The sequence below is a fragment of the Sylvia atricapilla genome, chromosome 3 (genome assembly GCF_009819655.1).
Source record: "Sylvia atricapilla isolate bSylAtr1 chromosome 3, bSylAtr1.pri, whole genome shotgun sequence".
NCBI classification, from domain to species: domain Eukaryota; kingdom Metazoa; phylum Chordata; class Aves; order Passeriformes; family Sylviidae; genus Sylvia; species Sylvia atricapilla.
The window spans coordinates 104,614,538-104,741,531 of record NC_089142.1 but is presented as its reverse complement, the minus strand read 5'-3'; the positions used below and the strand labels follow the sequence as shown (position 1 = coordinate 104,741,531).

General features: G+C 41.2%; 6 protein-coding genes across 10 annotated transcripts; 3 read left to right on the top strand and 3 right to left on the bottom strand.

Annotated features, from left to right (window-relative positions):
• The first annotated feature begins 23,477 nt into the window (after positions 1 to 23,477).
• On the top strand, positions 23,478 to 29,871 carry LOC136358577 (serine/threonine-protein phosphatase 4 regulatory subunit 3B-like). The gene is made up of 11 exons (XM_066314453.1): positions 23,478 to 24,026; positions 24,576 to 24,653; positions 24,909 to 25,022; positions 25,817 to 25,933; positions 26,134 to 26,265; positions 26,930 to 27,032; positions 27,473 to 27,631; positions 28,000 to 28,169; positions 28,488 to 28,627; positions 29,055 to 29,211; positions 29,788 to 29,871. Exons 1-11 carry the CDS (start codon positions 23,478 to 23,480, stop codon positions 29,869 to 29,871), a joined length of 1,803 nt encoding a protein of 600 aa, XP_066170550.1.
• Positions 29,872 to 38,576: 8,705 nt separating this feature from the next.
• Positions 38,577 to 44,440, bottom strand: LOC136358507 (serine/threonine-protein phosphatase 4 regulatory subunit 3B-like). The gene is made up of 10 exons (XM_066314390.1): positions 43,892 to 44,440; positions 43,266 to 43,343; positions 42,900 to 43,013; positions 42,004 to 42,120; positions 41,677 to 41,808; positions 40,907 to 41,009; positions 40,307 to 40,465; positions 39,770 to 39,939; positions 39,312 to 39,451; positions 38,577 to 38,885 (listed from the first exon to the last, which is right to left on the bottom strand). Exons 1-10 carry the CDS (start codon positions 44,438 to 44,440, stop codon positions 38,615 to 38,617), a joined length of 1,833 nt encoding a protein of 610 aa, XP_066170487.1. The 3' UTR covers positions 38,577 to 38,614.
• Positions 44,441 to 74,370: 29,930 nt separating this feature from the next.
• Positions 74,371 to 79,573, top strand: PROKR1 (prokineticin receptor 1). Its single transcript, XM_066316500.1, has 2 exons — positions 74,371 to 75,021; positions 77,631 to 79,573. Exons 1-2 carry the CDS (start codon positions 74,405 to 74,407, stop codon positions 78,325 to 78,327), a joined length of 1,314 nt encoding a protein of 437 aa, XP_066172597.1. The 5' UTR covers positions 74,371 to 74,404; the 3' UTR covers positions 78,328 to 79,573.
• Positions 79,574 to 84,038: 4,465 nt separating this feature from the next.
• On the bottom strand, positions 84,039 to 103,967 carry APLF (aprataxin and PNKP like factor). Of its 3 annotated transcripts, XM_066316495.1 has the most exons (9): positions 103,394 to 103,967; positions 101,947 to 102,098; positions 101,136 to 101,262; positions 99,226 to 99,404; positions 96,272 to 96,660; positions 90,928 to 91,053; positions 89,406 to 89,452; positions 88,399 to 88,437; positions 84,039 to 84,911 (listed from the first exon to the last, which is right to left on the bottom strand). In XM_066316495.1, exons 1-9 carry the CDS (start codon positions 103,965 to 103,967, stop codon positions 84,706 to 84,708), a joined length of 1,839 nt encoding a protein of 612 aa, XP_066172592.1. In that variant the 3' UTR covers positions 84,039 to 84,705. The 3 variants fall into 3 exon arrangements, with proteins under 3 accessions (XP_066172592.1, XP_066172593.1, XP_066172594.1); XM_066316496.1 differs by lacking the exon at positions 88,399 to 88,437; XM_066316497.1 differs by lacking the exons at positions 84,039 to 84,911; positions 88,399 to 88,437; positions 89,406 to 89,452 and adding an exon at positions 89,755 to 90,125.
• Positions 103,879 to 106,350, top strand: FBXO48 (F-box protein 48). Its single transcript, XM_066316499.1, has 2 exons — positions 103,879 to 104,336; positions 105,850 to 106,350. The coding sequence occupies exons 1-2, from the start codon at positions 104,067 to 104,069 to the stop codon at positions 106,009 to 106,011; spliced, it is 432 nt and encodes a 143-aa protein (XP_066172596.1). The 5' UTR covers positions 103,879 to 104,066; the 3' UTR covers positions 106,012 to 106,350.
• A 7,343-nt stretch (positions 106,351 to 113,693) lies between these two features.
• PLEK (pleckstrin) lies at positions 113,694 to 126,476 on the bottom strand. Of its 3 annotated transcripts, none has more exons than XM_066316492.1 (9): positions 126,292 to 126,472; positions 125,613 to 125,768; positions 121,875 to 122,056; positions 120,755 to 120,846; positions 119,706 to 119,890; positions 118,411 to 118,515; positions 116,615 to 116,698; positions 115,885 to 115,954; positions 113,694 to 115,053 (listed from the first exon to the last, which is right to left on the bottom strand). In XM_066316492.1, the coding sequence occupies exons 1-9, from the start codon at positions 126,337 to 126,339 to the stop codon at positions 114,914 to 114,916; spliced, it is 1,062 nt and encodes a 353-aa protein (XP_066172589.1). In that variant the 5' UTR covers positions 126,340 to 126,472; the 3' UTR covers positions 113,694 to 114,913. The 3 variants fall into 3 exon arrangements, with proteins under 3 accessions (XP_066172589.1, XP_066172590.1, XP_066172591.1); XM_066316494.1 differs by having other exon boundaries at positions 114,822 to 115,053; positions 115,845 to 115,954; positions 126,292 to 126,476; XM_066316493.1 differs by lacking the exon at positions 116,615 to 116,698 and having other exon boundaries at positions 126,292 to 126,474.
• Between the last annotated feature and the right edge of the window lie 518 nt (positions 126,477 to 126,994).

The window sequence follows — 126,994 nt, the reverse complement described above, 5'->3', positions numbered from 1 at the left end:
CTTGGAGCTGCCCATCCAGGCGTCAGCAGTTCGGGGGAGCAGCGGGCCGTGGGGGGCTTTTCTTTTCCAGCACTGCAATTGTGTACAGCCAGGATAAAAGAGAGCAACGTCCAGCTTTCACTCGGCGGATTAAAGCATTATCCGTGGAAAACAAAACAAGTGCTTTGCAGTTTTTGGAGGCTGAGCTCAAAGCCTTTCATGGCTGTGCCGGGGGGAGAGCTTTGTCCCACGGGGGTGTCCCCAGGGCTGTGCACAGAGGCCTTCTGCTGAGACAGGATTTCGATGTGAGGGGATGGCAGCCCTTGATTTTTGTTATTTGACAGTTTTTGTGATCATTTAGAATGATGGGATATAAAAGTATATAAAGTATACAAAAATTCGTATGAGTCCAGCTCCACGGGCAAGATTTGGGCATTGGTTCTCACTTCAGGCTTCATGTCAGGCTTTTCTGCAGGTTGATTTTAGTTGGCATGAGAAGCACCCAAGCAGCAGTGGTACTAAAAGCCCCAGTCTTAACAAAGCCTCTTTGGGAAGCCACTTTCCTTGGGGATAGCCAAAAGCCATGTCATCTCAAGACTTGGTGGACTTTCCATATTATCCCATGGGGAGCCACCATTCTTCCTTTATTTCCACCATAATGGAGCTTTGTGTGCTGCCATTCTCTGAGAAGCTTTAATTTCCCCTTGATGCATCTCCTCCGGTATTTTTTTCTCTCTTTCATTTTGAAAAATCTCATTTCTTGCACCTGTTCTTCCATAATTTACTTGTCCAGACAAAAAGCCCATCACCGAGACACTCCAATTTTGAGATCTCTGTTAATAATTCATACAAAAGTCAATTTCACTTTTTAATGGTCATAGCTTAAATGAATATTTAAATCACATGTCTTTTGAAGCTTAAGTCACTGATGGCAAGTACAGAGGTAAAGAAAGTAGCTGGTGCTCAGGTGACTCCTAAGTTTGGGTACTCTGCTACTAAATCTGAATCAAAAGGGGAAGAAATTCATTAGACGTTTCCTCCATATTTCTTATTCTACTTCAGATTATTTGGAAGTGCCTTGGGGAAACACCAAAGGATTCTTCAGAAAATTAAATTAGGCCATGCACACAGACTGTGCAGCTCCACAGTCTGCTTACAAACTATGTATAGAGCAAAACAGGGATAGATCTTTGAGAAATGTCTGGGATCTTTATGAACCAGTGGATGTGAAACCATTGGTCTCCACGTTGCACAAACATATTGGCATTTGCAGCTCTTCGGCTGGACCAGCCTGCTTACCCCAACAATGCAGCTGAGCTTTTTAACAAAGTTAGTCTTCCAGAAGAGATCAGAAAGTAGATTCGGCTGGACTGTGGGCAGTGTGTTTTCATGGCAAGAGTTTTTATGGCTTTAGACAGCCTTTCAGTGAAATAATAGCCCATGTAAGTGCTATTCCATCTCTCTCTGTGGCTGGAAGAAGAACTGACTCCCATGCTGACCTTAACTCCTTAGGTAGTAAAAGGACGGGCCTTTCAGGGACTCACCATGTCCCTAAAATGAGAGGTCTGTCTGCAGGGGAACCCTTGCAGTCCCAGTTTTTTGTTATTGAAATTAATCCCATGCCTTCTACTGGGAAAATCTGTGTTTGGTACAGCATGATTTGTAATTACATACAGGTCTTTAAGGCAAGATCCCTGATTCCATCATCTTGGGCAGTTTCTGTTGTTGACTTGCTATAGACACAGCTGGACCAGGACCAAGGCAAGTTTACATGACTCAGGCTCCATGTGAGTGACTTCTTGAGATGAAGGAGGCTTAAGGAGTCACTCTGGCCTCCAGACAGCTCGTGAACACACAAATCATAGAAATTATGGAATTGTTAAGTCTGGAAAAGATGTCTAAGAACTCAGCACTGCCACGTTTCCCACTAAACCACATCCCCAGCTGTCACGTACATAAGGTTTTGAACATTTCCTGGTGTGGTGATTCCACCACTTCCCTGGGCAGCCTGTTCCAATGCTTGACAACCCTTCCAGCAAAAGTTTTTTCCTAATATCTAATCTAATCCTCCCCTGGCACAACTTAAGGCCATGACCTCTCATTCTGTCACTTGTTATGTGGGAGAAGAGAAAAAACCCATCTCACCACAACCTCCTTTCATATAGTTGTAGAGAGAGATAAGGTCTTCCCCAGGCCTCCTCTTCTCCAGGCTAAACACTCCCAGCTCCCTCAGCTCCTCCTCATCAAATTTGTGATGCAGAGTCTCCAGCACCTCCACTTCCTTCTTGTAGCAGGGAGTCCAAAACTGAACACAAATGCAGCAAATCACAACAAGGTAGACTAAAAGGAAAACCAGTTTAGAACAGATTATAGCTGTTACTCTTTTCAAAAATAAAGAATCAAAAGCACCTCTGAAAAAAATCGATCTTCTTTCTGCTATCCACTGAATTATTTGGCTCATCTAATGGACCACAAAGGTGAATTACCAGCACAGGGATCTTGTCCACTGTTTCCTGTTTAGAGATGGCTCAAAGACTGAAAGGTTATCTGTGTACACATTAGTGAAATGCCTAATAAACTGCTTGAAATCCTTTTTAGATTTAAATCAGTGAGTGTGTATTGAAGTACACTCACATAAAGAAAACTTTTCATCCTAACGCCTGCGGTATAAACAAGAAGGAACATGCAGAAACAAATTTGCACTTTCCCTCTTTGTCCCCAGATTATGTGTGACTTCTTCCAATAACAAAATCTGAAGGCTGGTTCTTTGCTGTTTAAATGCACTATATGATACATCACCATCACCCCCAGAATGGGTGTTTACTTACTGCTGCACAGCTCAGTAAATCTGTGGTAAAAGAGGGTGGTTTGTTTCTTCTTTAATTGCTTGTATTGTTATAAACCACTTTGCAAACTGACTTGTGCACAACATGAGTGTATTTTGGCAGTGCCAAAAACCTGCTTGTACTTCTTACTGCTCGGCTAAATCAACACAAGCTTCTCAAATTAAATCAAAATGCACAAAATACATTAAGAAATGCCACAATCCAAAGAAGCCGTGTTTTTCTGATAAGAACTAGTCCAGTCTCAGCAGTGGTTGGCCGCTTTTTGCTGTCCATTATTGTGGGGCAACCTTGGAGCTCCTGCACTCTTCCTACTTTGAGGACTTCCAGCTCTGTTTCTTTTTTTCATGGCAGAAACCTTTTCTACACTGTTGGTTTAAGACAGGGTAAGAGTCAAATAAATTCCCCCAGGCAGTGTGCTCACAGTTTTCAAATTAATCCTCCAAGTTCAGTGTTTCCTCAGCAATAACATGACAGCTTGTTTGTACAACTATTCAGCTGCTATAAAATGATCACATCTACTGGTACAACCCAGCTGAGGCACTCAATTCCCTCTTGCTGTCTTTTCAAGTTATTTTGCTTTATTCACAGCCTGATGCTATAGCCTAGAGTTTCCTGTTCCTGTGGTCCAGATCAAAACTTCAGAGACAGTGTGATAATGAAATGTGTTTCATACTGAGATCTCATAGATGGAAATTGAGGTTAGTCTTCATTTTGAAAACTGGTGCTCAAGAGCTGTGTCCAAATACATGACATTACCTACCTGAAAAAACTGCTGTGAAGACATTCAAAGCAGAACCTTATTGTGAATATGATTGATCAGAAAGATGAAATGAATTTGTGCTGATAAGCTTTAAGGATGACTCAAAGAACAAAGTCTTGTGTGTTTTTTCCTTTTCCATGATCATAGTAAATAGGTGAAGGAATAATGACTTTAAACTCTGCAATATAAGCTGTGAATGAAACATAAGACAAGTAGGCTAATTGTTCCTCCAGTGAAACACAGGGAATAAAATATTGCAAGATCTCAGTCATTGGAACACTTTAAAAATCAAGCTAAACAAACACTACCCAGGGCTAAGAGATGCTTGATTCATCCTGCTTTAGGAAAGAGAAGAGCTCATTGCTGATTATCAGAACGCTCTTGAGGGTTCCTTACTGGCCTCTTCCCCAGGGCAAATTAATTTTTTCAATGATTTCTAAGGTCTCTCCTAATCCTGTGAGGTAAATACCCTCCCACTTTTTAAGCACCCTCACACTCTGTCTCTGAATTTGCTTCAGGAATTTTTTATCTGGTGCGTGGTGCCCATGCAGTGCACCACAGCTGGATGCTGGCTTGCACCCTGCTTCTTGGGCTCTTCCCCCAGAGATATTCTCACCCCTCCAGGCAGCACCAGGTTCCTGGGCAAAGCCCAAAGGTGAGTTTTTCCCCTGTAATGTTGTGCAGCTCTTCACAAAGTCAGGGATGTGGTACCACCAGAGGGCTGTAGCTCCACAGCCTCTGACACAAGCAACTCCAGAGATTCCTGCTGAGAATTTGCTTTGCAGCATGAAACAAGCTGGGTTTTGTCCTCATTGCAATAAAAGATGTTCTGCAACAAGCTGTTGCTTCTGCCCAAGAGGACCAAACCCTTCTGGGGGATCAGGATGAATCCCCTAAGAGAGGTGGATGTGCTGATATAATGGCACATATCTGTTGCATTGCTCAAGAAACGTCTCCCCCCAAGACCAGCCCAAATAAATACCCCACGGTAACAGCAGCATTGGGGCAGATCCCTTTCTAAGATCCTGTCTCAAAATCTGGCCAGAAAAGTCTGCTGCACACATTTGGTGCTCAGTTCTGCTCTCCAGAGTGATGAGCATGGAATTAGAGTCAAGAAAATGACATTGTTAATTTTTGTAGTGATCGTAAACAAAATTAAAATGACAGAAAATTTTTGTCTGTTTTGTTCTGGCAAGTCTGTGATAGTAAGTAACTAACATTCCAAATTGCAGTGGTAGGCAGACAAGCTTTACCCAGTTAAGCTGAGATTTTTTTTTCCATTCATTTTGACTCTAAGCCAGAAGAAATACCACTCTGATATATTCCTTTTCATTCAAAGGATCAGACGTGAAAATTGAATAAATACTCAGGATTTTCTTTTTTCAATTTTCTATTTTCTTCTTATTCTATCCACTTGGATTCCTTTTTCCCTTTCTGAATAATGCACAAAGCAGCAAGGGACAACATATCAAAAATAAATGAGATCTCTGACAGGTGGTTTAGACTAACTCAGATCTCCTGGGGAAAAAAAGTGGAACTCAAGAAAGTAAGAAGACAGTTTGAGCTAATTGCAGATAACATTCCTTTCAGCACTTCATTTTCCCTGATGTGGGGCCCAGGATGGCACCTATCCATACACCTCATTAATTAATAATATTGCATATTTGTAAGGACACAACATTTTGGAGACACTCTGCTATGTCTGTATCTTGTCATCCTGAAAATGCTTAAAATTTAAATACCTATTTAGTCTTTGGAGGAATAACATTTCTTGACAAGCTGATGCAGAAGTTTCAATTACTGTTTCCTTGGACCTTCACACCACAAAAAAATCTTTTGAACAATTCTTGTTTTCTCAGAATATCTTTGATGAATGAAATATTTCAGACCAAATTTTCCCATGCAACCTTAAGGTTTTTCCCATTTCTTTTTGAGTGAAAAACATAGTAATTGATATATATAAAATTTTGATGGGATCAAGAATATACTTCATGGTATAATAGAGAGAAAACAAATACAGTTATCTCACTGAAGAGTTCATTATCAGAGGAAAGAAAAGACATAGCATGTCTCATAAAGCAAATATAGGAAAAAAAAAAAGAGTAGGAAGCTTTTTCTGTGGGGATGTTTAAATTTCCTGGGGATAGAAAGAAAGTGGAAAGACAGCTGAACTGAATCTGAGCTCCACTTGAGCCCTGTAGGCAATAGTCTGAATTCCTGTGACAGAACTAGGAAGACAAGAGCCAGAGGAGATGTGCAATTGCTGCTGGTAGAAATATCCCAAATGAATGAAGTAATAGAATTGGGGAAGGTGATGTCTTGGGAGGGCTGAGCTGGAACAGAGGCTGGACAGAGCTGGAGAATAAAGGAGGGATTTATTGAAAAGCCTCCAGGATCCACCTTGGGCAGGACAGGGCCTGACCAGGGCTACACCCAGGGTGGACTAAGAATGGGTACATTTTTATAAGTTTTGGTCCATTTGCATACTGGGGTTGAATTGTCCCATTCCAGCTCCAGGCTGTGAGGTCCCATCCTTCTTGTTCCTCCCTCCAGCCCACCCTTGTCTGTGCTTTTGGGGCTGAAAGTTGTCCTTGGTCCTCAGCAGGAAAAGGATTTGTTTTGTCTCTCCACTCTGTGAAGAGCTGACTAACACTTAATATGAGGCTCAGAACTGCACCCCTGGGCAGCACAGAGGCTGAAAACATGAAAACTAAAAGTTAAGGCATCAAGAGAACTGGGGATGGTTCAGATTCCCATTCCTCTCCTGCCCCTGCCCCAGGAGTGGCTCAGTGCAAGGGTCTTGTTAAGGACAGCCCTTAGAGAGGAGGATGAGTGAGACCACAAACCACACGTGCAGGTCCCAGCACCCAGATCCTCACAGCTGCCAAAGGCACCTGCCAGCCAGGTTCAACTGGCATTCAGAGCTAATTGGCCCTTCCTGCCCCACAGGCCAAAAAATGGAGCAAGAGGAGAGCCAGGAATGAACATCTTTCCTCCCCAGCAGACCAGAGGGCACACAGCATCTCCTCCCTGTCTGTTGGGGAAGATGAATCAGGGAAACCTTATAAATGTGATTGCTTAGCGAAAGATTCTGAAAATATGAAACCTATAATCGAAATAGAAATGAAAACTTACTTTGAGTTGTAGGATACTGAGTCTTAGTTACTATATAACCTGAAAAAAATGGTCTAGCTAGCTGAAGGAGAATCCTTTTTGATTGGATAATACCTTTTTGCTGGCTAAGGGATCCAAAGGTCAATGTAGCAAAACAGAAGTCTAAAGAGTAGTTTTTAGAGTTTAAATATAACACAGTACGGTAATATGGCAGTTCTTATAGGCTGTATGTAGATTCTATAAGATTTTGTGTCTTGTATTGGTTGGTCACTGAAAATTAGAATATTCATCACAAAAGGAGATATAATGTATTGTAACAAGAACCTCGCTCTCTTACCTCTTACCTCTTACCTCTTAGCTCTTAACTCTTACTCTTACCTCTCCCCTTAACTCTTACCCTTCCTCTTCCCCCTACTCTCACTCTCCCCTGCTCCCTTCCCCCTGCCCTTTGCTCTCTGGCTCCCTTCTCTCTCAGCTCTCCCCCTGCTGTTCTCTCTCCCTCTCTCTTTGGGACTCCCCTCCAGCCCAGGCTGGTGCCTGAAGGCAAGGCCCTTTTACCCACGGCCCTTGCAATAAACCCACGTGTTCTGGAATATACAGGTCAGCAGAATTCCTTGTCCCAGCCATCCAAAGATTCTCCTACACCTGTCTCTGATGCCAGCAGCTGTAACCTTTTTCCTGCTCAGGGAACAACAGTTAAAACCCACACATCTGGCAAATGATGGTGTTTTTCTGGGTGTGTGCTCACTTCGAGGAGCTGCTCTCAGACACATCTGAGCAACATTTCATCACAATACTACGGATAAATACATAGCCCCAAAATGAAATTAACCATTACACTGCGCTGAGAAGACTGCAAATTCTAAATACACACCATTTACTTCTCTTCCTCTCCCCTCTGCATTGAATAATTAGCAGAGAACTGCTAAAATCCTGCCTTAAATTGTCAGAGATTAATAAAATGAGGTAAGATGCTTGAATTCTCTCCAGCAGCAGATATATAAAAAAAGGTACTCATCAGGACTGACTTTTACTGGATCATTGATCCTCCTGTCAAGGAATATATTGAAAAAGAATGAAGAATTACTGGAGGAAAACTGTACAGGAATTCCTCCTGGAAATAACTTCACCTTCAAGACACTTTCAAACAGCTGCAGCAGTGACAGAAAAGCAAATAGGGAGGGTACTAAAAGCTGTAAGTAATTTGACATTAACATCTAGTGAAGAAAATGGTGACTGGATTAAAAAAGGATATTCCTCTAGAATTCATAATAAAACACATTTCTATGCAGGTATCCACATATCTCAGCACACCTTCCCTACCTCCAGCTCTTACAGCAATACTGCATTTTTTGGGCTCAGCCCACAAGTTCTGCAAGTCAGGGAGTGTTTAGAAACTAATGCCAATGCTTAGATTTCTAAATGCAGGGCTGAACACAAAATATTTTCAAGGCATTGAATTTGAATATCGCACTCCTAATATAGACAACAGAAGCCAGCTGGAGCTGTCAGACATTCAACACTTCTGAAAATTCAGCTTGCTAATTACTGAGTCAGGAGCCAAATGGTAGCTGAACATCCACTGCTGACCATCCAAGCTGCTGCTTCCCAGATTTCCACACCACCAGCCTCTGTGTCTGCTCAACAGAAATGCCACACTCACAGCACGCAATTCCTGAGCCCATTCCTGCATTCCTGGTGTCCAGAATTATTTATGCATTTAATTCAAAATGCCTATGAGGTCTTTTCTCCTCCCATTTTGTTTCATTAATTATTTGATGGGGACAACAATTGTGGGGAGCATTTGTCTTCACTGTTCTCCATCCTCCCTTGAAAAACCTGTCCAATTTCTGCTTCACATTTATTATGGCAATATTTGGATTATGATTTGGATAAACAGCCATGGGGACTTTTGCTGATTTGTACTTTAGTGTTTCTCAAGGACAGGGGTGGAAACTACAGGTCAGTGCTGCTACAGCAGGAACTACAAACCAGTATTTTCCAAAGCTCAGTATTTTAAATTACCTTGTGCACAACCTGCCAAGAGATCAGTGGGAAGCCTTGCAGTGATTTTCTCCTCAGAGAGAATGTGGTGGAGAGTAACACACAGAGTCACACACCACATGGATGTGCACAGTTATTGTAAGAGCAAATATATAGATTGAGATATATAGATACAGATTTAGATATAAATATATCTATAGATATATTATATCTGGGCAAATATGTGGTGACTGAAGCACTCAGCTCACACTGAAGCAAAGTTTAGGTGCAGCTGCTCAGAGGAAGACCTGTGGAAGTCTCTAGGTCCAACAGGCTCCTGCTCATCATGCCTTTCTGGAGGCTACAGGGGCAAAATAACACAGTCCTACTGTTGCATGTGGGGCTACTTTCAGTCTTGAGTCAGTGACATTCATTCATGTGTGTCATTGCTGTGACTCTCACCTGCCTAATACTGTGGATGATGCACCAACACAATGTGGTAGACAGAAGTTTTACACACAGCCTAATGTGCTTGGTATTCCTCTCCACATTACAAAACACTTTTGGCTCAGCAGTGGCACTGGCAACCAGAAAAAATATCCCCTGATTAGATATTTCTAGGTTTGGGCTGGACCAGCACAACCTTTATTCACGTTTCACCATGGCTTCACTGATGCTTTCTGACTGGATGGGTGGTGTGTGGTTTAATGCTCCTGGACAGGAGCCCCATTGCTGCAGCAAGGCAGAGCAGCTGGCAGAGGCACTTCTCCAGCAGCACAGCTGGCTGGCACCAGCAGAGGGTCTGGCTATTCACTTAACATATGTCACTTTGCATTAGGTGGTTGCCCGAGATCACAATTTTGTCCTTCCCCTGCCAGCACTGCTCCTATTACAGTTATGTGGCCTCTGTAAAGAAGTGAAGTGTTACTTGCACTGGTTTCTGCATGAACCATTGGTGAGCACAGTCACGTTGGTCTCTGCTTTTAGCTGAATCCAGTTTTCATGTAGTTCATTAATGTTGCTACAGCACCATCTTGAACCATTCAGACTTCTCTTGAATGCTGCCCACTACACACAGTGTGGCTGCAAGGCCATTTGTAAAGATAACTAAAAATAAAATTTAATTGCTTTGACTCAATCTTGCATAATTCAGTTTTGTTTTGTTTTCTTGGGGTTTTGGGGTTTTTTTTTGGTTTTGGGGGGGTTTTTTTGGGGGGAGGGGGGTTTTGGGGGGGGGGTTAAGGGTTTGAGGGTTATGTGTTTATTTTTAAATTCTGCACTAGGGTCTGTAATTGAGGGTCTCAGAGAGAAGGTCACCTTCCTTCCCCACATTTCCTTGCCCAGGTGCCACCTACCAGGTGCTAACTTTATTCTGGGGGTTTACCAGCTGTCCCTGCTAGGACAGGAGCCACACAGCCTGTGCCTCACTGCCACAAGAGAAAAGCATATCTCTATTGGTAAACTCTCAGTTTCCCTAAAAACAATTTAGGAGGTGCTTTTATATTGGCCCTTGTACCTATTTTTTTGTTGACATAAGCAGACTGCTTCCTTTGAGTCTTCTGATTTTAGAATGCAGCTCAGGAACCACAGAAGCTGTTTTAAAACTCAGTTCTAAGAAATACACTGAAGTCATCATTGCACTCATAGCTTCATCTTTAAAGTTCTGGAATAGTGTGAAAGATGGTGATAATAAAGTGATAATGGTGATAATAAAGCAAATAAGTGATAGGCAGATGATCCCCTCCATCCGAATTCCATTCCCAATAAACCAGCCAAGACAAACATTTTCTCCTTAGTTTCCTTGAGTTTAGCGATTGCCTAAGAAGCTCATAACAGAGCTGCAGAATGGTTAATGCACAGGGAAAGTGTAAAGAAATGTCTCATGAGGCAAATCTTGCACAGTCCAATGACAGCACATGACTCCATGTATTCTAATCCTCAATTACTGATACCAGCCATCACAAAATTATCCTCTGAGGGTAGGAGCAACGAATTTTTAAATTTTTTATGCTCACGATCCAAAGCCATGACAACTAACCTTTTTGGTGTCTGCTGCCAAACAAAATCTTGTGTGTTTTACATTTTTTGATGGTTAGGGTCATCAGAGAAAAGCTACAGGAAAAGATGTGGTGTTGCGTTTTTTGGTGGTTTTGGGGGGGGTTTTTGTTGTTTGTTTTTTTGTTTTTGTTGTTGTTCTTATTGCTTTTGTTGTTTTTTTTTTTTTTTGTTGTTGTTGTTGTTGCTGTTGTTGTTTGGTTTTGGTTTGGTTTTGGTTTTTTTGGTGTTTTTTTTACCTGGTGTGTGAAATGTGCTGGAAAGAGACCCCAGGTACCAGGAGGAAAGTTGCCTGCCTGATGCATTCATTCCCTCCTGTGCTCATCTCCTTTGTGCACATATTCTCTGTTGGGGACAGCCACTAAGTGACTGTCTGTGTGCAAGAAAAATCCCACTCCATTCAGGGAATGTGGAACCTGCCTGAAAACAGAGGAAGAGCAAAGTATTGGGAAGATTTAGAAAACACAGAGGCCAAATGCCAGGGCAGTTATCTTCTGAGAAATAAATCTAGGTATCGTTTTCATGTGCTGTCAAATTACAACAGAGAAGCAGACTGTTTAAAGAGAAAATGCTTTTAATTAAAAAAAGAAGGAAAAAAAAATAAGTTTGCCTCCTGGGAAAAGCAGCCAGCTGGTATCATGTATTTCTAAGGCATTTATCACTAATGTTTTACTTTGGAGCTTTCACTTCACTGTTGTCAACAAAATTACTGTCAGCATTCAGTAGGGGCAGCACACCTCTCATGGATCCATCCTGCTCAGACAAAAGTGACTGTCATGCCTCGATGCCTTTTGCCCCTGCAAAAGGAGTCCCACTGGAAAACTGAAACCCTTCAAACAGTCTGGATACAGTTTGGTTGCCCATCACGAGGTACACTGTTAGTTTTTGAAAGAGCTCCCATGAACAAGCCTTTCATATTTTAATCAGCAGGTGCAAAAAGAAAGGACTAAAATTTCCCATTTTTTGGGGGGACACATTAAATTGGATATTTCAGAGGTATTTCAGTCATCAGGCTTGAAATTACAGCTCTGGGGATTAATTCCCTGTGTCTGGCTTTGTGTATCTGAAGTCATATGCCTTTTTCTCCCATCATTTTCCCAACCATTCCCAGAGATCTGTTCCCACTGGCCTTTCCCACACTTTGTGAAACTCCTGTGAGGAGGAATGTCATCATATTCAGTGCAGCAGGTCCTGCTCCACAGGCACAGATATTAAGCATTTTGATAATGTATGTGTTGAATATCAATAAAGACTGATGTTTCTCTGCTACCTGGGTAGCAAAGATCTGGAAGACCTGGATCTGAAAAACAGAAGATAATACTCTTTCTATCCCTTCCCCTGTGAATTGGTCTAATTCTAGCGAACACTGGACCAACTTTTCATCCACCTCAAAGGAACAGGATCAGAATCCATGTTCTGCTGCTTGTAGAAGGTAGTAGCTGGAGTATTTTCACACCTGCTCTTGGTTAAACATCATAACTTATGCTGAAATGGCTTCTGTAAAGATGCACAGCACGGGAAGATTGAATTTTCTGTTTTAAAAAGACAGTGGAAAAAATCAGACATCAGTTGAAACACCAGTTAAGGAGAAATGCATTGGGGTAATTTTCTGTTCTCTTTTGTTTTTATAAAGGGCAGAGAGAAGTACAGAAAGAAAATTAGGAGAAGCCGTAAGAACAGGATCTGTTAGTGCCTTTTAAGTCAAAATGCTTATTGATTTCAGCAAAATACTAATAATATTTAAAGGATTTGTGTGCTAAATTAACAGGCCTAATGTCACAGAGTCATGTTGTGTTTTATCAGCTGTAAATCCACAGCTGCATTGGCTGAGCCATGATCAAAACCTGTGGAAAATGGTATCAGAGACACACCTGAAGGTTCAGGAGCTTGCCTTGCTAGTGATGCAGTTCAACTCTCTTATCTATATCCAGGGCTCTTTTTTGATAATTGCTTGGCAGTATCTGCTGGCAGATGTTACTTCTAAGGTGAAACATTTTCAGTTTTTGCAGCCATTCAAGGAGATAAAGAAAGGAAATCCAAGTGAAATTCAATTTTTCTCAATGAGGAAGGAAATAAAGCTGCAATTTTTTTATTTTCCAAGTGAGTTACCTACCATGAACTGTGAGGCTTCAGGCTGAATGCAATTAGAACTGTCAGACAAACTGGAGCCTTCCCAGTCCTTTTGGAGAACAAACCCTGAGGTGAGAGCAGCTGCATCGTCCAGAGAGGGAGATCAGGTTTATAAAGCCGTGCAGTGTAAAACAAACCCACTCATCCCAAAGATGAAGCTTGAATATGGGCACCAGCTTCCCATGGGAGTCATTCTCTGGGTTTCACAGACCAAATGAAGCCACAGGTCTGTCCTGTGCCTTAATGAACATGCTTCAGATTTCGTTCTGCTCCTGTCCTCAGCCGCTGTCAACACAAAAAGCATTGTAGATCTTCTTGAGAGAGGTGGCCTGGGAGTGCTTTGACCATGAGAGCAAATTATGTTTAAAAAGGGTTCACTGAGCAATTGTCTCTTACTCAATTAATTGTCTCTTACTCTGTCATCCACAAAGACCAAGATGCGGCAGAAAACAGTGAAAAAAAAAGTATCTTGTGAGACTTCTCCCATCCTCTAGTAAAGCCTTGTCTGAGTCACACTTTGGTTGTATCATGTCACCAATTAAATGTGTTGAAAATGTTAAAAGAAGCATTAGTAATTGTTGAAGGCCTGGACTCTTTTTTTCCCAGATAATTTGAATTAATATACTCAGACCTCCCTGTAAAAGGGAATTGTGACCTCTCTCCTATCTTGGGGAATGTCATTAAGCGTTCATTTCATTTCAGAGCAATGGATCTTGCATGTTTTGTGGCTCAGAATTAGGCTCTGGTTTATTTGTTTTTTGTACAGTATAGGTGGAAAGAGTAAAGAATGCCCTTGCCAGAGCTGCAGTGTGTAACACTGCCAAGCAGCTGGCACTCACCAGCAGGTGAATTTGCCATGTGTTTTCCCTAAAGAAAAAGAGACTGCAATACTTTCTGCGTGCTTCCCTCCTTATTTACTTACTTTGCACAGATGTCTCCTGCCATCTAATCCTTGGCACTGAAATTCTGGCCTTAAAGATATTTGCTGGCTGAGTTCTGTACTATTCCAGCACTCCTTGTTTTTTCTCTTGGATCCTAAATGTTTCACCCTTCATTCTCTCTGTTTCACTGCTCCAACTTCCTTTTACAAATGTCACTCAGCCTTTTCTCTTATGTGTCTGTCCTCACAAATAACTGATTTGTATAGAAGAACTGTAAATTTTATCTGGCAGTTACATGGGAAGAGTTGCTTTTAGAAACCTCACACATTCACATTTCAATGGTTTCCCCAGGCTTTTTATTTTGTCAATCAGCTTAAATTCAGTCAGGGTACAAGTGGAGTCAACCATTACTGGGATTTTATAAGAAAAGATTTTGCTAGTTAAAAACTGCTTTAAAGTTGTGGGGTTTTTTAGCTTAGAAGTTTTAGCAAAACAGCAGAACAGATTTCTAGTCATATATAGCAAAACAAGAACAGATTTTGAATGCTTTTGATTTTGATCTAGTCAATTCCAAGGCTTTCCAAAAAGGTTCATAATGGAAAACTCTATTTTCTCTGGTCCTGTGACCAGTTATCAACATGTTCATAAAACACCACATATAAAACTCCTGACACCCTCTCATTCTTCAAGTGAAAAATTAGAGCATTAGAAGGTGCAGTAATATCTTGAAGAATGTGACTCTTAATCCTATGACTTAACCATCAGATCACACTTTTCTGCTCTTCACTGTTTGTTCTTAGTGTGCTGAATAACTCTCATGGATGCAGCTTGAGCCAAAAGACAATGAATGCTCAATTAATCAATCAACAAAGAACAGTTAATCGCCAAGAGAAGAAAGGTCTTTTAGAGATTGAAACTTTTCTTGTCTAGTGAAGATAGTGAACCTTATGGATCCCCCCAGGTATGGTGCAGAGACAGGAGAAAGAATAAAAATACTGCACCCAGAAGAACCTCTAAGCAGTATAAAACTAGCAATGAATGAAAATGAGCACTGCTTCTGATTTAAACTGCCCACAGGATGGAGTGTGGGATGCATATTTTAATTGTTGCTTTTGATAAATACTCTATGTATTTTTTTAAATGCAGCTGGCTTATCTGAACAGTGTCAGAAAATGGTAGCTGATACTTCTTAAGTAATTTTGGCCCTGCTACTTAGTCTGCACAGGTCTTGTGGATTCAAACTGAGCAGCTCACATAAATCAGCCAGGGACTTCTGCCAGTGAGCTGCAAGGGCTTGGACATGTGAACAAAACCACTCTCCTGAGTGAGTAATGGGTCCTGAGCCATTACAAACAAATAATTACACCCAGGATCCTTGCACTTCTCAGCACATACTGCCAATTGGTTTTTCTCTGTGGTAAAGAGTTAGGATTGGCTCTGCAACGACACAGAAAGTAAACATTAACAATTAATGCAATTCATTATCACAGTATTTTTAAAAGCGTGCAAATTGATTTTTGAAGAGTATCCAAACCAATCTGTTTCAGAGTAACTGCTAACAGCAACTTATCTCTTTGTGGCACTTTGCAATTACTGAAATAAAAATGCACTATTCTAAAATTTATGAGAATTGATATCAATGTTTTAATGAACTTCTCAGAAGGTGCCAATGTCCTTAGTAAGCTGTTTAGCATGGGCTTCTGTTACCATAGCTGGTATTCAGGAGACACATTTTATTCCAAGGTAGTTATTAAAGTCCAGCAAGGCCATTTTTGAAGAACCTAAACAATAGTGTGTAATTCAGTGTGAAGAAACATATAAAAATTTGATGTTTTATTAAGTGTTTCTCAGCTACCAGGAGCCTTGCTGTTCCTGTATTGAATCAAAAGCACTCACAAGTTCTGTCTACAATTTACAACTTCAGAATCAATTAGTGCATCATTACTGGTTAATGTAAGAGTTACAGGAAAGCAGTGATAAGGAAAAAAACAAATGCAAGCAGGAAATACACAATTATTGAAAGTCCTAGTCTTGGTAATGGCTATTTCTAATTAAATATAAATGGATGAGAAATGTCTGGCTCTAATCCTCTTGTCAGATCACCACAGGGTAACAAAATGATAGATCACCTCCCACAGGCAAAGAGTTTTTCGTGTAAGAAAGAAGCCAGATGTTCAATTGACTTATTTGGATTCTGCTGAAGAAAAGGCATCTAAGTGAGTTTGAGAGACAAGAGAAATGAATCTGAGCCCTGGTGACAATTTACAGGAACTGTGCAAAGAGCCATATCAGAAAACCATAATTTTATCATCCTGCTAAGAAGGTGAAAGCTTTTCCTCTATCAAGTCATCAATAAAATGGATTATATTGTAGACTAACTAATGGATTGTACTGTTTGCACCTAAACACTTTGGTTGATTTGGATTTAAAAACACATCAATGGACTTCTTGCTCCTGATAGCCAGTGAGCTATCCACAAGGTGCAGAAGTTTCCCATGTGGAGTTAGAACTTATTTAAAACAACATGTATGGTCAGCAGCAACTGAGCTCCATCCAGAACAGTGTGTAGCAAAAGATAAATATGACATGGTGAGCACAAATATTTTTCAAATTTGAAACTGAATAAGTGAACTTGTTATCTCCAGGAAACAGACTCTTGTCTTGTAGTTCTCTGCTCTTGCTCCCCCAAATTTAAAACTTTTATAAAATATAATAAAAGGCTGTTGTTACAAGTCTGGTCATATTAATTCTTACTCAACATAAAAGTTCTAGCCATTTTATGCCATCTCTTGTTTCCACATATTTATCTATCAAAAAAAGTAAGTTATCCTCATGCACATTTTGAATTTATGTCTTTCATTGCAGCTTTACTATTTCTCATCTGGTCCCAGCTGCCTTATTACAATTTCATGTTGCCTTTGCCATCAAGCAGGTGGTGGTGATTACCAATTGAAAAGTTAATATTCATGCTGGAACAGAAAAATATCTTCAGCTTTTGCTAAAGACCCCAACACTGATTTCCAGAGAAAATGCCATCACTGTGAACAGGAGTTTCACAGTAAGGATCATGCTTGGAGGCCAGAACTGGAAAAAACTCCTTACCTGTCTACATCTTGCTCCAAGGTGAGCACTGCATGCCCTGACTCCCTGTTTTCCCAAAGTGTTCTTTTTAGGTTCTCATGAAAAATCTATGATGCTACAGGCACATCTGGACAGATCAGTGTGGGAGTCACAGGCAGGATAAGCCTTTCTATTGATGCCTTGGGAAGGCTGACCTGAAACAGAGACTGGAGAATAAAGTAGGGATTTATTGAAAGGCCTCCAGGATCCACCTTGGGCAGGACAGGGCCTGACCAGGGCTACACCCAGGGTGGACATAAAATGCCCAACTGGTCACGAGGTGTTACATTTTTATAAGTTTTGGTCCATTTGCATATTGGTGTTCAATCGTGCAATTCCAGCTCCAGGCTGTGAGGTCCCATCCTTCTTGTTCCTCCCTTCAGCCCACCCTTGTCTGTGTTGTTGGGGCTGAAAGTTGTCCTTGGTCCTCAGCAGGAAAAGGATTTGTTTTGTCTCTCTAATCTCTGAAGAGCTGACTGACACTTAATATGAGGCTCAGAACTGCACCCCTGGGCAGCACAGAGTCTGAAAACATGAAAGCTCAAACTCAATGCATCACTATATGGTCATATCTTTGTGTGGTTCAGAAGCTGCTGAGCTGCAGCAAGTGGCACTAGAGGGTTTATGATGCCCTTTGGGGCCAAGATGTGAGAAACCCTCTCTGGATTGCATTGAAACAGACTATGGGTGCTTATTTTCGTGATGAAAGCTGGAGGATGGTGATGGATGAGGGAGGTGTGGAAAGCACACAGTTCATACTTCTGTCCCTCCAGCTGCAATGGAAGAAGCCACTCTCACCTCCACTTAGCACAAGCACTTCCAAGACCCTTCTACAATTCAAAAGATGACTCAGAGTTATTAGAAATTCTGTTGGAAACACTCTTGTACACCCTTTGAATCACACCTTTTGTGAAATAAGTCACCTTTTACTCAAAGATATGTTTTTACATGCTCTGTGAGTCTGTTCCTTCACCCATTCCCAGCACAAGGAGAACGTATTTTTTTCTTGCTTTACCTATAACTTTTTGTAGGCATTAAAGTGTCCACAAGCACAGGGTAAAAACACTTGAGCATTTATTTCTGGTAAATGAGAATAAACATTGGATGTTCTTCAGTCATTAGTAGTCACTGATGCTTCTGCCACTCTCGGTTAGCTAAGTCTTGGATTTTTTTCTGGTATGATAAAAAATCAAAATTCTGCTCCTGAATTGTATCTTGTTCCCAGGAGCTGTGTGAAAGAGAACCCAGCTGAAATCACATGTGAATCTGAACAACATTACAATCATCTTTCTGGAGTGGGCACATACAAGCTGAGCAGAAAACCACTTAATAAGGGCTTTAGCATGACTATAGGTAAGAGATTAAAGGGATAGAAGCAGGCTGCAGTTTTCTTTGCACACCTATGGAGTTAACACCTAAACTCCTGTTTTCTGCAGCAAAATATCAGTGTCAGGACAGAGGATGGCTGCTTCTGACTCTCTGGAAACCAAAGAGACCAAAGCTCTTCCTACAGAGCACTCAGCTCTACAGAGGGTCACTTGAGAGAGATTTTCATATTCCCTACAGGCTCCTTGCACATTTGCTGTGCTATTTTCCCACTCTCTGTTGAAGTAATAAGTCCTTTGGGGCAAGAGCTGCCTCTCACTGTGGTATAGCACAGAATTTTGCTCCCAGTCTAAGTGGAGGCTTTTAGCTGCTACTGTAAGATAAGTGACAGCAGATAACTACAATCTAGATGCTCTGTGGTCTTTAGAATGATCACCTATTAACAGAATCAGTGCTTCAAATGTCTCAGCTGAAGTTTGTTTGTAGTTCATTTATTACTCAAAAATACCTGTGTCTAAAGGTAAAGAGATCAATAATTATTAGCTTTCATTCGGAGGAACAGATATCATTTTAACCACAGCTTTTTTTTTTTTTTTGGCTGGCTACAGTTGGCAGACCCTCACACAGAGGCAGAGTATTTTGATTTGTTCAAGTAACAGATCATTAAACACAGTACCAGGCAAACCCAGGGAACTAGGAAAATCTATAGAGAATGCCTCCAAAATACTTGAGCTGCAAGTTGGGCAGAACATGCCTGTCACTTGTTCACTCTGACCCACTGAGTCAAAGAATAAATACACTGAGCAATTTAACAGGTAGCTGATACCAGCACCTGTGGGTACAGATAAGAAATGTACTTGAAGCTACAAAGAGCAAAGCTGGTAAATTTGCAGGAAGGTCACAAAAACATTCCTTTTGTCAATGTTTAAGAAAGAGGGAAGAATCAGTGAAGTAATTCATTTTGCTTAGAGAGAGATGTAAATTCTCTCACTTGGAAGCAGAACCAAATTCTCACCTCCAGAAGTTAGTAGACTTTTCTTAGGGAGATTTTTGCATAAATGCACACTTTCATTCTGACCACCTTCAGGCCTGAGGATAAAAAGAAGGTTAAATGTGTCAAACCAAAGGTTTCCAGAGGTTAGTATTCTCCCTCTCATTGTGAATATGGAGGTAGGCTGTTCTGTATCCTGTTAATTATTGTAATTTATTGTCCCCTGGTATCAGTTGTTTCTCCCCTTGGTTTTGGGGTAGGTTTTTTTTCACTTTTCTCACTTTTATGCCCTATAAGATTTCATTGTTTTCTTAGGCTCATGCCTAAGGAAAGGATGGAAAAGCACAGGACCAGAGCAAAGAGTCAGACTTTTCCACATGGGATGGAGTCCCAGCCTTCTCCTCCCACCGTGTTTGTGGCATCTGGATTTATTTACTCTCTTAAGCTGCAAAGCAGAGGTTTTGCATCTCTGCATCCAAACAAGTGTGAATTCAGACTGCAAACCATGAGCTGAATCTATAATGGATGACTCCTGAAATTGTTCAGAGATGCTCCATGGATATTTTAGTTAGAGATGGGCAATAACTCAGCCTGTGAATACAATACACAGTTATTGTTACATGGCCAATGAACAGGTGTAAAATGCTAAATCAACAGCATTCGTCTCCATTTTTCCAAAGAATGCCTGGACCTTCTTTGAAACTTCTGAATACATGGAAGAATAAAGTGCCTTTGCTCTGATAAGGCAGCTTTGACTCTGTTCCCACTAATTTCAGTGGGGCTGAGAGATCTTCAGGAAATCAAGTCTTCCATGAGGTCTTATATTTGAATTTTTTTTCTTAATGTCTACAAACAGAAGAGCTTTATTCTTATCCACACAAACTATATTTTCTCTTGGTTTTGGCTGGATATCATCAAAAGCAAGGCTTAATTTCTCAGCATAAAGTAAAGCCAGATGAAAATTTACAAACTATGTACATTATTTCTAACACTTAGAATAGGTTTAATATTTATTTCCTACACAGTATCACTGGTAGAGGCGTTTTGTGACATCATTTATTTATCACAGCTAAAAAAAAAAAAAGAAAAAAAAATCAGGATATGCCAATGTAATTGATATTCCTGTGCATTAAAACATAACCTTTTAAAACATGATATTACACTGCTTTATTTAAGAACTTTTAACCAGTCATTCCTGGATACTTTACTCTTCTCACTGAATACCTATAGACATCAGACTAAATTACTTGACTAGGGTGAATACAACACTAAAATTTTCCCTGTTAGCACTCCATGCATTACTACAGCACTTCCTGGGGGAAGTCATCAAGCCCAGAAGATCCAACACGGAAAGCTCAGGTCTGTCTCTGAGAACATGGTGTGAGTGACTATCCACAGGGAAAATTGGCATCTCCAGCGTTACACTGAGGCACTTTGAACAAGGAGGACAGAGATGAGTCTGCCAAGAGAGGAGCTGGCAGTGTCTGTCAATGGGAATGTAGGGGGAAGGTCCAAGCAGCAGCTCTGACTCTCAGCCCATTTTGCTCCAAAGTACATGACAGACCATGCAGCTTTTATTTATTTTTTTTTCCTGGAAAAAAATCAGCAATCCAGAAGAATTTAAATAAGATCCATTTGCCATCTGACTTCAAGGAGCCAGACACCTGCCTCCATGATGGCATCTCTGAAAAATCCCTGCAAAGCAATTTCTCAGAAGCCTGCAGTTACCAAGCCCCAGTGCCCCCCTTCACAATGCTAAGATGGTGAAGTGCATTATTTATGGATTCAAATGGTACATTCTCCTTCCAAAATAATCATTGCATAATTGGGATAATGCCCTTGATTGTCTGCCTAAGTGAAACCTGGGGAGTAAATAAGTCTTGGCTTTCAGCCATTTGATCAGTAGTCAGAGCTGACTGAAAACTTACCATCAAGGCATTCAAGAATAATTAATCTTTTTAAAGAAACAAAAAGTTTCACAGTAGTACTCACCTCTAAAATATTTTAGAATATATATTTTAAAAAAAACCAAAACAACCAAAAAACGTGTCTTTTCTCCCTTCTAAAAACTTTTGCAATAATGTACAAAACAATTATGACAACATTTTCCACAGTTTCTCCTCATTAACCTCTTCCCATTATCAATCCTCTTGTGTAAGTAGATTACTGTCGAGATTGCAATAGGGAATCTGTGTGTAAATAATAGGGCCAGTGTTCCTGCCACTGCAGCCTTGGGAAGGTTTCAGAAGGAGGCTAAGAAAGGGTCTCCAGACCCCAGAGAGATTTACAATGGGAAACAGGGGAAACTGAATCAATTTAGCATCTAAACGAAAGGGTTAAGACTGTGATAAATTTACTGGACGTATCCACAGTGCTGAAGCAGAAGTAAATATACCAAAGTTATGGTAGGATCTCTTTTGCTGTACAGCCACAGTAACACGTTTTTGGTGTGTTAATTAGCTCTGCGTTAATTAACACAGGAGTTAACACAGCTTTCAGGGGAAATTTTGCAGAGGGCACCGAGTCCTGGTTTTGCAAAACTGAAGGAGCAGAGGACTCATCTTGAGAAGTTTGAAGCCATTTGCTACACTGGAAAGGATGTTTTTCCTCTTGACTTCCATGTCTAATTTGGAGAGATTCCACTTTTGACAAATGTATGAAAACTATCCTTCTGTCCTGCACTGAAGAATAAGATTTCTAATCCAGTCCTTAAAACACCTTGCAGAACCAGACCCAAGCACAGGAACTGTACCACTGGAATACAGTGGGTTATGATACATGGAATACTTGCTTTAGTTGCTTTAATTTTGAGATGCCACCTGCAATTCAGTTTCAAAAGAGTAGAAATCATGCCATGGCCTTCTCACAGGACAAAATTTCTCAGGGCCCCATCCAGCCTGGCCTTCAACACTTCCAGGGATGGGCATCCACAACCTCAGAGGATGTCTCATCTAATATCTAGATCAGGAAGTTGTCCTCTACATACTGCAGGAGTGCCCTTGGTTGCTTGCAGCAAGCTGTGTTCCTCTCCCAGCAGATGTTGGTGAGGTAGGTGTTAAACAATAAATTCAGTGCAGGTAGCTGGGGATGCAGCTGCAGCACAAAATGCAGGCTGAGCTTTGGCAGGGAAGGAGCCCAAGGCCAAGGCAAGAGGCCATGAACTCCCCTTTGCATTACGAAGGGCACAGGGACCTGTGGGGCAGCCAGGGGACCAGACACTCAGAGACACAGCAGGAGCTGATGAGCCCCAGGGCTTCATGACCTTAAATGGTGAGGGGATAAAAGCACTGGGGTTCCTTTATTCCGGGTCCTTCCTCAGAGGCACCAGCTTGAGGTGTTATTTTGTTATTTAGCTACAGCATCATGGTTAAACTGTTCTGAGGATCTGGACATCTGTGACTCTGCTATGGGAAACCCAGGGTTAAGGAAACCTGGTCTGACTGTGTGAGTGAGGAGGGTATAGCTGTGAAGGCCTTTGGGTCCCGCAGGAGGTGATGTGAGAGATGTCCACAGTGGCTCTTGGGTGGTTGCACAGGGAAGTTTCCTTAAGACTGAATCCCTCCCTTCCTAGCCACTTGCTTCTGAAAAGCCCATAGGCCATAGACTTAAAATCTAAGCTTCCAGTCTTCCAACCCCATAGCCTTCAGCTCCAGTGCTCCAGCTGGGGAAGTGTCCCAGCATGCTTCCATGATGACAATTTCACCATAGTTAAGTTTGGAAGGGACCTAGAAGCTCATCTGGTTACAACTCCCCTGCCACAGGCAGGGGCACCTTCTTCTAGACCAGGTAGCTCAAAGCCCCATCCAGGCTGGCCTTCAACAATTGCAGGGATGGGGTGGGCAAGCTGTGCCTGTGCCTCACCACTCTTATAGTCCAGCATTTCTTCCTGGTATCTAATTGATAACTTAAGTATTCCCCCTCTTCCCTGCCTGCCCCTGGGAAGCCCTCTGCAGCTTTCCTACAGGCCCCCAGCAGGTACTGGGGAGGGGTTCTAAAATTCCAAAAGGTCAACGGCCAACAAGAGCCGTTGGTCATGTGCCACGGCCCCTGGCAGTCATGAGCCCAACATTCTGGGGTCTGGGAGTTAGAGGGATGGACCAATCAGCAGGCTCTGCCCCAGGAAACATCACAATGGGTGAAGAACACCTGGGGCAGTTGGAGGGGCAGAGCAGCAGAAGGGCGCTGCAGAGTAGAGTGGGCAGTCGTGTCCTGCTTCCCTCTTGCCCCCCTTGGGCACTGGTGTGTCATTCTGTGGAAGTCCTTCTCGAGTCAGAAGGGGAATGCCTAAAGAAATGGGTGGGCTTGGTGATTTTATAGACCTTCCTACCTGTGAGCTCCACAGACTCGCAGAGATTGCAGAGCTGCTGACCTCCGTCCGCCTCTCACGCACCCGTAAGAACAGACTGGCACTGGCCTTGAAGAGTGGAGGCTACATCCCAAGGCTCCTAGAGCTTTTCCAAACCTGTGAGAGTGGGAAGGACACCGAAGGCTTGCACCATCTGTTTGATGTTGTGAGAGGTATTTTGTGCCTGGACAAAGCCACCCTGTTTGAGGTGATGTTTTCTGACGAGTGTATTCTGGGTGTTGTCGGATGCCTGGAGTATGATCCTCGCTTGGCTCAGCCAGGACAGCACAGAGAATTCTTGACCAAAGCAGAAAAGCTTCGTGAGGTTCTTCCTATCAAAGACCCTGAACTCAGGAAGAAAATCAGCCAGGTGTTCAGGGCACAGTACATTCAGGACATCCTCACGCCTAATCCATCAGATTTTGAGGAAGGTTTTCTTTCTACCCTCAATTCCTTCATCAGTTGCAGCAAAGAGGAGATTTTCCATGCGTTGCAGGTAAGTGATTTTTTAATGTGGCATAGATGGGGTCTGTAGAGATCCCTCTGGCTGTAGTTTGGGATTGGTTTACAGCTGGTGAGCACTGTTGAAGTTAATCACAGGCACTCTCATTTGCATTTTTGGAATGTTTTCCCTTCTTCCTGGTCCCTTGGATTTCGTACTTTCAAAGTGATAAACTTCAGGTGGGTATCTTAATACATTTTATGGGCTGTAACAAGATAAAGTCACTCTCTTTGGTTGGCAAGCAAACCTTTGGAGCTGGTTTTGTATAAGTATTTAAGGAACGTGCAACTTCCAGGGACATTCATCACAGTGTTTTCCATGCAAAGGGGTGCAAATATGGTAGAAAGTGCCAAATCACTTCCTGGAGCTGCTGAAAACTGGAGATGATCCTACTGGATGTGTACTCTCCCATTTGCCTGCTTTGTGATAAAAGTAGTGGTGGTGTGGGAAGTTTGGCTTTTTGCAGCGTGGGATCCTAGAAGGATCGTGTTTTCGCTTTCCAGGATCACTGTGTAATTTGTCTTCTTTTTGTCTGCCCCACAGAAAGATGAGGCATTTTTGCCTGAAGTTTTTGCACAATTAACAAATGAAGCTACGGCTGGCGAGCAACTATGTGAATTGGTAAGTCAGCAGTCTTGGTGACTCCTCAAAGGCTTTAAATGAGAGGGAGGAAGTAGGAAATGAAACTGTTCCGAGAGTTCTGCAGTCTCAGAGCTACTTCTAGAGAATCAGAATTACATCCCCCACCCCAGGAAAAAAATTATAACTGTTTCATCCTTTCAGAGAGCTTTCTGACTCAAATACACAAAACTTGTTGTTGTTGTTGTTTGTTTTATTTATTTTGTTTGTTTGTTTGTTTTTGCTCCTGTGCACCAGGTGAAATTTTTCAGGGAATTCTGTGCCTTTTCTTTCACGTTACCTCTGAGAAGAAAGAAATTCCTTCAAACTTTGGGAAAGTTGGGAATTCTTCCAATTCTTGAAAAGTTAATGGTAAGTAAAAACTTAGAACTAGGTTTAATAAAACTAGAAAAGCCTACAGCTATTTGCCTTTTTCTTCTTTTTTTTTTTTTTTTTTTTTTTTTTTTTTTTTTTTTTTTTTAAGTCTTCTGAGCACGTTTTTGTAAGTCTGATTGGAGAGCTTTGCTCTGCTGGGAGTGGAGATTTCTGGTAATGTCCAGAGTCCAGAAGCTTCCCACAGTTCTGCTCTGGAGAAGCCTGGCTTGACTGCTCTTGCTATTTTAACTTTTCGTGATGGAGAAGCCTGAGGGCAGTGAAACCCTCAGTGTCCAGGTAGTTAAAAGTGAAAGGGACTTTTTCATGTGGAAGCTTGATTGTTGGATTTTCATCAGAGAAAATCACATCCCTTAAGGAAAGGTCTGAATTCTTGTTGCCTGTAAATGGGCCATAGAAACTGTTATACAGCTTGATTTGTTCAGTTGGTTCTTTGGTACAAATTGAATAAATCGTGGATAGCAGGTATAGAATATTGATACAGCCTTAGATATTCAAGCACATAGGATGTTGTGAATGTCTCCAGCCTCAATTAGGGCTCTCAAATTCACAGAAAACCTTGTGCCCTTTCTAAAGGAGGAAAATAATAGGGAAAGGATTTGCCCAGTTCTTTCTTGTTTTTCTGTGACCGTATTTTCATGTTTCTCATGAAAATTTTTGTAACAAAATGTTCTCCAGTTTTTATATTTCTTCTTCCTTGCAGTTACACGTGATCATAACTACCAAACCTGCTTTACTCTAATAAATGAACCTTTTTTTTTTTTTTTGGTGAGGCAATGGATGATCTGCAAGTTAGATCTGCTGCTACAGATATATTATGGTATCTAGTAGAATTTAGTCCAGCCACAGTCCAAGATTTTGTAATGCAAGAGGCCCAGAAGAGTGAGCATGTAAGTAAAAGTGGTTTGAAGTTTTTTGAATATACCACTTTTAGGAGAAACAGAAAAATAACCAGCAAAATAAAATCTCAATTTCTGTATTTTTATTTTAAAATAATAAGGAAGTGGGGAACTCATTCCATTCTTGTGAGTAATTATTTTATGATTTCTTTCTTTGTTTTGTTTTTTGCGGTTTTGTTTTTTTTTTGCAGGATACCCAACTCATCGTTGAAGTCATTGAGCAGATGATCTGTACTCGTGAGTCTGAATTTGGAGGAGATAATCGATTAATGAAGAATTTTTGTGCTCTGATCAATACAAACAAAATGACGGCCAGAGTTAGTGTAAGAGAACATGAATGGCATAAGACATGACACTGTCTTGGCAAACTTAAAAGCCTTGTACTCTCTCTTCCTGTTTTTGTGGGCAGAGGATAAAAAAATTATGGGAATTTTTTTGAGTGGAGGTTTGAGTGACTTTAAATAAGCAAAAGATAAGCTAATTTTGCTAATGGAAGGTATGCGTCTAGGGCATTCTACCAATATGAAATGGTTAATTAATTAGCCATTAATTAATGAGTTAATTAATATGTGTCAATACCATAGCCCTGTCTGACCATAGCTCTCTCCATCTGGGTGATAAATCCTGAAAATTTTAATACATTGTAATGTACCAGAATACCTGTAAAATGGTTTGCAGATTGTTCTGGGCAAAACGACCTGCATTTAGGAGTGGTTTAAAGACACTTTGTCAACCCCTTTGAGCCATTGATGGGTTTTTTTTCAGTATATATTTGCACCCATGCTGGGGATTCTTTTAATGATAGCTAGCTTGCTTGGATGCCTCACAAGTTTGTCCCAAAATAAATTGATCTTTTGTGAAGACAGTTCTGCAGACCCAAAGAACTCAGCAGAATTCTTTGTAGGCTGTTTCTTCTGTTACTACTCTTCTTTTGTTGAAAAGGTTGGGTGTGAATGCCAGTGTTTGATGAAGTTATTGCTGTTTCAGCATTTAGAAGTGTTTGGATTTCTCGATATCTTCTACGACCGTTACATTCACGTCATTACTGCGCCGCTTCTGGCTGCCACATCAGGAGAATGGCATGAAATAGGTAAGGAAAATTTTAATGGTTTTTTTCCCTTTGTAGGGCCTAACAGTCCTGGTAAACAGCAATAGGCGTGTGCTGCCTGCTGGGAATATGCTTGCTGCTGTTCCTCCTTCAGTTTTCCTTTCCTGAAGCTGTGAATGCTGACGTGGGTTGATGGTGTGCTTTGTAAAGATGCACTTCTTGCATATTGAGAATAATTTTGTAGTTTTACTAGTCTAATTTGAAAGAATATTTACTGCAAAGGCAACGAAAAAAAAAAAAAAAAAGCTTTAGTTGTGCTTGTTGTTTTGTTCTGACCCAATGTCCTGCTTCCCAATGCAATCCAGTAAAACAAAAATCCACTAAAAATATGCCAGGAACTGCAATAGCAACTGAGCTCAGTGTATGTTGACAGTACATTATTTATTTTTTTGTGTAACTCAAGACATTAATTTTTCTTGTAGATAATTATCAAAAAGCAGAAGTACTTGCTTCAATTTTGAAGATGCTGTCTTTTTGTGTGGAACGGCACCAGTACCACATGAAGGTTTATGTTATCAAGAAAGATCTGCTAAGAACAATACTGGTCTTGATGAAGTCCAAACACAAATTTCTGGCCTTGAGTGAGTATTTGAACTGTTGTGATTTCCTTCTTCAAGGCTTTGTGTGTCCTGTGTGGAAGGTGTACCAGCACCAGCCTACACCTGAACACAGAATTCCTCATTATTTGCTGTATTTTACTGGCTACAATTAAGTAATTGGGGGGGGGGGAATAAAAATAAAAATAAAAAAGAGATAGCAGCTGTCTTTAAGCACAGACCAATGCAATTTCTCATGGGAGAAGGGTTGCTGTCTCTTTTGGAGTCTACAGGGATCCTTTCAAATCTTTGTGACAGGATCCTTCGTAACACCAGGTATTTCAGTTCTTCCCCAAGAAGGTGAGAGCCCCGGCATCTGGTTGTGCAATGCTTGGATGTCTTTCTTCACACAGGTGCTCTTCGCCTTATGAGGAAGATAATTGGCCTGAAGGATGAACTTTACAACCATTACATCACCCTGGGGAACCTGTTTGAACCAGTTGTAAATGCTGTGTTGGACAACAGGAATCAGTGCAACCTGCTCAAATCTGCCTCCATGGAGCTGTTTGAGTTCATCCACAGGGTGAGTTCAGCAGCAGCCTCAGCACTGACCATGGCACTGCCAGAGGCAAAAGGCAGATTTCCAAGACAGCAAAGGTCCTGTTTGAATGGAAGGGTCACAAATGGAACTGGGACATTGCTGCGTGTACTGTTCATTTCTAAGGGAAGTTTAATCTTTTTATGTCTCAGCTCTTTCCCTAAGAATAAATCTGATTGCTTCCCATTTCTTCTTGACAAGAATATTTTGGCTCTGGACAAGGAATCAGTTACTTTCCAAAACGCTTTCTGATTTTCAGCCTGTGAACATTTGAGACCGAATGCCTGTTTTGTTCTTATTCAGGAGAATATTCGACTCCTCATTGCACATATAGTTGAGAACTTCTCTGATGCACTGGAATCTGCCAAACCCATTCACACATTCCAGGGACTGAAGACGAAATATGAGCAAGCAAAAAACCAGCAAAAAAGGAAAGTGAACAGGTATGGCCCAGTTTCTGTCTCATGAGGCTGCCAGTGGCTGCCATTCTGCAGGCCTGTTGGTTGGGTTTTAATTTTCCAGAGAGCAGAAGAAGCAGGTGGCTGGGATTGGGGTTGGATTTCATTCTTGCTGAAAACTTTTTGGAGTAAACGCCCACCTAGCTTTCTTTGAGTAGAGCTGATGTGGTCAGCAGACTAAATGTCCTGTTCAGAAAACTCTCAGCTTAGGAAGTTCTGAGTTAGGATTCAGTCTGCCTCATTATCACCTGGGTACTTGTGAAGCTTCCAGTGAGGGTGGAAGCAGGGATGGAGCTGGATTGCCTTCTCCAAAGTCACTTAGTTCATTCCAAAGCTTTGGAAGCAATTTATGGCCTGGCTGAGTCTGAAACATCAGGCAAAGCTTTAATCACTTGTCCTGTGTCTCTTGCAGCGTCCCCTCCTTACTGCCTGTTGCGACATTTGTTAAAGAGCCAACAGTCTTTCCTGTGGCTGGAGGTGAAGGGAAGGCAACTCCAAGGTCACCACCCAGCTCCAATGACTCCTCTCGAACACACACCAGCCTGACCAGAGTGTTGGAAGCCCCCAAGGTGGGAGAGGAGTTTTATGGAGGATCTTGGACACAGGACAGCAGAGCAGCCTCACGGGGCTTCTCTGGGTGTGATGGGACACAGCCAGCAGTAGCCTTGTATAGGGTATCTTAGGGATAAATTCACCCAAATCCCTGACTATTTTCACCAAGAGTGAAACCCTGACTAGTTTGGGGTAAGGTTTAAGGAGGAGAAGGTGTGACTGGAGTGAGTTGTTAGTCTGGTGGGCACAATTTTCCCTCTTCTGCATGATTGAACTGTTGGTACTCCTTGGCTTTCTGCCCTGCCCACCTGGTCCCTGTGTGTGTGATACACAGATGGAATTGCCTTTTTTGGAATCTATTCCCCATCAGGAATTAATAAGTGTTTTTAAACTTATTAGACAAAAATGCAGGAAGTGATACCTCTTCTGTGCCTCTTACAGCTGAGCATTATTCGAATCTTACCTTCTGAGCAGCTACAGAAAAGTAGCAAGAATTTTACTACTCACGTTTAAGACTTGGGGGCAAAATAGGTGCGTAGTGTGTATTTTTTCAATGTGGGGATTTCATCTTTTTACCTTTTTCTAATTGGCAGAGAGGCCTGTTTGAAATATTTGGTTTTCCTGATGATGAAGATGATGAGACAGCACAAAAGAAAAGAGCTCGTCTGGATTCCTAAAGGAAACAGAAATTTTATATGAGGACTTTTATTATGGGTTTTCCAGTGCTGCAACTGTTTAGTGTCAAAAATATGGGACCAGCTGCAACCATCAGATAGATCTGCATGTTCTATATGTTATTATATAATTATAATAACGTAATGTAGTGGTAATATATTGATATGATATGATATAAGTTATATTCTTTAATATAGTAGTAATATATAGTAACATATTTTAGGTCTGTTTCTCCTGGAATAGTTGAGTGTGAAGCCATTTCTATGTTTTGAAGATTTCTAAAGGAAACAGAAATTTTATATAAGGAGTTTTATTATGGGTTTTCCAGTGCTGCAACTGTTTAGTGTCAAAAATATGGGACCAGCTGCAACCATCAGATAGATCTGTATGTTCTATATGTTATTATATAATTATAATAATGTAATGTAGTGGTAATATATTGATATGATATGATTTAAGTTATATTCTTTAATATAGTAGTAATATATAGAAACATATTTTAGGTCTGTTTCTCCTGGAATAGTTGAGTGTGAAACCATTTCTATTTTTTGAAGATTTCTAAAGGAAACAGAAATTTTATATAAGGAGTTTTATTATGGGTTTTCCAGTGCTACAACTGTTTAGTGTCAAAAATATGGGACCAGCTGCAACCATCAGATAGATCTGTATGGTCTATATGTTATTATATAATAGTAATAATGTAATGTAGTGGTAATATATTGATATGATATGATATAAGTTATATTCTTTAATATAGTAGGAATATATAGTAACATATTTTAGGTCTGTTTCTCCTGGAATAGTTGAGTGTGAAGCCATTTCTATGTTTTGAAGATTTAGTTATAATTAGTGTAGGATAGTAGCTAGTTTTAAGTGTAGCTCTTGTTGGGGAAAAAAAATTGCTTTCCCTATAGATATGTAAGATGTTTTGTTCCATCAAACAAGTTTCTTTTGTATTAAAGACCCCAATGTACTTGTTTTACACCATTTGTAAGTATGTGGCAATATTAATGCCAAGCTGTCAAATTCAGGAATTAAAATATCTCTGTATTTTCTTCAGGTGTGTTATTTGTAAGTACTGTTTTAAAATAAAAAGTTGCATGAAAACTGACTGGGTGTTTGCTTCTTTTCCTGTGAGTTACTGTTGCAATCAGTGATGTCCTGCCCTGTGCAAAGGGTATCCCCACTCTTGGCTTCACTTTCAATCTGTCAGGGCTAAGCCAGGACAAGGTTTTAAAATGATTTCTACTCTTTTGAAACTGAATTGCAGGTGGCATCTCAAAATTAAAACAACTAAAGCAAGTATTCCATGTATCATAACCCACTGTATTCCAGTGGTGCAGTTCCTGTGCTTGGGTCTGGTTCTGCAAGGTGTTTTAAGGACTGGATTAGAAATCTTATTCTTCAGTGCAGGACAGAAGGATAGTTTTCATACATTTGTCAAAAGTGGAATCTCTCCAAATTAGACATGGAAGTCAAGAGGAAAAACATCCTTTCCAGTGTAGCAAATGGCTTCAAACTTCTCAAGATGAGTCCTCTGCTCCTTCAGTTTTGCAAAACCAGGACTCGGTGCCCTCTGCAAAATTTCCCCTGAAAGCTGTGTTAACTCCTGTGTTAATTAACGCAGAGCTAATTAACACACCAAAAACGTGTTACTGTGGCTGTACAGCAAAAGAGATCCTACCATAACTTTGGTATATTTACTTCTGCTACAGCACTGTGGATACGTCCAGTAAATTTATCACAGTCTTAACCCTTTCTTTTAGATGCTAAATTGATTCAGTTTCTGCTGTTTCCCATTGTAAATCTCTCTGGGGTCTGGAGACCCTTTCTTAGCCTCCTTCTGAAACCTTCCCAAGGCTGCAGTGGCAGGAACACTGGCCCTATTATTTACACACAGATTCCCTATTGCAATCTCGACAGTAATCTACTTACACAAGAGGATTGATAATGGGAAGAGGTTAATGAGGAGAAACTGTGGAAAATGTTGTCATAATTGTTTTGTACATTATTGCAAAAGTTTTTAGAAGGGAGAAAAGACTGGTTTTTTGGTTGGTTTTTTTTTGTATATATATTCTAAAATACTTTAAAGGTGAGTACTACTGTGAAACTTTTTGTTTATTTAAAAAGATTAATTATTCTTGAATGCCTTGATGGTAAGTTTTCAGTCAGCTCTGACTACTGATCAAATGGCTGAAAGCCAAGACTTATTTACTCCCCAGGTTTCACTTAGGCAGACAATCAAGGGCATTATCCCAATTATGCAATGATTATTTTGGAAGGAGAATGTACCATTTGAATCCATAAATAATGCACTTCCCCATCTTAGCATTGTGGAGGGGGGCACTGGGGCTTGGTAACTGCAGGCTTCTGAGAAATTGCTTTGCAGAGATTTTTCAGAGATGCCATCATGGAGGCAGGTGTCTGGCTCCTTGAAGTCAGATGGCAAATGGATCTTATTTAAATTCTTCTGGATTGCTGATTTTTTTCCAGGAAAAAAAAAATAAATAAAAGCTGCATGGTCTGTCATGTACTTTGGAGCAAAATGGGCTGAGAGTCAGAGCTGCTGCTTGGACCTTCCCCCTACATTCCCATTGACAGACACTGCCAGCTCCTCTCTTGGCAGACTCATCTCTGTCCTCCTTGTTCAAAGTGCCTCAGTGTAACGCTGGAGATGCCAATTTTCCCTATGGATAGTCACTCACACCATGTTCTCACAGACAGACCTGAGCTTTCCGTGTTGGATCTTCTGGGCTTGATGACTTCCCCCAGGAAGTGCTGTAGTAATGCATGGAGTGCTAACAGGGAAAATTTTAGTGTTGTATTCACCCTAGTCAAGTAATTTAGTCTGATGTCTATAGGTATTCAGTGAGAAGAGTAAAGTATCCAGGAATGACTGGTTAAAAGTTCTTAAATAAAGCAGTGTAATATCATGTTTTAAAAGGTTATGTTTTAATGCACAGGAATATCAATTACACTGGCATATCCGGATTTATTTTTTCTTTTTTTTAGCTGTGATAAATAACTGAAGCCACAAAACACTGATACCTCTACCAGTGATACTGTGTAGGAAATGAATATTAAACCTATTCTAAGTGTTAGAAACAATGTACATAGTTTGTAAATTTTCATCTGGCTTTACCTTATATTGAGAAATTAAGCCTTGCTTTTGATGATATCCAGCCAAAACCAAGAGAAAAAATAGTTTGTGTGGATAAGAATAAAGCTCTTCTGTTTATAGACATTAAGAAAAAAATTCAAATATAAGACCTCATGGAAGTCTTGATTTCCTGAAGATCTCTCAGCCCCACTGAAATTAGTGGGAACAGAGTCAAAGCTGCCCTATCAGAGTAAAGGCACTTCATTCTTCCATGTATTCAAAAGTTTCAAAGAAGCTTCAGGCATTCTTTGGAAAAATGGAGACGAATGCTGTTGATTTAGCATTTTACACCTGTTCATTGGCCATGTAACAATAACTATATATTGTATTCACAGGTTGAGTTATTGCCCATCTCTAACTAAAATATCCATGGAGCATCTCTGAAGAGTTTCAGGAGTCATCCATTATAGATTCAGCTCATGGTTTGCAGTCTGAATTCACACTTGTTTGGATGCAGAGATGCAAAACCTCTGCTTTGCAGCTTAAGAGAGTAAATAAATCCAGATGTCACAAACACGGTGGGAGGAGAAGGCTGGGACTCCATCCCATGTGGAAAAGTCTGACTCTTTGCTCTGGTCCTGTGCTTTTCCATCCTTTCCTTAGGCATGAGCCTAAGAAAACAATGAAATCTTATAGGGCATAAAAGTGAGAAAAGTGAAAAAAAAACCTACCCCAAAACCAAGGGGAGAAACAACTGATACCAGCAGACAATATAGAATAATTAGCAGGATACAGAACAGTCTCCCTCCATATTCACAATTAGAGGGAGAATACTGACCTCTGCAAAGCTTTGGTTTGACATATTTAACCTTCTTTTTATCCTCAGGCCTGAAGGTGGTCAGAATGAAAGTGTGCATTTATGCAAAAATCTCCCTGAGAAACGTCTGCTAACTTCTGGAGGTGAGAATTTGGTTCTGCTTCCAAGTGAGAGAATTTACATTTCTCTCTAAGCAAAATGAATTACTTCACTGATTCTTCCCTCTTTCTTAAACATTGACAAAAGGAATGTGTCTTTTAAGAGTGCGTGAAATAACCAATAGAGGAGGTCAATGAAAGCTGTGCTTTCCAGCATGGAAGGACTGGGCAGGAGGAGGGAGCACAGCTCCCCTTCACTGCAGGGAGACATTGCTGCTTCTCATTCCTGCAATGTCACTTGGCTAACCCATCCCAGGGCTTTTCCTTTAATGAGAAAATTGTCAAAAGCCAAGTGCACTATGGTGTGGAGCAAACGTTATTCGTGGGCAGCTCTCTGCCTTAGGCCAGCTCTCACGAAATTTGACATCAGTTGGCTTCAATTGAAGTTTCAAATGGGTTTATCATCTGGGGGGATGGGAACTTGATTTGCAATAGATAATTATGACCAAAACACACTGCTGTCTGTCAGTCTGCAGAGGGGTGTAGATCAAAATCATTCTCTCATCATATGTTAATTTTTCTCAGCTACTGATATTGCCCTCTACTTCTCCAAAGCCAGGACCCCTCTCCTGTCTGGGTTATTATGATAAGTTTTGAGTACTTCATCTCTCTGACAGAAAACAAACACATTTGTGGAAAGAAACTTGGAAAATACATTGTTTGTATCCGTTGTCCAGTGATAGTGATTTTTTTCTCATATTAAAGTAGCTCACAGCAGGATATTCTCATCCTAAATAAACTAATGTCATAAATGAAACATGAAAACATAATACACTGTGCAAAAGAAGTGGATTTTCTACCCAGCTATTGTCTATTTACAAGCTTAAGAGGTGTGGGAAACCTGTACCCAAATTTGGCTGATTTTGGGATGTGAGTTTTGCTGGAAGAAGGAAATAAGTACTAGGACTGGTTGCTACTCATGTCACCAAGCACATTCTAAGCAAAGAGCAGGTTTTGAATAAGGTGCTGATTGCCTTGCTGTGCTGCAAACCCAGCCTGGAATTTGCTCTGAGCTTGGTTTAATTGTATAAAGTATGTTGCTCTGGTACACCAGGGATGCTAAAAGACAAAATTCCCAGAAGGCAAGTCGGTCTTTAAAATTAAATGCCCGGAAACAGAAATTTAATTAAAACTTTAGTACTTCTGGGAAGGTTTTTTAATGCAAGCAGAAGGACTAAATCTAGTTTGTTCTGATCATTTTCCCCTAAACACTGGCTTTCTGGGACTGATGAAGACTGAATACCCTCTACATCCCACACGAACTTCCTTCAGTTGTCCTGCTCATGTCCTGACAGCAGGGCACCCATCCTGCCTGTTCTCCTGTGAACAGGTTTTCCCCTAACCTTACACACCTGTTTCCCAGCCCTCTGTGCAGCAAAAAGTGGCTGCAAACTCACAATGAGGTGTGTATGAGGGAGTTCTGCTGGAGACTTACATGCTTTATTTAGTGTCCACAAGCAGAAAAAAGAAATTTTTCCCCCCTCAGATATAAATGTATGGCATAGATCCCTTTCATTTCTAAGGAGCATAATGCCTCTCCCAGGGAGCCATAAAGCTGAGATAGATTATTTAGCATGTATTATGTATTTCTTTACTTACTAGGCTCTTTCATGCTTTTCCTATTAGGTACCTTCAAAAAATACTGAGGGTATTCAGAGCTTGTATTTTTTATTTTTCCATCCCAGCAGAAGACAGACCAGCCCTGCTTGATATCTAGTTGCAGAAGATCAAGAAGAAAATAAAATTTGTATTTATCCACTGAATAGCTAGAGTATCCTCTGCTCAGCTAAAGCTGATCTTGGAGTCTAATTCTTTTTAGCAGCATATTTCTGTGTTGTTTGTATCAGTATTGGTTTCTACCAATGAAGGGTTCCACAACTATCAGTACACGCAAGAACTGAGGAATGGACTCTGAAGAAGCCACTTATTTTCTTTAATTCTCTGATTATGCAATAAAGATTGGTGGATGGATGCCCCAGAAGACAACAGCACTGTGATTTTGGACAGAACAGACTGTGACATTGAGCAGGTACCTGGGAATGGAAAGATCAGAAAATGTCTTGCAGTTGGACTGCTGGCTGCTGGATGGTCCCTTGTTTGCAACCCATGTTTGACTGGAGTATATATTTTTCCATAAGCAGAACTGAAAGGTCTTTGCCAGAGTAGAAAATGCCAGGGCTGCTGAAAATCCTGACTCCAGTTCTTGTTTCTCTCTCAGGGTAAGGTTTAGGGTCTCACATCCTCCAGGTATCAGGGCCCAAAGTTCTCATCACTGAGAAAGAGAGGTGTTTTCTAATGCATCCCCACAGTTAGCATTTCCTGTGGACTCCTGCTAACCCTGTAGCTCCTCCAATTTCTGTGAATTGCAGACAGAGACTCCAAATTCCCAGAGTCAACATCTCCCAGTAAAAACTCTCTGTTAAAGGGATTCTGACCAGAAAAAGCATCGCAACTTGAGCCTGTGCATTGTCTCCTGTTCTCTAAAGGCCTCCATGTAATTTTCTGTGTTGTTTTCCATGCGACTCACTCCATGCCTATTTCAAATGCAGTTTTCCATTGATGCCAAACCGATTTTTGCCTTTTTTCTTTTATGTATTCTCTGTACTTTTTACATATGTATTTGTAGCCTGCTAGTGTATTCATAGTGCCAGTACTTTTCCTTACCTGTTTTTCCTAGGCACAAAGACAAAATATATTCCAGAGCTCCAAGCCTCGGGGGTTACAAGGCCCCTATCCTATCTTGGTTCTCCCTAGGAACCAAGGTCAAAGCCAGCACCTTGAGACACATTTTCATTGAGAATGTTTAGACCCTAAAAAGGGGAGGAGGGATTCAGAGAAGGGCTGAACTGGAGGAAGCTGCCTCACCATTTATATCTCTAATTGTTCTTTTTTGTCAATTATGCTGATTTGATTATCTTAGAAAATTGTATTCACCCTGGGGGAGGGGGTGTGCATGTTTTTGGACATTTTCCATATCTGTGCCTGGAGGCCTCCAGTAAATACCAGCCTTTATATTACCTCCTATACTGATATTATCTTCAAAACATGTGTTGTCTCATTTATAGGTTCTTTAAGGCAACACCATGAGCAGAAGAAGCTGGGGCACACCCTTGCTCGTGAAACACTGGACCTGTTCATTGCCATCTGATTTCCAAAGGCTTTCCAGCCCTAACGGTGGGATTGTTCATTGTCACTGATGTCTCCCTATATAGCAGCCTGTGTCCTATTGCTGGAAAGGCCAGTGTGGCCCTTAGTGAGTGTGGTATGAAGGGACACGTAGCAACTTTAAATTAACTGATGGGAAAAAACCACTTAGAATATCGTTTGAAATGTCTAAGGTGTTGCACAAACATGAATTATCCTTTGCACTTACTGAAAAGACAAAACCAGCTGCTATTAGCAAGCCAGCAGGGGTTAAAGAGCCACCATACAGTTATTGCTGGTTTTATATCTCTTCCAAATCATAGGATCATAGAATGCTTTCCATGGGAAGGGACCATAAAGACATCCTTTGCACAGGGCAGGACATCACTGATTGCAACAGTAACTCACAGGAAAAGAAGCAAACACCCAGTCAGTTTTCATGCAACTTTTTATTTTAAAACAGTACTTACAAATAACACACCTGAAGAAATTACAGAGATATTTTAATTCCTGAATTTGACAGCTTGGCATTAATATCGCCACATACTTACAAATGGTGTAAAACAAGTACATTGGGGTCTTTAATACAAAAGAAACTTGTTTGATGGAACAAAACATCTTACATATCTATAGGGAAAGCAATTTTTTTTTCCCCAACAAGAGCTACACTTAAAACTAGCTACTATCCTACACTAATTATAACTAAATCTTCAAAACATAGAAATGGCTTCACACTCAACTATTCCAGGAGAAACAGACCTAAAATATGTTACTATATATTACTACTATATTAAAGAATATAACTTATATCATATCATATCAATATATTACCACTACATTACATTATTACTATTATATAATAACATATAGAACCTACAGATCTATCTGATGATTGCAGCTGGTCCCATATTTTTGACACTAAACAGTTGCAGCACTGGAAAACCCATAATAAAAGTCCTCATATAAAATTTCTGTTTCCTTTAGGAATCCAGACGAGCTCTTTTCTTTTGTGCTGTCTCATCATCTTCATCATGAGGAAAACCAGATATTTCAGACAGACCTCTCTGTCAATTAGAAAAAGGTAAAAAGATGAAATCCCCACATTGAAAAAATACATGCTACACACCTATTTTGCCCCCAAGTCCTAAAGGTGAGTAGTAAAATTCTTGCTACTTTTCTGTAGCTGCTCAGAAGCTAAGATTCAAATAATGCTCAGCTGTAAGAGGCACAGAAGAGGTATCACTTCCTGCATTTTTGTCTAATAAGTTTAAAAACACTTATTAATTCCTGATGGGGAATAGGTTCCAAAAAAGGCAATTCCATCTGTGTATCACACACACAGGGACCAGGTGGGCAGGGCAGAAAGCCAAGGAGTACCAACAGTTCAATCATGCAGAAGAGGGAAAATTGTGCCCACCAGACTAACAACTCACTCCAGTCACACCTTCTCCTCCTTAAACCTTACCCCAAACTAGTCAGGGTTTCACTCTTGGTGAAAATAGTCAGGGATTTGGGTGAATTTATCCCTAAGATACCCTATACAAGGCTACTGCTGGCTGTGTCCCATCACACCCAGAGAAGCCCCGTGAGGCTGCTCTGCTGTCCTGTGTCCAAGAGCCTCCATAAAACTCCTCTCCCACCTTGGGGGCTTCCAACACTCTGGTCAGGCTGGTGTGTGTTCGAGAGGAGTCATTGGAGCTGGGTGGTGACCTTGGAGTTGCCTTCCCTTCACCTCCAGCCACAGGAAAGACTGTTGGTTCTTTAACAAATGTCGCAACAGGCAGTAAGGAGGGGACGCTGCAAGAGACACAGGACAAGTGATTGAAGCTTTGCCTGATGTTTCAGACTCAGCCAGGCCATAAATTGCTTCCAAAGCTTTGGAATGAACTAAGTGACTTTGGAGAAGGCAATCCAGCTCCATCCCTGCTTCCACCCTCACTGTAAGCTTCACAAGTACCCAGGTGATAATGAGGCAGACTGAATCCTAACTCAGAACTTCCTAAGCTGAGAGTTTTCTGAACAGGACATTTAGTCTGCTGACCACATCAGCTCTACTCAAAGGAAGCTAGGTGGGCGTTTACTCCAAAAAGTTTTCAGCAAGAATGAAATCCAACCCAATCCCAGCCACCTGCTTCTTCTGCTCTCTGGAAAATTAAAACCCAACCAACAGGCCTGCAGAATGGCAGCCACTGGCAGCCTCATGAGACAGCAACTGGGCCATACCTGTTCACTTTCCTTTTTTGCTGGTCTTTTGCTTGCTCATATTTTGTCTTCAGTCCCTGGAATGTGTGAATGGGTTTGGCAGATTCCAGTGCATCAGAGAAGTTCTCAACTATATGTGCAATGAGGAGTCGAATATTCTCCTGAATAAGAACAAAACAGGCATTCGGTCTCAAATGTTCACAGGCTGAAAATCAGAAAGCGTTTTGGAAAGTAACTGATTCCTTGTCCAGAGCCAAAATATTCTTGTCAAGAAGAAATGGGAAGCAATCAGATTTATTCTTAGGGAAAGAGCTGAGACATAAAAAGATTAAACTTCCCTTAGAAATGAACAGTACACGCAGCAATGTCCCAGTTCCATTTGTGACCCTTCCATTCAAACAGGACCTTTGCTGTCTTGGAAATCTGCCTTTTGCCTCTGGCAGTGCCATGGTCAGTGCTGAGGCTGCTGCTGAACTCACCCTGTGGATGAACTCAAACAGCTCCATGGAGGCAGATTTGAGCAGGTTGCACTGATTCCTGTTGTCCAACACAGCATTTACAACTGGTTCAAACAGGTTCCCCAGGGTGATGTAATGGTTGTAAAGTTCATCCTTCAGGCCAATTATCCTCCTCATAAGGCGAAGAGCACCTGTGTGAAGAAAGACATCCAAGCATTGCACAACCAGATGCCGGGGCTCTCACCTTCTTGGGGAAGAACTGAAATACCTGGTGTTACGAAGGATCCTGTCACAAAGATTTGAAAGGATCCCTGTAGACTTCAAAAGAGACAGCAACCCTTCTCCCATGAGAAATTGCATTGGTCTGTGCTTAAAGACAGCTGCTACCTCTTTTTTCTTTTAATCCCCCCACCCCCGCCCCAATTACTTAATTGTAGCCAGTAAAATACAGCAAATAATGAGGAATTCTGTGTTCAGGTGTAGGCTGGTGCTGGTACACCTTCCACACAGGACACACAAAGCCTTGAAGAAGGAAATCACAACAGTTCAAATACTCACTCAAGGCCAGAAATTTGTGTTTGGACTTCATCAAGACCAGTATTGTTCTTAGCAGATCTTTCTTGATAACATAAACCTTCATGTGATACCGGTGCCGTTCCACACAAAAAGACAGCATCTTCAAAATTGAAGCAAGTACTTCTGCTTTTTGATAATTATCTACAAGAAAAATTAATGTCTTGAGTTACACAAAAAAATAAATAATGTACTGTCAACATACACTGAGCTCAGTTGCTATTGCAGTTCCTGGCATATTTTTAGTGGATTTTTGTTTTACTGGATTGCTTTGGGAAGCAGGACATTGGGTCAGAACAAAACAACAAGCACAACTACAGCTTTTTTTTTTTTTTTTTTCGTTGCCTTTGCAGTAAATATTCTTTCAAATTAGACTAGTAAAACTACAAAATTATTCTCAATATGCAAGAAGTGCATCTTCACAAAGCCCACCATCAAGCCACGTCAGCATTCACAGCTTCAGGAAAGGAAAACTGAAGGAGGAACAGCAGCAAGCATATTCCCAGCAGGCAGCACAGGTCTATTGCTGTTTACCAGGACTGTTAGGCCCTTCAAAGGGAAAAAAACAATTAAAATTTTCCTTACCTATTTCATGCCATTCTCCTGATGTGGCAGCCAGAAGCGGCGCAGTAATGACGTGAATGTAACGGTCGTAGAAGATATCGAGAAATCCAAACACTTCTAAATGCTGAAACAGCAATAACTTCATCAAACACTGGCATTCACACCCAACCTTTTCAACAAAAGAAGAGTAGTAACAGAAGAAACAGCCTACAAAGAATTCTGCTGAGTTTTTTGGGTCTGCAGAACTGTCTTCACAAAAGATCAATTTATTTTGGGACAAACTTGTGAGGCATCCAAGCAAGCTAGCTATCATTAAAAGAATCCCCAGCATGGGTGCAAATATATACTGAAAAAAAAACCATCAATGACTCAAAGGGGTTGTTGACAAAGTGTCTTTAAACCACTCCTAAATGCAGGTAGTTTTGCCCAGAACAATCTGCAAACCATTTTACAGGTATTCTGGTACATTACAATGTAGTAAAATTTTCAGGATTTATCACCCAGATGGAGAGAGCTATGGTCAGACAGGGCTATGGTATTGACACATATTAATTAACTCATTAATTAACGGCTAATTAATTAACCATTTCATATTGCTAGAATGCCCTAGACGCATACCTTCCATTAACAAAATTAGCTTATCTTTTGCTTATTTAAAGTCACTCAAACCTCCACTCAAAAAAATCCCCATAATTTTTTTATCCTCTGCCCACAAAAACAGGAAGAGAGAGTACAAGGCTTTTAAGTTTGCCAAGACAGTGTCATGTCTTATGCCATTCATGTTCTCTTACACTAACTCTGGCCATCATTTTGTTTGTATTGATCAGAGTAAAAAAAATCTTCATTAATCGATTATCTCCTCCAAATTCAGGGTCGCGAGTACAGATCATCTGCTCAATGACTTCAATGATGAGTTGGGTATCCTGCAAAAAAAAAACCGCAAAAAACAAAACAAAGAAAGAAATCATAAAATAATTACTCACAAGAATGGAATGAGTTTCCCCCTTCTTTATTATTTTAAAATAAAAATACAAAAATTGAGATTTTATTTTGCTGGTTATATTTCTGTTTCTCCTAAAAGTGGTATATTCAAAAAACTTCAAACCACTTTTACTTACATTCTCACTCTTCTGGGCCTCTTGCATTACAAAATCTTGGACTGTGGCTGGACTAAATTCTACTAGATACCATAATATATCTGTAGCAGCAGATCTAACTTGCAGATCATCCATTGCCTCACCAAAAAAAAAAAAAATAGGTTCATTTATTAGAGTAAAGCAGGTTTGGTAGTTATGATCACGTGCAACTGCAAGGAAGAAGAAATATAAAAACTGGAGAACATTTTGTTACAAAAATTTTCATGAGAAACATGAAAATATGGTCACAGAAAAACAAGAAAGAACTGGGCAAATCCTTTCCCTATTATTTTCCTCCTTTAGAAAGGGCACAAGGTTTTCTGTGAATTTGAGAGCCCTAATTGAGGCTGGAGACATTCACAACATCCTATGTGCTTGAATATCTAAGGCTGTATCAATATTCTATACCTGCTATCCACGATTTATTCATTTTGTACCAAAGAACCAACTGAACAAATCAAGCTGTGTAACAGTTTCTATGGCCCATTTACAGGCAACAAGAATTCAGACCTTTCCTTAAGGGATGTGATTTTCTCTGATGAAAATCCAACAATCAGGCTTCCACATGAAAAAGTCCCTTTCACTTTTAACTACCTGGACACTGAGGGTTTCACTGCCCTCAGGCTTCTCCATCACGAAAAGTTAAAATAGCAAGAGCAGTCAAGCCAGGCTTCTCCAGAGCAGAATTGTGGAAAGCTTCTGGACTCTGGACATTACCAGAAATCTCCACTCCCAACAGAGCAAAGCTCTCCAATCAGACTTACAAAAACGTGCTCAGAAGATTTAAAAAAAAAAAAAAAAAAAAAAAAAAAAAAAAAAGGCAAATAGCTGTAGGCTTTTCTAGTTTTTATTAAACCTAGTTTTAAGTTTTCACTTACCATTAACTTTTCAAGAATTGGAAGAAATCTCAACTTTCTCAAAGTTTGAAGGAATTTCTTTCTTCTCAGAGGTAACGTGAAAGAAAAGGCACAGAATTCCTTGAAAAACTTCATCTGGTGCACAGGAATAAAAACAAATAAACAAACAAAAATAAATAAAACAAACAACAACAAAAGTTTTGTGTATTTGAGTCAGAAAGGTCTCTGAAAGGATGAAACAGTTATAATTTTTTTCCTGGGGTGGGGGATGTAATTCTGATTCTCTAGAAGTAGCTCTGAGACTGCAGAACTCTCAGAACAGTTTCATTTCCTACTTCCTCCCTCTCATTTAAAGCCTTTGAGGAGTCACCAAGACTGCTGACTTACCAATTCACATCGTTGCTCGCCAGCCGTAGCTTCATTTGTTAATTGTGCAAAAACTTCAGGCAAAAATGCCTCATCTTTCTGTGGAGCAGACAAAAAGAAGACAAATTACACAGTGATCCTGGAAAGCGAAAACACGATCCTTCTAGGATCCCACGCTGCACAAAGCCAAACTTCCCGCACCACCACTACTTTTATCACAAAGCAGGCAAATGGTAGAGTACACATCCAGTAGGATCATCTCCAGTTTTCAGCAGCTCCAGGAAGTGATTTGGCACTTTCTACCATATTTGCACCCCTTTGCATGGAAAACACTGTGATGAATGTCCCTGGAAGTTGCACGTTCCTTAAATACTTATACAAAACCAGCTCCAAAGGTTTGCTTGCCAACCAAAGAGAGTGACTTTATCTTGTTACAGCCCATAAAATGTATTAAGATACCCACCTGAAGTTTATCACTTTGAAAGTACGAAATCCAAGGGACCAGGAAGAAGGGAAAACATTCAAAAAATGCAAATGAGAGTGCCTGTGATTAACTTCAACAGTGCTCACCAGCTGTAAACCAATCCCAAACTACAGCCAGAGGGATCTCTACAGACCCCATCTATGCCACATTAAAAATCACTTACCTGCAACGCATGGAAAATCTCCTCTTTGCTGCAACTGATGAAGGAATTGAGGGTAGAAAGAAAACCTTCCTCAAAATCTGATGGATTAGGCGTGAGGATGTCCTGAATGTACTGTGCCCTGAACGCCTGGCTGATTTTCTTCCTGAGTTCAGGGTCTTTGATAGGAAGAACCTCACGAAGCTTTTCTGCTTTGGTCAAGAATTCTCTGTGCTGTCCTGGCTGAGCCAAGCGAGGATCATACTCCAGGCATCCGACAACACCCAGAATACACTCGTCAGAAAACATCACCTCAAACAGGGTGGCTTTGTCCAGGCACAAAATACCTCTCACAACATCAAACAGATGGTGCAAGCCTTCGGTGTCCTTCCCACTCTCACAGGTTTGGAAAAGCTCTAGGAGCCTTGGGATGTAGCCTCCACTCTTCAAGGCCTGTGCCAGCCTGTCCTTAGGGGTGTGTGAGAGGTGGACGGAGGTCAGCAGCTCTGCAATCTCTGCGAGTCTGTGGAGCTCACAGGTAGGAAGGTCTATAAAATCACCAAGCCCACCCATTTCTTTAGGCATTCCCCTTCTGACTCGAGAAGGACTTCCACAGAATGACACACCAGTGCCCAAAGGGGGGCAAGAGGGAAGCAGGACAGGACTGCCCACTCTACTCTGCAGCGCCCTTCTGCTGCTCTGCCCCTCCAACTGCCCCAGGTGTTCTTCACCCATTGTGATGTTTCCTGGGGCAGAGCCTGCTGATTGGTCCATCCCTCTAACTCCCAGACTCCAGAATGTTGGGCTCATGACTGCCAGGGGACGTGGCACCTGACCAACGGCTCTTGTTGGCCGTTGACCTTTTGGAATTTTAGAACCCCTCCCCAGTACCTGCTGGGGGCCTGTAGGAAAGCTGCAGAGGGCTTCCCAGGGGCAGGCAGGGAAGAGGGGGAATACTTAAGTTATCAATTAGATACCAGGAAGAAATGCTGGACTATAAGAGTGGTGAGGCACAGGCACAGCTTGCCCACCCCATCCCTGCAATTGTTGAAGGCCAGCCTGGATGGGGCTTTGAGCTACCTGGTCTAGAAGAAGGTGCCCCTGCCTGTGGCAGGGGAGTTGTAACCAGATGAGCTTCTAGGTCCCTTCCAAACTTAACTATGGTGAAATTGTCATCATGGAAGCATGCTGGGACACTTCCCCAGCTGGAGCACTGGAGCTGAAGGCTATGGTGTTGGAACACTGGAAGCTTAGATTTTAAGTCTATGGCCTATGGGCTTTTCAGAAGCAAGTGGCTAGGAAGGGAGGCATTCAGTCTTAAGGAAACTTCCCTGTGCAACCACCCAAGAGCCACTGTGGACATCTCTCACATCACCACCTGCGGGACCCAAAGGCCTTCACAGCTATACCCTCCTCACTCACACAGTCAGACCAGGTTTCCTTAACCCTGAGTTTCCCATAGCAGAGTCACAGATGTCCAGATCCTCAGAACGGTTTAACCATGATGCAGTAGCTAAATAACAAAATAACACCTCAAGCTGGTGCCTCTGAGGAAGGACCCAGAATAAAGGAACCCCAGTGCTTTTATCCCCTCACCATTTAAGGTCATGAAGCCCTGGGGCTCATCAGCTCCTGCTGTGTCTCTGAGTGTCTGGTCCCCTGGCTGCCCCACAGGTCCCTGTGCCCTTCGTAATGCAAAGGGGAGTTCATGGCCTCTTGCCTTGGCCTTGGGCTCCTTCCCTGCCAAAGCTCAGCCTGCATTTTGTGCTGCAGCTGCATCCCCAGCTACCTGCACTGAATTTATTGTTTAACACCTACCTCACCAACATCTGCTGGGAGAGGAACACAGCTTGCTGCAAGCAACCAAGGGCACTCCTGGAGCGTCTAGAGGACAACTTCCTGATCTAGATATTAGATGAGACATCCTCTGAGGTTGTGGATGCCCATCCCTGGAAGTGTTGAAGGCCAGGCTGGATGGGGCCCTGAGAAATTTTGTCCTGTGAGAATCCCATGGCAGAGGGATGATCTTTATGGTCCCTTCCCATGGAAAGCATTCTATGATCCTATGATTTGGAAGAGATATAAAACCAGCAATAACTGTATGGTGGCTCTTTACCCCCTGCTGGTTTGCTAATAGCAGCTGGTTTTGTCTTTTCAGTAAGTGCAAAGGATAATTCATGTTTGTGCAACACCTTAGGCATTTCAAACGATATTCTAAGTGGTTTTTTCCCATCAGTTAATTTAAAGTTGCTACGTGTCCCTTCATACCACACTCACTAAGGGCCACACTGGCCTTTCCAGCAATAGGACACAGGCTGCTATATAGGGAGACATCAGTGACAATGAACAATCCCACCGTTAGGGCTGGAAAGCCTTTGGAAATCAGATGGCAATGAACAGGTCCAGTGTTTCACGAGCAAGGGTGTGCCCCAGCTTCTTCTGCTCATGGTGTTGCCTTAAAGAACCTATAAATGAGACAACACATGTTTTCAAGATAATATCAGTATAGGAGGTAATATAAAGGCTGGTATTTACTGGAGGCCTCCAGGGACAGATATGGAAAATGTCCAAAAACATGCACACCCCCTCCCCCAGGGTGAATACAATTTTCTAAGTTTATCAAATCAGCATAATAGACAAAAAACAACAATTAGAGATATAAATGGTGAGGCAGCTTCCTCCAGTTCAACCCTTCTCTGAATCCCTCCTCCCCTTTTTAGGGTCTAAACATTCTCAATGAAAATGTGTCTCAAGGTGCTGGCTTTGACCTTGGTTCCTAGGGAGAACCAAGATAGGATAGGGGCCTTGTAACCCCCGAGGCTTGGAGCTCTGGAATATATTTTGTCTTTGTGCCTAGGAAAAACAGGTAAGGAAAAGTACTGGCACTATGAATACACTAGCAGGCTACAAATACATATGTAAAAAGTACAGAGAATACATAAAAGAAAAAAGGCAAAAATCGGTTTGGCATCAATGGAAAACTGCATTTGAAATAGGCATGGAGTGAGTCGCATGGAAAACAACACAGAAAATTACATGGAGGCCTTTAGAGAACAGGAGACAATGCACAGGCTCAAGTTGCGATGCTTTTTCTGGTCAGAATCCCTTTAACAGAGAGTTTTTACTGGGAGATGTTGACTCTGGGAATTTGGAGTCTCTGTCTGTAATTCACAGAAATTGGAGGAGCTACAGGGTTAGCTGTAGTCCACAGGAAATGCTAACTGTGGGGATGCATTAGAAAACATCTCTCCTTCTCAGTGATGAGAACTTTGGTCCTTGATACCTGGAGGATGTGAGACCCCAAACCTTACCCTGAGAGAGAAACAAGAACTGGAGTCAGGATTTTCAGCAGCCCTGGCATTTTCTACTCTGGCAAAGACCTTTCAGTTCTGCTTATGGAAAAATATATACTCCAGTCAAACATGGGTTGCAAACAAGGGACCATCCAGCAGCCAGCAGTCCAACTGCAAGACATTTTCTGATCTTTCCATTCCCAGGTACCTGCTCAATGTCACAGTCTGTTCTGTCCAAAATCACAGTGCTGTTGTCTTCTGGGGCATCCATCCACCAATCTTTATTGCATAATCAGAGAATTAAAGAAAATAAGTGGCTTCTTCAGAGTCCATTCCTCAGTTCTTGCGTGTACTGATAGTTGTGGAACCCTTCATTGGTAGAAACCAATACTGATACAAACAACACAGAAATATGCTGCTAAAAAAAATAAGACTCCAAGATCAGCTTTAGCTGAGCAGAGGATACTCTAGCTATTCAGTGGATAAATACAAATTTTATTTTCTTCTTGATCTTCTGCAACTAGATATCAAGCAGGGCTGGTCTGTCTTCTGCTGGGATGGAAAAATAAAAAATACAAGCTCTGAATACCCTCAGTATTTTTTGAAGGTACCTAATAGGAAAATCATGAACGAGCCTAGTGATTGAATAAATACACATTGCATGCTAATAAATCAGAAATAGATTTTTTTCCTACTTAACTATTTTATTTAAAAATATTATTTCATTATTTTAAATTATTTAATTTTTGTTTCTGTACCATCAAATGAACTGAGAAATGCTCAAGGGGTTTTTTTGCTGCCTGAGATCAGTGGAAAGAGCATTTATTTGGTGAAGAGACATTAAGGATATTATGCAGGAGATAAGGAGATGTAAGCCCCTTATTGCAAGAGTCCCAAATACCCTGAGGTCTGTGTGATCTGCCAGACTGGACTGAGAGAAAAATGGACCTGACTAACCCTTGCTGACCCTACAAGATATCCACCACAGAAACAGAGATGTTCTGCAGTCTTTGCTGTTAAAGCAAAGGAGTTTGCTTAGTTCTAGGCCCTCTTAAATATGATTAACAAGAGGATTGTAGAATATAGACATACCACCCTGAGGAAGGCAGAAAAGAGCCCCCCAAGCTGCCTTCAAATATCATTACTTAATTTTATTAGATATATTTATATGTTATCATTAGCTGTATTACTGTAGCTGCATTACTACCACAATTAATCTTTCTTTCCCAGAATAAGAAATTCCAGAAACCCACACATTCCAGCCTCAAAAAATCCCTCTCAGTCCCTTCTTTTTAGTCATCATGATCTGAGTTCTGTATTAAAATCTAGCTACAAGCATTTCTACACTGAAATACTTATAGAGTAAATCTGTTGATTAAATCTAAAGCTTCTCCATTTGCATTTTTGCAAAATCTTAACAAAACAGGAAAAGACACAGGAAGCAAATGTTGGGGTGGATGCCCATTCAGGCAGAAAACCCTCTCAATCCAGTCTAATGAAATTTCAAGCACAAAAAAATCTGTGGCGAGGCTGGGTATGACTAGTAAAGCTCATTATTTTGTATTAAGCCACGGTACAATCAAGTTAACTTCCTTGCAAAAGACAGGACATGTCCAGATCCTGAATTACCACAGAAAAATGGGTGAAAGCTACTGATACGCTAGAAAGCAAAGTAGTTAAGGAATGTGCACTCTGCCAGAAAACTGTAGTTATCAATTTTGCCAACCAGCCTCAATGACAGTGGTTGAAAGCTTTCCTGGGTCTGCTGGGGAAGAGGTTGGAATTTAAAAAAATGTTCAGTCTTGAAGCACCACGGTGTGTTACAGTCAAATGGCAGAACAGCCTTTGGGTATTGAACACACTGAGAGGTTTTAAAGGTGGCATTTTGGGACAGCCTGCATGTCACACTTTCTGCCTTTTGTATTTGAGTGGCACCTAGGAGCAGACTGAGGATGAAAACACTTTAGCTATAAAATAATCTATCTCAGCTTTATGGCTCCCTGGGAGAGGCATTATCCTCCTTAGAAATGAAAGGGATCTATGCCATACATTTATATCTGAGGGGGGAAAAGTTTCTTTTTTCTGCTTGTGGACACTAAATAAAGCATGTAAGTCTCCAGCAGAACTCCCTCATACACACCTCATTGTGAGTTTGCAGCCACTTTTTGCTGCACAGAGGGCTGGGAAACAGGTGTGTAAGGTTAGGGGAAAACCTGTTCACAGGAGAACAGGCAGGATGGGTGCCCTGCTGTCAGGACATGAGCAGGACAACTGAAGGAAGTTCGTGTGGGATGTAGAGGGTATTCAGTCTTCATCAGTCCCAGAAAGCCAGTGTTTAGGGGAAAATGATCAGAACAAACTAGATTTAGTCCTTCTGCTTGCATTAAAAAAACCTTCCCAGAAGTACTAAAGTTTTAATTAAATTTCTGTTTTCGGGCATTTAATTTTAAAGACCGACTTGCCTTCTGGGAATTTTGTCTTTTAGCATCCCTAGTGTACCAGAGCAACATACTTTATACAATTAAACCAAGCTCACAGCAAATTCCAGGCTGGGTTTGCAGCACAGCAAGGCAATCAGCACCTTATTCAAAACCTGCTCTTTGCTTAGAATGTGCTTGGTGACATGAGTAGCAATTGGTAGCAGCACTGCAAATGCTTCTTTTGCTATTTTTCCCAAATTCCTACCTTCTCTGCAGGACAAGACATCTTCAGTTATGGACACAGACTTTGGATACCTGAAGAGCAGGGATGTCCATTCTGAGTTTCTCAGACTTGATCCTACTATTTTCCAGTTCTCTCTGCTAGAAAATTACTCTTTCCACAGAATTGCACAGGCCCAGCAAAAGGCACAGGACTCCAGGATCTGGGCTGCTGTGGTAGAGGCTGTGAGGATCCATTCTCAGAAGTAAAAAAAAAAAAAAACAAACACAACCAAAACCAAAAAAGCCAACCAAAACCAAAAAGAAAACCAAACCAAAGCACTTCTTTATAATGACAGAAATTGGAAAATTTTGGAAAAAAAATTTAGAAAATTGGAAAATTTGGAAAATATGGAAAATTGGAAAAAAAGACAAGATTAATTTATAGTGACTTAATTCCCACTGACAGCAGAACAAAATTGATTCACCTTTACAGCCAAGCCTTTCTATGGCAATCCATCAAAATGAGGTAGTAATTTATAAAAGCCCCTTATAATACTGTAGTAGCAGAGAAACCCTAGAGCCTGAAGATCAGATGTCATACACACACAAATAAGCACAACATCCCCTCAAGTACCAACATCTATTTTTACCATCCAAGTGTACAAAGAGATAGCAGGGCAGAGTAAAGTAATACCATGGTCAGCCTACATCTATCCATCCTGCTCATCAGTTTTGATTAGAAAAGTGACTGAATATTTTTAAGAACTGACATGTAATCTTGATCTGTATGTGAGAGTTGAGAGCAGAAATGGAGAAAACCTGATTTTGGCAAGAGGATGTGTTTAGCAATGGAAAATGTCATATTTATGAGCTTAATTGTCACAGGGCTGTCTTTAGACTAAAGTATGCTATGGCCTTTCAGGCTGTGTTTTTTTGAGAATTAAATTCATCATTGAACTAGAGTTTTCACAGAAGCTTTTTGAAGAAGGATAATGAATATATTTTCCTAAATTATTAATCCTATAAATAATTTATTATTTATATGATTCATATTATTAAGTAAAGGATTAAATGGAATGGCACCACCTGAGTTTTAGTCAGCTTTCAGAACTCCTCCCACATCTAGTGAGCAGTCAGAAAAATCCATAGGACTTAAAAGATCAACAGAGTGTCAACAGTTGGCAAAAGAATCTTCTAGTGGTAGGTTCAGAGCAAATAATCTACTGGCCATGCTTTATTCCAAAGGGAAAACACTGGGGCAGATAACCCAAACTGTACTAAGCCTGCAGGGGTCAGAGCTGGTCCTGTGGCAGAAAGGCTAATTATGAAACACCACATATTTCATATAACTGGATTTGCCCTCAAGTGATGTACCCAGAACAGCACAGACAACTCAGTAATTATCTTTCCCCATTTCTCTTAAATTAATCAGAATTAGTTCATCTTTAATTTATGTTGGTGGTGGTGATGTTTTTTGGTTTTGTTTGGGTTTTGATGTCTTGGAAGGTTTTCCTGGTTTCTTTTGTTGTTGTTATTGGAGTTTTGGGTTTATTTTGTTTTTTTCTAAACAAGAATGCAGAAAACTCAGAAGGAATATGAAGAACTTGCTGCTATGCAACAATATTGTCTAATCAAAAGAATGAAAGGAAAGCCAGAGCAAATAAACAATTTAGTGATTTCTGATTAAGGTCACAGGAATTTTCTTAATGCAGCATGATACTCTGCCAGAAAACCTCACAGTGACCTAATAAATTCAGTATCATTACAGTGCTGCCATCCAAGTATCCTGAGTCCATCTGGCATTAAGGAGGGTGACTAAAACAGGGGCAGGAAATGAGCTTTTACTCCTGAGAAGCAAGTGGAAAAGCAACAGCAATCTGCATTTTGACTGTCTTTTGAGTGGAATATAACTTATACTGGAAGTATAAGTATATAACATAAACTAGAGGTATATATTTTATATATTTTATATATTTTATATTTACACAAGAGAAACCTCACAAGAGAAACCTCAAACTGGTGAGCTGTACTGCTGTCACTCAGACAGTGGAGGTGTTACTGAGAAAAACAATGCCAACAATTAATGTTTACAGTGCAAAAAGGCGCATCAAATTGACTTGTAATGGCCTCTAGCATTGTTTCTAATTGGCATCTCACTATGGAATTAGATGATCCTGCAGCATACTTGAGCAAAAATGCAAAACTAGATCATTGATGGGAGAAAAAAAAAAAAATACTAGGCTGGGTAATCAACACTGTGCAATACACGTGGTCTGCACTGAAGTTTACCACATCTCATTCACCTTTTCAAAAACTCCTGAAATGTGCACACCATCACTGCCCAGATATGGGAGTGCCCCCCAGAAACCACCAGCCTTTCTGCCTCTAAATCTGAACAGCTCCTGCTCTGAGGGGCTTTTTGTAGCAGCTATTCCATGAACAAAATCCCAAACAAATAAACCCACACGTTGACATGTGCACCTCTGCCACAATAAAAACTCCACCAAGGTTTCTCTTTCCTCAGCACAACCCTCTCTGACTGATCTCTCACAAATTAGCTGTAATGGCAGATGAAGACATCAAAACCAAGCCTTGCCCGTGACTTCTCTGCACAGAATTTCTCCACATATGGATAAATGGGGCTCTTTACCACACGTGGATGGCACAGAAAGACTTCCTTAGAAGAGCAGGATTCCCTGGCTCTGTGTTACAGTAGCAGGTTTGCCAAGCTATAATTAGGACTCCTCCTCTGCAAAGAGCACCATGCTGTCAAAAAACCCCAAGTGTTGTCAATAAAAGTGTCTGCTGAGAACTGAAACTGCTTTGAACCTGGATTATTTTTTTTCCCTGAGTTTCTACTTTCACTCTGCTTTCCACCCTCCTCCTGCATCTATTACCCAGATTGAGTCTAAAAACATCACGAGCTGAGCAGAGGGCATAAAGCTGCCCTCATCTAAATGCAGGAGGCAACTGCTCCTGCAGTTCATGTGTGTTTCACAGTTAGAAACTGCAAAGAAGACAAAAACTTCAATGAAATAACCTTAAATCTTCTCAGCATCCTCCTGTGGTAACTCTTTGTCACGATGATAAAAGGACATTAATTACACACTCCAATAACTGCCTTATATCATTCGCAATAAAAGGACATTAAGGCTGAAATTCTTGGAAATGGCATGACATCTACAATGAAGCTCATGCATCATTTAAATGTTATTCATTCCAAATTGTAAGAGTTTCAGGTCAGGGTGCTTCAGTGTGTTGAATGCAAGCACCCTATAAATCCAGACAAAAGCTTGTGATACACTCCCTCCTTCCTAGACTAGTGAGTCTATCCTCACTAGTGACAATACAAAGCAGGGACTGCCTTTCTTGAAGAAAAAAAACCTTCTGTGAGGAACAACTTAAATAAAATAATATTTTTAAAAAAATTTAAAATTTAAAATTTAAGTTTTAAAATCAAAATTTTGCTAATGATGAGAAAATCACCAAGAGTTATGTTGTGCCACTGAATTTTCCTTAGTATAGGAAAGGCATTTCCAGAAGAAGAGTTTCCTCAGGGCTGAGAATATTTTCTTTGCTTTCATCCTAACTAAGGAGAAAGAAAATTGCTTTTAAGACCAAATGTGCAGCATGGCAGACTGTGCTGCTTAGAAAATCCTCATGTCTGAACTTCTGATGGGCAAGACCCAGAATGTCTTTTTTGTCCAAGTCAGGATCCATGGAGTGTTCTGTGCTCTGCAGAAGAGGCTCCTCAGTGCATAGGATCAGACTGACCACAATCTGTGAGGCACAATGACATCCCAGAAACTTGGAGCTTTTCAGCAGGTGTATTTCTGGTTTGGTTTTTTTTTTTCAGGGAAACAACTCATATGACCCCTGCAACACCCACGAAAGAGTTCTAAACACAAGCATGAAAGCTCAAAATTTCAGTTGTTTAAGGGTATGTTTGAAAAGTTGATATTTTCTTTCCCGTCCCTAAGAAGAAGAGAACCCACACTCCAATTCCTCCCAGTCTCCCTCATTAAACACCTATTCCTCTGAGTGTTGCATCCACAGTACACACAAATCTCAAAAGACAAATGCCAATTAGTCTGGCACAGACATAACTTCAAGGCTCTCTGCTTCTGAATATCAGATTATGTGGAAATTTAAGTGCCTGCTCTCACCTCAGAGATAAACAGCTGTCTTTTCCAAATTTCCAAGGTTACAGTTATTCATATCTGTGCCCTTTGTGAGAATCACAAGTAATAACAGCAATCAGATCATTACAAGAGAGTGGGCTGGATAAATAAGAACTGCTGAGATTCAGCCTCGCCGGGAAAAACAAAGACATGTTACCATTCATTTTGGGTGTATTCTGTATGAAAACAAATTATTCACCACCAATATACAACATCTGTATGGATTAAAGAGAAGTAAACATTGGATACTAAGTTGTCCTTTCTGCACAATTCTTTGGAGAGAAGAAGAGTGGCAAATGAACTCTTAGAGTATCTACTAAATAATGCATCTTCATATAATTAAGTATATTCTAGTCAGAAGCCTTCAGCTCTTAAACTTTTTAGACAATTTTCAGAATAATTATCTGAGAAGTCCAATTTGGACTGTGCAGCCAGCATGGATTTTATTCTGTTTATTTTTTTCAACTTATGACTGAATAATTGAATTTTCATCTGATCAGGGCAAAATTATTTCTGGAACTTAAGAGTACTAAAACTATCATAGTTTTCACTGCTATACAGATTTCTTCACTGACAACAACCTCACATTTCTACAGCCACAGGACTGTTGGTTTCACCAGGAAGCTGACCCCAGCAATTCATTTTCCACAAGATTTTCAGAGCATCCACTGGGCAGGGGTTGGAAATTTCACCCAGTTAAAAATGCCAAACCAGAGGCCAGATCCTGGGAGTTTTGGCAGTAAGGGGAAAACCAGGAGAAACCATGGATGAAATGCATTGTGAGGCAGGTGTTCTGCTACTGCAGGGGCACTCATGCATCCACAATTACAATGCCAAGGTGGATGCTGCCCTCCCCCTCTTCCAATCCTACTGCTGCTCCCTCGGATTTCTCCTCACACCTTGCAATCCCATCAGCAGGAACTGAATTTAGCAGTGAATAGAACAGTGAATAGAACAGCCATAGAAAAGTGAATATAGCAGCCAGAGAAACCAAGCATGGAAAAGGTGTCCATTAAGAAAGTTATTTACAGATTGAATTACTGCCTATTGCCTAGTTCAATTCACAGAGTCTAGCAGAAAAATGGGAATACTGGTGAATGGTGAATCACACCTGCTCCAGCATTAATTATCTTAGGCCTCATGAACTGCTGTTCATAAATTTATTATCCCTTCAGTTTCAAAGCCAGGTAATAATTTGCAGGGCTTCCCATGCCTGAGGCACAAGCAATCCTGATCAATGGGCTTCAAAAAACATCTTTATTATAAAACAGCAGAACAAATGAATAGTGAAAATACATTTTCTTGCAACCAAACAACAGCACAGCAGGCAAGAGAACAAATTTCAACTTATTTTCATGACTTTTATCACTAAACTGGTGCTTTGGAGCATGAGATGTTTGCTTGCTTAGCTCAGCCAAGTGGAAATGGCTTAGGAGAGGCTCAGAGAGGCTGTGCTGATGGCACCTCACGAGTGCCCATGTGATTCCTGGGCCAGGGTGCAGGGATTCCCCCCATTCCTGCTGCAGGGCTTGTCAGCCACTCAAAGCTGTGCCCTGCCCAGGGACAAAGGAGCAGTCCTGCAGGCTGCACAGATGCCAGAAATGCTGACAGAGTCTGCTGTGCCTACACCCAGCTGCAAAAAGGTCCCATCTGCACAGCCTTTGCAATTTTCCACATCAGAAGAAAAGCAGATTCTAAAGTATTATCAAAGCCATTGATATAAATAACCATTCTAACAGGCAGCCTGCCTGAAGTTTTATTTCCCCTCTAGATTGTAGCTTAGCCATTACCATGGATAGAGAACTTCTTTCCTGCTCTTTTGATGAATGAGAGAATTACTGGCAGGACAAGTGCTATTGAAAAGTGATGTTCTGCAACTCACCTGCATTACCAGTAACCCCCAAAGCTTCTTAAATAACTGCAGAATAATGAAGACTTGTGCCCTTTGTGTCTAAAGATCTGGCTAAGCTCCAATATTCTCTTTTATATCGCAGATAAATCTGTTTTCCAAAGAAAAATAGAAGGTTTAGAAAACTCAGGCCTGCCCTGAGTGCTGGTGCCCCAAAATCACAATACCCACGATGCCTTAAGAATCTATGAATGAAACAAACACTTCCAAAATAATTTTAGTATATAAAGGTTGATCTCTTTTGGAGTCCTCTAGGGGTAGATATGAAAAATACCCACAAAAGCCCACCCTCCCTGGGGTAAATACAGTTTCATAGGTTTAACAAATTAGAATATTTGATAAAAATCACCCATTAGGAGCACAACTGGTGATATAATTTCCCCACCCCCAGTCCAAGCCCCTTTTAAATCCTCCTTCCTCAGATAGGCCTAAATACTTTTGATGAAAATGTGTCTAAAAGAGCTGCTTCTTGCCCTTAGTTTCTAAGAGAAGCAAGACAGGACAGGGGCTTTGGAATGTGTTTTGTCTTTCTGCCTATCAGGGCAGGGAAAAGTACTGGGAAAACTCTCTATGGATGCAATAACAGCCTACAAAGCTACAAATATATGGATGACAAATACAGAAAATATATAAAAGAAAAAAAAAATAAAAAGACAAAAGTCATTAGGCATCACCCTGAGCTGTCACTCGTTGCCTCTGTGCTGAATTCAACCCCAGCCAGGCAGGTCTCCAGCCACAAGGGAGAAATACTGAAGTTAATTCAGTTTTCTGCACTGCATCTCTGCAGCACAAATCTCCATCTAAGACTACTTTTCTTTGGTAGATGTGGTGCCAACTGCAAAACAGATAGAGAAGAGCAAAAAACTTAGGGATATATGGATTTACAGCTCCTAACCAGTAAAAACACAAGCATTAAGCTATTAAAATACAGCTACAGGCCAGCCATCCTTAGGAAGGTGTGTCGCAGAATGGATAAGGAGAACCTGGGTACAAAGACCTTATTTCAGAGCCAGTTAAAAGGTAGCTCAGCTGTGTTTACAGAGTTGAGATGAAGCTGATGGACCAGAAATCCTTTGCCTCCCTGTCAGACAGCCTCTGAGAGACCCTGGCAGAGAGAATTGAGGAGTTACAAATGCATGTTACTGGGACTCCTCTGTGGTCATGCAGGAAACTGAGGGATGCACTTCTCCTTAATGACCTCCCACCAACAGACTCACACATACAAGCCTCTGACATGCCAATCCTTAAAATTTGGGGGCAAAAATCACAATCCAACTTCCCAGCTATTTCATTCCTGCTCCTCCCTACATCCTGTAGGAGTGAGCAGGCACAGAATTTCAGCTCTACTGTATCCATTTGGTGGTGGAAAGACAAGTTTCAAACCTAATCAGCAACTTCAAATTCCTCTTGCCAAGGAATCTGCTATGCAGAAGGGATGGAAATTGCAGTGACAGCTTGTCTGGAGTGCAGTCAGTAACTCAAATGACATAAAATCTACCCATTACAGGCTTGATATTTGATTTTATTTTCAGGAAATTTATTTTCAAAAGATTTATTTTCAGGAATTTTTAAGTAATAATATATTAATATTATCAGTTAATATAAATAGATATATTTATTTTAATAATATCATTTTATATAATTATAATTCTATTTTCAGAAATTTTATTTTCATGGAACAATACACAAAGCCAAACTCCAAACATGCTACTTTGTCCTTTCAATTTGAGCAAGGCTATAAAATCTGTATTATAAGTTTAGGATGTAAGAACAGAACACTAAAATAATCTATCACCAGTTATTTATTTTAATACAGGTTGTATCTCTAATTGTTTCCTACCATTTTAAAGCAATTGGCCTCTCACTGAACTTCAGCAAATGAGAGCTTTGAAAATACAGCTATTAAGAGAGATTAATAACAGCTTCTCATCTCTTATCCCAGGAGCCCGAGATATTCTCCCATAATTGCCATTCCTCTCAACATGCAGAGTCAAAGAAAAGGGCATGAGGACATGAAAGCCATTAGCAATTTCCAATTGTAAAGATATGGCAAGGCAGGCAATAATATTTTGTTTCAAAGCACAGCCCATTTGGTCCAGTGAAATTATTTTAGCCTCTAAAATTGTAAATATACTTAAAACTAGAGGTCACTGAGCATCTAAGCTGCCATGCAGCACTAGTACAGTCAGGAGCCTTCTGACACTTGCAAAGCTCAGAGTTAACAGATCTGCTGTCTAGTGCTTATGTCTGGTTTCAATGCTCCTTTTTAACAAATATGACTAACAAATACAATCCCTCTAATTTTACACTGCTTGTGTAGCTGCAGTATTTTGGGTAATTGAGGAGTTCGAATTTCCAAGTAAGATTTCTTCAGAGCCAGGTCAGAACAGTGCTAACCCAACATAATTGCCCTGAACATATACAACTGCTTTCTGAATCTATACAGCTTCCTTTAATTGAGGAAAATAAACAGAGAGCAGCTATCAAACACCTGTATCAGATATTCCCATTTGAGCTAAATACTTAGACTTATATAGAGCAAACTATCTGTTTTGGAGCTTACTTGATGTTTACACAGAGAAATCCTGATAATTTTCCTATGAGAAGTACAGCAGCTAATGTGATACAGTACATCTAAAAAGGAGAATGTGCAAAGCAAATTATCTCTCTTTGGTAACATGACTGCTTGTTACAAATCAAGACAAAGCTGTCACCTCTTTTGGATCAAGGTTAATCTACTCATAGCCATTAAATCCACACACATGCATTATCAAGGATGTATTTTACAGCTTCTCACTCTAATAATTTGAAATGTTACCAGCTGAATGTGACACTCTCTATCACAGATGCACAAAAACCAGAAAGGATTTGTGCTGTTATGTCCAGCTTTCAGGCTATGCATTTAGCTGCACCGGAACAAGATTAGTAAGAAATTTTAGTCACACAGCAAGGCAAAGCTATAAAAACATGACAAACCAAGGCAGATTGTCACACTTTGGGTTTTTGTTTCTTTTTACCCAGCAGATGATGGAGAATATTTCTGCACAGCAACAGAAGTGTTGACCTGGCACCTCCAAAAGCCTAGGTAAAAAGGTGACCAAACTAAGCCTCACCCCTCCCAAAGGCTGGAAATCATTGCAGGATGAAGCCCAGCCCATACTCTCCTTGCTAACAAGCTGAAATTCTGTTCCATTCAACAGACTTTGCTGCACTAAGTGACACATCTCTTATTAAAAACCACCACATTTTAGTGTGAAAAATCCTGAACCACAGGGGAAAACCAGAACCCTACTCCACGGTTCATGTTTCCAGGAATCCCCTACAAAAACCTAGCAGTAGTAAAAGCCATTTGTTTTGGTAAGAATGGACAGATTTCAGTTTAGCTTTACAAACTGAACAAATCAACAGCAGTTTCACACCACTTGAAGATTTATCCCTTTTTTTCCAACCTGCACACTGCAAATAGCTGGGCAGTTTGTGAGAGCACTGCAAATCTCCATTAGCTCAAAGATATAAGCAAGAGGAATGATAAACACAAGGTAAAAACAAACTTGAAAACTGTTTCCTCCACAAAGAGGACTGCTTTCAGGCAGCTGAAAGCCAGGTTAAGTGCATTCAGTGACTCACCAGCATTTGCTCCAAAACCAGCTGGATTTGATACGTTAGCCTCAGCTTTGATTAACTATCTAGTAATCTATGAGGCCAGCTGCTCTGAGACACTAAACATAATAAGAGATTCTAAGATGTATCTCTCAGAGGAAATAGAAAGGAAATGTTTTCTCTGATTAAGTTTGGAAAAAAACTTGACATACACTTCTGCAAACAGCTGAGAGGCAGCAAATACAGAGATCAAACTCTCAGAGAGATGAGACACTGTCTTCTTTTTTCACAGCAGGAGTAAACACTAAATTTTAGACTAATTGCCCTACTTTAATGTTACCAGAGGTATTACTGGTGCCCAAATAAACTCAAAGCTATGGCATGTTCAGTATATGCAGTGCATTACTGAATGGAAAGCCAAAGCCAGAGGCTGAACAGTTTATTTTACATGTAACAAAACTCACAAGTTCCTCTAAGATCCATCCTGCATGAAATGGCTGAACTGATTACATGAACATTCCCTGCAAGCACTCATGTGGGTTCAGAATGAACAGACAGGCAGTGGATTCACAGCATCAGGCCCTTGGAAATTGAAATGCGGCATTCATAAACAATCCACGAAATCAGGTTTAAAATAGGTTACAAAAGAGATTTCAGAGAATCAGAAGTTCCACGAGTTCATCTGTTGACACGTCCTTTCCAAAGTGGCATTTTCACAGATTAAAGCAGCATCACCCCTCAGTGCATTACAAAAGGTATAATAATAATAAAATATAAAGAATATAAAATGTAATAAAATAACCTGGCAGCAAATTACATGTTTTTGCTAAGGAAGATGACTGAGGCTTTTTACGAAGACTGGCATAGGCACCACATGGGGATGAAGGTGAAGTTTCTTAGATTCACAGTGAAAAACTACAGCGTGTTCAAACACCCCACATGATGCCTCATCTCACACAGCCAACAGACCCAGAATCTCCTCACAGGGATCTTGTTGACTCCCTGGGGCAATTTTTCCACAGTTTCTCAATGCAAAATTCCCCCTGCACACTTTCTCTCTGCCAGCTGTGTGCTCATGGGACAGTCTTAACCTGCTCATACTTTGGTGAAAGGACAACTGCAACAAAAAGTATCCAAAAATGCAGAGGTGACCAAGGCCACCAGATCTGTCCAGGTACTGTGACAGTGTCTGTTCTTTTACAGGTTCACAGAGATTTCTCTTCCAGTGGCATTTCTCTTAAAAATGAAGGGAGTATCTACTGAAATTAGACTCCCAGGCCAGAAAATGAGCAGTTTCTCAATGCAAATACAGGTTAAGACACCTGGAACAGCCATCTGCAACTATTCCAGCATCAAGAACATGACAGAGTTCTTCCTGTCTGACAATGTGGTAAGAACAACCATTTTCTCTGTCGTGATTTACCTTTAAATGGATCCAAGTGTAGCCTGAAGTGCAGCACAACTGTACTGATGGAGCCTCATGAGGCAGGGACGAGAGCAGCAAGATTTTCAGCCAGAAGGAAAGGACACAGCTGCACAGCCAGATGCCAGCAAGAACACCACAGTCACAATCAGGACACATGGTCATCACAGGCCAGCCAGATGCCTAAACAGGATGGAAAAGCACTTCATGAAAATAATCATGTTACCAAAAGAGCGCAAGTCTTATTTTCTGTTTATCCCCGCGTACTGGTTTGACAGCAAGCCAGCAGGGAATTAACTCCACACAAATACATCTTGAGAGATGCCAAGTAAGAACTAAAATTTAATAGAGAAATTACAATAAAGGCAGTAGCACAGAAACAGTGGCTTATGCCAACAAAATCAGAATCTGACACCCTGTTTGTGGGGGTGGTGGCAGCAATCTGATTGGAGTGATGGATGTGGTCCTGTTGAAGTGGTGATCCTGCAGAAAGGTCTGGTCCTTCTCTGGAGGTCCAGTGGTGGCTACTGAGAGCTCTTCTCTGGGAATCCAGTGGAGGTATTGTGGTGTCCCGAGATGCAGATTATATACCGGGAGGAATGTTCAGCTCCTCTGCAGGGCAGGGCATCTCACAGTGGGATGATGCAATCTTATGAGAAATTCTGGGAGACCTTGATGGCCACTAGCAGAGATGGCACTCCCAGGGTAGCTGCTGCTTCCCCAAAGGGAGTTATCAGGGCTCAGTCATGGAGAAGATCAAGAACACCCATTTTAACAGCTCATGTAGATGGCAATAGAATACAAATATTTGGTTACACCTTACACTGGAACCCAAGACACCCCATTTCCTTTGACCTCCATGAAGCTTTCTGAGCTGGCATTTATGCATATCCTGACCTCTTTTAGTAACTGTGAGAAACAAACCTCACTTTTCAAAATTTTTAGAAGTTTCATAAGGGATAACAAGGGAGAAATCAATAACAGCACTGGGTTCTTGGCAATGGCCAGAGGCACTATGGCAAACCACAGCAACTTTTCTTATACACTTATTCCACTGCATTGGTCAAATACATATTCATAAAGATTATACATATTCAAACATTTCTTTGAGCTCGTTTAGATGTCCCAGAAATTCTTTGGCTTGGTTCAACCCCTGACCTGCCTTTTTTTGGTACATGCTGTAATCATGGATTGTTGTCTGAGGGTTGGGTGTCACTTTCTCACAACAGTTCTGTGGTTTCAGCAGGCAACAGTGATTGATAGTCAAAGGGTCAGTGGCAGGTGTCATAAATACATATTATATTGTATTGTATTGTATTGTATTATATTATATTAATTATAATACATTATATTATATCAATATATAATATTAATATATTAATACAGTATATTATATTGTATTAATTATATTATATCATATAATATTATATTACATTATATTATAGTACAGTATAGTATAGTATATTCTTTTTGCAAATATTAAGATGAATGCTAAATGCATAATATTAAATTAACTTTGCTGTGAGGATAGAGGGTTTTTTCTGCTATTAACAAAACTTAGACATGGCAATGGGATAGCTGATATATGTTTATGCTTGTAGTGGAACTGTCTGCTTGGTTGGGATAACATCCAGTGAACATATTTTGAGGACCCTGCTACTAATATGCCAACTATCAGCACTTGCCAACTGAAGAAAGTGTGGATCAAGACCCAAGCTGGAGGTGATAAAAACAATTGACTAAGACCACAGCCAAGAAACACACATGCTCTAAAAAGGCAGACCCAAGGAGGGGCCATGCTAAACAGTTCCTGGAAGACATCTAGGAAAGGCATTTTTTCTTATAGTGAGTAAGTTAATATGAAGTGTTGTCTTGGAGTGAGTGCATTCCATGATTTCATGTATTCTTGGACAAGGTATTCCATGATCCTCTGCCTTGGGCCCAAAAAATGGTTATTAAAAAATGTTTATTGTATCTTTAAGGTCACACATGAGTGTGTTTGGGACCAGGGAGGCTTCTACTTTGTTGTGAGGGCATTTTGAAGTGCCACTGCCCAGGTTTTCCATGGCTCTGGGCAATGTGGTTTTTGCTCGACTGAAAAGCTTTTTTTGGCCCAGGCAAAAAAGCTTTTCCTTTTCTTGGTACAGTGAGGCTGCAGTAGTGAGCTTTAGACTGCCCTGAGGTGAACTCAGCAGCTGCTTTGTCCCTCTTGTACTGTGTGTCTGTCATGAGTGGGTATTTCTCTGGCCTTTTGGGTCTTTTGTCCCAGTGTGTGTGCCTAGGGTAAGGTCTGACAGCTCAATATCTAACAGTTATTTAACGGTTTTTTTCCCCCCTTTGGGCTTGTGGCAATTCTGTTTCTTAATAAATTGTTGGGGTTTTTTTCACTTTCTTTTATTGGTGTTCCTTTCCTACTGGTGGAAAGGGATAATTGGAACCCTGTAGAGAAGATGACACTCATTCCAGTCCTCTTTTAAATTGTCTCTAAAACTCAGACAAGTGTAAAATTCAGAACAGAATCTGCCCCCAGTCACTTGCTCAGTTTTCTCCTGAGGCTAATTGTAGCTCTCCTGTCAGCCAAATTCCGACAGCTCTTCTGCAGACAAGTAATTTAATTTCTATAGTACTTTCAAAAGCTCCATATGAATACTCTTTTCACAAAGAATAATCTGGGAGGGCTGTGCATGGGGGAAGATTATCTTATGTATGGACAATACAGTTGAACAATATTCTTCTTGATCAGTACGTCTTTGTGCCACATTTTCATCCCTGCCTTTTAATTCATGTAGTTGCTGTCTTCTCCAATAATTGTTCAAGGATTGTGTTGTCAAATCATTGGCATTTACATCAGAGAATCTCAGCAACTTGTGCTACGAAGGGTTGAACAATATTTCTTCTACAAGCATCCTGTCATTGCTTCACAACTCATTTAGGTTGATTGCGGAGGCCACTCATCATTTTCTTTAAGAAATTCCTTTCAAGGGCTATTTCAATAGAAAAATATCATTTGAAGCTTTGAAAGGCCATGAAGAACTTGAAGAAAACAGCTTCTGCAAATTTCCTTCCAGAGTGTTTCAAAAGAAAAAGCAGTTGCTTCTGCATATTGTGGGAACTGAACTCAATCTCAAGGACAGAATTCTGTGTGTTGTTATCCCAGGCAAAATAATTTTAGAGGGAAAAGTACCTGAAACATTTAGAATCATACAATCATAGGATATTCTGAGCTGGAAAGGACCCACAAGGATTATCAAAGTCCCAGATCCTGGCTCTACACATGTCAGCCCCAACAATCACGCCATGTGCCTGAGATTGTTGTCCAAATGCTCCTTGAACTCTGTGTCATGCTTGGTTCTGTGAGCACTTCCCAGTGCTGTGGCACTTCTGAGTGAAAACCCATTCCTGGTACCCAGTCTGAAGTCCTCCTGACACAACTTCAGGCTATTCCCTGTCACTGGACACCCCAGGGAAGAGATCAGTGCACTCCCTTCACAAGGAAGCTGTAACTGCAGTGGGGTTAAAGTCAGTCTCCTCCAGGCTGAACAGACCAAGTGACCCCAGCTCTTCCTCACGTGCCTTCCCCCTCCAGACACGTCACCACCTGCTGTGGTGCCAAACTATTAGAAAATAAATGCAAAAACCATTTCAATGCTTGCTCCTGGTATGATCCAGAGCAGAAAGCTCAGGAAAATCCATTTGCCCTGGAAGAAAGAACATTACATAATGTCCCTATGTACTAGCGAGTGGGTGACTTTTCATCATCATTATCTTTCTTTAAATGCTGGCTCAGGTTCAACAGGGGGGCTACAGATCTGGAAGATGCAGCTGGCTCCAAAACCAGCAAAAGAAAATAATACAGTAAAAACGTCCTGTGGTAAAGTAATGGATCAGTTATTGGATAGAACAGAATCTGACGTGATTTCAGACAGCATTTGCATGAGAAATGAGCCTTTAAAAAACCCTTCTGAATAGTACTCAAATATCCAGTCTGTCATCCTTTTCTCTTACTGATTTACTTTGGAATCAGTAGTCAAGAGATACAAATGACCTCTGTACAGCTAAATTTCTTTTTTAAAATTTCTGAAGATTGTATTCTATCTGATTCATCCATTGTCCTGGTTTTGGCTGGGGTAGAGCTCATTTTCATCTGAGCAGCTGGTACACGGCTGTGTTTTTGGACTGGGATGAGAATAAAGTTGATAATACATTATTTTGGTTGTTGCTGAGCAGTGTTTGCCCTAAGTCAAGGACTTCTCAGTGTCTCCTGCTCTGCCAGTGAGGAGCAGCACAAGTGAGGGATCATGGCCAGGACAGCTGACCAGAGCTGTCCAAAGGGATATTCCACACCTCAGAGCATCATACCCAGTACATAAACTGGGGGAATTTGGCTGGGAGGGGCTGATCACTGCTCAAGGACTGGATGGGTTTGGTCAGCAAGTGGTGAGTAGCTGTGTTTCTTGGGGTTTAGTTATCTATTCTTGTTGTTGTTATTATTATATTTAAGTTTGCTTCCATTATTAAACTGTTCTTATGTCAACCCACTAGGTGTTTGGGGTTTTTGTTTTGTATTGTTTGTTTGTTTTGTTTTGTTTTCTTTCTAATTCTTCTCTCCATCCCTCTGGAAAGCAGAGCGGGCAGTAAGAAAGTGTTTGCATGGGGCTTTGTTACCAGCTGGGGTTAAACCATGACACCCCAAAGCTGAGAGATGCCAGTTTGGGCTGAACAGCTTATTCCTCCTGAGCCAGTTTTGTGGCACTGTGTCATAGCCCCTGTAGAGGGGCTCTTTTAAGAAGATCACAATTAATGGGGTCTGATTTCCAAAGGACAATTCCCTGCCAATTTTGGTCTCAGCCAAATAGAAACAATTAATAAGTAGGTTCCTTAGAAAAGGCTGGGACTTAGCATGGATTTTATTCCTCAAGAACTTGCAATTCTGGGATTGAGGGGTATCCATTCCCACACAGCTGTGGCCATGCCACATTCTCCTATTGCCTCTAATTTGTCCACAGCATTTCTAAATATTCCAGGAAAAGCACCACCACTGTTTTGAACCTGGAGGTGATAATTCATTGTGATCCCAGTAAGAAAGGCACTCAAACTTTATACATTATGCCATAAAACACCTTTCATTACAGCTAATATGACAAAAAGGAGAACATGAATAGTCTTACCTGACTCAGGTGGGACCCCTGAGCTGTACTTTATTCAATGGATCTTTAAGAACACAATCCTGATGGACATCCATAGAAAGGTTTCCACACTTTGGTTTTGAAGCTTTGACAGGATTTTCATCAATTCTAGGACAAAAAAAAAAAAAATTTTACACAAGAAAGTGTGGGTGCATTTTCAAAGACAAGAAACATGGGGGTATAATTGCCTAATGACTGACCACCAGCAGAAAGAAGGGAGAGTTTTCCTCCTCATCACTACCAAATGGCAAACAGTTCCTTTTGCAGTGTGGGAACTCTGTCATTCCTGCCCCAAAGTATTTAGCTCAGTCTATATATCACACCAGAAGGGAGATGCTGAGCCCTTGGCTCTGACATCCATGCCCCTGAGCTGTCCCTCCCAGACAAACCAGCACTTGTCTCCTTTTGACTATAAATGACCTGTACTCCAGAGCCTGTTCCACCCCTCTGCCAGCCACACAGTCAGCAGTCGGCCCTGGAGTGCCTGGAGGGACACAGACTTCACCTCACAACATGGATGGACATCTTCTGGCATAGATTTGCTTCCTCTCCACCTAGTTTGGTGGGCATGGACATGCCTTTCATCTCCTGTCCCTTCTACAATGCTACTGTCAGACTTCAAAACTGTGAGGAGAGGGAAGCTGATGGAGCCCATCACTTTTGACACCATATCAGAAGTACCACCAGGCCTTTTTCTATTATAGAAATAAGGTGACACCAGCTTTTCATGACTCATCCTGACACCAAGACTGTGCTTTCATGCCCTGAGTGGTGGCTTCAAATGAAACCACCATTAAGCATTACTCTGTTGAATTAGAATTGAAGAAAATGTTGGAACCGTTCTGCTTGCCATGGCAAAATACCAGATTGTCAAGGACAAACAGCAATGGCAAACCCACCACAATATTCCAAAGGGGAGAAGTGATGGAACAGGACTGTCAGCAGCAGATGGACAGAAAGTCATGATCCCTGAATACAAAGAACAGAATAAAGAAGATGCTGAAGTGATAATAGAAATCACATGGCTTTGTTAACAGAGAACAACAATGGCAAAGTGCTGACAATTAAGCTTAATTTTGAGACTGTAGCTGGAATGGATAACACTTAATTTTTTTAGTTAATGCAGCACCCAATTTTTCCAACTTAAGCCGCCAAAGAAGTCAGCAGGTTTTTGGAAGGATGTATCTCCTACCGAGACACTTCAATTAAAAGCTGTTTCATTTCCAAAAACGTTCCACAGCTCATAGCACCACTGAAAGAGAAGATGAACCAAATGCTTCTCTGAGTAAAATCCAAAGTCAACAAGACTGTCTCTGAAAATCCAAAGGAGTGACAAGCCTGAGAGAGATATAGGACATATTAAGTTTCTTTTGGATGTTTCTAAATTCAAATGTATTTTGAATTATTATTATTTTGAATATTTATAAACCTGTATAAACCTTGAGGAAGAGGCCAAATGCAGACTTCACATCTGGATCAGAGAGAGTAAAATAAGGAATTTAAAATAGGACCACTAGAGCTCTATCTGGTGCAGCTAAGAAACATTTAATAGTTTCATACTGAAGACATGAACCCTACATTAAAAAATTTGTTTGCCATCAGGCCAGGAAAGCATTTTTCATGAATTATTTGTTGTCCTGTGTTGCTTTTTATCTTCTTTTGTGCCGGAGTAGAGATTAAATGCTTGAGACAGTATTTCATGTTTGGACTCAGATGTTTATTAGTTCTTATCTATAGAACAGTCTCACAAACTGTGAGTTCTACAGCACTTCAAGCTAACAAAGTAAAAATGGAGCCATCTCTCTCTCTCTACAAGGCCTTTTAAGAATAAACTGTCCAATTAAAATATGACACCTAAATTATTTTTACTCTTAACCCAATAACCAACCATCTGTGGTCTGCAATGTGGACTTTCTATCCAATTACAAAACATCACCCAGTCCCATGAAGAAGGTGAAAAAGAAGGATTCAGCCTCTGCCCTAAAACCTCCATCTTGCTTTATATATATTACTGTATTCTAAAACCTTAAACTCCAAGTTTTCCACCCTGTGATATCACACATTTCTATTCAAGCTCCACACCCACAATCCCAGTGCTGTCACTCAATTTTGGTAGTCTTTTCCAAGGCCTCAGGTCAAATGCAGTGTTTTCTTGGGGGTTTCTTCTTCCTCTCAGCACAGAAAGTCTAAAATTCTCAGTGTCCAAGGGTCCAACACACTTGGTTTAAAAGACAGGTGTCTGCTAAGGAAGGTAGGAGCCTCCCTTGGAATGGAAAATATTACCCCTTTCCCTTTGAATTATTATTATATTTTTGAAATTAAGGGGCTTTCAGGCAAAGATATGAGTAAGGTTCTGACGTGGTAGATGAGATTTATCAGAAATCTGGCAGCTGTAGGTGTTCCAGCAGATGCTGAAGGGTCCTTTGTTTGGCGAGGTCAGGTGCTAATAAAGTTCCTGTTGGGATGCAAAATCCCCCTGGGCCCCACCCACACAGGCTCAGAGGTGTCCAAAGAAGTGAGGGCTGAATTAAAACCTTTGGAGAAACTAAGACACAGAAACCCACACAGACATGAGGTGGAAATGCAAGTTTAGTTTTAAATAAGTAGAAAATACCTTAAGTGCCATAAACAAATAAGAGACTAAATTACTTAGTAGGAAAAGGACCTTAAACCTAGTTTAAAGTTCAGTGGCATTGTCTTTTGCAAAGATAGTTAAGCCCTAAACACAACAATGTAGCTTTGCTAAACATTCCTAGATGGAACAGATAGAGCTGCATGTGTAGAGTTTGTGCAAGAAATTACCAATATTGTCGCACATCAATCTGAGCTGTTACCTGTTCCAAGGCAGGAAGGAAAAGGAATTTTCCTGAGATTCTCCTAGTTTTTAAGCCTGTGTATCCCTATATTTAATTGGCCAATCTGGCTCTTAATTTCAAAGCCAACCACTAACTGCTTTTTTACCATCCCTGCTAAACCAACACAGTTGAATGTTTAAAGGCTGAAATGTTTTTATGACATTTACTGTGGCATCAAGACTCATGCACAGCCCCTGGGCTGGTCCTTGTTTCCCACCCTGCCCCAAATATTGTTATTTTTGCTTCTCTAGTGAAGGTGGCAAGTGACAGTCAGAACACCAGCTTATTAGAGCTATTTCTACATATTTCATACACTGTTGTTGAGGGCAGGGGCTGCTACTCACAAGCAAATGCCATGCTAAACTGAAGTGGGGAAAATAAACACCATTTTCCTACACAATCACAAAAGGATGAACAAAGATGAAGAAAGTGGGAAATAGACACTGTCAGAGATTTATAAAGTAGGGGGAAAAATCCTAGACAAGTGAAAACAAAGGAGCTTCTACATGGAAAAGAGCTGTTGATTGTCACCTTGTACATGAAGTGAGCTCTGAGCAGCTCATATAAATCTTGTGTCATTGGGCTGTGAGAGCCACCTGAATGGCCTTGTCCACAGAAACCTGTGCTGCTCTGAAAGGAAAAGACCTTTTGGATGAAAGTGCCACGTCTGCTGTTCCAGCAGTGCTGATAACCACCTTGGCACAGTGTCCCTGTGGTTGCTGACAGCCTGATCTATGGCTCCTTCCCACACTTTGTGCCTTTTTCCAAGCCGCAATGTGATACACACTCAGTAAAGAAGCAGAAAAAGGTGATAAGAGGAAACAAACATGATGGCATAACCCAGTAATAAAGTCAAATTCTTCTCTACTCACTCGTTTCCAGGACATTTCCACACCCCAAGTTACCACTGGAACAGCTGAGTAGGGCAGGATTCCTTCTGTGTGCCAAATATTTTTCCAAACTCTATCCAAAAGTCACTTTCCTTTTGTGCCACAAGGCACATTTCCATATATATATTAAATTATACCTATATATATTATTTATTATATATAATACATATAATTAATTATATATCTTATCTTTTATACATATAATATATACATGCATATTATGTAAATTATTTATTTCCATTTTATATATTGAAATATATATATATATATTCACCTAACTTTCTGCAGGCAAATGTAGTGTTCATTAACATCAGTTACAGACTCTCAGACTGAGTAAAGCCCCTGAGCCAAATGGTGGAAATACTGAGCAAAAATACACATGGTTGTAATCCATGTGTGCCTACACCATCTGTTTGCTTGTTTTCCCAGAAATCACAAGTCTGATGCTTTGTCCCACTTCACTGCCTGATTTACATCTTTGGGAAACCCCAGCTATAATTTATGCAAAGCTTAGGTGAGATTAATTAGCTCACTCAGAGTCCAATTTATTTAGCAATTAGGAAAAATTAGACAGTAGCTAGTGAGTTTGCTGTTTTGAAACAAAGGGCCAGAGTCCTCAGGTCTGTTCCCAGGCTAAATGCTGGGTTTAGAACTCCATGATTTCAAAGTCTCCAAACAAGTACTTACCACTGCAATTATTTTCCATCATTCAGCTTCTGAATAACCTCCCTATTAAACCTTGTGAGCATACTAATGATCAAAACAAATAAACAGGAATGTAAATCTTTGTTGTGGTTTGATGCTGGCCAAATGCCAGGCACCCCAAAAAGTCCCTCACTCATACTCCCCTGCCTCAGCTGGGCAGAGGAAAGAGAAAAAAATTAATGAAGGCTTCATTAATTGAGATAAGGACTAGAAGAAAAAAACTTCTCTTTCTCAACCTGAACTCATCACACTGGTCACAGTGGTCTCAGGAAATGCCTTGTGATGCTGTGCTGAATGTTGTGACACCACTGGGGAATCACCAATTAATATTATTAAGGAGAAACCCTGTCCCCTGAAGAAATGGCACACCCAAATCATGTGCATACACTTGCTGCATGTATCCCACAGCTTTAGAGCCCTTGGACTGCCATAGCAGCCCTTGCTGCAGTGGGGCAGGGTGCTGGGACAGTCACTGAGGCCCCAGACACACCCCTGAACTTCCACTCTGCCCACACCACTGGTTTTGTTCTCTGTTCAATGACTCCCAGTCAGCAGCCACAAAGCACTACCTTGCACAGCACACGTAAATCACATCGTTTGACAGTGCTCCTGGTGTTTTCTGAGGAGCAGGCTGACACACACAGAGCACAATCCCTTGGAGCACAGGAGATGAGCTGCTGCTGTAGAGGAGCTCACACTGAGCATTCAGTGCACATCTGGAGTTATCAGGGTTCTGATGCCAGCTTGCCTTGAGCCAATGGGGAGAGACAGTTCTGCAGCAGATGAGGCTTTTGGCCTAAAGGAATATAAATATCTGGATATCATATTGCTTGGTTAGCTCACAAGATAACTTCAAGTGAGACAGATGAACAAAGTCTTAAAGAGATCATGAACATTCTGAATGCAACGCTCCCTTTAGTGTATCAGCTTTTCTTCAGGGGCATTTAAGGTTTTTGTGGCCCATCTTGGAGATTGTTTTAACATTGCCCTGATGTACACAGTTTCCTTCACCTGTCTCTCCATACTTACTGTATTTACACTTCTGTGACAAAATTTAACAGGTGGACTGGATCTGATTTCCTCATTGTTCATCTGGTTGCACCCTTTTCAGGAGATTAAAAAGCCCTTAGTATATTTTCAAATATTAGTCTGGCTGTTCAAAACAAAGCCAAGCAAAGTATTTGTTGTGAAATTCTTAATGCTCTCTGCCGTCTGCAGACATTGCAGACTTTCTGATCTTCTTCAAATTTTCTGGAAGGAATGCCACAGTAGTGGCTCTTTTACTCCAGATATATTTTACATTCACAGGTTTCTCTCCTTACCTTCTTTTTTCAGAGCTAAGGGCCTACTAGCTCACCAGAGCCCAGCCTTGTGAATGTACACTGGGGACACTTAGTCTAAGTTTTCTGTAAACCTCCGACACTCTTCATGACCTTTGACAGCCTCTGATGGTCTCATCTGCTGGGGACTATGTCGTGTGTCTCACCATGCACCTTGGAAAGTGTCAGCTAAAGTGATTAAGTCTGGAGGTGAAGAAGACAGGTGATGTGCCACACATCACATCTCCTTTCCTTCTGGAGAACTGGAAAGCAGAACTGCTTCCTCAGGTGTGAGTGTTCAGAGCAGTGAGGAAGCAGCATTAGCAAAGGACACAAAGTCTTTAAGGATTCACTGCCACTTTTCTGCTCCGAGTAATTCCCTGAGAGGGCAAGGGAAGCTGTCAGGGGTCCTCTGATTTACGGCTATTCACTGTGTGACCCTCCTGCTGGAGCTACTGCAGCTGCATCCTAAAGACAATAGCCGGAGAGACACACAGAGAAAGGTTCCTGGGAAAGCACATCACCCTCCTTCCCCCCCCTCCTTTCCAGTGGGAGGTTTGTATTCTGCCTCTGTGGCACATCAGGTGCAGGCTGATGCTGCCCAGCACAGGCAAAACCCAAAGAGCAAGGGCAGACCGGGAATTTAAATGTTCCATGCTCAGGCTTGCTAACAAAGCCACTCTGCCAATTCCGTGCTTTCGGGGGTTTAAGGCAGGGGAACCCCAAAACGACCACGCTCTATTGTCTCCAGGAGACCGTGCTGCCTCTTTAAAATCAGAAATGCACGGACAGCTTCAAGGTGCCTCCCACTGAGCGAAGGCTTTAGATGCAGGCACAGAGGCAGAGGAGCCATCCTCCCCTGAGCACAGGGCTAACATGAATGGCAGAGAAAGAGCACACAGCCGAGTCCTTGGGATACTTCCAGTGATCCTTTCTCTCCTCCAAGAACAGCAGCACCTGAAGAGGAGAAACGGGGCAGCTCTCCACAGGGTGCCCGAGACCTCCAGGAAGATGAGCACAACTGCAGGTACCCTTTGCTGATAGTATTATGTCAGTTTTGTGGACGGTTGTTTTGTCCGGTTTTTATTTTACATCTCTTTTGGTTTTTAGCAGTCAAATCTAACACAGATACTCCCTCTTGCTTTGGCCAACAGATTTTGCATCCAAGTGTTTATTTAGCACTTCTTGTAAATGAATATTTACCTTTCCAGGCAGCTGTGGAGATGTCTCCTGAAGCAGTCCCTTGTCAGAACTGTTTCGTTTCAGGCTTTGGCTTTCTGTTATTCTGTTTCTGCTCAGTTTGAAAAACAACGTGGTGACCGAAGTTGTAAAAGAGAGTTTCTGACAGATATTTGTTAAGTGTTGGTACATCAGGATCTGAGGGTGGTTCCAGGGAAAGAAGGGAGCAACAGCTTCACTATGCAGATTGTCCTTTGTAGCCACGACTGCTATTGTTCAGTGGCTTTGACACCCTGAGGACTTTCTACTTGAGGGCAAAAAAAGCAGTAATGCTCCCTAATCCTCTGTTGGGATGAGGTGAGACTGTTCTGACAGCCAGAAGCCTGGTGTGAAGGTTCCTAGATGGACCATGGAAAGATGAAAGAAGATGCTCTCTCAGCATTTTGATACAGAGAGGCAAAATCAAGGACTAGATGAGATGCTTTTCCCCCTCTGTGTGGGAAAAATTAATAATTTTTTAATATTTAGTATTATTGAGGTGAGCCTGCTCCTCTCCAGAATAAAAAATGCAAGGCACTCTGTCTTTCTTACAGATGATTTTCCCTTTCACTTTTCACTCTGTGGAAACACTTTCCCTGTGAATGCCAGACCTGCCTTCACAGTTAAGCTCTACAAGCTGGTTCACGGGACAAAATTCTTCTCTCTGCAAATTGGCAGAGCTTCACCTGTTTGACAGAAGTGATAATGGATTATGCTGGCAGAAAATTTTGTCCTGTACTCAAATTAATGGCTCCCAGAAGGGAAGTGCTGGATTTAGTATTTTCTTGGGTCTTTGCAACTCTTACTTAATTAAGAAATGTATTTAGGAGCAAGGACATCAGCTCTCTTTTCCTTCTCCTCTACCACATCACTCTGAAAGAACCAGAATAAAGCATAAACTTCGTCCAAAAGGCACATCAAATGCTTTCCAGCACACTGAGTTGTCATTTTAGTGTCTTTTACCCTGCACAACGATGACAGCACCATGAGCTTTGTGGGCCAGTGGAGGTTTAAACCAGATTTTACATTCCTCCTACATTGTCATTTCACTGCCTGACAAAAATTTCACTGCTGGTAAATAAAACTGCTGCTGTAACAAACAGTGCGTGAAGCAACTTGAAGCACTTATTTTGTGAGAACATAAGCATCTCTTCACAGGGTATTTCTCCCTTCTGTACACACGCAGCAACAGATGTGTGGGGCAATAAGGTGGCTATTGCTTTCCTTCAAGATAAGTACTCTTGCTGTCATTTCCTTTCAGGAAACATTTTTCTCTTTTTGTTTCCACAGAAGGAGATCAGTGAGGCTGTTGTTCTATGATCTTCTGGGGACAAGGACGAGGTCACTCACTGCTCAAAAGGAAGCTTTGGGTGAGGTCTCTGGCCTGCCACTCTCAGCTAGCACAACACCCAGGGGGCAGCCAAAAGAAGACAGATATGGCCAGGGAGCAAACTGAACACCACCTGAACGCCACCACCCGCCTCAACTTTGCTGCAATCTACAACATCCACGAGGGGGATTTCACCTCCTTGCGAAACTCCTCTTTCCCTTTCAATTTCACTTACGGCGATTACGACCTGCCGCTGGACAGCGAGGACGACCTGACCAAAACCCGCACCTTCTTCACGGCCAGGATTGTGGTCGGGGTTGCTCTGGTGGGCATCATGCTGGTCTGTGGCATCGGCAACTTCATCTTCATCGCCGCCCTGGCCCGCTACAAGAAGCTGAGGAACCTCACCAACCTGCTGATCGCCAACCTGGCCATCTCGGACTTCATCGTGGCCATCGTGTGCTGCCCCTTCGAGATGGATTATTACGTGGTGCAGCAGCTGTCCTGGGAGCACGGCCACGTCCTCTGTGCCTCCGTCAACTACCTGAGAACTGTCTCCCTCTACGTCTCCACCAACGCTCTCCTGGCTATAGCTGTTGACAGGTAAGTGGGATGCTACCCACTGCCACAAAGACGTGGCCACAGCTTGTGAGGTTCTAAACCTCAAGTGCCACATCCACACTTTTTGTGAACTGTTCCCTTGTTTTGATGCCCAACCACTCTTTTGGTGAAGAATTTTTTTTCCAGTTGTGCTGCAGTCCTGAGAGGCTGCCTGCCTTTTGCCCCAAGGATTTTAGCACTTTAATTTAATTGTATCCTTCTCAATACTCTTCTCTCAGCCTCGAGCACCATGGACTCTGGCAGACCAAGGCACTGAGGATCAGCCTCATGCTGACATAAGTCTGACATGACTGACAAAAAGCCAGAGACCTGCTCAGTAAACAGAAAGGCCATCCTCACAAGACCTCTTTCATGTATAAACACAATACACACCTCTGCAGACCTTTTGCACATACATATGTGATTCCCACCCCTCCTTCTTTCCCCCAATTTCTCTCATGTGCCATTTCAAACCTGACTATAGTGTTGCACAGTTTTCAGTCCCTGATGCAGTAGTCAGCTCAGGAGTGGTTAACCCTGCTGAAGGCTGTACAGATACAGCTCATGTGTGGCTGATTCAGCTGTTCCTGACGTCAGCTGACGTCTGTGAAAAGACTCTGCAGAAGTTCAGAGCTGTATTACCTGGTGTGGGCAAGAGGACAATCAGCTCCTACAAAACAAATTTGTAAAAGCCAACTAACAGAATATCCTTCCAAGAGCAGCTGAGGACTTGGGGTAAAGCTTCTAAATACTACCATGTATGCATTACCAACTTCTAGCAGTTTTTCAGCTTCTACAAGGTTTTCTTGGAAAGCTCTGCTAGTGCATCCCAGGTTGATGAAGTAACATGGGTCATGGTGCCCTTATGTCTGCTAAGAAAGCAGATTTATAGCGTATCTTCCCACACATCTTTAAAAACAAGCCTGGCAAAGATTAATCACTGAAGCTTGTTGTAAGAACACACTGTTTTGGTTTAATTGCTTTTCTTTTTTCTTTTTCTTTTTTTTTGCAAGCTTTTGGCTTGGTACATGGAGACAAACCTCACTGTTGAGCAATCATGTATTCCATGTTAGTTATGTCATGTGGATTGTTGATTTCTGTCTCTAAAAAGAACAGGCTACTAACAAAAGTCTTCCCATGTTTAGATCATTTAAAAGGAATCAGCCATGTAAAGCAAGTATCTCTGTCCCACTGATGATTTCCTCTAAGGAGGGCTCTCTGTCTTCTTCCTCCATGTCTATTCATGTGAAAAAAAATACAAATTTTACATTTTTAAGGCCACACCTACACTAGAAAAAATACAACATCTGAAGAGGAAGAGCAAATGATAAGGTTCCAACGTCCATACTGTAAATATTTAGCTGGGTTCTCTGGAACCAAACACCCATGGGTACTTGGTGTGCTTTATGAACAATGTTGGAGCACATCTTCCAGGACATTTTCATCTGAATTCAGTCCATGAAATGCAGGACCACTCCAGGGTAACAGCCTAAGTGTGGTAAGCAATGACAATCAGGAAATCCACCACCAAAGCTCCCTCCTGACTCTGTTGGACAGACTGATCCCATCCAGCCAAATGTTCTGCTGAGCAGATCTGCATACTTAAGAATACATACATTATGCCATCACATACTTCCCCAGGACCTGATCTAAAAATGTTATCCTATCTGCTCCACAACGAGGCTGACTCATTCTGCTGTCCCCTGACATTTACCCTGCAGTATTAAGAGCTATGAACAATTTATCTGCTTCCAAGATCTGGCTGATTAAGTGCTGCTGACTTTCCATTTTACCTTAGACTGAATATATCTCATAGATGCTCTTCTAGGTATTGAATATACACAGATGGAATAGACTCCAAAGGAATGAAAAATTCCACTTTTTGAAACAATACTTTGGGGTAAATATGCTTGTACTGGGACCTCTGATAAAAACCTCCTCCTAGCAGGAATACCACAACCTTGCAACTTTACAGTCCTAAGCAGTGCAAATACCTAATTCAAGTTTTCTGCTTTGCCATCTTACTTAATACTGTGTATTTAAGATTAATAAGCAATAGTCACCTCCAGAACACAGACAAAAAAAGGTTTACATGGGCAGAAAATAGACACACGCTCCTCTACAGCGTGTATCTATAAAATAGATACACATTCTGCTAGTGGCTTAAAAAATCATGTGAATCTGTAACCATCCATTAGCATTGCCTTCAGGTCTTGGCATCCCACAAAATAACCACAGAAATAAGAAAAACACTGTGATGTATATTTCACCTCTTTGTAAAAAGAGCTATTTAAGTAGCTCTCTGCCTAGGGAAAACATTTTCCTGATTCTACATGTTTTGTCTTTTCTTCCCTGGATCTGACTAGATGTGTAATACTGCATTTTTCAAACTCTTGCTCCTGTTTAAAAGGAGAAGTTGTGATACACAATTGTAACTCAGCTCCAGGCTGCTATTTCACAAAATGTTCTTACAGATGATTATGTCCTTACAGACAAACATGTTCAGGCTCTCCCCTCAGGAATGACAGCAATTTCCTCCTGCCCAATTCTGTTCGCTTGTATTTTGAAGTGTGTTTTCAGACTTCATTTTGAATGTATTTTTTCTGTTCTAGGTATCTGGCCATCGTTCACCCACTGAAACCACGCATGAATTACCAAACAGCAACCTTCCTCATTGCCTTGGTCTGGATTGTCTCTATACTTGTAGCTATTCCATCTGCATACTTTGCCACCGAAACGGTGTTATTTATTGTGAAAAACCAGGAGAAAATTTTCTGTGGCCAAATTTGGTCCGTTGACCAGCAGATGTACTACAAATCATACTTCCTCTTCATCTTTGGCATTGAATTTGTAGCACCTGTGATCACCATGACCTTGTGTTATGCCAGGATCTCTCAGGAGCTTTGGTTTAAAACCGTCCCAGGGTTTCAGACGGAACAGATCAGAAAGAGGCTCCGGTGCAGAAGGAAAACTGTTATGGTGCTAATGTGCATCCTGACTGCCTATGTTCTCTGCTGGGCACCTTTCTATGGCTTCTCCATTGTCAGGGACTTCTTCCCCACCATCTTTGTGAAAGAGAAGCATTACCTTACTGCCTTTTACATAGTGGAGTGCATCGCCATGAGTAACAGTATGATAAACACCATGTGCTTCGTAACCATGAAAAACAACACCATGAAGTACTTCAAGAAGATCGTGCTGCTCAGATGGAGGTCAACCTACAAGGGAAGCAAATCTAGCACGGATTTGGACCTGAGAACAAGTGCAATGCCAATCACAGAGGAAGTAGACTGTATAAAACTACAATAAGCTTTCTCAGGTTCTAATTACACCTTTTTTGGAGAGAGGGTAAAGAGGAAATAATCCCTTCTCAGAAGCTTCTTCATTGTCTGTGGGAATACCCACCACTGGTGAGAGCCCTCAAATAAGCAGCCTACTTTGCATTCCCACCAGAACTCTTCTCACTGGACTGCTGGATAATCCTCAAGCTGGAACAGATGCTGTGCTTCAGTTCACACATCTGTAAATCTGGGAGGTAGACACTCATTTTAGTGTTGTTTAATAAGAACAAAGAAGTCCGTGAATGCATTAGAGGATATTACAATGATGGAAAAGTTGAGTGCTGATCCTAGCAGTTGATGCTTCTTTGTTTCTTAAGAGAAGCCTCTTGACTCCTTCGAGCTTATGACTTGTACTTTTAAGCCATTTGGTGTCCTTTTCTTTCTGCTCAGGAGAGAAAGAATGGCAAAAAAAAGCCCATTTTGCTTCCTGTCACTCTTTAACCTCTCAGTTCACCCCTCCTGATGAAGCTTCTTGAAGTCTACAGACCACCAGCTTTCGTCATTGGACAATATGTACAATATGCTCTTATGAAAGGCACATGCTCTGAAAGCCAAAATCTGCTTCACAGTCAAGTGGAAACCTCAAGTCTCTTCCTGTCACACCTTGTTTAGAAATGCTTTATCAATATTCCACTCTTTAGTTTTAAGAAGAGTGTTACTCTGTCTGTTATGTGTTTGGAAATGCCACAGGTAGATAAAACGATCTCTTCCCTCACCAGCTTCTGCTGCCTTGAGATGCTGAGCTCATCACAATCACAAAACTGTAGGAGTTGGGAATAACACCTTCACACTGTCTAGTCCACCCCTCAGTACACATTGGCCAGGATTGTGTCCAGCTAGGCTTTGACTGACTCCAGGGAATGCTGAGAGTCTGCCTGGATCATCGGTGTCAGTGTTCAACAGGTCTCACACCGTGAAAAAGGAGTTTTTTACGTTCAAATGGAATTTCATGTGTTTTAGCTTGCTTGTCAGAGGGATCCATATAAAACTACAGCACAGTGGTGGGAAAAATCCAACCGGACATCTTACCAAGTCTGTGTGCACCTTCACGATAAAGGACAAGCAAAACCAAAATACCAAGGAGATCCTGAGATGATCCATCTTCCTGGGAGCAAGACAGGCTTAGGCTTCAGTGAGCCAGCCTCTGGTTGAGTTGAGTAGTTTACTACCTGCTGAGATAGGAGGCAACAACTCCAGATGAATTCTGCATTTCTTTCCACTCCAGTTTGGATGTTTCTTAACTGATAATTGTGACAAAGCAGGTGACAGTAACAGTAATACCTACTCATTTCAACTACACATAAGATATCATAGACTACTGTGTCTGGAAATAAAATCTTTTCTGTTGTCATGACAAATGCTTTCTGTTTTAGAGTATGTGGTTGTGCCTACTTTTGGAGTAAATGGTTTTGGTAAATAACTTGCCTATTTGTGAATTTAAAGTGAGCAGCAAATCCTGCAAATAAAACATGGCCTCAGTATCAGCATTCTGAATTATTTTTTTGTGTTTTTCCCTTAGCCATCACTTTCTTACCCAACTAAGTAATATGAATGATCCCATTCCTGCTGAAGAAAAATTGACCAATTAAATTTAAAGGCAAAAGGATATTGAAATCCATTAAAATGCTCAAAGCCTCTCATCATTAGCTGCTCTTAAATATATGTTGCAGAGTATTTCATCATTTGCTGTTCGGCAAAAAAGAAGACTGAAATCATCCTTCAAAATGTCAATTCTGAACAGGGGTAAGTACTAAATCCATTTGTTTTCCATCTTGCCACAGAAATTTAAAGGACTAGAGAGTTGAAGTATTTCACTATCAAAAGGCTTAATCTTGTAATCTCACCTGAAATCTCACGATTCCTTCTGACACTATGCAACCACATTTATCTCCTGAAACCTGTCCTAGTGGTTGGGGATTAGCTGGCATTATTACCTGTTATTAGTGTGCTGATACTCCTTCCAACTGTTTTCCCTACATGGTTTTGGTGCAACAAAGTCAACTGATGATCTCCACACTAGGGAAATCCATCTAAGGCTGAGTTAATAAAAAAAACTTTAAACTTCCACCAAGAAATACAGTACTGAACAAAATCTGGAGCAAAGAATTGCTTTAAAAGTCTGGAAATCACTCTGAGAGCTCCAAGAGAGCTCTTGTGGTCTGGCCTAAGCACTGTTGTCATCTCTGTGTCTGCCAAGGGTATCAAAGCAGCATCCTCCAGAGCCCCTATAGAGGGTTTAGGTTTTGGTGATGCCTTGGGAAGACTGACCTGAAACAGAGGCTGGACAGAGCTAGACACTAAAGTAGGGATTTATTGAAAGGCCCCCAGGATCCACCTTGGGCAGGACAGGGCCTGACCAGGGCTACACCCAGGGTGGACTAAGAATGGCCACAAAATGCCAAACTGGTCATGAGGTCTTACATTTTTATAAGTTTTAGTGCATTTGCTTACTGGGGTTTAATTGTCCAATTCCAGCTGCAAGTTGTGAGGTCCCATCCTTCTTGTTCCTCCCTTCAGCCCACTCTTGTTTGTGCTTTTGGGCCTGAAAGTTGTCCTTGGTCTCCAGCAGGAAAAGGATTTGCTTTATCTCCCTACTCTGTGAAGAGAGCTGACCGGCGCTTTAATATGAGGCTCAGAACTACATTTCTAGGCAGCACAGAATCTGAAAATATGAAAGCTAAAGCTTAAGGCATCATTGGGACTGCTGCATTTTTGATATTTTGAGGTCCTCCCAGCAGCAAAGCAGCGTTACTGCCTGAACCTGTGGATACAGCACGAGAAGCCATGCTATGCCCTCAACTGCGTTTGTTACGAGCAGCATCCACAGAGAGAGGGGGATTCCCACTGCAGAAGGGTGACAGCTCTGTTCCCTCATCCAAGCACAAAGCAGTCACATTACCCTTAGCCTGTGTCTGCACCAACTCCAAACAGCCCAAACAGGGCACTTTCAGAGGCAGCATTTGCTCCCAAACTGAGCCTGAGCTCCAGCAAGCAGAGCCTGGGGCTTTGCATGGGACCAAAAGTCTCTTAAAAACTACTGTGAATACTCCTGGAGTGGTGTAAGCAGGGCAGGGTCTGAAGGAGAGGAGCAGACCCCACATTCCCTAGGGCTTAGGGGAGCCATGCAGGGAAGAAAAGAACAAAAAGGCCTCTTTGTACTCACACAACTTGCTAAAAGACAACATTTAGAGAGGGAATTGAATACGGACTGCACTCAACTGGAGCTCTGCTTGTAAGAGCCACATGTAAACAGAGAAGGACAAGCAGAAGCTGGGGAAGAAGATAGCACCTTTCTCAGAGAAGCAGGCTCTTCCAGCACAACTTCTGCTCACTGGAAGGCAGGAAAAAGTCCATCACTACCTCTGTGGCTACCAGCTGCCTACTATAAGGCAGGAGTAGGGGAACAGCTAGTTCCAAGAAAAACAGCTGCAATAAGGGCTCCATCCTGCAAGAATTGTGGGATGTGTCATGGATGAGGAGTGGGTGGGAGTGAGGCAGCCCCCTGAGAGCCTCTGGCAGTGTTTAGATAACTATGCAGTGAATCAATCAGATGCTACCATGTCTGGGTTGTGGCTGGCTCCAATTTTTACTGCCAAATGCAAAACTGTGGTGCTGCCACACCAGATCACTGTTCAGCTGTCCTCCTGCAGCACAGCTCCGTAACCATAGGTACACTTCCTTCTCCAGCTGCTTCTCCAGGGATAACCTGAGGGTAAAATCCAATCTCTGCTCCTTCACACTGAAAAATATAAACCCAGGTGTACCTGGATGCTAAAATGGTGAGCTGAAACGGCTAAGAGAGTATTAGGAGAAGAAAAAGCATCTAATCTCAGCAACAGGCACTGAGAAAACAAAGGCTGTGTCATTAAAGCAATTATCCCTCTACAAAAGGGGCATGACCTGCAAGATGCCAGGCCAGTGTTCATCAAAGCAGCCAGCACAGAAAATTTCCCTCAAGACTGACTGACTCATTCAGGACTTTGCTATGATCCTTCTTCTTCGACCCTCTCCTGTGGCAACAGCACCCTCCAGCTGCTGCCTCTGCAGCACAGCATCGCCACAAACTGCATCAGCTCACATCAAACGCCTTGGGAATGGCGTCATCCAGGGATTCCCATGACTTCAACAAGGAGCAACAGATGCTTCAGCTTTTGACAGCTCAGTACTCAGGCACTTATCCAATGCCTTTAGTGTCTGCATTCTCCCTGTGTTGTTGGCTTAGGCTGTCCCCTTTCCAAACACTCTGTACCACCTGTGTGGAGAACACATATTGAGCAAAAAAAAGCAGAACTGAGGCAAGATAGACACTTGTCCCTCAGACTCTCAGAAATCTCACTCTCTCGTTCCCTATTAGGATCCTGTAACACACATTGCCAGGAAAAGCTCTAAATCACAGACTCATTTAGGTTGGAAAAGACCTCTGAGCTCCTTGAGTCCAGCCTTTGGCCAAACACCACCATATCAAATAGACCATGGCACTGAGTGCCAGTCTTTCTTCAAACACCTCCAGAGACAGACACCAGAATCCCCATCCCAATGTCTAACCACCCTTTCTGTGAAGGAAATTCCTCCTGATGTCCAACCTGAGACTGCCCTGGTGCAGCTTAAGACTGTGTCCTCTTGTCCTGTTCCCTGGGAGAAGAGAATAACCCCCACATGGCTACAACCTCCTGTCAGGGAGTTGTAGAGAGTGGTAAGGTCACCCCTGAGTCCCATCTGCTCCAGGCTGAACACACCCAGCTCCCTCAGCTGTTCTTCAAAACCACTGAGGAGGCAGGAATTCCTGCAGCTTCAAAAGTGTGACCTTTGTAGCACCAACCAGAACAAAAGAATGTGGAATAAATCCCAGTATAAAATCAAAACCACCAAATAACCACGGATAGTAAGAAACAGCACTGAGCCCAAAGTTGCTCAAAGTGTAAAGTCATCTTCTTCAAAACCAAGACTAAGTGACAGAAAACACTAACATGGTAACACTTCCTGGAAAAAGGCATTTTTCCCAAATGCTAAAAAGGAACATCAAAACTCCATGAAAACTCTACCTCATTTTCTGATTCCAGAAGAAAAAAATGTGGAAGGCAATACATGTAAAGCAATCACAGGAAGCAGGGTGAGGCAAAGCAACAGGATGTGGGCACACAGAACTCTGAAAGAACCAGGGGTGACACACTGCTCCAGGATGGCTCTGTAAAGTGCTCCAATATATGCCAGGCATTGTAGAAATCAAGAAAAAAGCCATAGGGTGAAACACCCCCAAGAAAGGTGGAAGCTTCTGGAAAAGCCAAATAGGAAAACACTTCAAAAACCACCAAAAAGGTTTGAAGAAGCCTTCCAGGGCCATGTGCTGACACTCCAAAAAATACCAGGTGAAGAGAAAATTAGAAGGATCAGTAAGCAATATGCAGTCAAGGACATCTCTGTGAGGCTGTGATTAACAACTCCAATTTAGGTGGCAGCATGGTGAAGGAATCCAACAATTCAATATAATATAATTCAATATAAGATAATTTAATACAAGATTCCAAAAAGAGCTGAGCCTTGTAGCAAAGGGATCCAGTCATCTGTCCCAAAATACAGTAAACCCTTTTAATTTGATCTCCAGGAAGCTCAGGGGAGTGACGAACACACTGAAGGCAGTGTCTTCCAATGTCTTTAGGAATCACAGACAGAGTTGCACGCTTTTCCCACTGTATGTTACAAGTTTAATTGTACAAAAATACAGTCATCAAGACTTCGCTGAGAATTGGACACAGTTCCACTGATGTACACAGAAAGAGCTACTGTTGCAATTCGAGCAAATAACACTGTAATTGTTGTTGAGCCAGTAAAGTGGTTCAATACACTGAGATCCTGTCTCAAGTGATTTAGACAACCTGTATTTAACTAGTATACCTGAAGAGAACCAACAAAACATGCCTGGGAAAGATGGGAGCAGAATAATGAAGTTTAAAACTGCACTAACTCAACGATAAAAATGGCTTAGGCTTTCCTACTGCCTATACTTCTTTCAAGCATAGGAAGATGAAGCTTTAGCAATCTTTAAAATTATATTTTGAAATACAAGATCTCAATGGCATTGAAAAATAAAAGAAAGAAAGAGAAAAAAACAACCAAAAATTTTCAGAGCTCTATCCTTTGGCTCCATGACTTAATGAAACAAACACCACACCAGCCCCAAAATAATACATATGGAAAAGAAAGACATTGCAGAATCCCATCACCTCCATTATTATCTTCCTGTAGTGCCTACACCACGGAGAAAAAAAATTTTCAAACAATTCCTCTCCTTTGTGCAACCATGTTCTAACACAACCACACTGGACATTCATAAGGCTGTTCTGAGCAGCTATTTTTTCACCTTAACAAATCTACGTGTTTCTTGCACAAGTGTCTCAACATCTTCGTTATCCTTTTCTTCTGAACTTGGTTCCCAGTCTGAGTCTTCATCAGTTGGTTCATACTCCTCCTCCTCATCATCTATAAAGTTGTCATTGAGGTCATAGTCATTGGCAGCACCATCATTGACACCACATTTCTTCACAGCCCTTTTTCCTGTAGGGACAAAAATTTCATGTATTCATGAGTAATAAATGTAGAGCTCAAGATCCCCCACAGAGCCCACAGAGTTAAGCTTCTCTCCTCAAGAGAAAGAATTACCTAAACAACACATCTGTCTTCCAGATAAGCCTCTAGCCATTGCTAGATGGCTACTCTCACCCTAGATTTTCTGACTCCATCCATCCTTTATATTCTTACTCTTTGGAAGCTGACAGGACTTTTAATTGCTACTCACTTCTTTCCTGACCTTCATGTGAGAGATGGAAGACTTCTAGGTCACTCACCTCCTATGTTCTCCAGTTGTCTTCATGCTGCATAGTCTGTGTTTCCCTTCTGAAGGTAATTTCCTCCAGAAATGCATTTTAGCAGATGTGTTTAAGCCTTGCTCTCAACATCTGCGACATCTCTTCTCTTAAATGTCCAAAAATCCTAACTAGCCATGGCCTGTTAATATTCCAGTCGTGTCTTGTTCTGTCCTTAAGTCACACCTCTGAGTAAAATCATGTTCATTCCTCTTCCTCTCACACTCCCATTTTTGTGTTACCTTATCTAGAAATAACCACTCAATGATATCAGTTTAGCTAACTTATCTGTTGAGCAGTTGCCACCAGCTTTCATATGAAACTGAACTGAACTGAATTTTTCTTTAGCTACAGACCACAGCCCAAATCCTAACTCTTTAAATTAATTATAAGCACTGCTCAGCAAACTCTTGAAACCTCAGGTCAGAGCTCCAGGCACAAACACCACCACCAGTACCTCAGGTAGCCAGATCACAGCCTTTATCAGTCACACTTTTCTATGAGTGGGAACTCTCCTGTTCCAGAATTACCTTCCTTTTTATGCTGGCTGCTTTATTGTTCAATAGATTTCAGAGGTGATTAACCATGCCATAATTGGAAGGACACATTCATTTCAGGATGTTTCCTCCCAATTTGTCTCAAATCAAGACACCAGAACCAGCCCAGAACCAGCAGAATTTCTTAGCAGAATCACAGAATATAGTCCTTTCAGAATTAATTATTGGAGGGGAGGGGTCAAAATGAAGATGCTGAATAAAATAAGAACAAAATTCCCTTTCTCAGACTAAGGTTATGAGAATATTAAGCCCAAGAGCTGCTTATCAAAGAAAAGCCCTCTGTCACTTTCATAGTACTGTGAGTTTTTACAACACAAGCAGGAATTCTGGCAAAATACTGATGACTTTCATATTCTTCCTACAAATGCAGAGGTACATAGTATATTCTCCCTCCCCATACATCAATGCTTTGATTTTAGCAATGAGAGATGCAATTCCTTTCATGCCTTTCCTCTCCACTTCTTTCCACTGTAGTTTAATTAAGCCCTGAAGCCCTTAAAGCTGATTAATAAGCTCAATTTTGTCTTTTCTCTAGTAGCATATCTATAAAGACGACCTTGAAACTTTCTATGAAAGCATCTCCTTGATGTGGGGGGAAAAAAGCTTGCTGATTGCTTCTTCCAAAATGTTCTATTTTGAAGTGAGCTGATCAGCTTGCTAGAAAATCTAGACTAAAATGTGTAGGAGAAGCCTGCATATTCCATGGTCACAGGGTGTTACTCATCTCAGTAACAACAACCTAGACAAGTCATTCAGTAGTGACAGTTGAAGGGCAGCATAAATGACTTTTCATTTCTTTCCCTACAACTATTCCCCAGTAATTTGCCTGAGATTATTTTTCAGAACATTCTCTACAGGCAGTTCTGGCAGCAATTAGACTTAAAAGCTAAACATGTTAACTGTCATGTGGAGAGCTCCCCTCTTCTCTTGGCTGGTGGAATTGAAATACACTTTATTTAATGTGTATTAATGGCTTATATAATATGTCTAATGGTGCGGTTGTGCCAAATGTGACAAAATAAAGGTTAATGGAGCCCTTACTGTCTGTCTGACCCTGCAGTACATGGTATGATAGGCTCAGGTGGGAACTGAGCATCACATTTTATCAAGCTTTGCCCTCCCCAGAGCTAAGTAAGGCAGTCAACAAGACATTAAAAAAAATGAAAATAGTAAATATAAACAGAACTTAAAAAATTAATTCCCTTCTTCTCTGTGTGTGCAGGATATCAATCCTTCCCCAGTGTCTTCTAAGTAAGAAGAGTTGAATCTGACAGACTGAATTTAACTTCTGTGTGCAAGTTTTTAAATGCTGCAAGAGCAGCACTTCTTCCTTCAGAGCCACCCCTGCCTGACCATCAGCTACACACAGAGGAGCTATTATTTGGGTAAGGAAGGTGCTCTTATGAGAGGCACAGCTACAATTTAAAACCTTCAAGAATAGATGTAGATTTTTAGATATGCACACAGCCCAGCCTACTTCATTTCAAGACCTTCACCACTCATCACATGCCTTGACACTCTGTAACACAAATTTCTATCACCCACCTCTGATCAAACTTCAGGTACTTGTATCACAGGATGCACTAAAGCACACAGCTAACAAACATGCCTCAGAACATGCTGGTGCACAGATGTAAGCATAGCAAATATTTGGTGATAGGCAAACTACACCCAAACCTCGTAAGGAAAATGCATGGCAAAGAAATTTCTCAGTGGAAAGGTTAAAACAACCTCCTGCATTCACCCACAACAGAAACGGAGGCCAAAGCACTTTGCCTAGAAGGCTAACCACAGCTATTTGCAGTTTTATTTATTTTCTGTAGAAAGCAGATTTATTTTGATGATTTCTTGAGGAAATTCCCAGCCACTCCTAGGTGATCTCAAAGAAGGCAAGCCAGTTCCCACTCCCACTCCATATGCAGCAGTTCCACACCCTCAGGCCACTGAAAGTGAAGGCTGCACAACATCACACTTTCAGACTGCTCTTTTAACTCACTTTTAATTTTAGGAAGCTTAACTTGGGAAGATGAGACACAAAAGAATCCTGGAAGCAGACCTAAGGCCGTTAAAACTTGGGCCTATGCACCTGCAACACACAAACTTCTACACTTGTATCCTAACAAGCCCTGAAACATCCACACCTCACTATAAGAGTCAGCAAGTTCATCACCACATGCACAGATTATCACCTGAATGTTTTTTAAAGGTCAATGCACTGAAGAGGGACTGTCCCCATGTTACAGGAACAATCACTTCCTATAAAGCAACCTGAACTGTCTGTGCACGAAACACTGGATTCCTTTCATCCTATTATGGCTGCTGTGTAAGGAGTGAAGATGGAAAACACCATTTAACCATACATGTATTTCCTTAAAATATGTTTGTTTTCTTGTCTGCTTCTAGGGAAACACAGGTATGAGATTATCTAGGAACACTGGCACATATTCAACTGAAGCCCTATTTCTTGTAAGAAAACAAGAAAGATTTTGCTAAAATAAAGACTACTTTCTCCTCAGCTAAGTAGTATCAAGCATCTCTAGCACTATTAAATGCCAAAAAGCCACAGCAGAGCAGCTGTGTTGCAGGCTGATGTGCACACTCATAACTTTACAATACACTCACCATTGCTTGAAGTTTGTTGCTGTGTTCCTCTCCTAGTTGCTAAAGAAAGGGAAATTGTTAGTCAGGACAGAAGAAACCCTGCCGTAAGGGTTATTCTTAGAGCTGCCACAACAGGAAACTGACCTATTAAACAAATGCTGAAATGGTTGTGCTGTACTTACAGGTATAAAAGCTACTCTGCTGCCCCAAAAAGAATGTTTTTGTCTTGAATCATTCTCAAGAGATTACCTAGGTAAATTGTTCTCAAAATTATTACCCTCTGCCATCTATAGACAAATGTCATCAATTCGGATTGGGGGTCTTTCAAGCAGGAAACTGGAATATTTTAGGGCATTTAAATATTTTACACTACTGTTTCTATAAATGTTATTCTTTCTTAATAATGTCATAGCTCTGAATCTCCAAAGTAAAACGCATTATCATAACATTTTCATAAGTGTTCTGCTCTAAACTACTGTTTATTGCATTGGGATTTCATGTGGAAAAACTCCAATCCAATAATCAAGACAAAGCACTCCCACAAAATAAAAACAAGTAGTATCTCTTTCAATTCTTTAAGAGCAGACAAAATGTAAACAGCACATTCCCCTGTGCTTTTTCACCAAATCAGGTTACTGGAATATAAAAAGACCACAAAGTGTTAGATTAGGAGCTCAAATTCAGTTTTAGTTAGATTCTCTCTAGGCCTCAAGACAGCATATATGCAAAAATTAGTTCTCACAGTAAGAAAATCACTGGTAAAGAAAAACAAAACAACAAACACAAAAAGGCAACAGATATTGTTGCAGTATTTTTTTTAAAGAATCCTTTAAAATTGTATCTTACCTGACAATTTCTAATTTTAAAAAATCCCAGAAAAAAAAATCTTAATACAGAGGGAGTTATAAATGCATTCTATTCCCTAAAGAGAGATTAAAGCATTTATTGAGATGGACTTGATGGTCCTTGTAGGTCCCTTCCAATTCAGAATATTCTGTGATTCTGTAGTATTGAACAAATTGGCCCACCTGGAGGTGCACTGTGCTTGTATTCCAGCTTGTGCTGGGGATTCTTCCTGCAAAAAAAGGAAACAGTAAAAGCTTGAATCCATTACCTTGTTGCATGTTTAAAACGTGCCGAATTCACTGGTATTTAATGAATAATTTTCAAGGCACAGCATTTAGATCAACTTATCCAACAGATAAGGACAACAAAATTAACACGAAATCCCTTCAAATTACATCTGTTGCTTCATCAAGAGAATGATCAAGTTTTTTGTGGGTACCTCCATTCCTCTATCCCCAAAGAATGAAACACAGATGAAGAAATTATCACCTAATGCAACACAGAAGTTGTCTCATAAGGAAGGAGAGGCAGTTTGAGGTTTAGCTAAAGCATCTGGTGTATTCCTGAAAAATATGTTGGCAATTTCATTACTGAGATAAGCCTTTATTGCTCAGCCTAAGATGGGAATTAATCTCATAGGTGTTTTTAAGAGAACCACTTTTCCTGCATTAGCTGAGTATCACCAAGGCTTTTCCCAAGAACTGTCCTCACTTTGTTCCATTTCACAAAGAGGCTTTTTAGGACAACCACACTTTCCAGGAGAAAATGTTTCTGTGTAGAAACAATCTTTAACAGTAGCCACCAGTTTCAATTTGCTCCCAAAGAAATGCCAGTGCCACCAAATGTATCCTTTTGTCCATTGTAATCATTGTACAGTCTGTTAAATATGTAAATTCTAGATACTAAAAAACAAATGGAATACATCAATATTTTGATGGAAATCAACAGTGCTTAAAAGAAACAGCAGTCAGTCATAAACTGGATCTTACTGCTGTTACCTCAATTATGCTTTGTAACAAATCAAGTACTGATTAAAATAGGTTTTGTACAAAACCCCAACAAACACATCATCAAAATTTAAACTAAAAGTTACAGATCAAGAACAACATGTAACAATAAATTGTTTCTATAAAAGCACTGATGCTGTTTTACACCATAACGACACAGACTGACATTCAGAAGGCTGAAAATTACTCTTTTCATTTTGGGATGTGTCTCCCTTTTATGCTGTTTTCCACAGACCAATTTGATTGGTGAAACAAAGGGAAAGTTCTTCAATCACATTGGTCAGACCAGAGAGACATCAAGAAGAAGTCCCTCTTGGGAAAAAGAATGAATAACAAAGTTACAGTTACAAAAACACTTTTCCTGTTTACAGAAAATTCCTTGGGAAAAGAATTTCAAAAAACCGGAACATTTCAGGCATGGAACCAGGGCTACAAGAACAATTTAATGAGTGTTGAAAAGAGATATGGGGTTGATCTCCGAATAGTCAAGCCTTCATTGATATCACTACCAAAATAGTGATTTTTACTGTGTCAGTGTTAAAAATATGCACAGACTTGGATGCTTTAAGGGCAGCAGTAAACAAAGAAGGCTACAGTCAAAGTTAACATCAAGAATTAGTCACTATTCTACTAATGAGGAGGGGAGAACATTCTTAACTTGTAAAGAAGAAAAGCCACTTTGCCCAGTGCTCCTCACCTGTAACAAGCCGTCCCATACGGACACTCCGGCCGATTGTCACTGTCACCCTGAGCCACCACCTCCATGTCATGATAGTCATCATCATTAGGATGACTGAACTGCTGGAAGTGAATGGGATTCTTCCTGCAGAAGACAAATATACACCCAAACTGACTGCTCCATTTCACCTCAAGAAGAGGACATATAAAACGTGGATTGCTGGATCATTGACAGCTCATTTTTCTGTGGTTACATGAAGAGGAGCTTTAAATGTTGAACTTGATGCAAAATGTATGGCCTACTTTGAGTATAATAGAAGAAATTTTGTCTCAGCACCTGCTGCAACTGAGGTTAAACCAGGAATTTTCCTATTTCCCTTCAGCTTTAATTTTCAGGCCTCCAACACATACACAGAAGGTTTTATTTGAATTACAAAAGAGCATGCTGACATGAAGTTGTACCATAAGATATTAACAACTCCATGTGTAGCTAAGTCACACCAGTGTTAGGTGAGGACAGCACAAGACCATCATCCACAACTTCTTGCTCTACACAACACTCCAATCCGAGGTGAACAAATAGGGAACACAAATTTATGCATCCATTTCTACTCTTTCCAGGCAAGAGCTTTGTACACACAACACTCAAGACTAGGCAGTCATAAACATCACTTTAAAAAGACTTTTCTTCCTTCTAGAACTGTTCTAAATGGAGTTAAAAAGAGCACAGAAAAACAAGTTCTGACTTCAGGAGAAATCCATGTGACAGATCAAAACATGCTACAAAAAATTATATCAAAATTAACACACTAGTAGCAAAAGCAAATCTACTTTTCCCCTATAATTTCTTAGAGACTTTATCTCCAAGCAAAATATTGAGAAGCAAGAAACGTGAGATTTTTAAATAAATAATTTTCCAAAAGACATCTACAAAATACTTTGGCGATTACCTCAATCATTCCACATAACCTCTGGTGTGTTTGTGCAAATTACAAAAGGAAGTTGCCTGCCTCAAGCAGGAGGAACAACAACTTTCAGCTACAGAGTTCTTATTGCTTTAACTTAGACTTGCTACAGCTGCATTTAAAAGCAAGTATGGAACATGCCGAGCATGTGTGTGCAGCTACCTCCACACACAGCAACTTCCTCACTGATCAGAGAAACTCCTCTAAAAAATTCACAAGTACCTCTTCTGAACTTCATAGAAGAGAGTCAATACCCATCTAGCATTTCAACTATTACTATAACAAAAGAGCATTTGTTACAGCTTTTACAAAATGGTGGCTTAAACACTCTGAGCTCTGCTGGCCATTCATTTCTATTAATTTGTAATAATTCATTCACAATTAATATTCATCCATACTAATTCTTTAAATCTCCATGTGCCAGATATCCTTTCACTCAGGAAAATCCACAAGCAAGCTACAGATAAACTCTTCTATAAGCCACTTATCCAGGGTCCAGTATTCCTTGGATCTACTTACATAGGTGATTGGCTTTTTGTTCTGGTCTTCTGTTGCTTCTGCAAACTGTAACATAATTTACCAGAAACTACTGCAAGGTTGCAGTCTTTTATTCCAGAAGAAATTCTCATGAAACATCACTTGTGACAAATTCAGACTGACTGCCTACTTCTTTCCCCATTAAAAATAAATAGGATGAAACCAAAATCATTTGGAGGTCATTTGCTTTGTTCTCTTAATACACAGAGCTAACATACTTGCACTAATAGCAAAAATTCTCAGTCATATGAAATACAATTTATCTTCTGAAAGGGATACAGCAGCCACTGGTGCTCTTTGAAGTAATTTTAATTCTTATTCCTACATCAAGATAGCATCATAATTGCCAAGAAAAGAAGCTGTCAATGAGCACATTTACTGTATTTTAGGTTTCCTTTTTAAAACATTGCTTCACGACCTACTTGGACAACACCAAAGAGCCGTTGTTGAACGAAGGGGGGAGGGGAAGAAAAGAAAAAAAGTATGGGAGAAAAGAGGAAGAGCAACAAAAGAGTTGTGATGTACAAGTCCTTGTCACTAGGCTTCAGGGGTCTTTTGGCCAGTAGATAATGCTCCTCAAATTATACATTACCTGTGGAGCACCTCAAACATGTCCTATCGCTTGTCCTACATTAGATGCTCAGTAGAACCATCCTATTTTATCTTAGCTTTGCCTGTCTAATTTATAGTTATTCTATGTGTAGCACAAAATAAAAGGAAGCAGAGAAGTGCAGAGCTAATAAGAAAACATCCTCCCTTTTTTCAGAAAAATCCTAAGGCTTCTTCCTTATAGGTTTCGTTAGGGTTTTTTAAATATTTATTTGTAGACATAAGATATTTGAGTTACAGCAGCACATCTATCACACTGAAAGCTGCACTCCAAAGTTAACTGTTTCACAACAAAGCCTCGGTGCACAGGAATGTGTTCATTCATTTGATCAAAACAAAATCATTAGGCTTTACTTTGCATGAAAAGTAACCAAATAAAAGCCTATTTTAATAAGGAAGTTTTATGACTGTTGCCTTCATATGAAGGTACTGACACAGTTACTGCAGCTTTGCTTTCACAGAAGCTCTAAATTTGTGTACTCACATGAAACGATGTGAACAAAAAACTATGCAAATAAAACCTTAAAACTTCTTCAGAATCAATGCAATCATCCTCAAGCAGAACTTAAGTAGTGCTCAGTGAAATATTTAGGACAGTTATTCATCTGTGTAGCTATCAAAAGCAACTTCAAAAACTTTTTATGAAGCAAATTTAACTGACTAATTCAGAACCCTTGACTCCTCACAATTCCACGCAAAAGACCCCTCACCATCTTGTGGGCTTATTTCTTCAGCTACTGAAAGAACCTCCTAGTGAAAATGTAATTATTTACCAGCACTGCTTATAAAGCCATAAAATTCAAGCCTGAAGTTATGCCATGACTGCATATTAAATGTTTGTAAATTCTGTATTTTAATTCTTACAAGGAGACAGGACTCTGAAAAAAGACAGATGCAGGTCTTTAGCTGCCCAATTTACAAGCTTAGAGTGAAAGGAAAAATACCTTTATTTTCATTAACCAACAAAGTATTTAGAAGAACCCACAAACAAATCCAAACTGGTTGAGGATCTCCTGCTCTGACAATTCTGGAGAAATTTACACAGCCCCAGTCAGCAGAGAACTGCACTCCAGGCTATGGCAAAAGGATTGAACTGTGTAAGAAAGATTGTGAGTTCCAGTTTCAGAGATGAGAGCTCAGGTCTACTATACCCCTTCTATGGTGGCCCTTAAAAAGGGTGGTGGTGGTAGATTTATTTTAATTCCCTGTTCTGCTAACTTCAGAAAAGCAAGCAGCAGACAAGAACATGTGACAGCATTCAGAGTTCCTCTGAAAACAACAAATACAGACAGCTACAACATACACAGAGCACTCTGTCTCCTATGATAACAGCAGCTCCTTTGAATTTGAAATTCAAATTTCTTTCACCTCAGAAAGTGACACCGAATGAAAGTGACAAGAAGACTCCTTGGGGCAAGAGGTGTGCATCAAGTTTGACTCTTTCCAAAGGAGTGTTTTCGAATTCACAGATGAAGAAACTGAACTACAGGATACAAATTTACTCCCAAATGTTTATGACAGGCTAACAGAAATGTAGTCAAATAACTAGAGCTAACACTGAAACTTTGCTTTAACACACTTTTTGCCACCATGCAGAAACAACTTCTTAGGGGCCTTGAATTAAAAGCAAATACAGACAGACTACAAAGCACATTTCTTTTGCTGCAACAAACAGGTTGAGTTTCATAATATTTCCTGAAGATCAAAGCTGACATTTTTGATTGTCCCTATTTACAAATTTCTTGACGAAGTAAGAACATTCTTTTATTTTTTAAAAAGCAATACTTTCCAAAAGTATTGCTGCCAAATGTTTCACAATCAAGAGATCCAGGAAGAAAAATGTGCACATACAGACTCCTACTCCCTATTACCAGCACCTAAGATTTGCCTTCCTAAAGATAAGGAATATTTCATCATATCAGAGCATGAAATCTCCTTGATACTCATACAGGGCAAAACTTGTCTCAGCAAAATTCAGTAGCTGGATCAAACCAGAAGCTGCATTTGTACTACTGGATCAACAGAACTGAGCAATAAAACATGTTTTTGTCATAATCATCAAGAGAAAAAAAATGAGCTATGTCCAAGTGACATGAAAACCAACATGTGACGTGCTCATGAATACAACAGCTTTGTAGTTTTGACAAATGATTATCTCAGCATCAGGCCCACCAAACATCCAGGAACCCAGTCACTTGTGCTTGTTTGGCTCCTAATCAAACTCACTGTTTTTATTATTGCTGAACCCCCTGGGAGAAGATGAAAAAAGTCACAGGATCTTCTGTTTCCTGGATTAGCCTTGTTTTTTTGTATTCACAAAGTACATGGGATTATCTGAAGCTCAAAACCTTCTCCTAAGTGTAATTCACAAGTCACTGTGATGACATTTTCTAGATCCAAGAGCACCCCTAGATTTCAACCTTCCCTTCAATGTAACACCACAGATCTTTTCTGGGCAGAATAAACTAGCAGGAGGCCAGGCACCCAGCACTGGTATTTTGGAACTTCTCTGGAAATCTGCATGACAAATCTTCTACCACCTCCATTTTATAAGGATATGAGTGGGTTTAAAAAAAAAAAAAAAAAAAAAAAAAAAAAAAAAAGAGGAAAAGCCCCACTTATTTCTCACTTGCAGAGACTGTCGAGATAAAGGTTAACCTCGAGTTCTAAATATGATTTGTTCTGGTTTTGGAGTTGATTGAAAGATTAAAAGAAATTGCAGAAACATCAAGTTATAATAAAAGGAATTCTTGATTATTTACAGACGACAAATAATAAGTATTTTAAACATTGAGATCATAAAGCAGGCAGTAACTTCAATAAACACAACCACCTTTCATATAAGTCTCACCTGCTAATACAACAAACCTAGAGGGTTTGTGTTGGGCATTTGAACCTTTTACATCTCTTTTCCTTGCTAGTACCTCATACCATACACATAGGTCTTTTATTTCTTTTCCTTTTATAATGGACCTTTATCTTTTATTTCCTGCAACACTTCATCTTTTAATTTGCTCAACTACTTCATCCCTTGTTTGGGTTGTATTAGAAGTTAGCAAGACATCCCAGCTCCTCCTTTTATCCTTCTAAAATTACTGTCCTGCTATTTGTTTCTCATCAGTCCTCTGCTCACCAAAAGATTTTTTTCTCCAAATCAAAGCTTGTAACAACTCTACAGTTTTCTCTTCCACAGCTACATTACATTATTTTTAAATAACAAGCTAGCCCAAGCTGGTTTTAATTTTGCTTTACCTGTAACAGCCACTTCCATACATGCAAGGTGTCCTCTTATGCTGCATCTGTTTGGAACTTTCTGAAGCATCTGCACTTCTGGCTGAATCAGAAACCTCAGTGTTGAAGTCCAGATGTGCATCAGGCTCAAGAATCCCTTCTTGGGCACCAAAGCATTGGGAAGTCCTGTCCCAATGAGCTTGTTGGCTTGCAGAACCAGTAATCTGCTCTTTGTTTTCTGTTTCCTCAATTCTATTGTCTTTACTGGAGATCTGAGCTACTCTTTTAGAGCATTTGCTATGCTGCTGCCTATCCTTTTTATCCAGAGAACTTCCAGGGTTTTTTGTTCCAGTCTTGCCACTTCCTTCCATATCTCTCATGGCAGTCTCAAGAGGAAATCCAGATGCATTCTGTGGAACAAGGTTACATTTTGAAGAACCCGAAAATTTACACTCCTCAGAATTAAAAGCTTTGAAGTACAACTGTGCCTCATCATCTCTGACTTTCAAAATCAGTCACAGAACAGCCTGGGTTAGAAAGGACCTTGAGAAATCATCTGGTCCAGACTTTTAAAACTTTCTACTCCACTTCCCAAATTCAAGTTCACTGCTAAACACAGCTGCTGAATAAAAATCTCAAGTTCAGAAAACACACAGAGACTTACAGAGCACAGAGACTTAAAGAAAAACTTATCCAACAGCTTCCTTCCTCAGCTTCAGTTCCCTCACAACATGACCTCTTCTCTCATACCTCAGTTTGTGAACAGTCCAAGAATCAGTTTAAATTAACTTACAATTAAAAGCACTGCTCCTGAAAAATTAATGCGGATTTTACAAGTGAAGATGTAGTGACTGTATAAGATGTAGTGGACTACTATCCAAAAATCAATTTAAATGATTAACGAATGACTTCCTAATCTAATGAATTTCTTAATAATTTAAGCTCCAAGATATATGGAGTATACATGTACTTATCTATATAGAAAATATATGGGAACTCAGGATACATACCCTGAGGTTAATCCCACATTGATACATCCTAAATGCTTCAGCTCATGACTCTAAATCTCTAACAGTCTGTCATAGACACCATTAAGCAAATACTTCAGTTTTGACACAAACTGCATTTTAAATTTGGGGGAAAAAAAAGAACATTTAAAGTAAGAAATGTGTTCTTTAGAAAAAGAATATGAGACACACAATTGAGGGAAGAACATTGCCCTGACAGCTGAGACATTACCTGGAAGCATATCGACATTCAAGGCTGAACTACTTTGATACATCACAGAACTATTCAAAGGTCTCTGCTTTCTAAAGATTATTACCTGCGTTTTCCCCCAGTAAATTTACACTTAGTTTACACAGGTGTGTTTGGCAAAGCTTGAAAACCAGCCAGTGATTTGCTATTTGATTTCCTTCCTTTTAATGCAAGTCCCATAAAATGTTATCCTAAACCAGAGACAGTTACATTTGAGCAGCAAGGTGATTAAGAAAGGGCAAAGGCAGTACTAATATCAGATGATCCTGACAGAAGCACATTTAGTGACTCAACGAGGAGACAAAGACAACTCCCAAAACACAGCTCAGCAACCAACTGCAACTTAAGAAATAAACCTTCCTTTGCAAAACAAAGCAAAAATTACTGTTGTTTGCCACTACCACTTCAGAGTTCTCTCTCAGATATTTCAGCCCGCTGCCTGTATGGTACATGAGGACACAGAAGGCTCCCATGGATCAGTGACACCCCAGGCTGCCATCCAGGGAAACCAAAATCCAGGGACAGCACACGCGGGGCCTCGGCGCCCTCCGGCGGCTGCTTCAGCTACAACAATTCGGATATTTCTGCTTGTTTCCTTCCCTACAGAACGTTTTCTCAATGGCAGGACCGTGATTTAGGCTCTGATATCCAAATTACAGTTTTTCAGACCTCTCTAAGGTTATTACTCTTGCTTCCCCTAATGCATTAATTGTCTTGCAAAGTCCTGAAAGCAATTCCTTAGACTGTGCTTGAGGTTAAAATGATTTATGAAATTGTTAGGTGAAAATAAGTAAGGCTTCTTGCTTATAAATTGTAAAATTGAATAATTAATTACTTAGTCACTCATTTCATAACTTGGCAAAGAGAAAACAGCTCACCAGCTGTTATTCATGCATCTAGTTGGACCACTGTTATACCAAAACTACTATTACTACTTGCTCTTCGTGCATGGGTTGTTTCAATTAACCTGAAAACCAGAACCTCAACAATTTTCAGTGTCAGAAGCATGTTAAGTATTTTATCAGATCCTAAAACATACCCAGGCAATTTTAATGCCAGACATTAAAAACACCTCCCCAAGTGGTTCATTCCAAGGACACAAACCCTCAGTTTGCTCTCATCAGAAGATGCTTTGTCTTTAGCAATGATCCTTCTCTTTTGACCAGTGGCAAGATGTTGTTAGTAAGGATTTAACTGTCAGTGCAGCTGTACTGTGAAGTCACAGAGACACTGGACCAGCTGGACCAAAGGGTCTGTTCGCTCATTGCCACAAATCGTTTTGGGTTTCAGGTGACTTTTTTTCTCCCCTTTCCTTTTTTCCCCCTCACCTACTAGAATGGCAATAGCTTGGGCAAAGGCCAGTGTGGCATTACATCAGTATCACACCATCATCTGTTCCCAAAGGTTCTCAGAAAAAGAAACCACACACACCAGCCACTTCTAGGAGCGGTGCTCTGCCCATGTGTTCCTGCCTTTTGCTGCAAAACTCCAAGTCTGGTACTTCTGTGGGACATCTAGGGCCTAGATCCTTTGAAGGAATTGCAGAAAACCAAATCTTGGAGGCTTCCATGATCCTTGCTACAGGACTGGTATTTCAGAACAATTCACTAGCAGAACACACAGAACAAAAAGTTGTAGACCCGACCTTCAACGTGACACTGCCAACTACATTCTTATTTTTTGTGATATCACGATGCTGCCCTGAGCTAAAAAGTTACCTGAGATGAAGGAACAGGGATGGAAAGGCAGCTCCTTTTCCCTTGATCTTGCTCTCCACCTTCAAAATCCTCTGTAGTTTCTTCAGAAGCTAATCTTTTTTTCTGCTGTACATGTACTTCTGATTTTAATGACTCACTAAGACCTTCTCTCCCTCCTTGGCCTTTTTTCTTTTTACTACCTAAAAAAAAAAAAAAAAAAAAAAAAAAAAAAAATAAAAAGGGTACTTTTGGAATGCAGCTTTTTCAGTGAAATCCTGACACTATAAATAATTAAAGCAGGGCACAGGGCACATGGCATGAGAAACAGCAGCAGTTGTGAAAAAGACATTTTTTACAGTTCCAATAATGTTTGCGTGTACCTCCCAGTTCCCTCAAGGTCAGGCTTTCAGACACATGTCACCCACAATAGCTCCTAATCTCAACACTGACACAGTCAAAGCATTCAGTCTTTGAAATAAACATTATATTCACCTATAACATATATAAAGGCATACATGTTTCACAAACATGTATGTGTTTATAACAAACACATTCACATATATAAACACATGTAACAAACGTTATAGCACTGGTAAAGAAAAAGACAAATAACAAACAAACTCAACTTCCTCAGAAATACAAAATAAAAACAGAAACATAAGAAAATTATCACAGCAGTACAGGACTCAACAAAGCCAGTTGCATTTTTTAATATAAATAAGGCAGAAGTGTCTAGATTTAGAAGGGGGATGATGAAAAAAAAAACAAAAAAAAAACCAAAAAAACAACCCTAGATTTTCTTTATCATCTTATAATTTTTCTCCAAACTAGCTTTTGAAGAACAGAATAGGCAGTGTGGTGAATGGCACATGACTGAGGTGCTTAAAGCCACAGTTGCCCTGATCACAGACACCTGCATTTACAACAGGAGAGAAGTTATGCAATGTCTGGCCAGAAGTGTCTGGATTGAAGAGCAAAGGAAACTCTACAGTTTGCACCCAAACTACTTCACCCCTCCCCACAGAAGGGCAAAGAGGGTGGGGTGTGCTGCTTCCTGCACAGGGAATGACAGAAACAGTTTCCTCCTCTCACTTCTATAGGCCTCCTGCTCCATCAGGAAAAGTGACAAGGGCCAATAAATGCCACGTAGGAAGTTTATCCAATGGCGGTTTTAGAAGCTCCCAGGACCGAAGTCAGACATGTTAGAAAATCTTCTTGAGCCTGTGCCAATCACAGGCACCTTATGTGTCTCTCTGACAGTGACTGAAATCACTTCTGCTTCTTCTGCTGCTGTCACTGCTGATATGCCAGCAGCACACCACACGTCCAGCAATTTCTTCTCCCACAAGACCAGGAGGGAATGCAACACTATTTTAGCCTCATGTTGGTAAGAAACTATCAGACTGTAATGAACTGCCCCTCCTAGGAATTACCTTTGGATTAAATAACCAAGTTTGAATCAGTAAGGATTAAAAAACTAACATACAGCATCACCCAAACCCTTCTGCCTTTAAAAGCTGTGAAATTAAGCATCCAATTTTAGAAGGGCAAAACATCAGTGACTTAAGTGTGGGGAAAGCTAGGAATTAAAGAGACAGAAACTATCCAGAATTTACATACAAAACAGGCAAGTTTATAGGAGAGGGCTCCAGAACATCCAGTGCTCAGCTGAACAAACAGAGTTTACTACCTGGCATTAAAAACAAAAAGAACAGAAAGAAAATGAACTGATGAAAAAGAGCTCTGTCACACCCCTAGGACTGATGACAAAGGAGACAACAGAAGTCAGTCTTGGTCAGCTGCCTCACACAAAGCATGGAAAGAGAAGTAGCAAATTACTGCTTCCTACCACCACCATTATAATCCTAAAAGTTATACCAAAGCACAGAATTGCTTTCTGGAATGCAATTGTTACCACACTGCAAACCTACCTCCTGTCATTACAGGCTTGGAAACCTTCTGCACCAGGAGATCTCTTTCCAGCATCCATGATGGAAGCACTCTCCTTCTTGGAATAGATTTTGGCTGTTTGTTTTCATTGTCATGAGAAAGAGGAACCTGAAACAACATTTATTGTTTAGTGCTTTTATCCAGTTAGAGAAGAGTGAGGGGAAATTAGACCACAGTTTCTAGTCAGTTATGCCCTTCAAAAGCAGTCTGGGTAACCAACCCCCTACTTTTGTATGGGGACCATTGCTCAAATATTTTAGGTGGGTTTTGTTGTTTTTTTTTTTTTTTTTTCCAGTTTCCACCCACAGAGAAAAACAACATCCATAGGAACCTTCATGCAGTAAAAAGAAAAGAAAACTTCTTAGCTCTTCGGAATAAATACCTAAAAGGCTACAAATCAAAAAGATTCAGAGAACTTTACCCCCCATCTCGCTCTAAAATTTTCACATCTATATACATATATATATATATATCAGAAAAAGCAAGTTTAACAAAAGCCTATTTGTCCAAGAAAAAAAAATCCTCACAGAGAAGTCTTTCTTGCGCTCCTAAAATTTATTTCTCCAGAAAGTAACCAAGCTCTAAATCTCTGTAAAAACAACACAAATACACCAAAGTCACATTCATTATTTACTGAAAACAGCATTGTCATTTTGAATTTCCTGAGCTAGTCTACCCCAGGGATCTCAACTACAGTAAAAGCTGACACCTCATTTGTACAGAAAACACACCCCTTTAACTTTCAACACATGATTACAATTATTAAACGTCATTAAAAACTTAAGCACTCACCAAAAGTCTGGAGGCAGCATCGTTATTGCTCATTTTTGTGGCTCCCTGCCCCTCAGAGCTGGAGCATGCTGGTTCCATTAAAAGTGGAATACAGGACATCTCAACAGCATGAACGGTCAGTGCTTCTTCTGCACCAGCCTCCTGATTTTTTTCTGACAAAAACCAAAATCAATTTCAGCTACTCACACGCTACAAATATAAACACGAACTTTTGACTCCAACACAAAAGCTGGTCTGAATGTTTGCCATTAACAACTACAATTTGAAACTGACCGTCAACATCCTCTCACATCAACTCACAGAGGAAATAAATGCACCTTCCTTTTACCTCACACCTAAAGGGTTTTGAACTAAAGACTCTCTAATAACTGCTGATCACGACTGTGGTGTTTTGTGGCTTAAGTACATAATTTACAGTGGTTGCTGCCACGACAAAACTTCGAGAAAGCTGAAATCGTATCTTAGAATTTGCTTTATGGTAAATCTGCATAACTCCCCAAAATCTGGTCCTATCCTAAAAGTCAGGCAACGATATTAAGATCCAGTTTTCACAATCAGATGCCCAACGAGTCCAGCACTTCCCAGCAAGTTCTGACTACAGTCTAAGTCTCTAGCACTGAGGTGACACTAGACACTCAGATGTTAATTTCAAAGGCCTCAGTTCAGAGCCACTACTAATCTAAAAAGCTTTTTAGGTTATGAAAGCACACTCAAACTGCCCCTGTTTTTCCTTCAACACCTTGCCTTTCCAGCGCTCAATTCACCAGCACAAATAATTTTGGAAAAACAAGTCGAATTGCTGCAGCATTCCCTGCACAGTAGCCCTGGGGAGCCTCTGCCAACCCTTCCAGAGCTGAACTTTCTCTCTGTCACCTTACAAAGAGAAACACCAAAGACTAAACTCTGCCTTCAGCTCTGCAGGGGCTCACAAAATCCCAGGATGGGTGAAGTTCAACGGGACCACAGTGGTGGGCATCTGGCCCCATCTTCCTGCTCAAGAAGTGTCATCCCAGAACACATGGCACGGACTGTGTCCAGATGGTTCTGGAATATCTCCACTGAGGGAGACTCCACCACCTCTCCGGGCAATCTGTTCCATGTGCTGTCACTGCACAAGTAAAGGAGTTCTTAGTCATATTCAGGTGGAACTTCTGCGCATCAGTTTCTGCCCATTGCCTCTTGTCCCGCTGCTCTGCACCAGCGGGCACAGCCCGGTCCGTCCTCTCGGCACTCAGATATTTATTCTCATGAATGTGGTCCCCTCTCAGCCATCTCTTCTCAAACCTGAACAGGCCCAGCTCCCTCAGCCTTTCCTCCTCCGAGAGATGCTCTAACTCTCCCAGTTCTCCTCGCTGCCCTCCGCTGGAGCCGAGCCCTTCCCGCCCGCGGCTCGGGGCTCCAGCACTCCCCTTTAAACCCCGCGGCTGCGGGGCCGGGCCGGCCTCACCTGGAGAGCGCCGGAGCCGCCGGGAATGGCACGGGGACGGTGCCGAGCCCCGCAGGAGAGGGACAGGGACAGGGACAGGGCTGAGTGCGGTGCCGAGCTCCACAGGAGAAGGATAGGGACAGGGACGGGGCTGAGGGCGGTGCCGAGCCCCGCAGGAGAGGCCGGGATAGGGACAGGGACAGGGCTGAAGGCGGTGCCGAGCCCCGCAGGAGAGGCCGGGATAGGGACAGGGACAGGGCTGAAGGCGGTGCCGAGCCCCGCAGGAGAGGCCGGGATAGGGATAGGAACAGGGCTGAAGGCGGTGCCGAGCCCCGCAGGAGAGGCCGGGATAGGGATAGGAACAGGGCTGAAGGCGGTGCCGAGCCCCGCAGGAGAGGCCGGGATAGGGACAGGGACAGGGCTGAAGGCGGCGCCGAGCCCCGCAGGAGCCGCCGCCGCCTGATGACGCGCGGCCGCCCCGTGACGCGCGGCTTCCCTGAGGCCAGCCGCGGCGCCGCCCCTGTGGTGCCGAAACTGCGAAGATTCGCCCCCAAAGCAGCGCCCCACGGTGACACCCGCGGCGGGAGGGCGACATGGCAGCAGGCAGGCGGCACCCGGCCCCCAGCGCTGCCGGCGGCGGCCGCCCGCACACGGAGGGGCCGCGGTGACGCCTCCGCAGCCCGAGGCCGCGGGGATGGAGGCGCAGCGCGCTGCCGGCCGCGACGGCGCCCAGGGAGGAAGAGGAGGAGCGGGTGACTTCGTGTCTGCCCTTCCTCCCGAGCTCAGCGCCCGCATTTTCAGCGGGCTGGACGTGGAGAGCTTGTGCCACGCGTCCTTGACGTGCAAGGGCTGGCATCGGGTCATCGAGAGCAGCGAGCGGCTGTGGCGGCACCACTGCCTGGCCGTGCGCGCCGTGTGCCAGCGGGAGATCGACTGCGACCGCGGGAACGGCTATTCCTGGAAGGTAAATCCACCTTCGGCGGCGGAGCAGTGACACAAATTGCCAGCAGAGCCAATGGAGAAGTGTAAGGAAATGACAGCAGCGCGCCCCACCCCTCCCAGGGCTGTGCGGGGGACAGCGCGGCTCTGTAGCGCGTCCCGGCAGACGGCCATCTGGTAAAATACACTGACAGATAAAGCAAAGCTGTGCCTTTTCCTACCCAGGACACAACCCGTCCGGCTCGGCATTAGTCCTCCTGCTGCCCCGCACAGCCTCAGCGCTGACCTTCATCACGCACAAGCCCTAACATGGGACAAAGGCCACGTTGGGGCTGGCAGGGAGAGGGTGACAGGACGGCGATAGGCAGTGTGTTCTTCCTGGTTGTGTTTTGTGGAAATAGATCTGCTGCTTAGCAATGACTTCCTGAAAAATCATACTGCTTAGCACTGTCTCAATACACTGAAGTGACACACGTTCAGGAGGAAAAAAAAAAAAAAACAACCTTCCTGAAAAATCATCCTGGATAGCACTATCTCAGTACACCTCAAGTGACACACAGTCAGGAGGAAGGAAAAAAAAATGGGGAAATAAGCAGGAAGGAGCTTTTAGAAACTGTTTAGAAATCATCTCCCTACAATGATTTCAAAGTGTGCACTCTGTGGATGAGGCTGCTTGCAAGTAATAGCGGATTTCATTTGCAATAGTGATGGCTTCAAAGAGGATGTTGTCATCATCATGCTTCTTGGCTACAGGGGAAAAATAAAGTCAGCTTTGAGAGAAGTCTTGTACTTCCATGCACAGACTGCTCTGAGGAGTTTGCAGCAGGTTCAGCTCCAGAGCATGCTGAATGATTTCTCAGTGTTGAATCTAGCCTGGAAGCTGAGGTAGATCAGGACCTGATTTCACAGATTACTCTGGGCCAGCTAGAGGGGAATCTCCCACTTATTTTTAGCTGGTGTGTTTGAGAGCAAGGGGACACTGGAGGGGTGAACAGAGAGAAGCAGCAGAAGAAGAAACAACAGCAGCCACTGGATATTTCAGTCAAGTTACTGCAGTGGGAGGCAGACAGTGGTTGGTTGCCCTTTTAGTGTATAGATCTTTCTACCCTTGCACAGCAATTTCAAGAACTCCCTGCACTGATCGTCTGTATCTTGAGAGGAGTTGAAATAGAAGCAACAAATGCACCAAATCTACATTTTCTTGCCCTAAAAGCAGAAGACAAAAATCCAGCCAGCCTCCAAACAAAAGATAAAGGTCACAACCTAAACAGAAAGTGAAATGTGCCTCTTGTAAGGATTAAGATGAATTCCTGCTTTGGGTTTTCCATCTTGAAGAATTGAGGCAGGAACAGGATAGTTGGAAGTGGAGCATGTTCTGCTTCTTGGCAGCATTGCACCTTCCTGGGCTTAATATCTAGATATCCAGATGCACATCCCAAATCCTTTTTCCAGCACTGTTCTTCTAGTGCTAAACTTAGTTATATTGAATGCAGTTTTAATTGGTTCTTTTCTGAGATCTCTTACATTTTTTCCACCAGATTACTCTGTTGAGAAACTACTGGAAGAGCAAAGTGAAGCAAGAATGGCTTAGTGGGAAATACAGCAACATTCCTTCACAGTTCAGCTTGCCAGAGAAAAGCATGTATCCAATGGACGTTGACACATGGGGAGAAATCTTGGAAGCAGAACTTGAGAGATGAGAAACCAGTGCTGATTCTTGCACCTCAAACAACTTTTGCCAAATAGCACACACACAGTTTGGCAGTTGCCAAACTGATTCTGAATGATTTTTGGACTGATTGTGAATTTATCATGAAAAAAAAATAGTTATGGATGTCTTTTTTTTTAATTTGCAGTTTTGCTGTATTAATTTTATGTCAAATTCTAAAGACAGCTAAAAATTCAGTTGTCGTTTGTATTTATAAATTTAATGTTCTATTGCACTGTCAAAAGTATGCTGATTATAATTTCAGTTTGCACTTTTTGCTTTGGAAGCAATGACTTTTATATTAAATAAATAAAATGAAAAAAAAACCAAACCCATGGTGTGTTTGACTTTTTGACAAGAAGTAAAAATTGTAGCAGCAGCACGAGGGCCCACAAAGTAACTCAGATAACCCTATGAGGTAAATCAACTTGATGTGTTTTCATAGATTAAAACACATTGAGAAACTTTTTTTTTTACTGTTTGCTGATCTTCCATCCCACAGGTGTTGCTTTACCAGCACTGATTTTTGGCACCAACCTTAAAAACTGATGCTAGTAAAACAGGAGCTGCCTGTCATATTACTCAATGTAATCATAAAATCAGTTTACTACTGTTCTGAATATCACCTTTCCCTACCTCTTTTACACTAAAGAATAAAATAAATTTAAAAATGCTGGGAAGATCTCCGTTGCTTAAGGCATTCCTGAAAAATTCAGTCATCAATCTCACACCAATTTTCTATAGAAAGACTTCAGGGGAAGAGAGCTAGAAGTGCAAAAAGTGAATCTAACTTAATCAAGAAGAAAACAATACTAGCAATACATTCTCATCACTTCAAAACTGCCCATTTTTTTTTAATCATAGGGAAACTGTACAATAATGGATGTAGTCCATCTTTCTCATCCATCCTCCCCTGTTATCTCCAGTCTGTAACTCCCTGACATTTATCCCCTGTTCCTGCTCCTTTCATCCCCCTATGCTGTAAGTTCTCATGTATTTGTCTTACAGTTTGTAAATGGAATAATATTCAGGTATGAATCCTAAACAATTTCTTCACTGTGCACTTAGCTGTAGCTTTTCCTCATTCTTAGATGAGCATTAAGAGTCCCCAGGATCTGTTGTGTCTCTGCCTCTGTTCAGATCAGGTGGCTGAGCCTCGTTAAACACAAAGAATTAAACATTGCAGCTCTGCAGTTACACAAGGCCTGCAGCTTTAAAGCCGGAGTAAGAGTGATGTCAATTTCTTGTGAAAAATCTATAACTGAGGAAAAAAAAATTTAAGTACAAATCCTCATAAAAACCATGTTTTCTTCCTCTCCCTACTCTGACTCCTTTCTTTAAGGGTTTTAATTCCCTCTGCAGATTTTATTACATGAGTTTTGGTAATCTGTTCTACTCCTCTCTGGCCCTGCACCGTCTCTGCTGCAGGATGGATGTGTTCTCTTCCCTTTAGAGACACCCCAGCAGCATCCAGTGGTGCACTCCTTGCACCACCTGCTTTGGGTTATCTCTTGCCCCTTCTGCCTGCCAACAGAAGCCACTGAAGAATAGGAAGAAAAGAACTGAATAGGAAGAATTGCACCCATGTCTAAATTAGCACTCACATGTGGGTGTCCTTCCCCAGAGAGCATCCTCAGCAGCTAAGAGCACACATGTAAAGCCCACACCACTGAGGGCATGCATGAGCTACCCTCACACCTTGGGAAAAACCCTTTTTCCACCCCAGTGCTTACCTCTTACCCATATGCTTCTGCTGAAGTGCAAAGTTCTACTTTTGCAAACCCCACTGAGCTTCCCACCACATTCCCATGGCCTTTTTACGCCCACTTGCTGCAGAAAGGGGCCTGAGGCATCCATCACCAAGGCTTCCCATTCAGCCACCTGGCCTTGCTGCCCTTCACTTCCCTACCCACCTGCCTTTCCTAGGATACAGAGCCCTTGGGAGAAAGCACATGAAATTTGTGTGCACAGAGGTGTTTGCAAATGTCTTCTGCCCACACAACTGTGCAACCAGCCAGAGGATGAGAACAAATGCTTCCCTCCTGCACAAAACCCTGTGAACTACTGCACAGCTGGATATCAAAAAGACCAGCACTGAAGCTCAGCTGAAGGGCCCTCCAGATCAGAATTTTATTTCTGCATCTTGAAAACCACCTGTGGGGTTTTTAATGACACCTCTTGGTGTTACAACCTTCCTTGCAACTACTCACTGTTGCAGTGTTCCATTTTTGAAGCAACTAGCTGACAGTGTGGCTTTATTTCATCATGGTGCAGGATGTGGCTTTGGGCCATTGCCATTAACAGACTGAATGAAAAAGCGTACACGAGGTATTTAATCACCACAGACTATAAATCAGACCACTTGGATTTCAAGGCTAATTTTGTCAAGTGTTTCTGCCAACAGGCAGAAACGTGCAGATAATCATATCTTTATCCTGATCATCTTTGGAAGGTACCAAGTGACAAATTTAGCCCAACTGAAGACAGAACAGTTGAGCACAGGACTAGGATCAGCTGTTTCAGCCCACCAGAGCTGACCTGAAGACAATAAAAGCATCCAGCTCGGAGGACTTAGGTAGTAGTGGTGTTAGTTTTTTGACTTTCCCTCCAAATGAACTTGGGATAAGTTATATTGGGTTCCCAAGAGGATGTTGACACTTGGAAATTGTTTTTCACCATATTGCTTGTTCAGGAAAGTCCATCTCCAAAACCACAGATGAAATCACCTGCTGCATTTAACACCTTAAGTCAGCAGCAGCTTCTGGTCAGCACCACACTAAGAATTGAGTGTTGGGGGCTGGCAGGGGTTCAGGCCTCAGTGCTTAGGGCTAGACCCACTTCTGCTATTCTGGTAAACCAAAAAACCCAGGCTACAACTGTGGGTGGAAAAGGAAGAAGGAGGGAGGTGATGGAGTGCAAACTCAAAGATCCTGGAGGAAAGATGAAACCCATCCTACCAAGATGAAACCCAAGAGGATAGTTCTATGTACTGGCACAGTTTGCTGCAGTCTCCCCCAACTCCTCAGAATCACCTCGTCCAGCACTGCCCAGCCCAGCAACTATGGATTTACAAAGCCAGAGGATAATAAAACCCAGCCTGCTAGAGCATGCAAATTAGGTACAACATCAGCTGGTTTTGACTCACGTTTAAAAATGTTGTTAAAACTACACGTGTTGGTTTTAATGCACAGTCCTTAAAAACATGAAGTGCTGAAGGAGCTGCTGTTTGCCAATCCAGGGGTGCTGACTGCATGGTTTTGTTGCTGAGGTTTGAGTTATGCACAAAGGCTTCTCCAGATGCCACAGGACACCAGTGGCCATGAGATAATGTATCAGTCATAGCACCAAATACTGCTTTTAAACACTTCTGTGGTCTCAGAATGCTGAAACCAAAAGGTGCTGCCAGCTGCCTATTGGAAGATTCAACTTGAAGACTTGAACGAAAGGTATAGGTTGAGCAAGCTGGGAACAGAGAGAAAACTTCAATCAAACAAACCAACCACCTTAAACCTTTAATCCGTAGGTGGGGAAAAAGGAAAAGCCGAGAAAGACAAAGTTTGGGCTTTTTTTTTGCAGTAGTATCTAGCAACTAATAAGTGAAATTTTACAGTACCCCCTAGGAGCTTTCTTGTCTGTTCCATTGAGGGAATATTTTCAATAGTTTCCTCTACTTCTCCATCGTGTTGCTAAAGAACAAGAGCGCTGAACAAATACATCTGGGATATCCTAACACCTAGGTTTCACCAGGTACACTATATATCCATTTAACAGCATAGCAAACGACAAAAACATGCCTGAAGTCACCTGGTGTGGCTGACCAGACTAAATAGGCTTTTCTATTGCACCTTTGGTTTTGAACAAGACAATTTATTTCACCAAGTCATAGTGCTCTTTGAAGTAATTTTAACATGCAGCTCATCAATGTGTGTACTTAGAGATAACAACACTAAGAACCTTATAACAAAATAAGGACTTTACAACAGCACCCAATAGCCACAGAGCAGCTACATGTCTGTGTACAGCTCACAAGTATGCGGAGATGAGAGGAAGTTTTTACTGTTCTAAGGGGGTGACTAAAGGACACATGGTACGTTGTAGCAATTCTACAATGACACCAAGCATTTATGTTCTGTCATCCATGATTCACCCTGCCTAAAAGCAGAAACACAAGCTGTCTTTTAGGATGTTTAGGTCGAAATAGTTATAAGAAGAAGGATGTGGGGGAGGGCAGAAAAGAAGAAAGGGAAAATTGTAGATGTAACTTAGGGAAGAAACGGTTCCTTTAAGTAAAATATTAAGAGAAACCCAAACCAACAAACCAATCTTATTTTACCAGTTGCATACCAGAACCACGAAATACTTCCTTTTAGCAAAAAATTGCATGAGAGTGCTTAAGGCCTGATATAAATAACTCTTACCATTATTCAGAAATATCTCACACATGTGCATTGATTCTGTTACTGTATGTTAACCATCATACACTTGAGAAACACAGCAATTTAAGCTTCCAAAAGCAGGATACCTACATGCACATATAGCAAAAGCAATGGAGGACAAAAGAGATGATTTCTTGATTTTCTTTGCACATACTTTGCTTAATAAGAAAGGATTTTCAGTCTTTTCCTTATGATATGGAAGGAGGTACATGAAAACACTGATCATACACTGATTTACATAACTGATACTCTATTATTGTGCAATAGGCAGTTCTAGTATGTTTGATAGAGAGGGTTAATGGCAATACTCTAAGAAGAAAGTTCTCAATGTCCTTTTTATATCAGAGTTTGAGGATGTAGGAAGATTAGGGTGTCCAGTTGTTTGGGATTTTTTAAATTAAACTAATCAATTCCCAGGTCTCTTTCCTCTCCCTTGATCACTCTAGTTTATTAATAGTCAAAATTTTGGTGAAAGACATACTGAAGGCAAATTTTAAAAAAATACTAAGATCATTTCTCTCCCTTTCAAGTGCTGGAAGCAATATTCCATCAGTTTTATCAGGATTTCCCTTTGATTATTTTCCTCCCTCCTGCTCAGTCATCTTTTAATGAGTTGAAGAAAAGGAGGAAAAGACATTGCCATCTTAAAAGAAAGGCAGAGTCCATTGCAGGAAAGTGAAGAGTTTTACTGTAGCTCATTACATTTAACATACAGGCCAATGAAACATGAAAAGCAGCATTTTACTCACCTTTCAAACAGTCTTACTCTCCCTTTTACCAAACTGGAAGGAAAAAAAATTAAGCAATCTACAAGAACCAGAAACAAATATGGAAAGCCACAGTTTTGGCTCTAAATGCAAAGCAGGAAGTGCTATGTTCTGATCAAAAATCCCCCCCAACCTTATTTTGAAGCCAAATAAGAAGTTCTATTTCAAGAAGTCTGATGAATAACAATAAAAGAAGAATCTTGTTTTCAGTCAGAGTTCACCCCGAGCACAGAAAAGTCTCTATACATCAATGAGAAGATCACAGGTCACAAAAAAAAAACCAACCACATGCACTTTTCAAAACACAAGCTGAAGGCACCCCCAGAAATACCAACAACCTGCAGAGGACTCTCTTATCTTCTCATTTTGCTTTTTCAAGTTCCTCCTATAGTCTCCTACAGTTTTAAAAGGTACAAACTGAAAAAGAAAACCCAGAAAACCCAACCTGTTCCCACCCTACTGCCCTCCCCCAAAATCTCCCACCCTACTTAAACATTTCTAGCTCCCACCAAAAACTATTTAAGGAATTTTTTTTTCTGGATTTCAGTGTTGCCCAACCTTGAAATCAGAACAAATGGAGGCACACTTCAAACAGTGAAAAGCACTAATCAAGAGCCCTGTGAAGCAAGTAGTTTAAACTTAAAATAACTTAGAATATTTGAGAACAAATTAGGGGAGAGAGGGAAATGGATGCTTTGTAACATTTGTAATAAAGTGAAGTCTAAGCCAAAGACAGAAGAGGAGGTACTACTGCACAGAGGAGCTATGTGTAATATTGCAAGAAGAAATGAAGATACAAACTTTTCTAAAAGACAGGTTTGACAGTAAAGGTTAGATACCTCAGAGGCCTTAAAGAGTTTTTTTGTCTTTACAAACAAATTTAAATTAAATATTACCAAGTAAACTGTTCTATTAATAAAACACATTTTCAATAAACTTTTTAGACTTTCTGTTAACTATTCTTTCAAATAAAAAGCAAAGACAGCACACTGCAAAGAAAAGTACCAAAATAACTGCACCTATCAACAAAGTTATATCACCTTACCCTTCAGAAGAAAGCTTTGGAGCAGGGAAAGCAAACAGCTCTTTGAAAAAAAATGCTAGAGACATATAAAGTCCAAACTACCTCCATATGTGTTGTCAGTTGGATTATAAGAAGTACTAACACCTGTAGCTGGAAGCTTGTTGGGCTGAGGTTATTATTTCGCAGCATCTGTGTTTGTGGTTTGCTTCATACCATTTCCTTTTAAACTTCATTTTAAAGTGGAAGTAGGAGCACTGTGTTTGTGTGGGTGTTTTAATGGGTACATGGTTAGTCAACATTCCCAAAACTCTGACCCTGACTGTAGCAAGTACTTAGGCAGTGTTCCAGGGAAGGAAAGATTGCTCAGTGCAAACTGTGGCGAGATGAACATGAACTTAAGAGGATATTTATATGAGATTATATTATACGAGTCTTTCAGTGACTGAAAATTATAAATACAATCCTTATCCACAGTGGTTTGTTTACTTTGTTGTCCTTTAGACTAGTTCTTTTTTTATAAGTGAAAAAGAAACTGTTATTAGTGTAATAATTGCTGAGGGCCTAGTAGCCTTGTGATTTAAATAGTTAGAGGGTGAAAGTTAGAGGAAGCATGACACATGTGGGTCTGGTCTTCTGTTTCCTCCCTTTTTTTATAGCAGTTCCTTGCACAAAGCTGTCTCTCTTCTTTGTGGCAGTATTCAGGATCTGTGCCTCTTCCATGCCTTCTGAGTTACTGGGCTGGCCTCATCATCTCTAATAGACATGGAATTGCTTTTTAATGCTGAATTCCCTTGGATGAGATCTTCTCACTGCTGCAAAGAAGCAGAGGCACCTACAAACCCTTGAAATGTGTCTTCTGAAGCACTGCCCATGGGATTACAGACTCCATCCATATAGGATGGTACAAACATAAGCTCTTCCACAAATATACTGACTATCATCCTCTGCCTGAGAAAACACCACTCCTAGGTGGACAGCTGTACCTTGGACTGGGCACAAGTCAAGATGATGAGGTCATAGACTGGTCAAACATTTTAGTTTTATTAAATTGCGGCAGTCGCATCCCTCCTTTGGTGAGCTGGACAAGTTTCTATTGTTTGGTCGTGTGGGGTATTTTTGGGTTAGTGAGCTCTGAAAGGAAAAAATAAGCAGCAAGAAGCGGCAATTATCAAGAAAGCAGGCTGACCAAACAGTGGGTATTTTTTACCATGAGTCTTCCTTCCTCAGAATGACACCTCAGACTTCAGCGATCCCATCAGCTTGCATGAGAGACAGGAAATGTCTGCCAGAAGCTGATTTCTGCTGGCCAACTCAAGAGGACGTGATGATGCAGTGTCTCAACCTGCTGCTGCTGCTGCAAGACTGTGTTTTCTTATAAAGTAATGCAAGGCAACAGGGCTTCAGGCTCATTAGCTCAGCTACAGGTGTAATTAAGCACAACTGAAGAGAAGATTTAGCTATGCATTTATTTTTAGATAGAAGAGATCTAAGAATTCTTAAAGATAAGATACCTTCTTAGATCTAGGAACAGAGTTTTAAAGTTTTTGAAGTTTCCTTCACTCAAGCATCAGTCTTACATGACCAGGAACAGCCTAGATGCACAATCTGATATTAACTTGATTTTCAACTCCTCCTTAGAGTTCAAGACTTAGAAGTTTGTTTGTTATACAGTCAGAGAAAAATGTAAGGATTAATCAGGTAAACTGACCCTATCAAATAAAAACATTTATTTCAGTTACAAGCACAAGGTTTCTCTTATATTACTAAGGCACAGAATCAAGGACTGAGTACGTTGCTGGAGGCTAAAAAAGGAAAATGTAATTGAAACCACTTGAATCAATAGTTCAAGTAACCAACCCATGCATCCTTTCCCTTCTCCTGCAAGGTTCTTAGTTCAAATCGAGTACAGTACCTGACAACTCAGCATCTGCTTTGTAGACCTAAATAAAGGGAAACAATGGTCCCAGGGCAGATTCTTGTGGAGAAACTTTGCAAGGTTTAAAACTGGGTGATAGGGAGTTTGAAGTGAGGTTGCTTTGTGTTTGAAATACTGTGGGAAGAGGCTTTTCCTCATACTGCTGTCATGGAGTTATACTTGGTTCCACATGGTGTTTCCACAGTTGTCTGCATTTTTCCCTCCCTTAATGCTGACAGATTATAAAGGTTTCCAAGTGAGTTGACTTCTTTTCCTTATATCTATGGCATTATTTGTACAAGTGAACAAGCAGCAACAAGATCTGGTAAAGAAGAAAGTATAAAAATTGTCTGGAGAAGACTGAAATACATGAAGATCTTGAAACACATCACAGGCTGAAGAGGGTGATTAACTGAGGTCCTCTCTGTCAGTGACATGACTGTGCTCTGTTAATGGTGAGATTCCCACTATCAGCTGTGGCAACAGGTACAACATTCCCAAGGTGGACTGATTACTCTAAGCAACACACACTAATATGGCATGTTCTATGTTCTAGTTTAGTAAAATATTACCATAACACAAGTGGAAAAATGTTAGTTTGTTAGTGCCTGCTATAGAATTGAAACTTCTATCCAGTCCTCAACCCCAACGCACAAGCCCTTTGGGATGATGCTGCTTTCTCTTGGTGAAATGCTAAATTCTGTTTAGAGTGACTAACTTAATTTGTCTGTCTTCTTGTTGGAAGATCATCTTCATTTACCAGTCCTAGCAACTGACTGGATTGCTTTGATCCACTCTGTACGCTCTGTGGATGAGGCTGCTTGCAAGTAATAGTGGATTTCACTGGCTGTGATGATTTCAAAGAGGATGTTGTCATCATCATGCTTCTTGGCTACAGGGAAAAAATAAGAAGGTCAGCTATGTGAGAAAAGAAGTCTTATACTTTCGATATTTCCTCCTTTACATGCTGTAAGGGGATATTTCCTCCTTTCTTTCTACAGCTGAGCCTGATCAGGCCTTCACAAAGATTGGGTCCAAGAGATGAGTCTCTCTCTCAGAGAAACCACTCATGAATTCTGCACATTTCACCTTCAGATGTCTCTGGTTTGCTGGTCTCAACTCATGGAAGGATCTGCAATCCTGCAGACAGATTGTGTTCCCCAAACCCTCCTATGCCTTGCCAGCTACAAAAACAAGCTATTTGAGTTTATGTCACATCCATCTGTCTCTTTTCTGAGATGCCAACAAACTTTGTTGCTGGATATGATAGCCAGCCTCTCTTGTGGAGAGGAGAATGCATTAAATTAATGATTCTTGGTCCTTGCAGCAACACTTTTTCTGTTCCCACAACTTCTAGCTTTGGGAGGGAAGAGAAGGTGGACAATAACAATTTGTCAGCATAACATGAAGCTTCCATCCCAAATTCATTAACTAAAGAGATCAAACTCAGCTTGCTTTGCCTAAAGTTATCCTAACACAGGGTTTGTGTCATCCTTTTGACCAGCCTTCCCTAAAGTACTGACAATACACAAGATTCCCTATTGCTACCTTTACCACGGTACCCTTCCCCAGTAATTCAGACAGCAAGATAGACCAGTTACTAGAGTTACTGAATTATTGTACAGAGATTGCTTTGGAATAGAAAACACTTGTGATTTTTGGCAGATTAAAGGGGGGGTGTACCAAAATCTTATTAGAGAGCTCATTTGTTATAGTTCCTTACTGTCTGGCATATCTTCCACTGCTGTCACCACGCAGCCTCTCAGGTGAATTGCTCCCAGTGGTTCTTCTCCCTGGGGAGGACATGAAATCAAAATGAAATGCAACACTTCTGAAACCAGCAGCATGGAAATATATGGCTACATTTCCAGAATGGAAACAATACCATTTGATTACTTAGTGTGTCTCACCTGAGAGAACAGGGGGTCTTCAGTCTGTATGTGACATGGAGGGCTGGGGGCTTGGGAAGGGAAAGGCTTACTAACAAACAGGGAATCTCTTGTGATTTAAAATTCAGGATCTGCAGAGTATTTAGCATGGGGATGGGCCCATTAGAAATACACAAGAAATAGGATGCCATATCTCAGCCTGGCATGGCAAATACCTCAAAGATAAACTGCCAAATTACTCGATTGTGTTCATTTGCACTTAGGACCTAATTTCTTTTGATCAAGTGAGAGCACACATTAATTCTAATTAATCACAGATAAGAGGTGAAAATACAGTTCAGTGTTACTTGTTCCCCAGGGTGGCACTTGCCACCCTGACTCCACAGCCCCAGAAACTATCCTTCACTCTGCTTTTCCAGAGGATGGCTAGGCCATGTGAGAACAAACAGTCCCACTGTCCTGCCTGATCTTCCCTGTCACATTCTCATGCAAATATTCCATTCAGGTACTACTACAAGGCACTGGATTCAAAACAAACAGGGAAAGAAACCGAATCTCTCTTACTCCAGCAGGATCATAATAATGAAGATATGCAGGATCATCTCTTAAAACGAACTTTCTCACTTTCCAGTTCTTTCTCCGGTGTCCCTAGGAAAATTCCAAACCACAAATGTCACAGAGCTGCTTTGCCTGCATGCAAATCTTACCCACACACGAAAGGACAGGCAAATACAACAGGGGAAAAAACTGAATGTTCTGGACAGGAAATACTCACTGGAGTAGGACTTGAATCGGCCTTTTCTACATTCCAATCTTTTGCACAAGAACTGGACTGTCAAACTGCTTTCTCTCTCTCTCTCTCTCTCTCTTTTTTTTTTTTTTTTTTTTTTTTTTTTTTTTTTTTTTTTGTGTGTGTGTGTGTGTGAAAAGCATAGGTGCTTCAACATGGGAGATTGCCCTGAACATATCACACAGTGTGGTAGTTATGACATTCATGTGAAGTCTGTGGGAGCTGGGTTTAACTGCTTGCTAGAACACATGGCTGCAAAGTGCCTTGCAGGAAGGTACCTTGAATTATTGGCAAGGATGAGCTGAAAGTCTTTCTGTCCCTGCAAAGATAACAACAAAAAAATGCTTATCTAGCTTCAACACCCTGGAGGACTCATGGCTGAGAAGCTCAGGCAGAAATAAGGACATAGATGCCTCATGGCTTGTTTTCATGACTGAAAAGGATGGGTGTGGGAGGTTTAGACCCGCTGAAAGCATTTTCAGCAGAGGCAGTGACCATTCCAAGCAATGACCCCACGAGTCACTGAGGGTGACCAAGTGCAGAAAAACACTGGTGGAAGATTGTCTTGAGTCACTTCCTCTGGCATTTCAAAATACAAGTTTCTCAATTAGCTACTGTTTGCACAGAAGCTCTTAACTAACTAGGTTGATATGAACGTGAAAGAGTAGAAGAGCAGCAAGGTGTGGGTCTTATTTCTTCCATTGCTTTTGAGTAAACTGATTAAGCAAGAGAAATACATGTGAGCACCACCAAAAAGTTCTTAGGCCCTCAAGGACTATTTTAACAGTGCAGGTTCAGACTCAATATTAGGAAACATTTCTTCAGAGAGAGGGTGGTCAAACACTGCAACAGGTTACCTAGAGAGGTGGTCAGTGCACCATGTCTGTCAATGTCTAAGAAGCTTTTGGACAACAAAACCGTTAACAGTGTGCTTTAACCCTTGGTCAGCCAGTGATCAGGCCGTTGGACCAGAGGATTGTTGCAGGTCCCTTCCAGCTGACCCATTTTATTCGTTGAAGAATCCTGATTTTGCCTTCAGTTCACTAATATCTACTTGCAATGGCCTTGGAAACATGACATTGACTGTATTGCTTAAAGTTTTGCTGGAAATGAAGGTATCCAGTTATCTTCTGTATTACACATCAAACATTAGTGACTGAAACAACTCCTTTGCTCAAGCATGCTGAAAAAGTCCATGAAAACTAGCAACTGAATCCATTTGTGTCCAGAGGGACACAGGAGTGGCAGCTTTTTGCCTGAGTTCAGTTTTGCATTGTACCAGTGACTTGTCACATCTCCTGTGTTAGGACTCTTTCCTAATTAAAGCTATCAACTGTTTTATTCTGTGGTAAGAGCAATAAACCTTGCAATATTTGTCCAGAGTCCTGCTGTCATGCTGCAGCAAGTGTTCCTTGTGCAAAGGCAAGAGGGACAGAGATGAAACCTGCCAAGTGTGGAGATGCCATAGGGTAGTTTCTCTCTTACCCAAAGTTTTTAAAGTGTAAAAGAGTAATCTTGCACCCGTGTAACATCATTTTAAGTGACAGGATAGAGCATGGGCAACACTGACCTGTTTCAGCAAACATCCTTGTTTGACAATTGTACCTCTGAATTCTTCCTTTAGGACCACATCATCATCACTGGAATAACCCTCACAGAAAAATCCACTGTCTGGCTGCAAGACCACAAGAGAAATGTTACAGAAGTTACACAGTTGCTGCATGCTTATGTACATGTACCAATCTGGATTCTTTTGGCTTCCCTCCACCCTGTTTTTTTGCCACCCCAAAGAGAATGTTATTATTGTTGTTGTTGCTGCTGTTTTGCTGTTGTTATGGTTATTGTTAAATAATCTAACCTCTTCTGGAAAGGCTCCCAGTGAAGTTGTGGAGCTCTCCAAATCACCATGGACACATTTCAGTGTGAGGTGAGACTACACTTCTATGATACCAAGTCAGACATTGACTTGTTGTGGCCTCCTCACACCACACTGGTATTGAATCAAACTGAAATAATCCAAAAGCAAGCAGGTACACATAGGCTGCTACAAGAAGCATCCCAAGAGGCCACAAGTCTGCCTTTACCAGCAGTGTCCTTGCTGAACAGGTAAAGTCTCCCTAGCACAAACACATTTAAGAAAACAAATGAGTAGTGGGAGAGTCATTTTGCTGAAGCCAAGTGATTCCATGTGGTAAATATAAATAGAATTGTAATACCAATTTACTTGTTTTCACTTTATGGAAGGCATATTTTTTTGCTAGCCTAAGTCCATAAGCCAGATATCTTTCAAACAGTATTTGATTGTGATATTTCAAGTTCTTCAAATCAGCCCACAGAATATGAAGTAGTAAATGAAGAAGGCTGCATATGACACCCAGAACAAGTTCCTGGGGGATATTAAGAATTTTTACTTCTTTTCTAACAGGCAAGCTGTGTGTGTGTACCCTCACATTGAGTCAGATTTGGTAGCTCTGCACAAAAATGGATTTGTAGCTTCTGCCACTCTGTGAAGCCCTGTGATAGTGAATTACTGTCATCTCTTCCAGTGAATCAACAGGGAAACAGATGGCTAAATTGTGGTCACCAGTACAGTAATCAGGAACAAAGTCTAAGTTAACAGGAACCCAGCTTTGTCTCAGCACTTAATTTACACTTAGAAAAGTGCCAGAAAAAAACCTGCCCTGGTTACAACAATTAAAGTGAGCAGGTTCATTCTGAGTATCACAGGAAAAAAAGACAATTAAGATAGATTTCTCCATCTCTGTACAATCTTTCCTCCAGGATTTAAGAAGCCCAACAAGAAGCATGATAAAAGCAGCACAGCAGTGAGTCTGAGACAATAACAAACCAGAATACAACGCTCACAAAGTAATAGTAGGCATCACTGAGGTCTAGGAAGGGGGTGTCTGACAGCCCCTCAGCAGCTGCCTTGGATGTATCCCCAGCAGGCTGGAGGTAGCCTTCACTCAGGAGGGAAGAGGCAAGCAGGAGACCTTCCCTGCGATTTCGGACGGAGCTGCTGGACACCAGCCAGTCAATCACACAGGTGCCTGGTTAAAAAGGAACTAAGTATCAGCCACAAGCCAAGACAGACATGAAGAAGCCTAAAAGTACATGGGAAACAAGCCTAATCCATGTATTCATCAATCTCCTGAAAAAAATGTTCTTAGCAACAACATGGGGAGCTCATCTAGGAAGGTTCCTGGCCATGCAGTGAGGCACAGCCTTTCCAGCTGATGGCAGGAGCCAGGACAGCTCAAAAGCACCATTCTTGAGGGAGAAGATGGCTGGGAGGGGATGCAGGGCTGTGGGCTCGATATTTTCTGAGCCTGAGAATTGCTGAGTTCTTCCCAAGGCTCAGAAAATATCGAGCCGACAAAGGGCTGAGCTGACAAACCTCAAAGCCAGGGACTGGGGGTGATAGCCAAGCCTGGAAAAGGCAGCCTGGAAAAGGTGGCCTTCCAGGCTGCTATGCAACTAACATAATGCTTTGGGGAAGAGAGTGACTTTCATAGAATCACAGAATCACTAAGGTTGGAAAAGACCTCCAGGATCATCAGTTCAACCATTAACACAACAGTGCCATGTCCACCGTTAAACAATGTCCTCTAATGCTGCATGTGTGTGGTTTTGAGCACAAACACAGATTTGACTTGGAGAGACACAGGAATTAGAGGGGGAAACTGTTCAGTGATGAAAACTTCAGAATGGAATAATTCTTAAATTTCATCCTTCTCCTTTGTTTAACATGGCCATAACCAAACCCTTTTCCAAGATACATCCTTTGAGCATCTCCTGGGTCGTCACTGTCAAACTTCTCTGTGCTTTACAGAGCTTAGAGCTGTTTCACCTCTTTAGTTTTTCAACTCTGTGCTCCCTTTATTGTATGGAATAGAGGGACAGGAGCTCCTTACCTGTAAAGCAGTGATTGAACACTCTTTTATCTTTTTCCAGCTTCAACTCTTTTATTCCCTTTTCAGGATCTTTCATTGAGAGGTACAAAGCACTGTGCATAAAAAGAACCACAGAAACTTTTAGCACATAAAAAGATTTTGCCAGTTTGTACAACAGTATCACTCTCATTCATGGGGGCTTCGTGTTTTGTTGGCACGTGGCTCTCTGTAGAGCTGTAGTTTCATCTCCTGCATGTCTTGAAAAATTCAAGATGCAAAGCCTGGAGGTCTCACTGCATTGGCTCACAGCTGTGGGAGCAGAGGGGTGGAGTACACCAAGGGCTTCTCACCACATCTCCCTGTGGTTCTGCGACTGCTTGTGGTGACTATAGCGTGAAGAGAGGAACACCCACTGCTGAGGCACCTTCACAGGGCCCCACAGCCCCAGGAGGAGGTTCACTGCTCTGCTCTGTGTTCACCCAAAGATCCTGGGCTGAGCAGAAAACCTGTCCCTGTCCCAAAGCCTGCATGTTCTCAGGTGATCTTGGCCCCGTGTGGTTTTACTGTCTTACAAGAAGTAAAAGAGTCAGGCTCATTTTTATCTTGGTATTTACAGCCCAGAGACAGAAGTCATCCTTGATTTTTAAAAGTACTAACAGATTGCTTCCCTTTATCTCTTCTTCTCCCTTTACCAGCTTCATGTTCTTTGGTAGGCACCACAGTCACCTCACCATCCCAAAAACTGGGCTAACATCAGCATTTCTTTGGAGAGCAAATTAAAGGTCTAAAATATTTTTGCAATAAATGATTTACTCTATAAAATGCTTTTTCCCGGAAGAGTCACACTTTGGCTGCCACATCCTCTTGCACTGCAGTATGCCCAGAAACATCTTTATCAGCAAAAACCTTTGATAAATAGGCATGTTTTGGTAAATTATAGTATATTAAAAAAGAGCTTCCCAGTTCTGATTGCTAGCTCATTTCTGACACACTGTATAAACTGAAATTTTCAGTCTTCCAGAAAGGGCTGTGAGAGAATCCACGGACAGATAGGCTCATTGTTCTTCCTGACCAAGGTTACATTTCTGACACACTGACTGCAGTTGGAAGTAAATGGGGGAGCAGAGCTATGAGAACAAACCTCAGATTGATTGTTTCAGGCAACCTGATAGACTTTCTTGTGGATTTTCTGGCAAACCTTTGGCCTCCATCTATGTGATGAATTGCTTTCTTGATATCCCTCACCCAGGCATCTCTCTCCTCCAGGTAGGCAGCTTGGAAAAAGTGGTCCTGCTGCTTGGCCACAGTGAGCTTGAAGACAAACTGGAATGATAAATTATGAGAGGTTTGTTGTTTTTTATTTATTCATTTACTTACTTTGGTGTAGCAAATCTGGCACAATTAAGCTAGTACCACCACAACATACAGCCTACCTATGCCCTAAGGACTATGGAAAGCTCCTTGGAGACACAGTAAAATTATAGAAACTCGGAAGAAAACCATGAACAAGCACTGAAGAAAACCATGAACCATGAAAGTGCACATAACTGAATCCTTTTGTTACTTCACTGTGACAGATCCTGACATCATCAGCACACCCAAGGCGTGTGGCACCAATATAGCTGTTGATTCTAAATTTTGCTGGGAAGATCAACACAGCTGAAAGGCTGAAGTGAAACTGTTTTACACCACAATGACACATACTCTGAGCTTCAGAAGGCTGAAAATGACTCTTTTATTTTTGGGATGTGTCTCTTTTTTATACTATCCTACACAGACCAATTCGATTGGTGAAACAAAGACAAAATTCTTCAATCACATTGGTCAGACCAGAGGGACATCAAGAAGAAGTCCCTCTTAAGAAAAGGAATGAAAACAAAGTTACAGTTACAAAAACATGTCTCTTGTTTACAGAAAATTCCCAGGAAAAAGAATTTCAGAAAACCAAAACATCTCAGGCATGAAACCAGGGCTACACTGAAGTGATTCCTTGGAGTGGCTGTCTGGAACAGAGGCTAGACAAGATTAGGAGAATAAAAGCAGGTATTTATTAAAGGCCTTGAACAGCACCTTGGGCAGTCAGAAGTCTCTGAGAGGCTACACCCAAAATGGTCACGAGTTTTTCAGACAGATGTAAGTTTGGTCCATTTATATATCAGGGGTTAATCTGCCAATTACAGCTTCAGTAATGAAGTCATTTACACCCAGTTTGCTTCTCCCTCAACTCACTTTTGTTTATACTTTTGGGGCCTTGAAACAGTGAGGTGTCCTTGAGCTTTAGGCCTAGAGGATTCATTGGGTCTGACCAAAATGTGAGAACAGTAGCTAACATGCTCTAAATATGGAGTTTTAGATTTATACACTAAAGCAGTACAGGATTTGAAAAACATAAAAATTAAAACCCTAATGCATCAGAAGCACCCAGCCCCTGCAGGCTTGCAATGGATGTAAATTTGTTTTAATGTTTAGAGACATGTGAACAATTTGAAGGAGGAAAAATACTCCACATCATATTCAGCTACTGACTCACATAGGGAAAAAAAGTCATACACTGGGAGAGTACCTGAGTATTTTTGCGGCCTAGTAGGTAGATGGTATATCCAACCCTTGCCTACACCTTAGGATCACCTATCAAAAGACACTAGCAACAATGGAAAGACTGTATTTCCCAAAAATAGGAATAGATCATCTAGAGGTAGTTGTAAACAGAAAAAAATAACAACAACCTGGAAAAAAACAAAACAAAACAAAACAAAAAACCAAACCTCCAAAACCATCCAACAAAGTTCACACTGTTTGAACTCATTTCCATCTGGTGATCTTCTGGATGGAAAATCTGGATCTAATTACACATGTTTCAACTTCCTCTAAAATATAGTTCCCCATGAGTGACACTAACTTGTTCTGGAGCTGTGTTATAGTAAATACCAGAAGTTCTGACTCAGTAAGTGTCTAAAAATGCCAAGCTAAGCCATATGCCAAGAGCATGACTTGATGAGGGCGAGGAAAGCAAAGGCTACTGGGAAAGAGCAGCAAATTAACATCAGTGAAATCAACTCGCCAAATAAGTCTGCTGAAGCCCATGTTTGTAAATAATGCATTTCTGAACATCCCTGACAAGCATTTTCCAGACTATGGCCAACAGGAAAAAATTCTGACACCCTGAAATTGTGCAGAAGTCCAACTGAATTTCATGGAAGATACATTTCAAACTTACAAAGCAACAAGTCCTCAAAAATCCATCTCAGACAGAAAAGTAACCTTTTCTTATCCGATATTGTTCATATTTCCAGCGGTTCTCACCTTTTCTGTCATGTAGAAAGAAAAACCTACGTTCTGAAAACCAATGTACAGTGCATGAGAAAAGCAAACAGACCAAGCCATCCAAATCCCAATATTCAACAGTCAAGCTAACATTCCAGATGAACAGAATGAAATACCAAAGCATCGATGAGATTTATTACCAAAGGAAAAAATCAGTCTTCTCAAAGAGCTGAGAAGCAACATACAGTGAAATGCTAAAGAAAAGTTTTCATTTTCAACACATGGAGAAGACTGGCAAAGTTCTTTCTTTTTAGCATTTACAAAGTTAGAGCAGTAAGCCAAATAGACTTCCAGGCTACTTCTCAAATTGGCAAAAAGGTTGAGTCTCCAGTCCTAGATGTGACCAAGCCTCCCTCTTATGATGTATATCTGATTGTGCTTTTGAGAAAATTAGACCATTAGACTAAACTAAATACCAACATTTTAGATAGATTAATCTCTCCCAAATTAAACTATGAGCAATCAAATATGATAATGCTATCCACAAGAAAACCATGTTTTCTCCGTGGGTGAAATGGAACAAAGCTGAAGAATATCAGAATTTATGTTACATTAAACACTGATCAAACATCAAATCAAGGACAGTGAACAGAGGTGAATGCATTTTGAAATATAATCTCAAAATATGCAGTTGCAGCCCCTTCTGAGCCTTTATCTGTGCTTCACAAATCCAAGATTGCTTCTTTTGCCCTTAGCACCTGCATTTTGCAGTTGGTGTAGTAAACAAAGCATGTTGGTGATGTGCTCTGAGCTTTCAAACGAGAGACACAAGGGACCCTGATTCCACTTACTAGAAAACCTAAGGACAAGTTTAATTATCCTCACTTTACTCATATGAAAAAGTGAAGTTTCTTCTCTCAGCAGTCTCTCACCCTTCCTATTTTTCTAATACTCTCACAGAGACTTCTACCTTTAGTCAGGCATCCTTGTGGTAAATTTCTTTAAACTGTGGTAGGATAATGTTCTAGATTCTGGCGGACCCCTTTGTCAGAGGAATTCCTGGGGATGTGATGCCTATTTGATGAAACTGAGTTGACAAAATAATAAATGACTAATGATATGATTCTTTGCTCATATGAGAAATCCTGTTTTACCAACAATTATTTTTCAGGGACCCTGTAACAAAATATGTGTGCCACAGCATTTATCTCCTTCCTGTTTGAGCAAGGCAGTTGTTCCTTGACGATAAAGAAATGCTTCTCCTGCTCACAAAGCATTTCCCCCCAGCTTTATTCTGTGGCAATTACATTTATATTTAATACAGGAGTTGTTGCCATTCAGCTGCAAAATGTCTTCACACCAAGTTCTGCCCTCTGAGAGACTCACAAATTTAATAAAAACCAACCAACTCCCCTAATGCTTTCTGAATTAGTCCTCTTGTAGTGTCCTGAATTCAAATAATACACAATTCCAACCCTGCTTGTGACCTCCTAAGGCAAGTGAGAATTGCCACTAGGATGAGTGCAAGGGATTTGCAGCCACCAGCCTTTTGCCTTTTCAGTGCTTCCAGAAGTACAAGTATACTGTCAATTCTTTTTATAGGAAAAGTACTTACCATTCTTTTGCCAAAATCTTGGCATGGGCTGTGAATAGAGCTTCCTTTTAGTGGGATCATCCCTTTGGGACTGTTATCAGCCTTCCGCTTGTAGAATTCAATTCCGTCTTCTAAGAGCACAACCCACATTGGCTTCCAGGTATTAAACATGCTGCCCTGCATCAATAAATCACAAATTTTGTTCAATGAATCACTCTTCCCATGATGCCCAGGGAAGATATGAGCTTCCAGGGAATGTCTGACTGATGCTAAAATAACTACAGTTTGTGTTTCAAGGGGAACATAGCACCACCACACCCATCCTACTATGCAGTTAAACATTTGCTGTTATTTTTCTGACCACCATTTCTTTCCCCTTGTAGTTGCTCTGCCAATGGAAGCCACTGTGGATTTAAATAAAAATAAAGGCTTTATCCTATGGGCTGTACCACAGCAGACTCCAGAATAGAGGTTACTGTGGAGCAGCAACCTCCTTCCCAAAGAATGGATGTGCCGGGAGACCAAGGTGATGTGACCTCTTTAATCTCACTATTCTTCTTTGATGTTTAACCCAGTTAAGTACAACTGTAGCTGTTTCTTGTAACCTCTTTGCCACGATTTCGCAGTATGTTTCCCTACATCTTCCCAACCTGTTCAGAGTTAGTTTTCTCTCCCACTCAGTCCAAAAGTACCCATTTACCTTCTTAACCAAGTAGCCCTCCCGTATGCGCATCGGTTCTCGCTCCATGGCTTGGGCAATCCTGCTCTCGGGTCTGTCAGTGCTGCCTGGTGAGTTCCTCTGGCAGCAGAGTCCGTGGGATGGTGTGGTTTTTTACAGTACAGCTGTGTCATTTCACAAGTTCCTCCCAGTGCTAATCGCAAGCCCATTTCCTCTTACAGAGTGAGAGATAGGGAAATGCAGAAGCACACTGTGTATTTATAGGCTGCCTCTGACAGCACAGCCAACAGCCTGACAGAACACTCCATCGTATCAAATGCAGCCAGCCTTGATGACAGAATCCTGGGAAATTAAATTAAATGAGCACTGTAGTGCCCAGTCAGAAGAAACTGGGCCTGCTCTGCAAATAAATGAACTCAACCAAAACAACAACAACAACAACAAAAAAACATGGTGCTGCTGCCTGGTGCATGCCAAATAAATGCACAGACAGGTTTTCAATGCATCAATGCTTTCACTTCACCCTGCTTTCCAAATCTTGCTCCCACTGGACAAGCATGAGGAGTCTGGCAGGAAGGTGGAGGACCCTCACTTGCTTAATGAGGATACGCCCTCTGCTGACATAAGAAATTTGTTCATCAGATTTGATCATTTTGGATTTTGACGCTGAGGCCTCCCAAAGGTGTCAGCTGTCAAACAGGCACAAATGGATTAGACTCGTGCA

What these genes read in the sequence shown, in the direction of transcription:
- LOC136358577 (XM_066314453.1), top strand. Translation starts at nt 23,478, where the DNA reads ATGGGTGGGCTTGGTGATTTTATAGACCTTCCTACCTGTGAGCTCCAC. An exon ending in CAATTCTTGAAAAGTTAATG is followed by an intron (nt 25,023 to 25,816) that starts GTAAGTAAAAAC and finishes TTTTTTGGTGAG; the next exon opens with GCAATGGATGATCTGCAAGT. An exon ending in TGTTTGAGTTCATCCACAGG is followed by an intron (nt 28,170 to 28,487) that starts GTGAGTTCAGCA and finishes GTTCTTATTCAG; the next exon opens with GAGAATATTCGACTCCTCAT.
- LOC136358507 (XM_066314390.1), bottom strand. Translation starts at nt 44,440, where the DNA reads ATGGGTGGGCTTGGTGATTTTATAGACCTTCCTACCTGTGAGCTCCAC. An exon ending in AGGCCCAGAAGAGTGAGAAT is followed by an intron (nt 41,809 to 42,003) that starts GTAAGTAAAAGT and finishes TTTTTTTTGCAG; the next exon opens with GATACCCAACTCATCATTGA. An exon ending in CAAAAAAGGAAAGTGAACAG is followed by an intron (nt 38,886 to 39,311) that starts GTATGGCCCAGT and finishes TGTCTCTTGCAG; the next exon opens with CGTCCCCTCCTTACTGCCTG.
- PROKR1 (XM_066316500.1), top strand. Translation starts at nt 74,405, where the DNA reads ATGATCTTCTGGGGACAAGGACGAGGTCACTCACTGCTCAAAAGGAAG. An exon ending in CTGGCTATAGCTGTTGACAG is followed by an intron (nt 75,022 to 77,630) that starts GTAAGTGGGATG and finishes TTTCTGTTCTAG; the next exon opens with GTATCTGGCCATCGTTCACC.
- APLF (XM_066316495.1), bottom strand. Translation starts at nt 103,967, where the DNA reads ATGTCGCCCTCCCGCCGCGGGTGTCACCGTGGGGCGCTGCTTTGGGGG. An exon ending in ATGCTGCCTCCAGACTTTTG is followed by an intron (nt 101,263 to 101,946) that starts GTGAGTGCTTAA and finishes ATGTTGTTTCAG; the next exon opens with GTTCCTCTTTCTCATGACAA. An exon ending in GCAACAAACTTCAAGCAATG is followed by an intron (nt 84,912 to 88,398) that starts GTGAGTGTATTG and finishes TTGTCCCTACAG; the next exon opens with GAAAAAGGGCTGTGAAGAAA.
- FBXO48 (XM_066316499.1), top strand. Translation starts at nt 104,067, where the DNA reads ATGGAGGCGCAGCGCGCTGCCGGCCGCGACGGCGCCCAGGGAGGAAGA. An exon ending in GGAACGGCTATTCCTGGAAG is followed by an intron (nt 104,337 to 105,849) that starts GTAAATCCACCT and finishes TTTTTCCACCAG; the next exon opens with ATTACTCTGTTGAGAAACTA.
- PLEK (XM_066316492.1), bottom strand. Translation starts at nt 126,339, where the DNA reads ATGGAGCGAGAACCGATGCGCATACGGGAGGGCTACTTGGTTAAGAAG. An exon ending in AAGATTTTGGCAAAAGAATG is followed by an intron (nt 122,057 to 125,612) that starts GTAAGTACTTTT and finishes TTATCATTCCAG; the next exon opens with TTTGTCTTCAAGCTCACTGT. An exon ending in ATTATTATGATCCTGCTGGA is followed by an intron (nt 115,955 to 116,614) that starts GTAAGAGAGATT and finishes TGTCCTCCCCAG; the next exon opens with GGAGAAGAACCACTGGGAGC.